At 43.6% G+C, this 144179-nt stretch overlaps 3 protein-coding genes across 11 annotated transcripts; 2 read left to right on the plus strand and 1 right to left on the minus strand.

Annotated features, from left to right (window-relative positions):
- Positions 1–3606: 3606 nt before the first annotated feature.
- On the plus strand, positions 3607–23972 carry LOC112236422 (1-acyl-sn-glycerol-3-phosphate acyltransferase delta). 4 transcript variants are annotated; one of them, XM_024405013.2, is made up of 10 exons: positions 3611–4000; positions 13599–13776; positions 13953–14122; positions 14354–14515; positions 14825–14978; positions 15121–15223; positions 16692–16767; positions 18296–18494; positions 18731–18767; positions 19141–20417. In XM_024405013.2, exons 2-9 carry the CDS (start codon positions 13599–13601, stop codon positions 18736–18738), a joined length of 1050 nt encoding a protein of 349 aa, XP_024260781.1. In that variant the 5' UTR covers positions 3611–4000; the 3' UTR covers positions 18739–18767; positions 19141–20417. The 4 variants fall into 4 exon arrangements, with proteins under 4 accessions (XP_024260779.1, XP_024260777.1, XP_024260781.1 ...); XM_024405011.2 differs by lacking the exon at positions 18731–18767 and having other exon boundaries at positions 3607–4004; XM_024405009.2 differs by lacking the exon at positions 18731–18767 and having other exon boundaries at positions 3608–4000.
- On the minus strand, positions 23652–85991 carry LOC112236421 (mitogen-activated protein kinase kinase kinase 4). Of its 6 annotated transcripts, none has more exons than XM_024405004.2 (28): positions 85740–85991; positions 67742–67941; positions 66849–67435; positions 66115–66759; positions 65561–65848; positions 60928–61191; positions 60555–60707; positions 54154–54311; positions 53888–54004; positions 51068–51167; positions 50738–50821; positions 50243–50527; positions 49724–49873; positions 49198–49359; positions 41066–41278; positions 40880–40958; positions 40537–40630; positions 40075–40212; positions 38727–38827; positions 38435–38518; positions 38005–38226; positions 37681–37751; positions 36348–36464; positions 35936–36095; positions 35544–35663; positions 31079–31185; positions 25570–25749; positions 23652–25423 (listed from the first exon to the last, which is right to left on the minus strand). In XM_024405004.2, exons 1-28 carry the CDS (start codon positions 85769–85771, stop codon positions 25403–25405), a joined length of 4932 nt encoding a protein of 1643 aa, XP_024260772.2. In that variant the 5' UTR covers positions 85772–85991; the 3' UTR covers positions 23652–25402. The 6 variants fall into 6 exon arrangements, with proteins under 6 accessions (XP_024260772.2, XP_042183466.1, XP_024260771.2 ...); XM_042327532.1 differs by having other exon boundaries at positions 38005–38196; positions 66849–67438; XM_024405003.2 differs by having other exon boundaries at positions 66849–67438.
- An 18483-nt stretch (positions 85992–104474) lies between these two features.
- On the plus strand, positions 104475–113809 carry LOC112236424 (potassium channel subfamily K member 1-like). The gene is made up of 3 exons (XM_042327561.1): positions 104475–105262; positions 109582–109977; positions 113160–113809. Exons 1-3 carry the CDS (start codon positions 104908–104910, stop codon positions 113429–113431), a joined length of 1023 nt encoding a protein of 340 aa, XP_042183495.1. The 5' UTR covers positions 104475–104907; the 3' UTR covers positions 113432–113809.
- The last annotated feature ends 30370 nt before the right edge of the window (positions 113810–144179 follow it).

Here is a 144179-nt window from a genome sequence, read left to right on the forward strand (position 1 = left end):
TGGATGACGTCATCCCCACAGTGATCATACGTACATACCCCAACCAGAAGCCATGGATTACAGGCAACATCTGCACTGAGCTAAAGAGTAGAGCTGCCGCTTTCAAGGCGCTGGACTCTAACATTACGCCATCCGACAAACCATCAAACAGGCAAAGCGTCCATACAGGACTAAGATCGAATCGTACTACAATGGCTCTGATGCTCGTTGGATGTGGCAGGGCCTGCAAACCATTACAGAATACAAGGGGAAGCACAGCCGCGAGCTGCCCAGTGATACGAGCCTACCAGATGAGCTAAATTACTTCTATGCTCGCTTTGAGGCAAGTAACACTGAAGCATGCATGAGAGCATCAGCTGTTCCGGACGATTGTGTGATCACGCTCTCCATAGCCAATGTGAGTAAGACCTTTAAATAGGTCAACATTCACAAGGCCGCAGGGCCAGATGGATTACAAGAACCTGTAACCTGTCCCTGACTGACTCTGTAATACCAACATGTTTCAAGCAGACCACCATAGTCCCTGTGCCCAAGAACACTAAGGTAACCTGCCTAAAGTATTACCGACCTGTAGCAATCACGTCTGTAGCCATGAAGTGCTTTGAATCCTCAACACGGGGGCCCCTCAGGGGTGCATGCTCAGTCCCCTCCTGTACCCTCTGTTCACTCTTGACTGCATGGCTCGGCATAACTCCAACACCATCATCAAGTTTGGCGATGACACAACAGTGGTAGGCCTGATCACCAACAACGATGAGAGGAGAAGGGAGGAGACAGAGACCTGGCGTGTGGTGCCAGGACAACAACCACTCCCTCAACGTGCTCAAGACAAAGGAGATAATTGTGGACTACAGGAAAAGGAGGACCGAGCACGCCCCCATTCTCATCGATGGGGCTGTAGTGGAGCAGGTTGAGAGAGGGCACGACAAAGCCTATTCCTCCTCTCTCTCCCTCTCCTTCCTCTCCCTTCCTCTCTCTTCCTCCCTCTTTCTTCCTCTTTCTCCCTCCCTCTACCTCCCTGTCTATCTCTCTCCCTCTCTCTCATTCTATCTATCTATCTATCTATCTAGCTCCCTCTCTCTGTTTCTTTCTCCCTCTCCCTCTCCATCTTCCTTCCTGTATATCTCTCTCTCCCTCTACTCCTCCCCCTCTCTCCCCTCTTTCTCTAGCTCTCTCTCTCTCTCTCTGTCTCTCTCTCCCTCCCCCTCTCTCTTCCCCCTCCACCTTTCTCTCTCTCTTCCTCCCTCCCCCCTCGCCAGCTCTCACTCTTTCTCTCTCTCTCCCTCTCTTTCTCTCTCTCCCCTTCCTCTCTCCCTCTCCCCCTCTTCCCTCCTTCTCTCCTTCTCCCACTCTCTTTCTCTCTCCCTCTCCTTGTATCTCTCTCCTCACACTACCAGAGACACAGACTATCCTGTAATCATTCATCACCACCCACCCAGCGCCAGCCACTCTTAACCCACTCTTGTTTCAGGTGCAGGTTCTGTGCAACATGTGGTGCCTGTCTGGACTGTGTTGAGGGTGATTATGTCAGCCAAAAGCTTCCCTCTCTCCCATATCCTACCTCTCACACACACCTGCTAGGATTATGAGTAAGTTTCCATATTACAGTATCTATTTCTAAATCCCAAATGGCGCCCTATTCCCATCATAGTGTAAGTTCATATACCCCAATAAAGGTATATTATTCTCTATAGAGGTCCATCAGCTTCATTAAGTGTTTAAGGGTTACCTCTATAGAGGTCCATCAGCTTCATTAAGTGTTTAAGGGTTACCTCTATAGAGGTCCATCAGCTTCATTCAGGTATTTAAGGGTTACCTCTATAGAGGTCCATCAGCTTCATTCAGGTATTTAAGGGTTACCTCTATAGAGGTCCATCAGCTTCATTCAGGTATTTAAGGGTTACCTCTATAGAGGTCCATCAGCTTCATTCAGGTATTTAAGGGTTACCTCTATAGATCCATCAGCTTCAATGAGGGCTCGGGGGGCTGCCTTTTAAATTGGCCTGAGCCAAAATAACACACATACACATGCTTACACGCATGCCCAGTCTCACACACACACACGCACACACCTACACACACACACACGCCTGCACCTACACACACGCTCATACCTACACACACGCATGCACCTACACACACACACACACACACACACACACACACACACACACACACACACACACACACACACACACACACACACACACACACACACACACACACACACACACACACACACACACAGGCATCAAGATGAAACAGTCACCAGACTCCTTGACCTATTTCAAGAAGCATATTTTGGTCCACATCCATACAGTGTTTTAGAATAGGAATCTAGAATCAGGTTATTCATTATGATTCAAAAGGCAAAACTGATCCTAGAATACAGGCCTTAGTCTCCTAGGCGACGGTGAAACAAAAACACCCCAATAACTCCTGAAGTTGACAGATTCCTCAGGACATCATGTATTTTCTGGAAAGGGGCCCCGTTCAAATATCATGTGTATCCTTCCTTCCTTCATTGAAGTGATCATGATTGGACAGGTGAAGTAAAGGAAGAAGGAGGGATGCACTTTTAAAGAAATAGAAAGGGGCTGAGGATACCTCTAGGAACCTCTGTGAACTGGGGCTGAGGATACCTCTAGGAACCTCTGTGAACTGGGGCTGAGGATACCTCTAGGAACCTCTGTGAACTGGGGCTGAGGATACCTCTAGGAACCTCTGTGAACTGGGGCTGAGGATACCTCTAGGAACCTCTGTGAACTGGGGCTGAGGATACCTCTAGGAACCTCTGTGAACTGGGGCTGAGGATACCTCTAGGAACCTCTGTGAACTGGGGCTGAGGATACCTCTAGGAACCTCTGTGAACTGGGGCTGAGGATACCTCTAGGAACCTCTGTGAACTGGGGCTGAGGATACCTCTAGGAACCTCTGTGAACTGGGGCTGAGGATACCTCTAGGAACCTCTGTGAACTGGGGCTGAGGATACCTCTAGGAACCTCTGTGAACTGGGGCTGAGGATACCTCTAGGAACCTCTGTGAGCCTTCTCTCTTCACGCTCTCTCTCAGATGCCAGTATTAGATGCCTTGTATGAGACCGTGGCTTCTACTTTTGGAACAATGAGAGAGAAATAACCTAGGTTCACTAAATGTAGATATCTTCATTCAAGGAAATAACTATGGAGGGAGAGGCTGTAGGCATACCATCACTCTGCTGTCAGCCACTGTTCTAGAAGGTTTTCTAAATAAGTCCAACTGTAATATAACATGTGAATGCTACATAGAGAAGCAGTCAACTAACACACTATTACTAAATATCATAGGCTGATCAAATACTGTAGAAGCCTAGCCCTAGTACACACAGCTCTGTAGGAAACGCTTCGTTAGTGCAATACAATTAATCAGCCAGTAGATGGAGCTACAGGCCGAATAATGAAATAGAAAGTTGAGACAGAAAGTTCAGCAGTGGCGCTACATTGTTTGGGTTGTCATTATCTGGGCAAGTGGCAAAGTCATATAAACCCCGCCTATTGTTTCCGCACGAGAAGTTTCTACTTTCTACACTTTTTACACACAGCAGCAGCAGCAGCAGCAGCAGCGAGCACATGCAAGAGGGATTTCCTCACATCAGCTGTAATAAACACGTAGGGTAGGCGAACCCAATGCAACCCCCCCGATGGCGAGAATCATTTTGAATTTTCTCGATTACTCGCGTCCTCTCCTCCGTCCTCTCCTCGCCTCCTTTTGAAACGGGAGAGGGTGAACTTTGACCAATTGAGAAAATGCCAAATAAAAGTGGCGTGTTGTCAGGTGGGTGTTCTGGCGGCGGGTGTTCCTATAATTAGATTGAAGGAGTTAGTTTGGGGACATAAGGACATCTCTCAATGCTCATTCTGATCAAGCCTACAGACAGACAGTTTGGAGACAATATTTCCGTCAGTGTCTGGACAGCTTTATCGCTGACAGAAAGGAACCAAAGCCAGGGACAACGGACAAGGTAGGTACTGTAACAAACTTTTATGGTTCTCAAAATGTGTTTTTTTCCCCCACTCTGTCATATTAGGCTACTCCTGTATTGTTATTATAATTACAACTAGACTACTTGGAAGAGTCCTTGGTAAGATTATTGTTACACCCATAACAATTATTGATTCCAATTACTTCCATAGTCTGGAAGATTTCAATCTTTGAAATATACTTTGTGACTTTGAAGTATATCATTTATGAGATTAATGTTATCACCACCAAAATAATCTGTTGAAATAAATAATTTTGGCTCTAGTTTGAAATCAATGTATTTTATTTTTTAAAGTAATTTTGCTCTAATTAAATGTCATTGCCCTGCAGATACAAACCAATTCAATTTGTCAGGGCATGGGCTCTACAAGGTTTCAAGTGTTCCACAGGGATGCTGGCCCATGTTGACTCCAATGGTGTGTGTGTGTGTGTGTGTGTGTGTGTGTGTGTGTGTGTGTGTGTGTGTGTGTGTGTGTGTGTGTGTGTGTGTGTGTGTGTGTGTGACCAAGCAGTGTTGCAGTTCTTGAAACAGACCAGTGCCCCTGTTACCTACTACCATACCTCGTTTTAAGGCACTTCAATATTTAGCCTTGCACATTCTACTTCAAAATGTCACACATACACAATCCATGTCTCAAGGTTTAAAAATCATTCTTTAACCTGTCTCCTCCCCTTCATCTACACTGATTGAAGTGGATTTAACAAGTGACATCAATAAGGTTCATAGCTTTCACCTGGATTCACCTGGTCAGTCTATGACATGGAAAGAGCAGGTGTTCCTAATGTTTTGTACAGTCGGTGTCTAACTCCAAGAGACTGAATTGTATACATGTATTGCTTATAAACATGCAAAACTATTTCTCTCCCTTCCTGATGCTTCCTAAAAGCATAGGTGAGATTTGCAGTGGTGATTTTAGCATGTAAATCTTGGTGGGCAAAACAAACCATGTGGGATGCATGCCAGCAAAGCCACAATACATTAATTGCACTATAACGGTGACAAACTGTTACCACAAACTGTTAGGGCCTACATAAAGCTGTCCCAACAGCAGTCCCAACACTTTACCACTACTACACCTGGCTATCAGTGGAGCCTTGTCTGACAGCGAAACAGTTCATTCGGCCTCGTTTACTGCCTTTCAAATAACAGCTGACATGGCTGACTTGCTTAAACAAATGTGGTTTCTACTAACAAATGAGATGTACAAACTATGGCATAAGGGGACGACAAGCGGATAAGAGGCAATCCGTAATTTAGATTAAGACATTAATGAGTGAGCTAGGACGGATGTAGTCAATATAATTATTTGTTCAGCACTTTTGAAATTTACAGCGACAGAAATCAGAACATTGGTTGTTCTTACAGTGTTCTCCCTGTACACCAAGTCAGAACCGTAGGAAAATAAAGGGGTATATAAGCAGACAATAAGCTCTTACAATATTTGCTAATTACATTTATCAAAAACCGGTTAAAGGCTACATGTGCACTAGTAAGTCGGAACAGTAGGTGAAATTTAAGAGATGGAAATCTGGGCTCCCAAGTGGCGCAGCGGTCTAAGGCACTGCATCTCCGTGCTAGAGGCATCACTTCACTAGAACTGCCAAAGGGGGTGAAGTTAGAACTCTGCAGGCTGTCTTACTATCCAGGTCTGTGCCCAAACAATTTGAGCTTCTATTTTTAAAAATCCACCTTTCCAGAAACAAGTCTGTTACTTTTGCCGCTTGCTATAGACTACCTTCTGCCCCCAGCTGTGCCCTGGACACCATATGTGAATTGATTGCCCCCCATCTATCTTCAGCGCTCGTGCTGTTTGATGACCTAAACTGGGACATGCTTAACACCCCGGCCATCCTACAATCTAAGCTTGATGCCCTCAATCTCACACAAATTATCAATGAACCTACCAGGTACAACCCCAAATCTGTAAACACGGGCACCCTCATAGATATCATCCTAACCAACCTGCCCTCCAAATACACCTCTGCTGTCTTCAACCAGGATCTTTGCAATTACTGCCTCATTGCCTGCATCGGTAATGGGTCTGCGGTCATAAAACACTTCAGTGAGCAGGCCTTTCTAATCGACCTAATCGATCGGATAATGATCTCATTCCGTCAGTAGAGGATGCCTGGTTATTCTTTAAAAGTGCTTTCCTCACAATCTTCAATAAGCATGCCCCATTCAAAAAATGTAGAACCAGGAACAGATATAGCCCTTGGTTCACTCCAGACCTGACTGCCCTTGACCAGCACAAAAACATCCTGTGGTGTAATGCATTAGCATCGAATAGCCCCCCGCGATGTGCAACTTTTCAGGGAAGTTAGGAACCAATATACACATGCAGTTAGGAAAGCAAAGGCTAGCTTTTTCAAACAGAAAATTGCGTCCTGTAGCACAAACTCCAAGAAATTCTGGGACACTGTAAAGTCCATGGAGAATAAGAGAACCTCCTCCCAGCTGCCCACTGCACTGAGGCTAGGAAACACTCTCACCACCGATAAATCCGTGATAAATAAGCATTTTTCTACGGCTGGCCATGCTTTCCACCTGGCTACCCCTACCCCGGTCAACTGCCCTGCACCCCCCCACAGCAGCTTGCTCAAGCGTCCCCCATTTCTCCTTCACCCAAATCCAGATAGCTGATGTTCTGAAAGCGCTGCAAAATCAGCTTTGCTAGACAATCTAGACCATATCTTTCTAAAATTGTTGCAACCCCTATTACCAGCCTGTTCAACCTTTCTTTCGTAACGTCTGAGATCCCCAAAGATTGGAAAGCTGCGGTCATCCCCCTCTTCAAAGGGGGAGACACTCTAGACCCCAAACTGCTACAGACCTATATCTATCCTACCCTGCCTTTCCAAGGTCTTTGATAGCCAAGTTAACAAACGGATCACCAACCATTTTGAATCCCACCGTACCTTCTCTGATATGCAATCTGGTTTCTGAGCTAGTCATGGGTGCACTTCAGCCACGCTCAAGGTCCTAAACTATATCATAACCACCATCGATAAGAGACAATACGGAGGGCCTATTGTCTGGACCTCTGGCAGTCTCTATGGGGATGCTACAGGGCTCAATTCTCTGGCCGACTCTTTTCTCTGTAGACCTCAATGATGTCGCTCTTGCTGCTGGTGATTCTCTGATCCACCTCTACGCAGGCGACAACATTCGGTATACTTCTGGCCCTTTAGACACTGTGTTAACTAACCTCCAGATGAACTTCAATGCCATACAACTCTCCTTTAGTGGCCTCCTTCCGTGGCCTCCAACTGCTCTTAAATACAAGTAAAACTAAATGCATGCTCTTCAATCGATCGCTGCCCGCACATGCCCACCCGTCCTGCATCACTACTTTGGACGGTTCTAACTTAGAATATGTGGACAACTACAAAAACCTAGGTGTCTGGTTAGACTGTAAACTCTCCTTCCAGACTCGCATTAAGCATCTCCAATCCAAAATTAAATCTAGAATCGGCTTCCTATTTCGCAACAAAGCATCCTTCACTCATGCTGGCAATAATACCCTCGTAAAAGGGACTATCCTACCGATCCTTGACTTCGGCGACGTCATTTACAAAATCGCCTCCAACGCTCTACTCAGACTGCGTCCAATTTGCTATCACAGTATCATCCATTTTGTCACCAAAGCCCCATATACTACCCACCACTGTGACCTGAATGCTTTCGTTGGCTGGCCCTCGCTTCATATTCGTTGCCAAACCCACTGGCTCCAAGTCATCTACAAGTCTTTGCTAGGTAAAGCCCCGGCTTATCTCAGCTCACTGGTCACCATAGCAGCACCCACCCATAGCACACGCTCCAGCAGGTATATTTCACTGGTCACCCCCAAAGCCAATTCCTCATTCGGCCTCCTTTCCTTCCAGTTCTCTGCTGCCAATGACTGGAACAAACTGCAAAAATCAATGAAGCTGGAGACTCATATCTACCGCACTAGCTTTAAGCATCTGCTGTCAGAGCAACTCACAGATCACTGCACCTGTACATAGTGTTAGAGTTGTGTACATTCGAATCTGGTATCAGGATAAATATAACAATGAGTCACCGATTGTATACTATGTATTTTTTATTAGCTAAGTAATAAATGGCAAATGCAACTTTCGTATATACGGGCTCACTAATACCACGCAGGGCAGAACAGGGAACTGACAGGATGTATGTAAACAGTTGTTCTTATACTGTGATGGACATAAGGCCAACAGACTGGTTGGAACATCACAGTAGAGGCTGGGCGTGGTTTAAACTTGCTCAGCCTATCGCAGGCGTTCAGGCGGGTCCCCGCCTCTTGGCGCTTCTTCCGTCGATGTATAGATTCTTACTGTTCTGGTATCGCAGCCTAGTTAGAACAGTTGCTCAGTTCCTGCTATTGTGTTCAGTATTTTTCCATCTCAGTTAAACCTCGTGATGACCACCCCTCCCTATCACAACTTTTGTAAGATACAGCAAGTCACACCATGTGCTCAATATTGTTACATACAAGGACAAAGCATCTGCTGGGCTGTTATCTACAGTTTTGCAACATGCAGGTCACACCATGTTACTCAGTTCTTGTCACACACACAAACAGACAAGTAGATGTAGCAAGCAGTTGTTTAATCTCATGATGATGCTCAAGTGCACAAATGCAGATACTTCACACAGCCAACATCAGATAATATTTCATCATATATACAGTGCCTTGCGAAAGTATTCGCCCCCCTTGAACTTTGCGACCTTTTGCCACATTTCAGGCTTCAAACATAAAGATATAAAACTGTATTTTTTTGTGAAGAATCAACAACAAGTGGGACACAATCATGAAGTGGAATGACGTTTATTGGATATTTCAAACTTTTTTAACAAATCAAAAACTGAAAAATTGGGCGTGCAAAATTATTCAGCCCCCTTAAGTTAATACTTTGTAGCGCCACCTTTTGCTGCGATTACAGCTGTAAGTCGCTTGGGGTATGTCTCTATCAGTTTTGCACATCGAGAGACTGAAATTTTTTCCCATTCCTCCTTGCAAAACAGCTCGAGCTCAGTGAGGTTGGATGGAGAGCATTTGTGAACAGCAGTTTTCAGTTCTTTCCACAGATTCTCGATTGGATTCAGGTCTGGACTTTGATGTTTATTTTTGAACCATTCCATTGTAGATTTTGCTTTATGTTTTGGATCATTGTCTTGTTGGAAGACAAATCTCCGTCCCAGTCTCAGGTCTTTTGCAGACTCCATCAGGTTTTCTTCCAGAATGGTCCTGTATTTGGCTCCATCCATCTTCCCATCAATTTTAACCATCTTCCCTGTCCCTGCTGAAGAAAAGCAGGCCCAAACCATGATGCTGCCACCACCATGTTTGACAGTGGGGATGGTGTGTTCAGGGTGATGAGCTGCGTTGCTTTTACGCCAAACATAACGTTTTGCATTGTTGCCAAAAAGTTCAATTTTGGTTTCATCTGACCAGGGCACCTTCTTCCACATGTTTGGTGTGTCTCCCAGGTGGCTTGTGGCAAACTTTAAAAAACACTTTTTATGGATATCTTTAAGAAATGGCTTTCTTCTTGCCACTCTTCCATAAAGGTCAGATTTGTGCAATATACGACTGATTGTTGTCCTATGGACAGAGTCTCCCACCTCAGCTGTAGATCTCTGCAGTTCATCCAGGGTGATCATGGGTGCATCTCCTCTTGGCTGCATCTCTGATCAGTCTTCTCCTTGTATGAGCTGAAAGTTTAGAGGGACGGCCAGGTCTTGGTAGATTTGCAGTGGTCTGATACTCCTTCCATTTCAATATTATCGCTTGCACAGTGCTCCTTGGGATGTTTAAAGCTTGGGAAATCTTTTTGTATCCAAATCCGGCTTTAAACTTCTTCACAACAGTATCTCGGACCTGCCTGGTGTGTTCCTTGTTCTTCATGATGCTCTCTGCGCTTTTAATGGACCTCTGAGACTTATCACAGTGCAGGTGCATTTATACGGAGACTTGATTACACACAGGTGGATTGTATTTATCATCATTAGTCATTTAGGTCAACATTGGATCATTCAGAGATCCTCACTGAACTTCTGGAGAGAGTTTGCTGCACTGAAAGTAAAGGGGCTGAATAATTTTGCACGCCCAATTTTTCAGTTTTTGATTTGTTAAAAAAGTTTGAAATATCCAATAAATGTCGTTCCACTTCATGATTGTGTCCCACTTGTTGTTGATTCTTCACAAAAAAATAAAGTTTTATATCTTTGTTTGAAGCCTGAAATGTGGCAAAAGGTCGCAAAGTTCAAGGGGGCTGAATACTTTCGCAAGGCACTGTATATATGGTAATGGCTATATTGTAAAATACAGAATCCCACAATACCCATTTGTAAATAGCACATCCAACTACCTCATCCCCATACTGTTATTTATTTAGCTCCTTTAGCTCCTATTTAGCTCTTCTGCACATCGATCACTCCAGTGTTTAATTGCTATATTGTAACTATTTCGCCACTATGGCCTATTTATTGCCTTGCCTCCCTTATCCTACCTCATTTGCACTCACTGTATATAGACTTTTTGTATTGTATGTTTGTTTATTCCATGTGTAACTCTGTTTGTCGCTTTGCTTTATTTTGGCCAGGTCGCAGTTGTAAATTAGAACTTGGTCTCAAATAGCTTACCTGGTTAAATAAATAAAAGAGAGACTTGCTTCATGATGACTGCTAGCGAAGATTTTGAAAGTATGATATTGACATCAGTCCAATCAAAGCTACTGTTGACCTAGTGGTTAGTATTGGACTAGTAACCAAAAGGGTGCAAGATCAAATCCCCGAGCTGACAAGGTAAAAATCTGCCGTTCTGCCCCTGAACAAGGCAGTTAACCCACTGTTCCTAGGCCGTCATTGAAAATAAGAATTTGTTCTTAACTGACTTGCCTTGTTAAATAAAGGTCAAAAATATATATTTCTAATTACCTTGAACGTTCTTGGATAGGGACTTCTAATGTAACTCTATGGCAGCACCCAAGGGGCTTGACTTTTCTAGCTCTACCCTTCGACTTGGTGGTGACAGTGTCCCCATGAGTGACAGAACACTGAGCCAAACACGGCGCAACGCTCTGTATTTTCTGCTGGCTTGCCCTACCATCACTGAAAGCACTGAGCTAGGCTGAAACGCCTGCATTTTGAAGCTGCCTTACAAACATTGTCCCTTTTGTTTTCTTGAGTATGTGGCTTTATTAACTCAATATATTTTTTACATTATTTGCAAACTGATGTGACACGTATTAATGCCAAAATAACATGCACAACAGGCAAGCCCCCACCAAAAAACAACATTTTATATGCATGTGAATGCTAAAAATGTGGGGCTCTGCCCTGAATGACAGGTCGCCACTGGAGGTTTGATATGCTACTGTACACAACCACTCCCCTGAGGTAAATTCCTCCATAGTAGATTGTATTGTAGTGCCAGTCTGCTATTGGTATATACTGTAGTAGTTCCCAGAGTGAGGTGTGTCATCAGGGTGTGGGTGTGTCATCAAATAAAATGTTATTTTTCACATGCGGAGTACTACTTTACAGTGAAATGCTGACTTACAAGCCCTTAACCAACAATGCAGTTTTAAGAAAAAATACGTGTTAAGTAATAAAAACAGTAACAAAGTTAGAGCAGCATAACATTAGTGAGGCTAAAGACGGGGGGGTACAGAGTCAATGTGGGGGCACCAGTTGAGGTAATATGTACACAACTCTGTATAGTCAGACTGCTATCTCATGACCATGTGTACGTGCAAAAACAGTCTGCCTAGACGTGCCTTGTTGAGCAGCTAGGAGGTGAAACCGAGTGAGTTCTGCGGACTATTAACTATTTCCAATGCTACCACATATTATACAGGGAATTGTTACCTTTTCTATAGGAAGATTCCTATTCACAGTTCTTATGCAGTGAACAAGTTTGACACAGTGAGTGCTTGTGATCATTCTACATGAACAAGAAGTTCCTATCAAACAAGACTTTTGGAACCAAGACTGTTTCTGTCCTGATTCTAGTATGAGTATGTTGTCAACTGTTATGGGTCGTAGTGGGAGGCCTACACGATCCTTTTAGTCTTTACTTAGTTAACCTCAATGACTTCTATACAGCCGGGACGGCAGGAGCGCGAGAGAAGAAAAAGTGTAATTGAAGAGTGGCTGAATTTCTTCTTGAACAGCCAGCTCTTTGGAGTGCAGAGAGCGCTTCACTTTGTCAGCCTCGGTCAGGAGAGCGAGAGATGAGTCATAAGGGTAGTTCCCACTGTTCTGGAGCAAGGGTGGGGTGAACTTTGCCCGATTGTGTTTTTTTTAAAATTCGCTTTCGCAATTCACGTCTAATATATATTGCAGTTCAACTATTTGGAAATGTCCATTTCAGAACTTCTCCAAGACAGAATGTTGAATAAAATAATATTTGAACTTACTCCACCACAGGGATCATCAACTAGATTCAGCCGTGGGTTGATTTATATATTGTTGAGCGGATGGTTGTGGGGCCGGAACATAATTACAAATCATTTGTAGACTGCATATTGACTGCGAGAAACCCCAACGGATGTGTTTGGCTAAAATATCATTTCAAAGCCTGCTTACATTTGCATATGATCACGTTAAATCTCTCTATGCGTGGGAATACTTGAACAGATTTCTTAACTAAAATGACTTAGAGCTGATTTTCTGGTGGGGGGTTTTTGTCTTAGGTCCAACAATGAAAATCCCACACACAAAATTACGTTTATTTTATTTTTTTCTCTCAAAAAACTTGCCGGCCAAATAAAACCACCCACAGGCCAAATCTGGTCAGCCAGTTGGGGAACCTGCTCAACTGGTTTTCTGGGTGGTTGGTCCTCATACCCTTTGGGAATTGGAGACAAAATATCCACAGGAAAGTATTACTAATCAGACTTAAAACACTGGTAGTGTGTTCATATTTCTGTTTCCAGAAGCATGCGCACACTATGTAAATGCATGCAGGCAGAGCATAGTAGACCAGCTCCTGCATGTTTACATTGTTCTGTGCAGGTTTACATTGTTCGGCGCATGCTTCAGGTGATCCTGGCTGTTTGAGTAAGACCTGTACTGATAACTAAAAGTTCTCTCATTGTTGCATATCTGTCTTTCAGACTTGTCTATTGTATGTTGTTCAGGATATTGGATGTTTGTATGAGATTGGATCGGTCTGTGGCGGCGGTTAAGAGTGTTGGGCCAATAACCAAAAGGTCACTGGTTTAAATCCCAGAGCCAACTAGGTGAAATATCAGTCTGTGCTTAATCCTAATTGGTCCTGTAAATCGCTCTGGATAAGAGCATCTGCTAAATGACTAAAATGTCTGGCGCTGTCTCAAAGATCTGTCCTCTGATCTGAAAGAACTGGCCAGCTGAATGATGAGCTGATTTTCACCAAGTCATTTTCCAATCAGCGCAGAAGAAGGTGTGGTCAGATTTCTGTTTTCATACCAACGGGGTCTAGCTTCCAATGGAAAGATGGGGCTGGTGCAGTGGTTCCTATGTCACCTGCTGTGCATCAACTATATCTTTATTATGCCTAATAAACTCCTAATTTCCTCCCCTGTAGATGGGTCTGGTACAGTGGTTGAAGGGACAGTTTTTGTGTCACCTGATCATCTGCTATGGGTTCTTGGTCAGCGGTCTCCTGGTCAACCTATTACAGATCTGCACTCTGCCCCTCTGGCCAATCAACAAGCAGCTGGCCCGGCGGATCAACTGTAAACTGGGATATTCCCTCACCAGCCGTGAGTAGGATATCGCTCTCTTAACTGATGCTGCAGGGGCTATACTCTCTCTAACTTTTGTGCCATAACTGAAATATAAAGTTACTGTAGCTGCTGACACAGTGGTCTATTATTTACACTCTGCGAGGCTAGGTTGTGCTGTGTTATGTTAATGTCATGTTGTGTGTGTTCCCCAGAGTCTGTGGCTCTCCTAGAGTGGTGGTCTGGCACTGAAGTAACTTTCTACACAGACCCAGCGGACTACCAATTCTACGGCAAAGAGAACGCCATCATTGTCCTTAACCACAACTTTGAAATAGACTTTCTGTGTGGCTGGACCTTCTGTGACAGATTCGGGGTCCTTGGGGTAAGAGAACAGGGATTTTTCTCAACTCATCGGTCTTAGATTCCTCGTATCCTCTCTCGTTATCTCCTTCTCAAAACGCATTGGAGAAGAACGTCCAATGGGAGGGACCTTGGAAATGGTCCTCCAATACCGTCGAAGGTGGCAAGCAAGGAATTGTATAAAGACTGAGATTTTCAGACGTTGTTTGATGCCCTCTGTGTTAATGTGTTTGAATAATCTTTCCCTTTCCAGGCCTCCAAATGTTTAGCCAAGAAAGAGTTGTCGTACCTGCCTGTGATTGGCTGGATGTGGTACTTCCTGGAAATGGTATTTATTAAGAGGAAGTGGGAGGAGGATAAGAGGAGCTTTGTCCAGAGTCTTCAGAACCTACGAGATTACCCCGAGAACTTCTGGGTGAGCCTTGAACACAATCAATAATGACACTTAATAGTCAAAAGTTGACTGGGCGTTTTATAGTTCGAGAGGCTATAACAGGTCTTATCAAACTCCTTATTCCAAACTTTCTTTGCAACTATGTAAACATGCATATGCAGTATGGTTGTTCATTTATAGGATTGTATTGATCGACACAATCAATATTGTCACAAGTCTAGGAAGGATAACGTGAGAATATAATGATACTCACCTTGTAAACCTGAGTATGCAGGTTGGTTGGTCAGTCAAAACACAGCAGTGACACTACAGTGACTCTCTGTGTGCCAGTTCCTGCTTCACTGTGAGGGAACACGCTTCACAGAGGAGAAGCATCAGATCAGTATGGAGGTGGCAGAGAAGAAAGGCCTGCCTAAACTCAAACACCACCTCCTGCCCAGGACCAAGGGCTTCTGGGTAGCCGTCCAGAACCTCCGAGGGACAGGTACGGAACCCCTGGGAGCCCCAGAATGACCAAATGCTACACATGTCATGACTCATGATTGTATATCCCCATTATTTTGGATAAAGACTGATGCCAATGATCTTTTGACAACTTAATGTTTTTGTGTCTGTTACCCCTTCAGTTGCTGCGGTCTACTGTTGTACACTAAATTTCAGAAACAACGAAACACCAACCTTGCTGGGAGTTATCAACGGGAAAAAATATCATCCAGATTTATACATAAGGTATATAATAATTCATTTCAGCCTGCATTTTATATTGCAAGCTTGGCTGTGAGTGGAACCTGGGATGGCCATTAGTTAGAGGCTAAACTCACTGATCTCACGGCCCTTATATTGGTTTATTGGACTAATACTGAACAAAAATATAAATGTAACACAACAATTTCAAAGATTTTGCTGACTTACAGTTTATATGAGGAAATCAGTCAATTGAAATAAATTCATTAGGCCCTAATCTGGATTTCACGACTGGGAACATGAAGCTGTTGGTCACAGATATCTTAAAGGTGGGGGCATGGTTCAGAAACCCAGTCAATATCTGGTGTGGCCACCATTTGCCTCATGCAGCCAGACACATCTCCTTCGCATAGAGTTGATCTGGCTGTTGATTGTGGAATGTTGTTCCATTCTTGTTCAAGTTGCTGCATATTGGCGGGAACTGGAATATGATGTCATACATGTAGATCCAGAGCATCCCAAACATGCTCAATATGTGACATGTTTGGTGAGTATGCAGGCCATGGAAGAATTGGGACATTTTCAGTTTCCAGGAATTGTGTACAGATACTTGCGACATGAACCCGTGCTTTGGGGCGGCAGGTAGCCTAGTTGCTAGATCGAATCTCCGAGCTGACAAGGTAAAAAATCTGACGTTCTACCTCTGAACAAGGCATTTAACCCACTGTTTCTAGGCTGTCATTATAAATAAGAATGTGGTCTTAACTGATTGCCTAGTTAAATAAAGGTAATTTAAAAAAAATTAAGTATCCTGCTGAAACATGAGGGGATGGCGGCAGAGGAATGGCACGACAATGGGCCTCAGGATCTCATCACGGTAGCTTATGCCTGCCCATGCCATAACCCCACCGTCACCATGGGGCACTCCGTTCGCAACGTTGACATCAGCAAACCGCTTGCCCACACAACACTATACATGTGGTCTGGGGTTGTGAGGCCGGTTGGACGTACTGCCAAATTCCCTAAAATGACATTGCAGTCGGCTTATGGTAGAGAAATAAACATTACATTCTCTGGCAACAGCTTTGGTGGACATTCCTGCAGTAATCATGCCAATTGCACTCTCCAACTTCAGATCTGTTGAATTGTGTGTGTGAACATTTTAGTGGACTTTTATTGTCCCCAGCACAAGGTGCAACTGTATAACAATGATGCTGTTAATCAGCTTCTTGATATGCAACACCTGTCAAGTGGATGGATTATCTTGGCAAAGGAGAAATGGTCACTAATGGGGATGTAACCAAATGTGTTCAACATTTTAGAGAAATTAGCTTTTTGAGCGTATGGAACATTTCTGGGATCTTTTGTTTCAGCTCATGAAACATGGGAACAACACTTGTTATGCTTATTTTTTTGTGTATTTTAATGGACAATAAAGTTCTATTGAATTGGACAGCTGAAAACATCCCCTGCCTCTTATGCCTCCCATGCCTCTTATGCCTCCCCTCTCTAGGAGAATCCCTCTGGAGTCCGTACCAGAAGATGAGGCTGAATGTTCTTCCTGGCTTCACAAACTCTACCAGGAGAAGGTAGTGTTATAATTGAGGAGAGAGCTCACACTATGGACCAGATTTACCAACTAAGCATTTGCACAAGGTGCAGAGTTTGCATCTATTTGTTCACTATTAACAGAATAAAAACAAAGCGAAAACTCTCCATTTAAATTAGTTTAATGTCAATATCTACTCTTCACATAACTTTGTTCTGTCCCCAATGTTTAATTCGCAAACATTGCACCAAACTCTTTCTGATAAACTGGCCCCTGTTCGTTTGATTCATTGTATTCTTATAGTGTCATGCATCTGGATTAGATTAGATAGAGCTTTATTTTTTTTGAACAGCCAGCTCTTTGGAGCGCAGTAAGCACCAAGGACTAAGCTCAAACTCGCTTAATTTACACGTTTTTATATTATGTAAATTGCCAGGTCATTCTACAAGTACCTCTTGCGTCCCTTTGATATTTTAAGTGGAAATTGTGCACGAGTATTGGATTTTAAAAGCATGTTTTATTAAATTAAGTGCCCTTTTAATATAGACCACATGGCGAATTCAGTAAATATGAATCAAGTCTTGCTAAAGTGCCGAAGTTCAGCATTTATGTCTGTCCTTCATTTTCTGGTCAACCCTGTTAAGTGACCTGAACTCTCGCTTTAATATGGTGAAACTATTCCTTAAATGTTTTCCATTGAACATCGAATAGTGAGATCATAGTGTAAAAGCTGATTCTACACTTTTTGGCCATTTTTCTGGTGGGAAACTGAGCCAGTTGAGCATAACACGTTAACCCTGTTACCCATAAATAGACAGGCTAGAAATGTTTTAACAATTAAAACCATTTTGTGAAGCTTGCATTCAATTGCCACTCCGTTGCACAAAAGTTTCCCGTCCCAGGGGGATTTATGGCTGATTTTAAGAAGAAATCGTCAACCCTGTTACTTCATTTGGCACTTTGGCACACCATATAAAACATTTTATTTAACCTCCTGAGATGGGAACTTGTTTTTTTAATAAATTTGAACATGTGCTCTTGGAGACAATGTTAAAATGGTCAATTAAAAAAATAAATAACTATTTAACAACGTTACGACCCAAACACTTTCATCAATGTATTATTATTCTATTTAACTAGGCAAGTCCGTTAAGAACACATTCTTATTTACAATGACGGCCTGGCAAAAGGCCTCCTACGGGGGCCTGGGATTAAAAAAATAAATAAATAGAATATAAATGTAGGACAAAACACTCATCACAACAACAGTACATAAAGAGACCTAAAACCACAACATAGCAAGGCAGCAACACAACATGGGAGCAGCACATGCACAATCTGGACCATGTACCTCTGGCCCATTTAGATTAGTACTAAATTGCACTGCATTAAAGAGAGTCACAAAAAAGACATGATATTGACATACTATATCAGACATACAAAAAGACAGCTTTAAGGACTTTGAACCCCTCCCTTCCCACTTCCTTGTGGTTATGGCAGTGAAGCCAATGGACTATGCTCCTGTTTGTTAGGTTAGGTTATGATGTGCTCATGTATTGTGCTTCTAGGACCAGTTCCAGGAGGACTACAGCCACACCGGATGTTTCCCTGGCCCTGTAGTCACCCCTCTGCGTGGACCCTGGGCCCTGATCAACTGGATAGGCTGGACCTGCCTTCTTCTATACCCCCTCTACCTCCTCCTGGTCCAGCTGGTCCTCTCTGGGTCTATTCTCACCATACTGGCCACTGTGGCCTTCTGCTCTGCAGGTTGGTCTTATGGGTATATATTTCAGAGGTCATCAACTAGTGGCCCCCGAGCCAAATCTGTCCCTTGAGACCAAAATTATTCAAGTTCACTATAGAGGGCTTGCAGTTGCGTCACAAATCACCTAGCAACCACACCAAGCGCCATGTTGGAATTCCTTCAGTCGTCCACACGGCTAGCTGCGTTTTGCTACCACCAAAAACTTCGGGAAGATTGCCCATTATTTCGTTTTTCTAAGGACCCTGAAAATGGAGGCAGTGGGAGAACTTATTCAAGTAAGTAAATATATTTTGAAAATGATCAAACTGTGTTATTAGCTAGCTAGTTTGCTACAGAAACTTAGTGTGCAGGCTAACATAATGTTAGCTACTATTACATACTGTGTAGCTAGCTACGTGAATTAAATATCACCAGTTTGCTAGCTAACAGCCATAGAGGGTGAAAGGATTAGCTAGCTGTTCCAGCTGTCAGAGAAGGGAGAGTAGGCTACTCTGGATAGGGCAAGGACCTTTGGGAAGACCTCATGAAACTATTCTCCAGTTCGCGTCCCTAGCAAGAAACTGAGGACAGAGATATTTCAACATAATATTCAGTGCTGTCTAATTAGAGTACAATGAAGCCTGTTTCTTTGATGTTTTCTGTCCTCAGCTAGAGCGCTATGGATCCGTCTGCAGATGAATGTCCCAAGAGAGTACCGGTACAGCCTTGTATGCCATGGATTATGTATACCTACAGTATGTTAGCAAAAATAGTTTAAAAGTGACACATGTATAAACATTTTACAACTGGAGCAGGCTTCTGTTCCAGTACTAACACACCTGCTTCAATGTGTCAAACCTAAGTAGTTAATAATCAAGTGTGCTCCCCACTGTAGATCAGGGAGCAGTGGAGGGGAGAACCGCTCATAATAATGCCTGGAACTGAGTGAATGGAATGGCATCAAACGCATGGAAACCATGTACTTGATACCATTCCACTCCAGCTGTTACCATGAGCCTGTTCTCCCCATTTTAAAGTGCCTCCAGATTTATTTTTCTTCACCTGGCATTGTTTTAGTAACAACCTTTAACTTACATGTAAAGGTTAGACATTTTAATCTTCAAAGTATCAACACTTTCATATCATTTCAAACTGTGCAAGTAAGCTGTGTTTAAACTTGTTTTAATTGAACTATTTTTCAAGATGAACTAGTGTTGATTAATCACAGATCACAATTCTGTTGTATTCTCAAATGAACATGACCTTTTTGTTCAGTCATAAATTCTACAATGAGTTGTATTTAACTATCACTATTTCTCAGGATATCAGCCATGTGAACCCATTTTGTAGCTTATGGCATGCAGTAGTGGTTCCCAACTCCCGTCCTCCAGTTCCCCCAACAGCACACATTGTTGTAGCCCCAGACAAACATACCTGATTCAACTCAGAGGGCCTGACGATTTAGTTGACAAGTTGAATCCAGTGTTTGTCTGGGGCTACAATAAAACTGTACTGTTGGGGTACTCAAGGACTGGAGTTTGGAACCACTGGCCTACAGTATGATGACATTATCCTTATGGGCATTTGCTATGCACCCCTTGACATTGCATCTGAAGCAAAGAATAGCTTAACTCCCACACTGTTTACATATTGTTCAGCTATGTTATCAATTTAAAAACCATACCATTAGAAAATGTATATGAGGCTAATCATTATACTGGATTTTGTACATGCTTTGGTTCAAATCCATCCCTTGTAATCTAGGTGGTGAGATGCGATCATTAGCTTAAAACACACAACTACCAAGTCCAATGCCAGATACTTTTCTCAGAACAGCTGAGTGGCACTGTGATAATGAAGATGGTTAGCCTAAGACTACCACAATTACATTGTCTATGTGAAATGTGTTTAAATTGTAAAGAAATAAAATAGTTGACTATAAGAAATACTTTTATTCAATGGTGCTCGTCTCCGCAGAGATGAGACGATTCATTTCACCCAGACAACAATATCAACAAGTCTTTTACATGTTGCACATTACATTTGATAAATTCATATGGTTTAAGGGGGCACTTTTGTCATGACGAGGTGAAGGTGCTCTACTCAAATGGCACAGAATCATTCAGGTTAACCACAGCATATGACAACCATCTCGTATAATTGAGGGTTGTCTCCTTTTCATATCTGGAAAGTGACCAAGTAGTAAACTGATGCTGCAGCATTTCATCTTCAGTGGGAATCCCATCCACATGGGTGTCTTGAGGTCAGCTGGTGAACCTACAGTACATAAACAAATGAAAAGCACACCTGATGTTAAGACTAATTCATTCAGGTGTTTGTCATAAAGATTCAATCTATTGTTGGACTGGAACAAATAGTCAGTCACACAGCAGGTTGTCTTGGCACATTGAGGTCTTTGCCCTGTAATGTCTATACATTTTCCCTCTTATGAATAATCATATGATCATCACTGGAGGATTTTTATTTTGTTTTTGACAACAATGATCTCCATATGTAGGTCATTTTGTACAATTTGCGTCTACCCTTTTCATGGTCATGGCTAGAAGGAATCCAGCTATTGTCACATTAACATCATGACATTTCGTAGCAGATTAGAATTTAGGCAGAATGTTATCTATAAATGCAAAAAAAAATACTTTTGACAAGCTGGTTGCATTCAAGACGAGGTCGTTTTTATTCATCTGTTGTCAGTGTTTAGAGTAGGCCCAGGCTACCATCGTATTAAACACAATTCTGCTCATTTATCCACCCTTACAAAAAAAAAGAGAGCAGTTTTGAAACTGGTATTTTGGACGCATTATTTACATTATTTACATACTGCACGTTTCTCCTCGTATGGGTAATCATGTGTAGTCGAATTGTTTATCAAAGGCCACTTTACCTCCTTACTCCATTTGCACACACTATACAGATTTTTCTATTGTATTATTGACTGTACGTTTGTTTATTCCATGTTTTAACTCGGTTTTCGTCGCACTGCTTTATCTTGACCAGGTCGCAGTTGTAAACGAGAACTTGTTCTCAACTGGCCTACCTGGTGAAATAAAATCCCGTACAAAGGAAACGTCTCTGATATGGCCTATAAACCTATGCGTTTTATTAGCCTAAATTCTCTGTCCAATCTACATCAGGAATAGTAGGCTTACATTATTAGTCTGCAAATGCGATGGAGGCATGCAATCCTTTGTTATAAAGGTGCCTTTATGGTGATAAATGGCTTCTCCAAAACCTTCAACTCACGTGACACTTGCTAAACGCTAGCTTGCAGTCTAATTGTTTAATTTAGTGTTAGCATAACAAAACTCGAAAATCTGACTTGATTTACCAGTGATGAATTGATCGTACAGTAGCAGGCCTGTTACTACTGACAGCTGTCTGGATTGAGGGCTTGACGGTCAGATGGTTTCTTAACTTTTCTGACAGTTCTTGAGACTTCTCACCAACGGTGTTTCATGATTGCGGCGAATCTGTAAACATTTCCCCCCGTTGTCTTTGCTGCCTTGTTACTCTACAGAAATGACTGTGGTGATGAATCAACTAATTTTAGGCAGTCACTCGGCTGTAGTCAGAATAATTCATGCGGTGGTCTTCCAACATGGCCGCCAGGAGGCGTCGTACATCAACTGCAAGCCCTGTTTCCTTTTTCGTGACAACTCACCTTCAACCAGGGCCGCTTTGTGACAGGTGTGACTAACTCTTGCTAAAAGGTATTTTTGTTAGTACATTCTCCTCAATCTTATCCATTGTTTACCAAATATTTTGAAACTGATCAACAGCGAGAACCGATTGTTCCTTCCTCTTGGAAAGTACTGAATAATATCGCATGAGCATGCCTGTAATGCCATTGGTTGGTATCGCTTACACGATAGTGTTGGCACATCATACCGTTGAAAAAGTTGGTCAAACATTTCCACTGGATACTGTAACCACATACTTCATAATATTCGCCTCAGCATACAGTATGTTCATCACATTCCTCTATTCCATTCTCAGTGTCGGTTGGTGTGCGCTGGATGATTGGACAGACTGAGATTAAGAGAAGCTCCAGCTATGGGGTCCCACTTAACTGAGATGGCCTTGCAAGATCCTTCCCAGGGACCACGCACATTACCAATCTCATCCCTACAGCACAGTTCACCTCCAGCAGATTCATTTATTCCAAAGAAAGAATGTTGGTCAGAGATGGCATTGCATTCAACTCAAGTACGACAAGAAGGGTGGAAGGTGCTTCAGCAGTCTTCCTCTTGCCAGTACATGAATATACTGCACCTAAACACATACCGTGCATTCAAAGTATTTAGACCCCATGACCTTTTCAAGATTACTTTACAGCCTTATTCTAAAATGGATTAAATAGTCATCGGGTTCTTGGTCACCTCCCTGACCAATGCCCTTCTCCCCCGATTGGTCAGTTTGGCTGGGCGGCCAGCTCTAGAAAGAGTCTTGGTGGTTCCCAACTTCCAATTTAAGAATGGAGGCCAATGTGTTCTTGGGGATCTTCAATGCTGCAGAAATGTTTTGGTACCCTTTCCCAGATTTGTGCCTCAACACAATCCTGTCTCGGAGCTCCACGGACAATTTCTTCAACCTCATGACTTGGTTTTTGCACTGTCAACTGTGGGACTTTATATAGATGGGTGTGCCTTTCCAAATCCTGTCCAACCAATTTACCACAGGTGAACTCAATCAAGTTGTAGAAATAGCTCAAGGATGATCAATGGAAACAGGATGCACCCGAGCTCAATTGAGTCTCTCATGGCAAAAGTTCTGAATCCTTATGTGAATACGGTATGTTTTCACTAATTATGGGCAATTGAGTTTTTATTTTATTTCATCCAGTTTAGAATAAGGTAACAATGTGGAAAAAGTCAAGGGGTGTGACTGCACTGTAGGTTCAGGGCATGCATCCATGTCTTTGTCCTTGCCATACATCAACATGTATGTTGTGATGTGTTAAATGCACTCGATTCAAAATGTATAACTTTTTTGCACATATGAGATTCTGAAGTACCAGATAAGCCCACTTCAGTTTGATGCTGGCTTTAGTTTCAGCAGTGTGTATGTACAAACGCAGGCAGTCCCTTCTATTAAGCTCCTGTGTAAACATTACCATGTTATGTTTGATGAATCTAGGACATGACAAACTAATCTCACACAGCATTTCTTAATGATTTAATAGTTTGTACATAGCAAACACTAGGAGCAGCAGAGGACCAGAAAGTGTGTGTGCATTCAGCAGCAGGGAGTGAGATCGGACCTTTGTCTCGCTCCTCGGTTGGATATGCTTCAGTTCCGTGGCTCTCCAATCGGAACACACCTGTCTGACTGTCAACCAATCAGTGCTGCCCATATCCTCTACATCTCAAATGGCACCCTCTTCCATATAGTGCACTATATTAGGGTGCCAGTTGGGACATAAGCTTAATCTCCAACTGTAAAAATGGGATCCTCAAAGGTGAAATAAACAATTTTAAAACAAATCCACCAAAAATATAAAAACTCTTTCCTTCCTAGACTCTTCCCCACAGCCTTTGATTGTTAATTTAATGTATGTGTGGAAATAGTTTCTTATACCGTGTCCTCCGTAATTAGTGAATCATTGTTTCTTATGGACTCAAAATCAAACAATGACTGAGGTTAAAGTGCAGACGGTCAGCTTTAATTTCAAGGTATTTTCATCCATATCGGGTGAACCATTTTAGAAATACAGCCCATTTTGGGGAACCAAAAGTATTGGGACAAATTCACTTGTTTATTAAAGTAGTCAGTATTTGGTCCAATATTTATAGCACACAAGGACTATAACAAGCTGGTGTCATTTTATAATGTAGTGTCATTGGAGTCACTTATTGTAAAAAATGTTTCTACACACTTTCGGATAATGATGAGCTTGTGCGGTGACCTCACTAACGTCTCACCATTACAATAATGAGAGGTTAGCATGTCTTGGGGGTATGAGATGTGTGGTGAACTTTCACTCATTATCCAATAAGTTTGGTCACAAGCTTGATGTAGTGCTATGAATATGGGACCAAAAACATTTTCTTTACTATACATAAGTGAATTTGTCCCAATACTTTGGCCCTCTAATGTCAAAGTGCTGTAATTTGTAAACCGTTCACCTGATATGGATGATAACACCCTCAGTCATTGTTGGATTTAAAATGTTTAAAAAATGTTTTGGCACTAAGTACAGCATCCCCTGCTTCTGTGCAATGACACTCGCCTCATCAAACGACTGAAGGCAAGACTTCAGACTGCCTCGACCAAACCTGGGGCACAACATTGTGTAACATTCAGATGTTATGTAAAACAAACATTTCTAGCTGCAATGTTCCACAACGTTTGCCTACTGAACGAGGCCCAAATGTCTGCAGTGAACTTAGATCTCCCCTGCGCTCAACTGTCCCTAATACTCACTGAAAGGAGGAAAAAAAACGTATTTAAAGTGCCATAGCTTTTGTTTATCAAGATCTTCATTTGCCTTGTTCCATCTCATCTTCACCAGTGAGAGAACAACAAGATGTGGCTATACTTATTACCTAAGCTTTACAATATTGTTTATACAAGGAAGGATCCAATCCTATTATTACAGTATGTACAATACATTGCCCTCCCCAGGACATAAGTCGACTACTACAGGGTCATGTTCATTAGGGCACACTGTAGCAAAACGTTTTAACAGATACAGGTAGTGTCTCTCCCTGTTGCAGTCAGTTTTCTTCCGCTTGGTTTATAAGGAACACGATCCAGTTTAGTCGTCCATCGGAAATGATGTCTTAAAGTTCCTCAGTTTAGCTCCATATGCCTGCAGTCATTTCCTGTGTTCACAAGACCCTCGTCTTTCGGTCTCTGGCCAACATGAACAGTAGTGCTATAGTTTAAACGGAGCAGCTGTGTCAGTTCCCCCTCACTCTTCATCCGTGCAAACCTGGGATTGAAAGACAGGAGAGAGGAGCTCTCGATTAGACTTCTGATCTTCACATTGAATCTAGTTAGACCACAATGTGACTGCCAGCATAAAGTCTACCCTTGCAGTGAACTGTATGCGTTTTTCAAAGTAGAAAAGTGTTTGACCTTGACGAAGGGGTGGTCTAGCAGGGTACTGGCGGTCCAGCGTCGTTTGGGCTCGCTCTCTAGACAGTGACCCAGGAAATCCTTCCCCTCAGTGGACAGCTTGTCTGGGATGGGGGGCTTGTGGCCCATACCCACCTTGTACATGATCTGGAAGTTGTGCTCATACTCGTGCCATGGCCTCTGCGTGGTGGGAGAGGGGAGAAGGACAACAAGACCTTTCTAAACACTAACTTCAGACGTGAACAGGGTTTAGATTACATTTGATTACAACACTTCCTCAATCAGCCTACAAACAAAACAGACATTGAGGGTTGGAGAGGGAGTAGACTCAAATCAGGCTAAAATTTTAAACCTAGAATACATAGTACAAACGAATTCTACTACTCTGAAGCATTCACAGTAGTGAATAGTAGTAATAGCTAGTGTTAGGTGGTAGATGTGAATAATAATAAATAATAGTAGTCGTCGTAGGTGGTGAAAGTAGTGAATAATACTAGTGAAGAGGTTGACCGATTATGATTTTAACGCCGATACCGATTAATCTGACTTTAAAAAAAATATTTGTAATAATGACAATTACAACAATACTGAATGAACACTTATTTTAACTTAATATAATACATAAATAATGAAACGTGTTCAATTGTTTAAATAATGCAAAAACAAAGTGTTGGAGAAGTAAAAGTGCAATTGTGCTATTTAAGAAAGCTAACATTTAAAGTTCCTTGCTCAGAACATGAAAGCTGGTGGTTCCTGTTAACATGAGTCTTCAATATTCCCAGGTAAGAAGTTTTAGGTTGTAGAAATTATAGGACTATTTCCCTCCTATACCATTTGTATTTCATTAACCTTTGGATGTTCTCATAGGCACTTTAGTATTGCCAGTATAGCTTCCGTCCCACTCCTCCCTGAGCTCGAACCAGGAACACAACGACAACAGCCACCCTTCGAAGCAGCGTTACCCATGCAGAGCAAGGGGAACAACCACTCCAAGGCTCATATCGAGTGACGTTTGAAACGCTTTTAGCGTGCGCTAACTAGCTAGCCATTTCACATCGGTTACACCAGCCTCATCTCGGGAGTTGATAGGCTTGAAGTCATAAACGGCGCAATGCTTGATACACAACGAAGAGCTGCTGGCAAAACGCCCCGAAAGTGCTGTTTGAATGAATGTTTACGAGCCTGCTTCTGCCTACCACCGCTCAGTCAGATACTTGTATGCTTAGTCAGATTATATGCAACGCAGGACACGCTAGATAATATCTAGTAATATCATCAACCATGTGTAGTTAACTAGTGATTATGATTGATTTTTTTTATAAGATATGTTTAATGCTAGCTAGCAACTTACCTTGGCTTACTGCATTCGCGTAACGGGCACTCTCCTTGTGGAGTGCAACGAGAGAGAGGCAGGTCGTTATTGCGTTAGTTAACTAAGGTTGCAAAATTATATCCCCCGAGCTGACAAGGTGAAAATCTGTCTTTCTGCCCCTGAACGAGGCAGTTAACCCACCGTTCCTAGGCAGTCATTGAAAATAAGAATGTTCTTAACTGACTGGTAAAAAAAATATTTTTTTTAAAGGCAAAATCTGTGCCCAAAAATACCGATTTCCGATTGTTATGAAAACTTGAAATCGGTCAACCTCTACTAGTGAATAGGTGGGTGGTGAATAATAGTAATCGTAGTGAATAGGTGGGTGGTGAATAATAGTAATCGTAGTGAATAGGTGGGTGGTGAATAATAGTAATCGTAGTGAATAGGTGGGTGGTGAATAATAGTAATCGTAGTGAATAGGTGGGTGGTGAATAGTAATCGTAGTGAATAGGTGGGTGGTGAATAATGGCAATCCTAGTGAATAGGTGGGTGGTGAATAATGGCAATCCTAGTGAATAGGTGGGTGGTGAATAATGGCAATCCTAGTGAATAGGTGGGTGGTGAATAATGGCAATCCTAGTGAATAGGTGGGTGGTGAATAATGGCAATCCTAGTGAATAGGTGGGTGGTGAATAATAGTAATCAATCCTAGTGAATAGGTGGGTGGTGAATAATGGCAATCCTAGTGAATAGGTGGGTGGTGAATAATGGCAAAGTGAATAGGTGGGTGGTGAATAATGGCAATCCTAGTGAATAGGTGGGTGGTGAATAATGGCAACTAGTGAATAGGTGGTGGTGAATAATGGCAATCCTAGTGAATAGGTGGGTGGTGAATAATGGCAATCCTAGTGAATAGGTGGGTGGTGAATAATGGCAATCCTAGTGAATAGGTGGGTGGTTATGGCAATCCTAGTGAATAGGTGGGTGGTGAATAATGGCAATCCTAGTGAATAGGTGGGTGGTGAATAATGGCAATCCTAGTGAATAGGTGGGTGGTGAATAATGGCAATCCTAGTGAATAGGTGGGTGGTGAATAATGGCAATCCTAGTGAATAGGTGGGTGGTGAATAATGGCAATCCTAGTGAATAGGTGGGTGGTGAATAATGGCAATCCTAGTGAATAGGTGGGTGGTGAATAATGGCAATCCTAGTGAATAGGTGGGTGGTGAATAATGGCAATCCTAGTGAATAGGTGGGTGGTGAATAATGGCAATCCTAGTGAATAGGTGGGTGGTGAATAATGGCAATCCTAGTGAATAGGTGGGTGGTGAATAATGGCAATGCCTAGTGAATAGGTGGGTGGTGAATAATGGCAATCCTAGTGAATAGGTGGGTGGTGAATAATGGCAATCCTAGTGAATAGGTAGTGAATAGGTGGGTGGTGAATAATGGCAATCCTAGTGAATAGGTGGGTGGTGAATAATGGCAATCTAGTGAATAGGTTGGTGAATAATGGCAATCCTAGTGAATAGGTGGGTGGTGAATAATGGCAATCCTAGTGAATAGGTGGGTGGTGAATAATGGCAATCCTAGTGAATAGGTGGGTGGTGAATAATGGCAACCTAGTGAATAGGTGGGTGGTGAATAATGGCAATCCTAGTGAATAGGTGGGTGGTGAATAATGGCAATCCTAGTGAATAGGTGGGTGGTGAATAATAATGGCAATCCTAGTGAATAGGTGGGTGGTGAATAATGGCAATCCTAGTGAATAGGTGGGTGGTGAATAATGGCAATCGCCTAGTGAATAGGTGGGTGGTGAATAATGGCAACCTAGTGAATAGGTGGGTGGTGAATAATGGCAATCCTAGTGAATAGGTGGGTGGTGAATAATGGCAATCCTAGTGAATAGGTTGGTGAATAATGGCAATTTTAGTGAATAGGTGGGTGGTGAATAATGGCAATCCTAGTGAATAGGTGGGTGGTGAATAATGGCAATCCTAGTGAATAGGTGGGTGGTGAATAATGGCCTAGTGAATAGGTGGGTGGTGAATAATCAATCCTAGTGAATAGGTGGGTGGTGAATAATGGTAATCCTAGTGAATAGGTGGGTGGTGAATAATGGTAATCCTAGTGAATAGGTGGGTGGTGAATAATGGTAATCCTAGTGAATAGGTGGGTGGTGAATAATGGTAATCTAGTGAATAGGTGGGTGGTGAATAATGGTAAAGTGAAATGGTGTGGTAATCCTAGTGAATAGGTGGGTGGTGAATAATGGTAATCCTAGTGAATAGGTGGGTGGTGAATAATGGTAATCCTAGTGAATCCCAAAATAATGGTAATCCTAGTGAATAGGTGGGTGGTGAATAATGGTAATCCTAGTGAATAGGTGGGTGGTGAATAATGGTAATCCTAGTGAATAGGTGGGTGGTGAATAATGGTAATCCTAGTGAATAGGTGGGTGGTGAATAATGGTAATCCTAGTGAATAGGTGGGTGGTGAATAATGGTAATCCTAGTGAATAGGTGGGTGGTGAATAATGGTAATCCTAGTGAATAGGTGGGTGGTGAATAATGGTAATCCTAGTGAATAGGTGGGTGGTGAATAATGGTAATCCTAGTGAATAGGTGGGTGGTGAATAATGGTAATCCTAGTGAATAGGTGGGTGGTGAATAATGGTAATCCTAGTGAATAGGTGGGTGGTGAATAATGGTAATCCTAGTGAATAGGTGGGTGGTGAATAATGGTAATCCTAGTGAATAGGTGGGTGGTGAATAATGGTAATCCTAGTGAATAGGTGGGTGGTGAATAATGGTAATCCTAGTGAATAGGTGGGTGGTGAATAATGGTAATCCTAGTGAATAGGTGGGTGGTGAATAATGGTAATCCTAGTGAATAGGTGGGTGGTGAATAATGGTAATCCTAGTGAATAGAAGTAGTGAATAGGTGGGTGGTGAATAATGGTAATCCTAGTGAATAGGTGGGTTGAATAATGGTAATCCTAGTGAATAGGTGGGTGGTGAATAATGGTAATCCTAGTGAATATAATGGTAGTGGTGGTGAATAATGGTAATCCTAGTGAATAGGTGGGTGGTGAATAATGGTAATCCTAGTGAATAGGTGGGTGGTGAATAATGGTAATCCTAGTGAATAGGTGGGTGGTGAATAATGGTAATCCTAGTGAATAGGTGGGTGGTGAATAATGGTAATCCTAGTGAATAGGTGGGTGGTGAATAATGGTAATCCTAGTGAATAGGTGGGTGGTGAATAATGGTAATCCTAGTGAATAGGTGGGTGGTGAATAATGTAATCCTAGTGAATAGGTGGGTGGTGAATAATGGAATAATCCTAGTGAATAGGTGGGTGGTGAATAATGGTAATCCTAGTGAATAGGTGGGTGGTGAATAATGGTAATCCTAGTGAATAGGTGGGTGGTGAATAATGGTAATCCTAGTGAATAGGTGGGTGGTGAATAATGGTAATCCTAGTGAATAGGTGGGTGGTGAATAATGGTAATCTAGTGAATAGGTGGGTGGTGAATAATGGTAATCCTAGTGAATAGGTGGGTGGTGAATAATGGTAATCCTAGTGAATAGGTGGGTGGTGAATAATGGTAATCCTAGTGAATAGGTGGGTGGTGAATAATAGGTGGGTGGTGAATAATGGTAATCCTAGTGAATAGGTGGGTGGTGAATAATGGTAATCCTAGTGAATAGGTGGGTGGTGAATAATGGTAATCCTAGTGAATAGGTGGGTGGTGAATAATGGTAATCCTAGTGAATATGGGTGGTGAATAATGGTAATCCTAGTGAATAGGTGGGTGGTGAATAATAGTAATCGTAGTGAATAGGTGGGTGGTGAATAATAGTAATCGTAGTGAATAGGTGGGTGGTGAATAATAGTAATCGTAGTGAATAGGTGGGTGGTGAATAATAGTAATCGTAGTGAATAATAGTAATGAATAATAGTAGTAGCGAATAATAAGTAGCTAGTGTTAGGTGGTGGTAGTACTAGTGAATAGGTGGTGAAAGTAGTGAATAATAATACTAGTAGAAAAGTCGTAGGTGGTGAATAATAAGTACGTAGGTTGTTAGGTGGTGGTGGTAGCAGCAGCAGTAGAAATGCTAGAAAGATTAATTGTTTGAGGACCTTTTTGGTTAAATGTCTGCTCAATCCTCCCCTTGAGCAAATTCTTACCTTCCCAGTCACCATCTCAATGAGGACACATCCCAAACTCCAGATGTCAGCTGCTCGCCCGTGACCTTCGCCCTTTGCCCTCGTAATGACCTCAGGTGCCATATATGCTGATGAATAGAGTAGGGAAAGAACAGGTTAACAACTGAACAAGCAATAATCTGAAACATGAAATATCTCTATTCTTAGATCTTGATAAGTTTATGAATTGTGACAGCAGGGAGATTGATTAAATTTGTTTTATTCATTCGGGTCGACAGCTACTCTTACTGGGGTCCGAAACATAACCAAAAAGACATTACAGATAACAATGCCAATGAAAGTTTCACTATGATAATGAATTACCCAGGCTTTTGTAAACTCTCATATCGCCTCGTGAGTCCTTTTACCAAAAGAGAAGGGGTGACGACATTAATAACTAAAGTCCTATTAGATTAGAATATAATTTTTTGGAATTGTTCAAAAATAAACCTACGTAGTTGTACACAGCAGACATACAGGTTCTATACTAGGCCTTAAGTATTCACACCCCTTGACTTTGTCCACATTGTTGTTACAACCATAATTTAAAACTGATTGTGTCACTGGCCTACACACAATACCCGATAATGTCTAAAAGTTTAATGCTGAAATGTCTTGAGTCAAGCCTAAATAAGTTCAGGAGTAAAAATGTGCTTTACAAGTCCCAAAATAAAATGCACGGACTCACTGTGAGCAATAGTTTAACCTCGAAGCTAGGGGGCACTATTTTTATGTTTGGAAAAATAACGTTCCCAAAGTAAACGGCCTATTTCTCAGGACCAGATGCTAGAATATGCATATAATTGACAGATTAGGATAGAAAACACTCAAGTTTCCAAAACAGTCAAAATATTGTCTGTGTATAACATAACTGATATTGTAGGTGAAACCCTGAGGAAAATCCAATCAGGAAGTGCCTCTTATTTTGAAACCCTTCTGTTCCTATGCATGCCTATCCTCCATTTAAAGGGATATCAACCAGAGTCCTTTTTCTATGGCTTCCCTAAGGTGTCAAGTCTTTAGACAGTTTCAGGCTTTTATTTTGAAAAATGGGCGTGAAAGATCACATTGCGTAAGTGGATAGTTGGGGGCTCTCAGAGTGAGTTTTTGCGCTACAGAGTAAAGCGGCCATTGTTCCTCCTGCTGTTATTGAAAAACCTACACACTCGGTTGATTATAAACTACCTGAGGAATTATTATAAAAAAACGTTTGACATGTTTCTGTGGACATTATGGAGACTATTTGGAATTTCCGTCTGCGTTGTCGAAACCGCTCTTTCCTGTGGATTTCTGAACATAACGTGACAAACAAACGGAGGTATTTTGGGTATAAAAATAATCTTTATGGAATAAAAGGAACATTTGTTGTGTAACTGGGAGTCTCGTGAGTGAAAACATCAAAGGTAAACGGTTAATTTGATTGATTTTCGTGACCAAGCTTCCTGATGCTAAGTGTACATAATGCTATGCTAGGCTATCGATAAACTTACATAAACGCTTGGATTGCTTTCACTGTAAAGCATCATTTCTAAATCTGAGACAACAGATGGATTAACAAAAGGCTGAGCTGTGTTTTGCAATATTGCACTTGTGATTTCATGAATATTTTTTTGTAATATTATTTGACTGTGCTATGCTATTCAGCGGTTGCTGACAAATGATCCCGCGATAGGGATGGGTAGCGTCAAGAAGTTGACACGAGTTTTGACTACCTCATCTCTGTACCCCACACATACAATTTATCTGTAAGATCCCTCAGTCCAGCAGTGAATTTCAAACACAGATTCAACCACAAAGACCAGGGAGGTTTTCCAATGCCTTGCAAAGAAGGGCACCCATTGGTAGATGGGTACAAATAAAAAAAGAGCAGACATCAAATATCCTTTTGATCATGGTGAAGTTATTAATTACACTTTGGATGGTGTATCAATACACCCAGTCACTACAAAGATACAGGTGTCCTTTCTAACTCAGTTTCATCATGATAAATAATTACCCAGCCTTTTGTAAACTCACAATTTTTCCCTAGAGGAAAACTTGGTTCAGTCTGCTTTCCACCTGACACTGAAATGATTTCACCTTTCAGCAGGACAATAACCTAAAACACAATGCCAAATCTACACTGGACAGTGAGTGGCTGAGTTAAAGTTTTGACTTAAATTGGCTTTAAAATCTATGGCAAGACCTGGAAATGGTTGTCTAGAAATTAACAATCAACAATGCTTGAAACATTTAAAATAATAATTGGGCAAATGTTGCACTATCCAACTGTGGAAAGCTCTTAGAAACTTACAGCTGTAATCATTGCCAAATGTGCTTCTATAAAGTATTGACTCAGGGGTGTGAATACTTATGTAAATTAGATATTTATTTAATTATCAAGACATTTGCAAAAATGTCTAAACATGCGTTCACTTGGTCATTATGGGGTAGTGTGTGTAGATGGGTGAGACATTTCACTGTTATTATGGGCTAGTGTGTGTAGATGGGTGAGAGACATTTCACTGTTATTATGGGCTAGTGTGTGTAGATGGGGAGAAACATTTCACTGTCATTATGGGCTAGTGTGTGTAGATGGGCGAGAGACATTTCACTGTCATTATGGGCTAGTGTGTGTAGATGGGCGAGAGACATTTCACTGTCATTATGGGCTAGTGTGTGTAGATGGGCGAGAGACATTTTACTGTCATTATGGGCTAGTGTGTGTAGATGGGCGAGAGACATTTCACTTGGTCATTAGTGGGCTAGTGTGTAGATGGGCGAGAAACATTTCACTGTCATTATGGGCTAGTGTGTGTAGATGGGCGAGAAACATTTCACTGTCATTATGGGCTAGTGTGTGTAGATGGGTGAGAGACATTTCACTTGGTCATTATGGGCTAGTGTGTGTAGATGGGTGAGAGACATTTCACTGTCATTATGGGCTAGTGTGTGTAGATGGGCGAGAAGACATTTCACTGTCATTATGGGCTAGTGTGTGTAGATGGGCGAGAGACATTTCACTGTCATTATGGGGGCTACTGTGTGTGTAGATGGGCGAGAGACATTTCACTGTCATTATGGGCTAGTGTGTGTAGATGGGCGAGAGACATTTCACTGTCATTATGGGCTAGTGTGTGTAGATGGGCGAGAAGACATTTCACTGTCATTATGGGCTAGTGTGTGTAGATGGGCTGTCATTAGAGACATTTTGAGAGACACTGTCATTATGGGCTAGTGTGTGTAGATGGGGAGAGACATTTCACTTGGTCATTATGGGCTAGTGTGTGTAGAGAAACATTTCACTGTCATTATGGGCTAGTGTGTGTAGATGGGTGAGAAACATTTCACTGTCATTATGGGCTAGTGTGTGTAGATGGGCGAGAAACATTTCACTGTCATTATGGGCTAGTGTGTAGATGGGCGAGAAACATTTCACTGTCATTATGGGCTAGTGTGTGTAGATGGGCGAGAAACATTTCACTCATTATGGGCTAGTGTGTGTAGATGGGGAGAAACATTTCACTGTCATTATGGGCTAGTGTGTGTAGATGGGGAGAAACATTTCACTGTCATTATGGGCTAGTGTGTGTAGATGGGGAGAAACATTTCACTGTCATTATGGGCTAGTGTGTGTAGATGGGGAGAAACATTTCACTGTCATTATGGGGTAAACATTTCACTGTGTGTGTGTAGATGGGGAGAAACATTTCACTGTCATTATGGGGCTAGTGTGTGTAGATGGGGAGAAACATTTCACTGTCATTATGGGCTAGTGTGTGTAGATGGGGAGAAACATTTCACTGTCATTATGGGCTAGTGTGTGTAGATGGGGAGAAACATTTCACTGTCATTATGGGCTAGTGTGTGTAGATGGGGAGAAACATTTCACTGTCATTATGGGCTAGTGTGTGTAGATGGGGGAGAAACATTTCACTCATTATGGGCTAGTGTGTGTAGATGGGGAGAAACATTTCACTGTCATTATGGGGTAGTGTGTGTAGATGGGAGAAACATTTCACTGTCATTATGGGTAGTGTGTGTAGATGGGGAGAAACATTTCACTGTCATTATGGGCTAGTGTGTGTAGATGGGGAGAAACATTTCACTGTCATTATGGGGTAGTGTGTGTAGATGGGAGAAACATTTCACTGTCATTATGGGCTAGTGTGTGTAGATGGGGAGAAACATTTCACTGTCATTATGGGCTAGTGTGTGTAGATGGGTGAGAAACATTTCACTGTCATTATGGGCTAGTGTGTGTAGATGGGTGAGAAACATTTCACTGTCATTATGGGCTAGTGTGTGTAGATGGGTGAGAGACATTTCACTGTCATTATGGGGTAGTGTGTGTAGATGGGGAGAAACATTTCACTGTCATTATGGGCTAGTGTGTGTAGATGGGTGAGGGGGAATGAATCCTTTCTGAAGGGAGTGTATAACACAAGGCTTAATGCGTCTCATTCACCTGCCGTTCCCATGGTGCTGTTGACCTCTCCAGGCATGGTCTGGGCATTGTTCAGCTTCACAGAACAGCCAAAGTCCCCCAGCTTGATCAAGCCTGACGACGTCAGGAAGATGTTGGCTCCTATGGTAAGAGAGAGAGAGAGGAGGAACAGTGAGGGAGACACTGGGCTCAGAGACATCCATACAGTAAGAACAACTCCTGCTGGGTCAATGACACTGGAGCCACAGGAAGGGTTGATGGCATAAACCCCCAGCCAATGTCACATTAGCTAAAATGCATTAACTGATTCAGAACACTGCTACAAGGTGCCTGCATAACCCTGACATTGAATTAAGAGACCAACAGTAGGCCAGAGAGAAAGACATCTCCCCCAGCGAGAGGTATTAACTGACCCTTGATGTCTCGGTGCACGATGCCATGTTCGTGGAGCACGTTGATGGCTGTGGTGGTCTGTTTGCTGTACAGCCTGATGACGTGTTCCTGTAGGCCAAGCCTGGACACCTCCTCCAGGGTCCCCTCATCACAGTACTCCATGAAGATGTACATCTCCTCCTGGTGGGGAGAGGGAGGGACACAGACAGTTAATGCATACATCCAATCTGATGTTATAGCCCGTTCATACAGTGTCATCTCATTCACATAGACTGAGTTTGACCTGACCTTTCAAACTTTCCCAAAGTTCCCTGGCTTTTCAGAGATTCCAATTGGAGGATTCCCTCTTGATTAAGGGAACCTCCAACTAGAATATCTGAAAAGCCAGGGAAAGTTTCTAGAACTTTGGAACCCATGCATGCATGCTCTTACCCGATGTAGCTCAACACCAAAGTAGCGGACCAGGTTGGGGTGTTTGATTCCCTCAAAGATCTTCAGCTCATCTGCTGTCTCCTTTATCGTCTTATGGTCGTTCGGCTGGAACCGGATCTGAGTTGGAAAGTAAACTTTAATTGGACAAACATATATATTTTTTTAAACGCATGGGAAAAATAGTACTGTTGATAGGAATGGATGTTAACTTCGTCGAGATAGGGGGCGCTCTTTTAATTTTTGGATAAAAAACGTTCCCGTTTTAAACAAGATATTTTGTCACAAAGATGCTCGACTATGCATGTAATTGACAGCTTTGGAAAGAAAAAACTGACGTTTCCAAAACTGCAAAGATATTATCTGTGAGTGCCCCAGAACTAATGCTACAGGCGAAACCAAGATGAAATTTCATACAGGAAATGGTCCAGATTTTGAATGCCCTGTGTTCCAATGTCTCCTTATATGGCTGTGAATGAGCCTGCATTTTCTGTCGTTTCCCCAAGGTGTCTGCAGCATTGTGACGTATTTGTAGGCATATCATTGGAAGATTGACCATAAGAGACTACATTTACCAGGTGTCCGCCCGGTGTCCTCCGTCAAAATTATTGCGTAATCTCCAGCTCCACGCGCGTTCCATTTTCTTCAGAGGAGAAAGTCAACTGCCACGAATGATTTATCATCGATAGATGTGAAAAACACGAGGATTGATTCTAAACAACGTTTGCCATGTTTCTGTCTATTATGGAGTTAATTTGGAAAAAAGTTTGTTGTAATGACTTAATTTTCGGGTTTTTTCTTACCCAAACGTGATGAACAAAACGGAGCGATTTGTGCTACACAAATAATCTTTTTGGAAAAACTGAACATTTGCTATCTAACTGAGAGTCTCCTCATTGAAAACATCTGAAGTTCTTCAAAAAGGTAAATGATTTTATTTGAATGCTTTTCTTGTTTTTGTGAAAATGTTGCCTGCTGAATGCTAGGCTTAATGCTATGCTAGCTATCAATACTCTTACACAAATGCTTGTTTAGCTATGGTTCAAAAGCATATTTTGAAAATCTGAGATGAGTGTTAACAAAAGGCTAAGCTTGAGAGCAAATTTATTTAATTTGATTTGCGATTTTCATGAATAGTTAACATTGCATTATGGTAATGAGCTTGAGGCTATAAATAGGCTCCCGGATACGGGATTGCTCGTCGCAACAGGTTAACTGGCAGTGAATTAAAATGACCATAAACATATTTTTCAATTCAGGGCAACATTCTGCTCCCGTGCTACATTGTTGTAGCAACACGTTGGCTACAAAATCCTATCAGGCCATGGCTACCTACCTCCTTCATAGCCATGAGTTCTCCAGTGTCCACGTTGATGCAGGTGTACACCTTGCCATACTGTCCCTCACCTGGAGCGGGAGACAGATGAAACACCATAGGCATGATAAATGAGACAACAATCCTAAAGGACAAACTCCAGGGAAAATCTAAAATGGCAACCTATTCCCTTTACTGTGTACAACTGTTGGCCATGGTCTCGTGGGCTCTGGAGGAAAGCCCTGTATATGGAGGATAGGGTATCATTTAGGGGGGACACAAGTTCAGTCGAGGCTCTGACCAAAAGTAGTGCACTATAAAGGGAATAGGGTGTACAGTACATACCTATCTTGTTGCCCCTCTGCCACTTGAAGGTGACCTTGCGGAGGCCAACGTGCATGACGTTGTCGTAGGATTTGGGGGTGTCGCACACCTGGCCAATGATGTTCCTTTGCTTCATGACCGCGTAGCGTTTGTCCTCGAAGGAGCGTATGGAGCGACGTACAGCTTCCATGGGGCTCTGTCTGGCTGCAGTGTCTGAGGAGAAAGAGGTGTAGAGGACAGACTCTGGAATGAAGAGGAATAGAAAACAGACCCGGGTACTTTCTCAGTTGTGTAAAGGTGAGAAATGGAAAGGCATAGAACAGACGGACTCTACACACTACTCTGGAGCAGTTTAGAGATTAAGTGCCTTGCACCAGGGCACAACAGCCAGAGATGGCACCTAAGGACTTGGACATGCAACCCCTTCCCAACTACCCCGCGTTATTCTCACCTTTTGATTGGCTGATGAAGGTGCGGAGCTCCCAGCTTCTCCTAGCTGTGCTGCTGGGTTCTCCTCCCTTAGGATAGGAGGGTTCTGATGAGAGAGAGAGAACACAGACAGGCAGTAAGATGGGAGCTAGGTTAAGGTAGAAAAACACACAGGTCAAGTGACTACTCCTACTTTGTATTTGATTTCATTCTTGTTCAAAGTCAAAAAGACATTGTCTTAATTATGCAGAATGCATAGTTCCATTATCGAACATCTCAACAGGACAATGCAAACAATTAAAAGTGTCTAATACCTTCCCTGTTCTCAGTGGGACTGGAGTGTCGGCTCAGAGACCTGAAATGCATCTCAGCCGCTACAGACCACAGCCTGTCATTCTCCTGGAGATTGGTCCCTCTGCACAGGGAGAGGCAGGTATCATACAATCAACCCAAGTAGTCAGCCATCAGAGTAGTATACTACAAAGCAGGATCAATGAGTTAGCCAGACAACTTTGATAAGCAACCAGAAATAACTCGATTTTCTGGTTCACTAAAAAAAAAGCAAAACTTTGTACAAACAAACACATTGTCTTTTAAAAAATAAGAATATTTTGCCAAGTCAGCTGGCCAACTCATTGATCCTGCATTGTACTGTACAGCTCAGGTCCCAGACTAGCCCGGGTCCAGATCTGTTGCCAACTCCTATGGCTATTGTGATGCCATAACAATGACTGTAGAAGACAGCACAAACATCTGGGACCTATAGTCAACCAATATCAGTCAAGAGGCTTGAGATTGTCGAGATGGCGGAACATAACAAATACGTGATACTATCAACCCTACCCCACACCCATAGAATGATTCTATGCCCATCCCACCAAAGTTCAAAGGTCAAACAGACAGCTCAGCACATGCTTTCAAGGACAGAAACCAAACAAGCCAAAGATTAAGAAGAGCTCCCCATAAGATGCTTAGAATAAAATCAAGGCCACACTAATATGGATTAATAGCAGAGTAACACCGGAATTGTGTATTCCCGCAGTATGATGAGGTAACATGTTGTGTTTACATTTCACGCCATGCACAACCACGTGTTGGAGAATGTGTGTTGTGGACAAAACAAAAGCATGGATTAAAGTCTCCCCATATTCAGTGTAAGGTAACACATTTGAGTGAACTCCTCCTTTAAAAAGACGGTCCTTATAAAACTGTAGTTTTGATAGTGCTATAAAGTGGTCTTTTTAAATGCACATTTCTGTTAGCGGCAACGCATACAAAACGATTAGAGCTCTGGGCCAGTAACCGAAAGATCTTTGGTTCGAATACCCGAGCTGACAAGCTGAAAAATATGTCTGTGCCCTTGAGCAAGGCACTTAACCCTAATATGCACCGTACTGCATGTGACAAGACATATGTTTTACATCTGGATCAGCATGCAGAACATGCTTCTCTCTGGGTCCACTCCAAACTGAGATAGTATAGCAGGGACAACCACCGCAAGTCAACTCACCTGGTCAAATAAGGGGAAATAAATATAGAAATTAAACCTGAACCACTAGTTGACGAGTTCAGATGGAAGGGGTGGGATATCAGCCTGTGGCTGGGGTGCTCTGGGTTGACAGTACAACCCTGGTAGGTACTGGAACTTGGGGGGGGGGCTACCTGACGTCATTTGGGGTGGATCCAGGTGCTTTGATTGGACCGTGTTCCCCGGGTGCGGGGCTCTGGGGGGCAGGGACTGTGCGGGGGCCTGTAGGTAGACACAGCTGAGTCCGTAGGTCGCAAGGGAGACTCCTAGAGCTGGTGACAAAAACACACTGAGGAACTCTGGAGAGTGCCTTGGAGATGAGGTGTGTGTATGTGTCCCAAGCACCCAAACAGTAACATCCTCTCAAAGGTGCCACCAGTTATACATGAGAGCGTACACCCACACTCCATGTTAACTCATACAGAGTCACAAAAGCATTAATACAAGTTCAACCACCCAATTTAAAACCCATCAATTACTGCACAAGACCAGAGAACATGAGGAATATGAGAACATGCAGGAAAACACACATTATAAAAACACAGTATTCTAACAGGCCGCAAATGGTTCTTAGTGGCTCATGACTTTTGACCTACCTGAAGCCCTCTGCATTGGGGATGAACAGCTGGGGGTTGGGGGGGTCACTATGGCAACGAGGGACCTTGACCGGTCGAGGACTGTTCCTTGAGGCTGAGTGGAGAAGAGAGGAAGGGCCATCCTCAACAAGACCAAGATATAGGACTCCAGCCCTCCTATTTCTACACACTAGTTTCCTTAGGGCTAACAAGACAGTGTTTTTATCCAATGAGTGCATACATGTTCATCATGCGCATGTGATCCCTGAGGGACTTGAACCCATGACCTTGGCATTGCTGCTAGTACCACTGTCTTGCCAACTGAGCCACAGAGGCCCACATTTGTGCAGATGAGGGGTCTTACCTATGTACAGGCCACTGACTGGGCTGTGAGGCTTCCCGATCACATGACCAATGCACTCGTTCATCAGAGCTTGCAAATTCTGCAAAGGGAAGGGTTTATGTAATCACAATACCATCCTGCAAAATACCCAATTAATCAATAACGTAGTCATTTAATAAATCAGTCAATGAAGTAGTATGTTTTTACTAGGAAGTCGTCCTCTGGTAAAGCAGAGATGAAGGCAGGTTCGATGGCTTGGAGGAAATCAAAGCCTTGAGTGGCCCAGCGGGGTCTGGTACCCCGGCCACTTTCACACTTAGTGAGGACATAGTTCATCCACTTCCTGGCGAAAGAGATGTAGCGCTCCCCGATCCGCTGACGGAACTCCCCCGACATCAGACGCACCACCTCCTTGTGGTACTACGGAGAACAAAAAGGTACATTTTGAAGGTGCTCTTCACTGGAACAGTATAACCCCTACATCACAAGCAGAACCACAGCACTCTTCCTTGTGCTGCTACTGTGAGGAACTTAACGCTGCCTCCACACAGGCAGCCTCAGATCAGCTCATGTCTGTGTAAACGCAGCCAATAGGAGGGTCAGTTGTACTCGTGTTTCTGTCTAACCAGTCTGACCCCTAAACCAAAGGAGGACCAAGCCAATCTTGCTATTATTGAAATGTCTTTATTTCTGTGGCATGTTCAATAGAACCTATTGTTAAAAACAATGCCGTGTTTCCGTGTCAGCCTTCCTCAGAAAGAGAACAATTGTCCAACCAGACCCAAATAGATGTTGACAATTACCTTCCGCTAACAGCTCATCACTGTACTAACACAACCCTCCAATTACCTCCAGCTTACATCTCTACAGTTCATCACTGTACTAACACAACCCTCCAAGGCAATGAGCAGAACATTTTACGGTCCACACTAGGGGTACTGAGGAAATACTCAGGAAGTTTCTAAAGACTCTGACCTAAAGTAACCCACCCTCATGTTGCCGCTAGCAGCCCCTGGCTGCATCATAACTCAAATCGGCAGTTAGCCCACTGCTACCCTCCACCACCCGAAGCCAAAGTTGTATCCCTGGCTTCTCTGTAGTACTGAGGCAGTGTTCCAACTATAACACTGATCATTGACCCTGCCCTGAGTACTGGGGTAGTGTTCCAACTATAACACTGATCATTGACCCTGCCCTGAGTACTGGGGTAGTGTTCCAACTATAACACTGATCATTAGGGTAGTATTTCAACTATAACACTGACCATTAGTCCACCCTGCCCCCCATACCATGCAGCCAAATGACCCCTGACTCCAGCAGTGACCCTTGGTCTCTAACCTCAAAAGCAAAGTTGAGCCAGAGCACCCTGTGTACTAGTTAGCATCATTATCATCAGTGTTGTGTTCGAGATCACCTGTAGCGAGCGATTCGAGACCAAGACCGGAATGTGGAGGGGGGTGATGATACAGAGTCAAGACCGGGAGGGGGACAAGGGGTCCGAGACCAGAAAAATGATGTAATTTTGCCAAATCACCACCATGAGAGATCAAAATGTTCAGTATATCTGTGTTAATATTTCAGACTCTTTACACATTCAAAATAGTGAACAAATGCATGCTGAGGTAAAATAGAGCCACTCTACACACTATTACTAACCCAAACACAGTGAGGATCAATGGGCCTTTGACACAATCAGAGAAGGGCTAAGGATTTATAAAATAATGATTATAATATCCTAATAATGATTTATTATTTTCAATGACGTTCTGATTTAATCTCTTCAGTTTTTGTTGGAAAGAAAAGGTCAACACTGAAGACAAAAAAATATCCAATCAGCTGGTATCTGGGGAGATAAATATATCTAGCTAAGTCAGCCATTGGCTAAGCCATCATAAGCTAGATAAAGGCACCAGCCATTCAGCTGTATTAGGGCAAATGTTTGGAGTGACAGCGGAATCAACCAATCACATTTTGACGTAATGGGTGGGACAATTTTTCTAAAAAAAACTTATGGAAACGTCTGCCTTCTTGAAGGCCAACAGGTCACTGCGCAATAGCGAGCAGTAGTTTTTGCATGGTCTAGCTAGCTAGCTTTTTTTGTTGGGTAGTTTGCAGCTGCTGCAGCAGTGCTATCAAAGAGGACGTTGTTGCTAATTTGTTAGCTTCTACCTTTTCAAGAATAACTTTCAACAAGAAGTTAAGTTTCAAATGATCATAATCAGGTGAGTGGAACAATGTTTTTTAATTGCAGCGCACTTGCTGTTGTCAGCAATGCCTTCAGAAAGTATTCATACCCCTCAACTTATTCCACTTTGTTGTGTTACTGCCCAAATTTAGTTTTTTTCTCAACCATCTTACACACAATACCCTGTAATGAGAAAGTGAAAGCATGTTTTTAGAATTTTTCCAAATGTATTGAAAATGAAATACAGAAATATCTAATTTACATAAAGCATTCACAGCCCTAAGTCAATACTTTGTAGATGCATCTATTGCAGTGATTACAGCTGTGAGTCTTTCTGGGTAATTTTCTAAGAGCTTTCTACACCTGAATTGTGCAACATTTGCCATTATTCTTTGAAAATATTCTTCAAATCGCTGTCAAATTGGTTGTTGATCATTTTCAGGTCTTGCCATACATTTCAAGCCAATTTAACTCAAAACTAACTCAGCCACTCAGGAACATTCACTGATCTCTTGGTAAGCTACTCCAGTGTAGATTTAGCCTTGCGTTTCAGGTTATTGTCCTGCTGAAAGGTGAATTCATCTCCCAGTGTCTAGTGGAAAGCAGACAACCAGGTTTCCTCTAGGATTTTGCCAGTGCTTAGCTCCATTCTGTTTCTTTTTTTATCCTGAAAAACTCACCAGTCCTTAAAGATTACAAGCATACTCATAACATGAAGCAGCCACCACTATAGAATGGTGCCAGAGGAGATAGCTGCCGTTTTACAGGCTCCTAACCAATTGTGCTATTGTGTGTGTTTTTTCTCATTGTTTAACTTATTTTGTACATGTGGAAGAGAGCTTCTGGATATCAGAACAGCGATTACTGACCTCGAACTGGATGAAGATTTGATTATGCTTGAAATTATGGAGAGTTGTACTCAGTGATGTGGCGGATTTGCCCCAAAGATAACACTTTGTATTCAAGACAAATTTGAATTTCTTTGCCACATTTTTTGTCAAATTACTTAGGTGCCTTGTTGCAAACAGGATGCATGTTTTGGAATATTTTTATTCTGTACAGGCTTCCTTTTCACTCTGTCATTTAAGTTGGTATTGTGGATTAACTACAATGTTGTTGATCCATCCTCAGTTCTCCTATCACAACCATTAAACTGTAACGGTTTTACCTTCTTGGTGACTGGGGGGAAGTATTGAGTAGCTTGGATGAATAAGGTGCCCAGAGTAAACTGCCTGCTACTCTGTCCCAGATGCTAATATATGCATATTATTAGTAGTATTGGATAGAAAACACTGACGTTTCTAAAACTGTTTGAATGATGTCTGAGTATAACAGAACTCGTATGGCAGGCAAAAACCTGAGAAAAAACCCAACCAGAAAGTGGGAAATCTGAGGCTTGTAATGAGGCATGACTGCTCGTGACGCGCAGTCATGAGAGTTAGCTCACGTTCCATTATATTTCTACAGAAAGGAATTCTCCGGTTGGAATATTATTGAAGATTTATGTTAAAAACATCCTAATGATGGATTATATACATAGTTTGACATGTTTCTACGGACTGTAACAGAACCTTTTGACATTGTCTGCTCCTAGTGAACGGACTTCGTGACTTTGGATTTGTTTACAAAACGCGCCAACAAAAGTAGCTATTTGGACATAAATGGACATTATCGAACAAATCATTTATTGTGGAACTGGGATTCCTGGGAGTGCATGATGAAGATCAAAGGTAAGTGAATATTTAATGCTATTTCTGACTAATGTTGACTACACAACATGGCGGATATTTCTTTGGGCTCTGAGCGCCATACTGAGATTATTGCATGGTGTGCTTTTTCCGTAAAGTTTTTTTGAAATCTGACACAGCGGTTGCATAAAGGAGAAGTTTAACTAAAGTTCCATGTATAATAGTTGTATCTATTAATGTTTATTATGAGTATTTCTGTGAATTGATGTGGCTCTCTGCAAAATCACCACATGTTTTAGAACTACTGAACATAACACGCCAATGTAACATGAGATTTTTGGATTTAAATATGCACTTTATCGAACAAAACAGTGTAACATGAAGTCCTATGAGTGTCATCTGATGAAGATCAAAGGTTAGTGATTAATTGTATCTATATTTCTGCTTTTTGTGACTCCACTCTTTGGCTGGAAAAATGACTGTTTTTCTGTGACTTGGTAGTGACCTAACAATCGTTTGTGGTGCTTTCGCTGTAAAGCCTTTTTGAAATCAGACACTGTGGCTGGATTAACGAGAATTTTAATTTTAAAATTGTGTAAAATACTTGTATGCTTGAGGAATTTTAATTATGAGATTGTTGTCGTTTTGAATTTGGCGCCCTGCACTTTCACTGGCTGTTGGCGGGGTGGGACACTACCGTCCCCGACTATCCCAGAGAGGTTAAAGTCACCATTGAAATAGCGGAGTAGTTTCGTTCCTCTCCGGCAACTGAGTTAGAAAGGACGCCTGTATCTTTGTAGTAATTGGGTGTATTGATACACCATCCAAAGTGTAATTAATAACTTCCCCATGTTCAAAGGGATATTCAATGTCAGCTCTTTTTTTCCGTTCTACCAATCCGTGCCCTTCTTTGCAAGGCATTGAAAAACCTCCCTGATCTTTGTTGTTGAATCAGTGTTTGAAATTCCATGCTCGACGGAGGTACCTTACAACTATCTGTATGTGCTATGGTACAGAGATGAGGTAGTCATTAAAATATAATGTTAAATATTATTGCACACAGTGAGTACGTGCAACTTCTTATGGGACTTGTAAAGCAAATATTTACTCCTGAACTTATTTAGGCTTGACATAAAGGGGGTTGAATACTATTTGACAAGACATTTCAGCTTTTCATAAATGTGTATACATTTCTAAAAACATAATTCCACTTTGACATTATGGGGTATTGGGGCTATGGTGTGTAGGCCAGTGACAACAAAAAAAATCTAAATTTAATCCATTTTAAATTCAGGCTGTAACACAAAATGTGGAAAAAGTGTAGGGGTGTGAATACTTTCTGAAGGCACTGCATGTGGGTGGCGCAATTGTCCCAGCGTCGTCCGGGTTGGGTTTGGCCGGGGGGCTTTACAAGTTGGTCGTCATTGAAAATAAGAATTGGTTTTCAACTGACTTGCCAAGTTAAATAAAGGTTAAATCAAATAAATGCATTTAAAGTGGAAAAAACTGCATTTTAGTAACATGAAATATTATTAAATCGGTTCATATACAGCTAGCTAGCTAACGTTAGGCTCCATCTTTTCAGGTTGCTATGTAAATAGATACGCTAGCCTATAAGCCACGTTATGACTGACTTGTGATCATTGCCCTTCCTAGTTTGATTGTATTGACATTCCCAGCCTTAGTTACATTCGTCCGTTTTTGTCCAGAACATTGAGTCATTGAAACTGAAACAGTGCATCCCGAATGGAGGAAGAAAACAATGTACCAGGCCAGCTGTGATTTACAACCTGATACATTTATTGGTAGTCCACAAAATATTGGTATCGGTGAATTATATTAATCATGCATTGAACTGCATCCATCTATTCTACCAACAATGCCTTCGTGTACGTCATGTAACGCAGAGTCAAATATAAACTATTTTAAAGTTGGTTTTGTAGCATAAACTGGGAATTTGATATTTTTGACTGATATGATGATTGCAGATATGAAACTTACAGCCAAAGTAGTTAAATGCTATCAGTTGCACTTTTAACTTTAGGTCACTGGTTACTTTGTGTGCTAAACATGAAATATGTTTTGCAATGGGAAGTAGTTGTACATTTAGATTGGGAAATGCTTAATGGTTGTGTTTTTGTATTCTTATGATTGGGACCTACTGGCTCATTATGTCTGAGTTTATGGACTACTTATCCTTTAACATCATGCTGTGTGTGACTGCTGTCTTTCCATCGGCCCTATGCAGTGGTGTAGGGGTGCTGGAGAAGTGGGTATACTTTAATTTTGCCAAAAGGTTCTCAAATGGCCCGTCCAGCGAAGGAAAGGCACCCTGTGTGAAAAATCATACGGTTTCCTATTTATTCTCTTCTGAGTTCTCCTATACATTTTTCTGATTTCACAAAAAAAATGTGATAGTATAAGACCACAACAATGCTTAAACCACATCAATCTGATTGGGTGGGCCTGACAGGGCCTGGCTCCCCAGTGGGTGGGCCTTAGTCCACCCATGTCTACGCCCCTAATGCAAATAGTGCATGATGACAATTGCGCACCACAAATTTTTTATTTTACTAACCAACACTTCAGACTAAACTTTTTCAATACCTGGTTTGCAGACCCATTGTTGCATTTACTGTTCCATATCATACATTTAAATGCCTACCGGCTACCGATGCCAATATTCTGTGAGCTGCTCCATGCCAAAACCAGTGGACAGCTGCATACTCTTGCTGTCTGCAGATGATTTTCCGCTGAAACTAGGCTGTGTGCATATTAATATATTTCACATGCTTTGCAATTGTGTAGGCTACTTTGTGCATAATTTCTCTATTGTACTATATCATTAATAAGTCATACCTCCGCTACACTACTTTGATACACATCAGTAGGGATTAAGAAGTGGGTATAGGCAATGCCCACTGAAATAAGGTATACCCTCCACTACACCACTGGCCCGCGTATACCCTCCACTACACCACACCACACCACTGGCCCGCGTATACCCTCCACTACACCACACCACACCACTGGCCCGCGTATACCCTCCACTACACCACACCACTGGCCCGCGTATACCCTCCACTACACCACTGGCCCCGTATACCCTCCACTACACCACACCACTGGCCAGCGTATACCCTCCACTACACCACTGGCCCGCGTATACCTCCACTACACCACACCACTGGCCCGCGTATACCCTCCACTACACCACACCACTGGCCCGCGTATACCCTCCACTACACCACTGGCCCACGTATACCCTCCACTACACCACACTACACCACTGGCCCGCGTATACCCTCCACTACACCACACCACACCACTGGCCAGCGTATACCCTCCACTACACCACACCACTGGCCCGCGTATACCCTCCACTACACCACTGGCCCGCGTATACCCTCCACTACACCACACACACCACACCACTACACCACACCACACCACTGGCCAGCGTATACCCTCCACTACACCACACCACTGGCCCGCGTATACCCTCCACTACACCACTGGCCCGCGTATACCCTCCACTACACCACACTACACCACTGGCCCGCGTATACCCTCCACTACACCACACTACACCACTGGCCCGCGTATACCCTCCACTACACTACTGGCCCCACCCTCCACTACACCACTACACCACTGGCTCACGTATACCCTCCACCACTACACCACTGGCCCGCGTATACCCTCCACTACACTACACTACAGGCCCGCGTATACCCTCCACTACACTACTACACGTATACCCTCCACTACACTACACACTGGCCCACGTATACCCTCCACTACACTACATCACTGGCCCGCGTATACCCTCCACTACACTACACCACTGGCCCGCGTATACCCTCCACTACACTACACTGGCCCACGTATACCCTCCACTACACTACACTGGCCCACGTATACCCTCCACTACACATCACTGGCCCACGTATACCCTCCACTACACTACACCACTGGCCCGCGTATACCCTCCACTACACTACATCACTGGCCCCGTATACCCTCCACTACACCACTGGCCCGCGTATACCCTACACTACACCACTGGCCCGCGTATACACTACACTACACCACTGGCCCGCGTATAGCCGCACTAGTATTACTGTTGCTGTTCCTTTCAGAATCACCAACATGTTACACACTATAGGTCTGCTACTGCACAAACATGGTCTATAATAGTTATAAAGGCTGTTAACATACTGTATTCATGTTTTACGAATATGTGGCCTGGCGAAGCGGTTATGTGCTGACTGAATGGAAGCTGATAATTATGAGTTTTTTTACTACGCTGGTCTCCGGAAAAGTCCTCACTGTCCTGAGACAGAGTACAAATGTATCTGACACCGAGACACTATGTGTCTGGAGACTGGACTGCTACAACACTGCTTATCATAAACCCACCCTCATCAACCCAACCGTTATAATATTCTGTATTATTATCTAACCTCGAAGGCAAAGTTGTATCCCTGTATCATGGCTTCTCTGTAGTACTGCTGTAGTGTGGCCGACTCCGACTCCTCCACCTCCACCTCAAACTCCGACGTGAACATGTACTCCACCCGGTCGATGGCTGTGTTGATCTTTATACACAGCTGTAAGGCTTCGTTCTGTGGGAGAGATGGAAAGAAAAAGCGAAATAATGAGTTAGAGGGAGTCAAACACTAACTAAAAGGAAAAATACATAATTTTATGAGGGCTGCTTCAACCAGACACACCACACAAGAAAAGTCTAATCGAGGAGAGAGAAGGCTAACAGATTTTGAAAACAATGATGTAGAATAAGACAACAGTTATGTGCATGACTGTTTTTCATAGCTCTCACTGCAGTATAAACATGACATTTGTGCAAAGTAATTTGTGAACTTACCCAATAGCAGCTCAATAAACTTGGGCTTAATAGTGAATATTTATTTACAACAGGGAAATGAAAAGCAGTACATGATCAAGGTAAATAAATACAGTGGATGGTACCTTGAGTTGCTCCAGGGAGCGGGCGATGAGGGGCTGGCTGGAAGTTTGTTCCCTGTGGAGGGTGAGCAGATCATCCATGCTCTGCTGGAAGGCCTTACGCTGGGCCACCAGGTGGGCTGACTGCATCACTATCAGGAGCAGGTTCTCCACCTGATCAATATATTAAGAAAACAATCAATCCCTTTGGGCCACCAGGTGGGCCGGCTGCATCACTTTAGGCAAGTCAGTGTCAATCTCAAGTCTTTAAGGATGAGTGTGTAGTCTCAAGTCTAACAGAGTCAGAGTCAAGTCTCAATTCCTTGAGGACGAGTCATAGTACAGCCAAGTCTAACAGCTGAGTTTGAGTCAAGTCATCTGTCAGTACAATGTTAGTGCAAAGCAGCTATGTTATACATAGGTTCCCATTGCAATCAGGCGTAATAATCTACTTCAGAATGGGAGATGGGATCACACACACCTTGTCATGGCACACTGCAAATTGGTTAATAAACCATGTTCCCAGAATTCCCACCAACCGACCTTCATGGCCCGTAGCGTGTCCACAGTCTCCATCTGAGGCACCAGTTTGACCAGCTCCCCGTCCCACTGCCACTGCACCGCAGCCTGGCCTGCCTCGCCAGGCGAGTCCCCTGCTCCGTGCTTGCTCATCAGCAGGTAGGCCTCGTCCTCTGACATCATCTCATCAGGCTCTTTACTGCAGTCCTTACCAGCTGCAGCGTTAAGAAGTTGCAGGATGAGGGCCCGCTGGTTCATCAGGGAACAGGGGACAAACACTTCCAGCTCCTCCAGCCCTGGGATCTGGACCTGCAGACAATCAGGCAGACAAGTTAGCATTTTCATCCTTCAGAAAGGGAAGGGACATTCAGGAAGTACATCGAAATGCCATTTTCATTGAAAAAGCAATGATGAATATTGGAATTTCAGTTTAGTTCTGGAATGGAAACTTCATGAAATGGATTGACCCAGGCGCGCTGTAGAACAGAGTGAATAGCACGGAGGGTGAAAAGGAGGCACCTTGACATAGTTTCTCTCCATGAGGGCCTCCAGGAGGCATGGTACCCCGCTGGTAATGCTGAAGTCTGCAGCAATCTCCAGGTCCTGTAGTGGAGAGAGGGAGTCAGAGCACTCAAAATACACAATTATTTTATGTTCATACTTCCTAGATTTAACCTGGGAAGTCACATTGAGATAGCTATCCTTTTTTTCCCCTTCTCTTTTTTACAAGTGAGCCATAACCAAAAACACAGCATACATTTACTTACATACACAATACATCTGTGCATTTGCCAAGTAAAAATAAGCAGGAAGAAAATGGGGTGAAACAAAAACTGCTGTGTCTCTCACCTTACGGAGCATTTTGGCAAAGCCCAGAGCTTTGGACGCCCTCTCTCTAGCCTCATGGAACAGTTCCTTGAGTGACCGGCTCGTCTCAATTACCGACCGCCTAGTAGGACAACAAACCAGCTCAACATTAGCCTCTTAGGATAATAAAGTGAACTTGACTTTCTAACAGTGAGGAATTCACTTGGTCATATCTAATAGTGACGGGGGGTAATTCATTGTTACATATCGCAATATTATAGCGATGCTTGGACTCCAAGTATCAATTTGTAAAAATAAAAAAAATTACAAAAATGTACAATATATTCACACACATTCTTATTGGCTGGGCCTGGTTGCAAAGTGGGTGGGCCTATGCCCACCAAGGCCCACCCATGGATGCACCCCTGCCCAGTCACGTGAAATCCATAGAGTAGGGCCCGATTCAATTAATTTAAACTGACTAATTTCCTCATATGAACTATAACCCAGTTAAATCTTTGAAATTGTTGCATTTATATTTTTGTTCAGTACATATTTAAGTGATAATGCCCGAGAAGCCGGTGTTTGAAGGATTTAATAGCACAGGTGCTAGGCTCGAGACAAAGTCAAGGAAAACCGTGCCAATATATCCTCCAAACACACTGGCTTCCAGGGCATTATCACTTTTATACAACGGGTTACCAACATATTGAAATAATGATTGACATATTTTCATTAAAAACTTTATTTTGTTGACTTTATTCATACTATTTCATCCTTCCACAAGATATAGCCCTGACACAAATCTAGGGTTGCTACCCAAGCCGGCTGGTCGTTTGTACTATAGTCGGTCGTTCAGACTTTTTGTTCTGTATCCATGGACGCAAGCGACCCAGTTGTTCATTCTAAATGTTCCATTGCCATACTGGCTGGCAACGTTCTTCTCCTTTGCTTGCCAACTATGGCTAACTTACAGTTAGGTCAAACAGTGCAGCCAGAATAACAAATGTACAGTGCCTTGCGAAAGTATTCGGCCCCCTTGAACTTTGCGACCTTTTGCCACATTTCAGGCTTCAAACATAAAGATATAAAACTGTATTTTTTTGTGAAGAATCAACAACAAGTGGGACACAATCATGAAGTGGAACGACATTTATTGGATATTTCAAACTTTAACAAATCAATTACAGCAAGGCACTGTAATGGCATTTGCATAAGCTGTTTTCTAGTGACATTTATTTGGATACATCCTTAACAATGAGCTAATGAGGCACGATTTCACCTGACATAGAAAATGTGCTCTCTTGTCAGGACACTGTTGTTCAGAGGAGCTAACCAACAACACAGCTAACACAATCACTTCAAGCTGGAGCTGGAAATATTGCAAACTTGCTGCACTTAGTTTAGTTTGATCTGCTTTCTATTGATAGTTCTTTGTATATATATCCATAAAAACTATCCTGATAAGTGATTTTGAATGTGAGAAAAGCTGCCTGCCTGTCTGTAGAGAGCAAAGTTTATAGAAATCTTTGTTGTTGAAAACTAAATGTTAGTCAAAAAGAAATGTGAGAATGTCTGGATGCTTTTTATTGTGGAGATCAAGTTCATAAATTACCTGGGTGGGCTTATGAGAAAGTGGATTGTGCAGTCAGATGGAACAGAGTAAATAGGCATTTTAAAATCATAGATTTAGCCGGTGGTAACTTGTGGAATAGACACCGGCTGGAATGCGAATTTAGCATTAATTTAGCATTCAGGATTAGACCCACCTGTTGTATAAATCTATATATACACTGATATATACACTGAGTATACCAAACATTAGGAACACCTTCCTAATGGGGCTCCTGAGTGGTGCAGCGGTCTAGGGAACTGCATCTCAGTGCTAGAGGCGTCACTACAGACCCTGGTTCGATTCCAGGCTGTATCACAACCGGCCCATGATTGAGAGTCCCATAAGGCGGTGCACAATTGGCCCAGCACCGTCCAGGTTTGGCCGGGGTAGGCCATCATTGTAAATAAGAATTTGTTCTTATTAACAGACTTGTTTAATAAAAATAGATTTTTTTTAAATTAAATTTGCACCCTAACCCTTTTTCCCTCAGAACAGCCTCAATTCGTTGGGGCATGGACTCTACAAGGTGTCGAAAGGTTTCCACAGGAATGCTGGCCCATATTGACGCCAATGCTTCCCACAGTTGTGTCAAGTTGGCTGAATTTCCTTTGGGTGGTGACCATTCTTAATGCACACAGGAAACTGTTGAGCGAGAAAAACCCAGCAGCGTTGCAGTTCAAACCGGCGCGCCTGGCACCTACTACAATGCCCTGTTCAAAGGCACTTCAATCTTTTGTCTTTCCCATTCACCCTCTGAATGGCACACGTACACAATCCATGTCTCAGTTGTCTCAAGACTTAAAAATCCTTCTTTAACCTGTCTCTACCCTTCATCTACACTGATTGAAGTGGATTTAACAAGTGACATCAATAAGGGATCATAGCTTTCACCTGGATTGACCTGGTCATGGAAAGGGCAGATGTTAACGTTTTGTATACTCTGTTTATACTTTTTGCAAAGTTGTGTTAGCTGGCGCTAGTCGGCTGTACCACAAATGCAGGTATTTTTCATCATATAGCTTGTTCTTCATCTTCTTTTGAAATAGTGAGCCAACAAGGTTTTTCATCACTTTTTTTTCCATTTTCTCATTCACTCTCATCTCTCTTTAGCAGACCTATACAATGAGCAATACGTTTGGAACATAAAATGTAATTATTGCAATACATACTGTTTTGGCACCTAAGTATGGTGATAATATCATATCATGAGGTCCCTGGCAGTTCCTACCATCTAAAACAAGACATACCTGATCTCGTCTGAGACTGTACTGTCATCGGCACTTTCCCAGAATTCATCACCACTCCTCTGCAGGCCCGCGTCCAGGAAGTCCCCAGTGGACTTGAGCAGCATCCCAGCAATATCACTGCGAGCGAGAAGGGACAGGGGATCTTTGCCAAGCGGAGCTAACTAAACACAATGTTAAAGAGGGAGCAAGTTGGATGCTTCCAAGGAGTATAGACACTCAACATGAGATACAATTGAACAAAGAAACAAAATCAGTCAAACACTAACCAGAAGAGTTTCCCAGACTGAGCCTCCCCACCTCTGATGTAAGGGGTGATGACCTTGGTAAAGTCCCACTCCTCCTCTAGAAGGTTCTTCAGGCTGTGGGAGGCCTGGGGAAGCTGCTGCAGCATCTGGATCCAGCTGTGCATGTAGTCAAAGTACACCTACAGACAGAGGGATGAATGTGTGGTGATTATCAGGTAAGTGGATATTTTTGCCTACCTGCAGGAAGATGTATTTCCAATGTTATTCATTTAAATAAAAAGGTGTATGCATCAGTTAGTTTCATCTCAAGTTTGAGACATTTGATAATCAAATCTAGTTCCTAAATGTATGTTTTAACAACATGGTTTCTCCACCATATGATTGTCCACTGTTTATGCCGGTCAAGTCATGCTGTATAAAAAAAAAGAATCACGACAGCTCTGATGGAAAGAGGAAGTATCGTTACAATTTAATAAATGTCAACAGACAATTTCTTCGTTTGACATGGTGGGATCTTTTTGTGTTGGTAAAATTGTATTATGCAACAAATCACAGTGGAAACAATTTATTGTGCAATTGTTGATAGAATAACCATGTTGAGGTACATTTGTAGTCCTGCGATGCTATGTTGTGTGGTCCTCCCATTGCTACTTGGAAAAGCATGCAGTTTAGGCTACAGGATGGTGAAAGTGCACAGTGATGAGACTGATGCTCCTTTCCAATAAAATGAAGGGTCTTCATTTGTATGCTAGTGACATGAAGATTGATGCTTAGCTGCCAAGTAACAACTATTTTGTTTTTATCAATCTCATCATATACCCTAATCTGTCCAGTGTCCACTTTATCAGCCAACTGCCTAGAGATCACGCATGTGAGAAAACCAGAATGGGCAAGTTTGCAATCTATCGCAACAGTTTGTAACAAAACAAAAATTGCTAGAGTGGGCCTCCCGGGTGGCACAGTGGTCTCTGTGCCACCAGAGACTCTGGGTTCGAGCCCAGGCTCTGTCGCAACCGGCCGCGACCGGGAGGTCCATGGGGCGATGCACAATTGGCCTTACGTCATCCCATAGCAACGATTAAAACATTCCCTAACCAGAAACCGTGGATTGATGGCAGCATTCGTGTGAAACTGAAGGCACGAACCACTGCTTTTAATCAGGGCAAGGTGTCTGGTAACATGGCTGAATACAAACAGTGCAGCTATTCCCTCCGCAAGGCTATCAAACAAGCTAAGCGCCAGTACAGAGACAAAGTAGAATCTCAATTCAACGGCTCAGACACGAGGTATGTGGCAGGGTCTACAGTCAATCACGGACTACAGGAAGAAACCCAGCCCAGTCACGGACCAGGATGTCTTGCTCCCAGGCAGACTAAATAACTTTTTGCCCGCTTTGAGGACAATACAGTGCCACTGACACGGCCTGCAACGGAAACATGCGGTCTCTCCTTCACTGCAGCCGAAGTGAGTAAGACATTTAAACGTGTTAACCCTCGCAAGGCTGCAGGCCCAGACGGCATCCCCAGCCGCGCCCTCAGAGCATGCGCAGACCAGCTGGCCGGTGTGTTTACGGACATATTCAATCAATCCCTATACCAGTCTGCTGTTCCCACATGCTTCAAGAGGGCCACCATTGTTCCTGTTCCCAAGAAAGCTAAGGTAACTGAGCTAAACGACTACCGCCCGTAGCACTCACATCCGTCATCATGAAGTGCTTTGAGAGACTAGTCAAGGACCATATCACCTCCACCCTACCTGACACCCTTGACCCACTCCAATTTGCTTACCGCCCAAATAGGTCCACAGACGATGCAATCTCAACCACACTGCACACTGCCCTAACCCATCTGGACAAGAGGAATACCTATGTGAGAATGCTGTTCATCGACTACAGCTCGGCATTCAACACCATAGTACCCTCCAAGCTCGTTATCAAGCTCGAGACCCTGGGTCTCGACCCCGCCCTGTGCAACTGGGTACTGGACTTCCTGACGGGCCGCCCCCAGGTGGTGAGGGTAGGCAACAACATCTCCTCCCCGCTGATCCTCAACACTGGGGCCCCACAAGGGTGCGTTCTGAGCCCTCTCCTGTACTCCCTGTTCACCCACGACTGCGTGGCCATGCACGCCTCCAACTCAATCATCAAGTTTGCGGACGACACAACAGTGGTAGGCTTGATTACCAACAACGACGAGACGGCCTACAGGGAGGAGGTGAGGGCCCTCGGAGTGTGGTGTCAGGAAAATAACCTCACACTCAACGTCAACAAAACTAAGGAGATGATTGTGGACTTCAGGAAACAGCATAGGGAACACCCCCCCCATCCACATCGATGGAACAGTAGTGGAGAGGGTAGCAAGTTTTAAGTTCCTCGGCATACACATCACAGACAAACTGAATTGGTCCACTCACACAGACAGCATCGTGAGGAAGGCGCAGCAGCGCCTCTTCAACCTCAGGAGGCTGAAGAAATTCGGCTTGTCACCAAAAGCACTCACAAACTTCTACAGATGCACAATCGAGAGCATCCTGGCGGGCTGTATCACCGCCTGGTATGGCAACTGCACCGCCCTCAACCGTAAGGCTCTCCAGAGGGTAGTGAGGTCTGCACAACGCATCACCGGGGGCAAACTACCTGCCCTCCAGGACACCTACACCACCCGATGCTACAGGAAGGCCACAAAGATCATCAAGGACATCAACCACCCGAGCCACTGCCTGTTCACCCCGCTGCCATCCAGAAGGCGAGGTCAGTACAGGTGCATCAAAGCTGGGACCGAGAGACTGAAAAACAGCTTCTATCTCAAGGCCATCAGACTGTTAAACAGCCACCACTAACATTGAGTGGCTACTGCCAACACACTGTCAATGACACTGACTCTACTCCAGCCACTTTAATCATGGGAATCGATGGGAAATGATGTAAATATATCACTAGCCACTTTAAACAATGCTACCTTATATAATGTTACTTACCCTACATTGTTCATCTCATATGCATACGTTGATACTGTACTCTATATCATCGACTGCATCCTTATGTAATACATGTATCACTAGCCACTTTAACTATGCCACTTGGTTTACATACTTATCTCATATGTATATACTGTACTCGATATCATCTACTGTATCTTGCCTATGCTGCTCTGTACCATCACTCATTCATATATCCTTATGTACATATTCTTTATCCCCTTACACTGTGTATGACAGTAGTCTTTTTTGGAATTGTTAGTTAGATTACTTGCTCGTTATTACTGCATTGTCGGAACTAGAAGCACAAGCATTTCGCTACACTCGCATTAACATCTGCTAACCATGTGTATGTGACAAATAAAATGTGATTTGATTTGATTATCACGTACAGCCTTTTATCCGCAACATTCTATAATATTCTCATGAAAATCTGTCACAAATTGGGACATAAACTTACCTTGTGATATCGCCACCATTATACTAACTCAAATTCTCCCTATAACCATCCTCCCTCAGGCATCTGGTGGTGTTGCGCTGTTTTCATCAGCAGATGGCAGAGATACATTCATTCTTACTGTATTGGCCCCACTCCATGCATGCTCTGCAGGCCCCACTCCATGCATGCTCTGCAGGCCCCACTCCATGCATGCTCTGCAGGCCCCACTCCATGCATGCGCTGCAGGCCCCACTCCATGCATGCGCTGCAGGCCCCACCCCATGCATGCGCTGCAGGCCCCATGCGCTGCAGGCCCCATGCATGCGCTGCAGGCCCCACTCCATGCATGCGCTGCAGGCCCCACTCCATGCATGCGCTGCAGGCCCCACTCCATGCATGCGCTGCAGGCCCCACTCCATGCATGCGCTGCAGGCCCCACTCCATGCATGCGCTGCAGGCCCCACTCCATGCTCTGCAGGCCCCACTCCATGCTCTGCTCCTCAGGGCAGGGTTGTGATATTCCTAAAGGAAAGCGTTGAGTGCTGGCAGCAGGCAGTAGACTAGACTAAACTTTTTCCCTAAGAGTTCTGTTGTTCTGAGCCTTCTTGGAATTCAGGAACATAGTGTTTTATCAGGCTTTTATCAGACTACCGGCCGGCCGTCTGTTCAGAGAAAAAGACCGACAGCGAGGAAAGAAAACTCTGCCGCCTAAATTCCTGAGAAGTAATCAGTGATGGACTAAAACCAATTCCTGCCACACCCTACCTACCATGTGCGGTTTCAGCTTTGCAGTGGTTGGTTAAAACACTCACACCAGAAATCAGCACACAGTGTTCTCAAGCAGATTTACCAGGAGATACCTTTGAGCCTCAGTCCTGGGTGCTGGCCAGCTATCCAGAAACAGCCTCTCATACAGTACACCTCTAATCTGAATGAGTCCCAAATGGCACCCTATTCCCTAGGGGCGATAAAGTCCTAGACCACTGTTATTCTACCAACAAGCAAGCATTTAAGGCCCTCCCTCATCCGCCAAATCAGATCATGTACTCCTACTACTTCCTGTTTACAACCAAACTCAAAAACAGGAAGTACCTGTGACTCGCTTCGTTGAAAAATTGTCACCAGAATCAGAGATTATGCTACAGGTCTGCCTTGCTAGCGCTGATTGGAATATGTTTTGAGACTCTGCCGACGAGCTATCCACCGGAGTCACCGGTTGCATTAGAAAATGCATCGGCAACATTGTCCCCCAATCAAAAGCCCAAGATTAACACAGGTTGGCGCTAAACTAAAGAGCAGGGCTACCGCGCACAGAGCTATCGTAGACAACCCTGATGCTACGGCTGAGGACAGGAACAAGTACAAGAAGTCCCACTATGACCTCCGTAGCGTCATCAAATTAGCAAAATGACATTATAGGAGTAAAGTGGAATCATTCCACACAGGCTCTGACGACCACCACATGTGGAGGGGCTACAGTCCATTACGCATTACAAAGGAAGACCCAACCGTGATCTGCACAATGATGTTGCTCTACCAGACCTGGGACAACCTCTCCTTGTCACAGGCTGCTATCCACACGTTTTAAGACGACCATCATTCCTGTCCTCAAGAACTCTTAAGGCTTCATGCCAATGACTACCACCCCGTAGAGCTCACTCCTGTAATCAGGAAGCGCTTTGAAAGGCTGGTTATAGCACAGATTAACTCCACCATCCCAGACACACTCAATTTGCATACCACCCCAACAGATCACGCAATCTCAACTGCTCTCCACACTGCCCTCACCCACCTAGATAAGAGGAATACCTATGTGAGAACGCTGTTAATTGACTACAGCTCAATACTATTGTCCCCTCCAAGCTCTACACCAAGATTAAGACTCTGGGTCTGAAAACCGCCTTTGAACTTCCTGACAGGCCGACCCAAGGTATTGAGGGTAGGCAACGTCACCTCCGCCACGCTGAATCCTCAAAACGTTCTACAGCTGTACCATTGAGAGCAACACACACGTTAGTGGTTTAGGGCCCTATTTTCCCAGACGCAGATTTAACTTAATCCAGGACTAAAAAGCACTTTCAGTGGAGATTCAATGCATCTTCTACAGTTTAGTACTCAGTTTAGGACTCAGTAGATGAGGCTTATGAGCGAAAACATCTGCGCTATGCTGATCTAGCTGCCGAAGCACGGCATCATGGCTGGAACACAGAAGTCCGACCAGTGGAGGTGGGCTGCAGAGGTTTTGTGGCAACATCTACAACCAGACTGCTTAGAGACCTGGGAATTAAGGGCCAGAGCCAGTGTTCGGCAATCAAAGCTGTATCGGAGGCGGCAGAAGGCAGCAGTCAGTGGCTCTGGATGAAGAGGATAGACCCCAGCTGGGCCCCGAAGTGAGAGGGCCAGGAGGTATGCGGTCAACGATGCTTGACTCAGGGAGGAGGACGCCCCTGCCATGCATAGTCCCATGGGATGTTGGCTATCAACAACAAGGCAACTCCTACGACTAATTGGGACTGGGACGCAAGCGTAGGATTGATCACCCTGTCGCTGGCCGCCTTTGGGGAGGGTGTATAGTGTGAAAGGCCAAAACACCCTAGGAACCAAAGGTACACTACTGACGATGCGCTCCCCAAATTTCACCACACTCACTGTTCATTAACTCTTGGAAGTGCTTGCACAAAGGATAGTAACATCTCATCCTGTGTTCTTGGAATTTCAGTAAGACGTCTGCGTTATCACCAGCATCTTGTGGAGGTCGTTCTTGATCTTGTCGATGTTATGGTGCAGTTATAATGCATTATAAAACTTGACATAAGCATGCATGACCCCCTCATAATGCCTCATTATAATTTCATGACGACCCTAACTAGGTTGCAAAAAATCTACAATTCTCTGGTTTCCCAGAAATCCTGGTTGGAGGATTCCCGGATATACTGCTTATTCCCTCAGAACTCTTCCATCGAGGATTTCTGGAAACCCTAATCCTGACTCAGTAGGTCTGTTTTACCACTAGCATCTTGTGGAGGTCGTCCTCAAACTCGTCTATGTTGGCGTTGGTCTGGAGTCCCTGGGGGTCTGTGACCACCCGCCTCAGCATGTACTGGTAATACTGCTTCATCAGGAGACCACCTTTCAACACCTCCTTACATTCACGCACCAACTACAGGACAGATGAAGACACCAGTTAGCATGGGCATCAACATATAGCCTAACCATTTCATCTTACTGAGCCAAACAGAGCAGGCCAAGCTGTACTAGGCTGGCCTGGTTACACATCCACCATAGATAATATAACTGTGCTTTAAAAATGACAACATCTGAGGTTCTGGTCAGCCCAATAGCGTTAATCAGTCAATAAAGAAAACAGTGTGCCTGCTGACCTGTTTGATGCTGAGCAGTGAAGGCTCCCCTGCAGGTCTCTGTTCCAGTCTCAGTTTAAGGCACTCATGTATCACGTTCAGCAGGACCCGGCACAGGACCAAGAAGGCAGGTCGGAACGAGGGGAGGTCCATGTCCAACAGCTCCTCCCAAGAGACCTGGTCTGCCCCCAGCTCCGGGCCACAGGGGGCGCTACAGGAGGACAGGTGGCGGGACAGTTCTGGTAGGTAGTCACTGTACAGCATGGGGTCTGGGAAGTCTGTGAACTAGGGGTAGACACACACATAGAAAAATGCACAATACAGACAGGTTAGCATATTGACAAACTACAGAGAAGGAGAGGATGAGGTAAGGACAGTGGAATGCAGTTTCCAAACCTCTTAAGTATTCAACTTGTCAACTCAACTGGACAACTGAGAATATTTTTTATTTTAAATAGCCCTAACAAGAGCAGTGTACATTCCTAGCTAAATCTCTTGCTGTTTACAAGTTGAGTATGTGGTGAACTTTTTTTTCAACCAGCACACTGTTGTTGCTTTCACAGATAATTTACCACCTCGTAGAGAGAAGAAGAGACCACCAAGCCTTCCCTTGTAGGGCCCCAGGGAAGGTGACTTAGTCATCCTGAATAGATGTCGACCGATTATGATTTTTCAACACCGATGCCGATTATTGGAGGTCCAAAAGCCGATACCGATTACATTGGAAGATTTTTTTAATTTTTTAAATTTGTAATAATGACAATTACAACAATACTGAATTAACACTTATTTTAACTTAATATAAAACATCAATACAATCAATTTAGCGTCAAATAAATAATGAAACATGTTCAATTTGGTTTAAATAATGCAAAAACAAAGTGTTGGAGAAGAAAGTAAAAGTGCAATATGTGCCATGTAAAAAAGCTAATGTTTAAGTTCCTTGCTCAGAACATATGAAAGTTGGTGGTTCCTTTTAACATGAGACTTCAATATTCCAAGGTAAGAGGTTTTAGGTTGTAGTTAATAGTTAGTATTTTCAGTTAATATAGTATTTATAGGACTATTTCTCTCTACACCATTTGACTATTGGATGTTCTTATAGGCACTATAGTATTGCCAGTGTAACAGTATAGCTTCCGTCCCCCTCCTCACCCCTACCTGGGTTCGAACCAGGAACACATCGACAACAGCCACACTCGAAGCATCGTTACCCATCGCTCCACAAAAGCCATGGCCCTTGCAGCGCAAGGGGAATAACTACTCCAAATCTAAACGCGAGTGACGTTTGAAACAGTATTAGCGCACACCCAGCTAACTAGCTAGCCATTTCACATTGGTTACACCAGCCATTAGGCTGATAGGCTTGAAGTCATAAACAGCACTGTGCTTGCGAAGAGCTGCTGGCAAAACGCATGAAAGTGCTGTTTGAATGGATGATTATGGGCCTGCTGCTGCTGCTCAGTCAGACTGCTCTATCAAATCATAGACTTAATTATAACATAATAACACACAGAAATACGAGCCTTTGGTCATTAATATGATCGAATCCGGAAACTATAATAGTTTATTATTTCAGTGAAATACGGAACCGTTCGGTATTTTATCTAACGGGTGGCTTCCCTAAGTCTAAATATTCTTGTTACATTGCACAACCTACAATGTATGTCATAATTACGTAAAATTGTGGCAAATTAGTTCGCAATGAGCCAGGCATGCCAAACTGTTGCATATACCCTGACTCTGCGTGCAATGAACACAAGAGAAATGACACAATTGCCTGCTATAAACTGGATTAGTAGTTATAACTAGTGATTATGATTGATTGTTTTTTATAAGATAAGTTTAATGCTAGCTAGCAATTTACCTTGGCTTCTACTGCATTCGTGTGACAGGCAGGCTACTCGTGGAGTGCAATGGTTAGAGCGTTGGACTAGTTAACTGTGCGGTTACATATTTCCGATTGTTATGAAAACTTTAAATCGGCTCTAATTAAAAATCGGCCATTCCGATTAATCGGTCGACCTCTAATCCTGAATGTTTATGGATAGCTTTTTGTGCACACTGTTTCTGCACATGGACCAGTCACAGCTGAGAGAGCACTTTGCTAGGATAACACATGGACCAGTCACAGTTGAGAGAGTGCAGTGACAGCTTTGTTGGAAATCAATTTAACTGTAATTATGTATAAATGAGGGTAATTTGTGATTGTGCAAAAAAATATTGCATGATTGGCATTCATATTTGCTTTCCAAATTCTGACTAGCTTCAAGATTTCCCTTCACTGGAACTAAGGGGCCTAATTCGAACCATGAAAAACAGCCCCAAAACATTATTTCTCAGTTGGCACCCTGCATTTGGGCAGGATGTGTTTTCCTAGCATCCGCCAAACCCAGATTTGTCCGTCGGACTGCCAGACAGTGCAGAGTGATTCATCACTCCAGAGAACGCGTTTCCACTGCTCCAGAGTCCAATGGCGGCGAGCTGCTTCCAGAGGCAGTTTGGAACTCAGCAGTGAGCATTGCAACCGAGGACAGACGATTTGTACGGCCTACCTATTTCAGCACTTGGCGGTCCCGTTCTGTGAGCTTGTGTAGCGATGTCCCCAAGATCCTTGGGACATCGCTACCCTAAACCCTAACGCCTTGATCACACCGACAGGATCATAGCACCAGAAGTACATTCATTTCCAATGGAACGCTGCATTTTTCTTGCAGCATTGCGTTGCAGAGGCAGTTGCAGTGCTTTCTGTGCAGTGTCAAATGTTGGATTTATCGAATGCATGTGTCAAACTGTATGCGTAGACGGCTTGACAAATGGTAGCAGGAGGTGAATGTTGGACTTTTGTTGCACACATATCCAGATGATGCTGCGTACCATCTTGCTCAATGACGCTATCGGTGTGATCAAGGCGTAACCTAACCTTAACCATTTTAAATGTCAACTTCAAATGGGGGGGTCGTCCCAAGGTTCCCGGATAGCAAGGACCATCCACTACAGTTTTTTTTCAATACATTTCAATATGTCTATTTACTTTCTAATAAATACCTGAAGTCAACTTGTTCAACATGTTAGGAGATAAAAGACGATTGCATTCCACATTTCACCGGTCACAATGTTTAATTAAGGAACATTCCGGGTAGTCCCCAGTCACGTGGTGTTTGTTCACAAGCACACAATGACAAGAGACCGGAGCCTTGTGAGTCACTTACTGTTGTTCAGCACGCGTCAGGTGCTGTTCAAGTATGGAACTCACAACTATACTGAATAAAAATAAATGCAACATGTAAAGTATTGGTCCCACGTTTCATGAGCTGAAATGAAAGATCCTGGACATTTTCCATATGCACAAAAAGCTAATTTCTCTCAAATTATGTGCACAAATTTGTTTATTTCCCTGTTGTTGAACATTCCTCCTAAGCCAAGATATTCCATCCACCTCACAGGTGCGGCATATCAAGAAGGTGCACCTTGTGCTGGGGACAACAAAAGGCCACTCTAAAATGTGCAGTTGTGTCACACAACACAATGCCACAGATGTCTCAAGTTGAGGGAGCATGCAATTGCCATGCTGACTGCAAGAATGTCCACCAGAGCTGCTGCCAGAGGATTGAATGTTCACCCGGCCTCACAACCACAAACCACGTGTAAACACGCCAGCCCAGGATCTCCACATCCGGCTTCTTCACCTGCGGGATTGTCTGAGACCAGCCACCCGGACAGCTGATGAAACTGAGGAGTATCTGTCTGTAATGAAGCCCTTTTGTAGGGAAAAACTCATTCTGATTGGCTGGGCCTGGCTCCCCAGTGGGTGGGCCTGGCTCCCCACCCATGCCTGCGCCCCTTCCCAGTCATATGAAATCCACAGATTATGGCCTAATGAATTTATTTCAATTGGCTGATTTCCTCATGTGAACTGTAAATCAGTAAAATCTTTGAAATTGTTGCATGTTGCGTTTATATTTTTGTTCAGTATAAATGTTTGCCAGATATCTTACTTATTAAGTTAACTATCTGTCTAAAATGTACTGTGTGTAATATGTATATGGGTTCAGAACTTTTGTGAAATAGCACAGTTAAAAAATATATGGCAAATAGAAATCAAACTGGATGGACATCAGAAATATATGGGAGAGGTGAAGGTTAGCAGAAGGCCAGGACTAACACCAAACAAAATAAATATATTGTAAAATGTATATAGTGTGTATAAGCTGGAAGTAGAAGCCTAAGCGTTGTCTTCCAAAATCAAGCTTCGCTTAGTAAGAGCAGAGAATCCCCTCCCGAATCAAGAGCTTAGCTGTGTAATATTTGTTTTGTGTGCGTAGCAAACTGACTAGCATTTTTGACTTACTTGTATGAGCTGAGATTTCTGTCCTGCAAATACTTTAGAAAATGTCCGCAATGGGCTTGTTAGCATTCTCTATGTGATTTTACATGTACTTGTTAGCATTGCGAACCTTCGAATAACAGAAGATCAGTTAGGTTTGAAAAAAGCGCCTCGTGTTCAGTGCCAGCCAGTATTACCAAATATCCCGGTTTGGCACAAGGTCAGTATGAAGGTATGACAATCTGGATCCCATCAAAGCCTACTCGTATGTAACCTTTTCTTGTATAAAACCACATTAAAACAATATGGCAGCTCTCGCTCTCTTACCTCCTGTGCAGGCATGTGGCTGAGCAGGGCTGCCCGGGACCTCTGGAGGGAGGGGTCCATCAGCTTGTGTAGCCTCAGGATCAGTTTCCTCAGACCCATCTGTTTCAAGGCCTTATCTACAAAGGGTCTGTAGATGGCTGTGGGACAGTATATCCCCCCATCCTCGTCTTCGTCGTCATTGCCGCGGGAACAGCGTGGCGAGGGGATCTCGAAGACAGGCCAGCCGATACGGGAGAGGTCCCGGAGGCCGAGGACTGTGGCCATGACACGCAGCTTCTGGTTGAGATCCTAATATAATAACAGATATATGCCACTTACCAGACGCTTTTATACAAACATTTTTCACACCTATTGGTTACATTTTGAAGTAATGGTCAAACCCATGATCCTGGTATTGCAAGCACCCTGCTTTATCAACTGAGCCACCTAGGACCACAGAAGAGAGAAAAAAGGGATTGCTTTGCCATTAAGAGGACAATCCCATTCCCATTTTCCAGCTCTGGTATTACTTTGAATGTGCATATAGTAAAACCCTCCTCCATCCCCCACCGTACCTGTGTGATGTTGAGCCAGAGACAGAGTGCCTGCACCCTGCCCTGGAAGTCCCTGGCCGCATACTTCTCATAGTCCTTCTGGAGAGTCTGCAGGGACGGGTACAAAGCCTCTACTGACTCCAGCAGCTCCATCACCCGTTTGACCTGCTCGAAGGCCAGCCGCAGGCGCTGGAGGTGCTCCCTGTACCCCGCCCCGGAACCCAGGGGGGCCGCTGCATCTACCGCCGAGGAGGGGTTGGCGCTGAAGCCCCATGGGTCAACTGAAACAGCGTGGTTAGTCTCTGGAGCTCCACCAGCAGTAGGCTGGTTAGAGTCCCTTTCCTCCCCAGAAACCGTCTCTGAGCCCTGGGTTGGAGACCTCTGCTTGGGCACCTGGCCTGGACCTCCACAGCCTGACTCTGTGAACACTAGAGTCCTCTGGGCCCCCTGGTCTGGAGATGCCCCTGGTACTCCCACTCCTACCCCCGTCCGCAGGCCAGGTTGCCCAAGGCCTACGGTGCTGGGGCTTAGGCTGTGGTAGTTAACCTTGAAGTGGAGGACCTCGTGGATGATGTCTGGGATGGCCTGACGAGCTGTGAACAGGAACAGGTCCTGGTCGTTGACGGAGCGTCTCGCGTGCCACGCCTGGAGCTCCAGCCACACCACCTGGGTGTTGGAGAGGGAGCAAAATAAAAATACACTAGTATGCATAAATAAGTGAATAAACATATGTAAATAAGTCAGTGAATAAATACGTCATTGTTCTGGGCCAGGAAGGCGGTGTTCTCCAGGCCGCGCTGCTCCTTCTCCTTCTTCTTGGATGACATGGATGTCAGCTTCAATAACAACCTCAGCGTCTCAAAGAACTTGAGTCTATCAGCGGGGCAGTCTGTACGGGAAGTCTGGCGGTGGGTGCGGTGGGCCATGGGGTGGGGGATAGTGACAGGGAGCTTGCCGCTGCCACAGCCCAGTGACAGGTAGGGTTTCCTGGGGTCCATGTTGAGGGCTGAGCCTCCACTGAAAGGGCTGGAGGTCTTGGAGAGCGGGTCCAGCATGAAGGAACCGTGGAAGGTCTTCTTGTGGTCTCTCTCACTGGAGCGCAGGGTGGCACGTTGTTTTTGACCCTGTTTGTAGCTGTGTTGTTGATCCTCGCTTTGTTTCTTTTCTTGTTTGTTTATTTGGATAACCTCAGAAGGGTCGGTCTGTTTCTTGCCCAACTTGTAGTTATGTTGCTCGGCCTCCGGGGGCTGGAGGTGGGGGCCTTTTTCTTGGTCTCGCTCGGCCCCTTCTCTTAGCCTGTTGGGGTTGGGCTGGGGCAGGCTGGAGGGGGACGTCTGCTTGTCTGCTGAGATCCAGAGAGTGGAAAATCAATACTAATTATAGAACCTTTACCCGTCAAGAAAATCCACATGTTATGGTTCCTTTATTCACTGCTACTAGCTCATTCCAAATGCGGGCCACTATGTTTGTTGCAGTTACCCTAACAGGTAGAGTGGGTTTATCTAATGTTCATTTCTCTCTTACCCTTTGTTAGGAGAGCGTCTAGATGACTTGCCCTGGCTGTTCCTCTGGCGTTTGCCTGATGTGTTTACCACACTACTCCCCTGTCCTCTCTACGTCTGACTACATCTTACCCCCCCTAACTTACCCTTGTTAGGAGAGCGTCTAGCCGACCTTCCCTGACCTTGGCGGTTCTTCTGGTGTTTCCCCGACATGCGTTTCATCTGCCGGGGGGTGCAGGGGGGAGACGTGCTGTGCAGAGCTTCCTCTTCCTTGCTGCGCTTGTCCCACAACTCTTCCACCTCACAGTTCTGATGCACCAAACCATATTTTGAGGGATTGGCCTGCCTGTGGGACAAGAGTAGTTGTTTGGTAGGGATTCTATGGAAACAAATCTAGTGTCTTCAACAGAAAACATCCTATGGAGGAGATGAGGGGTCTGGTCAGAGAGAAAAAAATCTGAAAGTTGATGATTTCCTATTTATCCAATCCAGGTGTAGGCCTATCCATGGCAGGCAGCCAGCCAATCTATTCTCATGTAGTGGGTTTGCTCACCACTTAAAGGGATAGTGCAAAATATTGGCAATTAGTATCATGCTAGCTGCTCCCATAGACTTCCAGTCATTGTGCTAATGCTAGCTAGCAATGGCTCACGAAACTACCTTAAAACTGCACACAGAGACATACAAATGGTATCCATGAGATCATCTGACTCTGCGTAGTAGACAAATGGCAAACTATGGCCACCCGGGTGGCGCAGTAGTCTAGGGCACTGCATCGCAGTGAGTTGTAGCGATGAGACAAGGTAGTAACTACTAACAATTGGATACCACGAAATTGGGGAGAAAAAGGGGGTAAAAAGTCAAACTATTAGTTGCAAATTGGGATGCAACTAATCATCCACATTAAGAGGGTATCAGCTTTCTGTAGGTATAATGTTTATTTCTTAACGATCATTACTGTGCTCAAAGCATACTTTTTTACAATCAAGATAGGCCTAATTCAAATTGGTGCTAATTCACCACCTGAGGAAGTGGAAACTCAAAACACATTAGCTAGATCGCTAACTCTAATTATAAACCAGGTGTTTCAAGCCCGGAATGCTGAAAGACGTGGTATATAAATACAATATGGGTATGATGCAAAACTAATAGTTTGCTGTTCTAATTACTTTGGTAACCAATTTATAATAGCAATAAGGCACCTCAGGGTTTATGGAATATGTCCCAGGCATTCCACGTTTCACCTTAGAACAACTCTTAGCCATAGTATATTGGTCATATACCCCTCTGGGCCTTGATTAAATGTAATGTCCTAAAAAAAAAATATGTAAATGATGTACAATGGAGACCAAGTACACTTGCAATGGCCGATGCACAATTTCACTCGCTCAGTATTTAAAAGCCTTATTAGTGCACATAAAGAAAAATGTATCTACATTGAACAGAAAAAGCCCTATTTTGACAGTAAAATAACAAAAGAAAAATGCCTATTTGTCCAAAATTCATGACAATCACTGGATTAGGATGCATATCAAAATAATTTGAATAATGCATTCCTGCTTGGACATGTTAGATGGTATTCAATAAATGTGTTACATCCTAGTAATCTATTACACCTTTTAATAAAGCATAGTGAATTACATTAGAAGATACCTCAAATGTATTAGAATTGTCTGACCCTGAGCAAATGTTAGTCTGGAGCCCTGAATAAGTTATGGGGATTCCCATTCCACTACTAGGTAAACCTCATGCTGGTTCTCAGCCTGAAGAGAGCAAATAGTACCCCTCTGTAGGGTTGTCTCCCGACCCTTCTGCTTCCACACTTTCTTGAATGGATTTAACAATTGGGAAATATAACAATCATTGACAAAATTAACTCCCTCCAGCCAATTCTTAGAATCCTATGCCGTTAAATCCGTGAAGGAGAGTGAAGTGAACAAGTGCACATTTCAGAAGAATGGACTTAAAACCACTTAGGCCTTTCACTAGTTACCACAGCCAAAAGTTACATTTAGCTATATCATAAAAATGTGCTTTTTGGTCTTATTTTATTTAAGGTTTATTTGGTTAAGGTTAGGTTTACAACCAGATTTTAAGAATATAAATTGTAGAAATAGGCGGTGTTTATGGCTGTTCTAACTCGTGAAGTATATCTGCTTGGTGGTGGGCAGCCATACGGCACTAAGTCATAGTTCAAAAGGTTAACCTAAAGGTCACAAAGCCACCCCAGCTCACTTGCCCTCTGGTGTGTTAAAAAAAAAAACAAGAAGAGCAGTGACCTGAAAATGTTAAGAATACAAAGAACTAAAACACTAGGCCTATAAACTGTGTTGTATGCCTGGAGTAAATCAGAGCTGAAAAAATAACATTTCAGGCTATTCTTTTAAAAACAACTAGAGCCAATGCACAGTCATTTTGTAAGGCACAGCCAGGAACTAAACTCAGCAAAAAAAGAAACGTCCCTTTTCAGGACCCTGTCTTTCAAAAAAAACAACAAAAAAACTTCATAGATCTTCATTGTAAAGGGTTTAAACACCATTTCCCATGCTTGTTCAATGAACCATAAACAATTAATGAACATGCACCTGTGGAACGGCAAGTAAGTCACAGTTATGAAAACTTAGGACACTAAAGAGGCCTTTCTACGGACTCTGAAAAACACCAAAAGAAAGATGCCCAGGATCCGCGCTCATCTGCGTGAACATGCCTTAGGACTGCAGATGTGGCCAGCGCAATAAATTGCAATGTCTGTACTGTGAGATGCCTAAGACAGCGCTACAGGGAGACAGGATGGACCACTGATCGTCCTCGCAGTGGTAGATCACGTGTAACAACACCTGCACAGGATCGGTACATCCGATCATCACACCTGCGGGACAGGTACAGGATGGCAACAACGACTGCCCGAATTACACCAGAAACGCACAATCCCTCCATCAGTGCTCAGACTGTCCGCAATAGGCTGAGAGAGGCTGGACTGAGGGCTTGTAGGCCTGTTGTCCTGTGAGGACCTGCCTTACATCACCAGCAACAATGTCGCCTATGGGCACAAACTAGAAGAAGTCGACCGATTATGATTTATCAACGGCAATAGCGATTATTGGAGGAACAAAAAAAAAAAGCCGATACCGATTAAAATATATATGAACTGAATGACAATTACAACAATACAGAATGAACACTTATTTTAACTTAATAGAACACACAAATAAAATCAATTTAGTCTCAAATAATGAAACATCTTGGTTTAAATTATTCAAAAAGTGTTAGAGAAGAAAGTAAAAGTGCAATATGTGCCATGTAAAAAAGCTAACGTTTAAGTTCCTTCCTCAGAACATGAGAACATATGAAAGCTGGTGGTTCCTTTTAACATGAGTCTTCAATATCCCCAGTTAAGAGGTTTTAGGTTGTAGTTATTATAGTCCTATTTCTCTCTATACCATTTGTATTTCATAGACATCTGACTATTGGATGTTCATATAGGCACTTTATATTGCCAGCCTAATCTCGGGAGTTGATAGGCTTGAAGTCAAACAGCGCTGTACTTCAAGCATTGCGAAGAGCTGCCGGCAAACGCTGTATAGTGCTGTTTGAATGAATGCTTAGGAGCCTGCTGCTGCCTACAACCGCTCAGTCAGACTGCTCTATCAAATCATAGACTTAATTATAATAAACACAGAAATACAAGCCTCAGGTCATTAAAATGGTCAAATCTGGAAACAATCATTTCGAAAACAAAACGTTTATTCTTTCAGTGAAATACGGAACCATTTATAAAATAATTCACTCAACATTTATTTCTATGGTCGTATTTTGGCGAGGCTACTTTGAAACAAGGTATGCTTCATAAAATTACATACAAAATGTCCTGATTTTAAACAAATACAGATGCATTATGCAGAAATTTCTCCGCCACTTCCTGTTTGCTAAAATTAGAATAGTTCACCTAATTTCAGTTTGTGACAAAACGGCTATGAAATCTCTTTTCAATAACCAAAAATATTGCAGTTTCAGATGGTGTACAAAACCGAAAGTAAAACTAAAAACTTAAGCACGGGAAGCATAGAAATAGCACACATAGAACAGATCTACCACTTCTTAGATTTGCTTTCACCAAGAATGACATATTTATAAATCACATTTCTATGTGAATTTGGTCAGTTCGCCCAAAATAAGTTAAATATCGCAGCTTTAAGTTGATGTTTTAAAATGCTGACCACCTCCAGCTCAGATTCAAGGTGGGTGATGTGCGGTTAGCAACAGGCACTGTCCCTCACTCTCAGGTCTTGTGACCATTTGATCTAAACAAACCATACGTTATGGTTAATGTTCGTTATACGTTAATGTTCATTGTATTTGTCAAACATGACTGGCCTTTAGCCTCCATTTACAGTTTGCCTCCATTTTCTGGCACCTCCATGTCAGCATGGGTTTGGACATGCATATTACCCACACTTTGACCTGTAGGCTTTTTAATTTATGTAGGCCTACATGAAAACTAGATTTGAATATTATTCCATTGTTGGCCTCTTATCAAGAGTACTTGTTGGATATTGTGATTTGTGTGTGAATTATTTTGTCCATTTGGACAAGAGGAATATAGATTTAAATTGTCCACCTATTTGTTATACTTTTCCCAGACAAAAGGACAAGCATTAATGTCGAGCCCGGTAGAGTAAGAGTAATATTACTGAATCCATTAGCACAGAGAATAAACACTAACCAAGCTCTCAAAGCACTTCCACACTTCCTTTTAAGTGGAAGAAACAAAGACAAACAATTAAAACACGCCGTCCCAGATCACCCTGGCTGGATGCGGGGACGGGGCACGCCGTCCCAGATCACCCTGGCTGGATGCGGGGACTGGGCACGCCGTCCCAGATCACCCTGGCTGGATGCGGGGACGGGGCACGCCGTCCCAGATCACCCTGGCTGGATGCGGGGACGGGGCACGCCGTCCCAGATCACCCTGGCTGGATGCGGGGACGGGGCACGCCGTCCCAGATCACCCTGGCTGGATGCGGGGACGGGGCACGCCGTCCCAGATTACCCTGGCTGGCGCAGTTTTGTCCCTCTAAAGCTTTTCAGAGGGGATTTTAATAGGATTAGGGGGGTTGACCCCGAGAACTAAAGCCAATAGAGTATGGGGAGAAATGGGTCCCCTAAACATCAGCAGTCTCTCCATCCATCAACTGATTCAAAGACATTCCCCCACACGTGTGTGTATGTGTGTGTGTGTTGATTGGGTGGAGGGGCATTGGTGGATCGCTTTCACTAATAGGAGAAATACTGGCCGAAGCCTTTCAGTGACAGAGAAAGAGACACATGGAGAGGGAAGCACACACAAAGAGCCACATGGAGAGCACAGGCCCCTTACTGCCCATCTGGCTCAATGCAGAGACCATAGAAAGTGGCCACCCCTGTATACACCCCCCACTCTTCCGTACCCACTGACTCCTCTATACACACACTTAACTCTGTCCCCAGGGAGCAACCAAGGACTTCCAGACAAGACACCTGCTGCAAGACGTTGGGCTTCCAACAATCCAGAGCAGTGTGTGTGTACGCGGCTGTGCCAAACAGGAGTCCAGATGCACCCAGTGTTTGCATATGGGTTAAATAATAGGAGGGCTGGGAGAGTAGATTCATCTGGGCTTACCATCGATGCACATTCCTGGAATTAGAGTCATTTAAAACTTTAACAGAACAAGGACAGTCATAGGATTCCATATCAGATCTTAGTAATCGGACCTCTGTGGCCATAGTGTTATTTTCCTTAGTCCTACTCCAGTCTCCTTTCCACCTCATTTAACACAAATTTACTTAACAAAAGGCACATCTCAGGGGGGTGAAAATCAAAAGTAAGGGTCAGTATCTGGTGGACTGCACCAGATTTGCCAGTTCTTGCTGTGAGATGTTACCCCACTCTTCCACCAAGGCACCTGCAAGTTCCCAGACATTTCTGGGGGGGGAATGGCCCTAGTCCTCACCCTCCGATCCAACAGGTCCCATGGGATTGAGATCCGGGCTCTTCGCTGGCCATGTCAGAACACTGACATTCCTGTCTTGCAGGAAGACACACACAGAATGAGCAGTATGGCTGGTGGCATTGTCACGCTGGAGGGTCATGTCAGGATGAGCCTGCAGGAAGGGTACCACATGAGGGAGCAGGATGTCATCCCTGAAACGCACAGCGTTGAGATTGCCTGCAATGACAATAAGCTCAGTCCGATGATGCTGTGACACACCACCCCAGACCATGACGGACCCTCCACCTCCAAATCGATCCCGCTCCAGAGTATAGGCCTCAGTGTATCGCTCATTCCTTCGACTATAAACGCAAATCCGACCATCACCCCTGGTGAGACAAAACCGCGACTCGTCAGTAAAGAGCACTTTTTTCCAGTCCTGTCTGGTCCAGCGACGGTGGGTTTGTGCCCATAGGCGACATTGTTGCCGGTGATGTCTTGTGAGGACCTGCCTTACAACAGGCCTACAAGTCCTCAGTCCAGCCTCTCTCAGCCTATTGCGGAAAGTCTGAGCACTGATGGAGGGATTGTGCGTTTCTGGTGTAATTCGGGCAGTCGTTGTTGCCATCCTGTACCTGTCCCGCAGGTGTGATGTTCGGATGTACCGATCCTGTGCAGGTGTTGTTACACGTGATCTACCACTGCAAGGACGATCAGCGGTCCATCCTTCTCACTGTAGCGCTGTCTTAGGCATCTCACAGTACGGACATTGCAATTTATTGCCCTGGCCAAAATCGGCAGTCCTCACATCTGCAGTCCTAAGGCACGTTCACGCAGATGAGCAGGGACCCTGGGCATCTTTTTTTTTGTGTTTTTCCAGAGTCAGTAAAGGCCTCTTAGGTGTCCTAAGTTTTCATAACTGTGACCTTAATTACCTATCATCTGTAAGCTGTTAGTGTCCTAATGACCGTTCCACAGGTGGATGTTCATTAATAATTAAAAAATGATCTTTGAAAGACAGGGTCCTGAAAAAGGGGCCTTTTTTTGCTGAGTTTATGTATATACTATATAAATCACTTCACTACCACTGCTCATCCATATAATTTTATATTCTCATCCCATTCCTTTTGTGGGGTGGAATGTAGCCTAGTGGTTAGAGCATTGTGCCAGTAACCAAAAGGTTGCATGATCGAATCCCTGTGCCGACAAGGTAAAAATCTGTCATTCTGTCCCTGAACAAGGCAGTTAAACCAACCCACTGGTAGACTGTCATTGTAAATAAGAATTTGTTCTTAAGGAGAGGTATATCTCTAATTCCATGTATAACAGTTGTATTTTCATCAACATTTATAATGAGTATTTCTGTAAATAGATGTGGCTCTCTGCACAATCACCGTATCTTTTAGAACTACTGAACGTAACGCACCAATGTAAAATTAGATTTTTTGATATAAATATGCACTTTTAGTGAACAAAACATACATGTATTGTGTAACATGAAGTCCTATGAGTGTCATCTGATGAAGATCAAAGCAGCTAACCGATCGCTGCAGCTGTACATAGTCCATCGGTAAATAGCCCACCCAATTTACCTACCTCATCCCCATACTGTTTATATTTATTTACTTTTCTGCTCTTTTGCACACCAGTATCTCTACCTGTACATGACCATCTGATCATTTATCACTCCAGTGTTAATCTGCAAAATTGTAATTATTCGCCTACCTCCTCATGCCTTTTGCACACAATGTATATAGACTTTTTTTTTCTCTACTGTGTTATTGACTTGTTAATTGTTTACTCCATGTGTAACTCTGTTGTCTGTTCACACTGCTATGCTTTATCTTGGCCAGGTCGCAGTTGTAAATGAGAACTTGTTCTCAACTAGCCTACCTGGTTAAATAAAGGTGAAATCAAATTTAAAAAATAAAAAAGTTAGAGATTAATTTTACCTCTATTTGTGCTTTTTGTGACTCCTCTCTTTGGCTGGAAAAATGGCTGTGTTCTTCTGTGAGTTGGTGGTGACCTAACAATTGTTTGTGGTGCTTTCGCTGTAAAGCATTTTTGAAATTAGACACTGTGGATGGATTAACGAGAATTGTATCTTTAAAATGGTGTCAAATACTTGTATGCTTGAGGAATTTTAATTATGAGATTTTTGTTGTTTTTAAATTTGGCGCCCTGCACTTTCACTGGCTGTTGGCGGGGTGGGACGCTACCGTCCCACATGTCCCAGAGAGGTTAAGCCTGCACGAAACACAGACCTTATTTGAAGTAGATCAAGACATTCTCTATGGAAGACAAACGGTAAAATAAAGGAACCCCTTTCAAGTTCAGCCGCAAGTTATTATAGGAATTATGACACGTCGACTATTTCTCTCTATACCATTTCTATTTCACATACCTTTGACTATTGGATGTTCATATAGGCACTTTAGTATTGCCAGCCTAATCTGTGAGGACTAATCTGTAATCTCGGGAGTTGATAGGCTTGAAGTCATAAACAGCGCTGTGCCTTAAACATTGCGAAGAGCTGCTGGCAAACTCAGTAAAGTGCTGTTTGAATGAATGCTTACGAGCCTGCTGCTGCCTACAACCGCTCAGTCAGACTGCTCTATCAAATATCAAATCAGACTTAATTATAATAAACACAGAAATACGAGCCTTAGGTCATTAATATGGTCAAATGCGGAAACTAATTTCGAAAACAAAACGTCTATTCTTTCAGAGAAATACAAAACCATTCCGTACTTTAATCTAACGGATGGCAACCCTAAGTCTAAATATTGTTGTTACATTGCACAACCTTCAATGTTACGTCATAATTATGTAAAATTCTAGCAAATTAATTACGGTCTATGCTGACTCTGCTTGCACATGCCCTGACTCTGCTTGCACATGCCCTGACTCTGCTTGCACATGCCCTGACTCTGCTTGCACATGCCCTGACTCTGCTTGCACATGCCCTGACTCTGCTTGCACATGCCCTGACTCTGCTTGCACATGCCCTGACTCTGCTTGCACATGCCCTGACTCTGCTTGCACATGCCCTGACTCTGCTTGCACATGCCCTGACTCTGCTTGCTAAACATGCCCTGACTCTGCTTGCACATGCCCTGACTCTGCTTGCACATGCCCTGACTCTGCTTGCACATGCCCTGACTCTGCTTGCACTGAACACAAGAGAAGTCACACAATTTCCCTAGTTAATATTGCCTGCTAACATGAATTTCATTTAACTAAATATGCAGGTTTAAAAATATATATACTTGTGTATTGATTTTAAGAAAGTTATTGATGTTTATGGTTAGGTACATTGGTGCAACAATTGTGCTTTATTCACGAATGTGCATTTGGTTAAATCACCACCCGTTTGGCAAAGTTGAAGTAGGCTGTGATTCGATGATAAATTAACAGGCACCGCCTTGATTATATGCAACACAGGACAAGCTAGTTAACTAGTAATATCAACCATATCAACTAGTGATTACGTTAAGATTCGTTGTTTTTTATAAGATAAGTTTAATGCTAGCTAGCAACTTACCTTGGCTCCTTGCAGCCACAAGGTCCTTTTGATGCTGCACTCGCGTAACATGTAACAGCCTGTCTCCTCGTGGATTGCAATGTAAACGGCCATAATCGGCATCCAAAAATGCAGACCGTTATGAAAACTTAAAATCGGTCAACCTCTAGTAGGCATGTTGTGTAAATCAAAAGATACAAACCCCCCAAAAATCTATTTTAATTCCAGGTTGTTTGGCAACAAAATCGGAAAAATGCCAAGGGAGGTGAATACTTTTGCAAGACACTGTAGGCCCATTTAAATTTTGTCTGGCCTGCCGTTCCAAATAAAATAGAATATTTTTTGCTCGTGTAATTTTTTAAAAGTTGCAAGGTGTAGGCAAGGTCATTAGCAAATATGTATAAAGTTGATTTGAGTAAAACACATAGGGTGTGTCTATATGTTTTTTAAAAAAAATTGCTATTGGTCAAAATAACATCTTGGTCGACCAAGATTTTATTTAGTTGGGGACAGCCCTACACTCGTGTCCCTGTCACATGCTCTTTTTGCTCCAAGCTACTTCTAGAAGAAAAATCCACTGTGCCCTTTTGTTGCCTAATGGCCTCAGAGTAGCACCCATCTGACACCAGTGAATTACTGCTGCACTGTTTGTGTGTACGTGCGTGTGCGAGTATGCACGTGCTTGCATTCCGTATGCGTGCCCTCAGAAGTGCACATCTGACAGCAGTTGCGTTACTGCTACAGTGCAGATGGTGTCAAGTGTCTGAATGGCTCATCTGATAGCCTTTTGGTACTGTCGGGATGTAATAAAGGCTGGTGGAATGTTACAGCCTCTGGGCAGGGACACAGTGTGCATGACAAACTGTTAGGAGGAGCCAAAGTGTCTGTGGTGGGGGGTGTCTTGACTCTAAGCATAAAGGCACTGCAGCAGGAGCCAGATTGCAAGAGGTGATTTAGTGACCTTTGACCCCCCCATCCCATAGCACCAGGACTATTGTAACAGGCAGGAGGACTCCATTGTGTGGGGTGACACGTGGCCTGGAAGGCCCATACAGCTAAATAGCCTGGACACAGCTGGCTGGGGAGGCAGAGCAGCACACTTGGGACACGTCCCAAATGGCACACTATTCCCTTAATAGTGCGTAACTTATGGGCCCTGGTCAAAAGTAGTGCCTTACATAGGGAATGGGGTGCCATTTGGAACGCTCCCTTGCTCACAATGCCTATTGCCCTCAACAACCAAATAGGATTGAATGATTGTTCAGCTAGGAGGGGGCCGGGAGGGATTGGCTGGATTTTTTTTGCAGGAGCAGCATCAAGCTCTCAGCAAAAATGTGTCATTCTTGTACAATTGACAAGGAGGATTTTTTTATTTTTAGTGAGGACAACATGAGTCACTTTTACAAGAAAGCATGTGCCTGTTGCCCACTTTTCACTGTAGTGAGGAATAATGACAGAATAGCTCCATCAGATGCATTGGCCCACTATGGTTCACACAACCACACCTGAAAGTGATAATGCCACACTCCACTCTGGAAAGATTTTAGGCTCAGTGGTTTCAGATAAGATCCATTACCATGTCAGAACATAGGCTACAGCTTTGGAAAGACTGAAAGGTGCAACTGAGTTCCTTTTTTAATTCTATAAGTGTTACGCAATTACCATTCTTGTGTTGAATGCATCAGTGTCTCTAGCTCCTCAACAACATTCACTGTAACACCAGTAGGATGACAGCAGAATATCTGCCACTAAACCAGAAGAAAAATAGAACAAAACAGGCCAAACCGGACCCCACCCTGCTCAGAAAACAGTGTGAATGTGTGACTGCCGCCACCCAGATAGCAACACTGGACTAGGGCTGAGCGGTATACCGTGTTTTACTATATACACCAGTATTGATGCAGGGAGAAGTTTGGGTTTTTACGTTACCTTCTATAACTTTATTTGAATGTTTGGTTTGTTAAATGTGATACACTGTGTGTAACGCCCATTTGTATAGTTGACTCCGCTACTTGAGTCATCACTCCCTCCCACCCTCTCCCCCACTCAAGGATCACCACTCAAGGATCGCATTTGTTGTTGCTTGACCACGAGACGCTTGCGTTCAGTCTGCTTGGTCAATGCAGCACATGCAACAATGTTGATGACAACGATGTTGTTTCCACTTTGATCTTAATATAAGCGTTCTATAATTACAATATCAGTTTGGGTTTCTTACATCTGCAAACCGCTAGTTTGTATTTTCTTAGCAAGTTAAGCTAAATTGTGTTAGCCACTAATGCTAATGCCTAGTTAGCTGGCTAGCTAATAAAAAGTACTGAGTCAGAGCAAACGTTGCTAGCTAATACTGCCTGATACCAGTACTGATGGAGGCCTAAATCAGCATGTCGTTTGTGCAACAGTATCTTCTAAATCAAAGAGGAATAGGCGAAGCATGAATATGTTGGCTACATGAATAAAGATTTAATGTAGCCAAAGATTATAGGGTTCCCTAGGAAACACTGAACATCACTTTGGTTCCTACCCTGTCACAATAACTCTTCCATGGCATTTTCATTTGTTGTCATGTCCAACACTGTATTCAAAGAGCCCACTGTTATTTATATTCTAACTATATATTTATAATAAACATTCTATTTACATGATTCCAAAAGTTCACCCGTGTTTTGATCTAAATCGCAACATTTGGTTAAAAATAAGGCCTAGTAGTGGGGAAATGATATCAAATGAGTGCAGGAAATGCAGAAATTGAGTTGAATTGAACAGTATAAACCAATCAGAATGGAGAAAGACCCATTGAAATAATTTAGAATATACGTGTTGCCACCCTATGGTCACGCACTAGTAATAAAGCAAATGTAGAACTTTTATTAATCAAAAACATAAAATACTGTCAAATAAGGTATTTTTCAAATGTATTATATTTTGTCCATATCGCCCAGCCCTACATCGGACAGCACCACACACGTGCACAGCCATGCCCACACAGCCATGCCCACACAGCCATGCCCACACGAAGAATGCGCTTGAACCCTGATCAAAATAATTTAGCAAAAAAGGGAAAGTCATCATTTTTGTGCTGCTTGCGGCACAGTACTTACAACAACAAAACATGACATTGCATCCCAAGAGACCAGCTGGTGGCATTTAAAACTGAAATCTAGAACTGTAATGCCTGGATTGGAATGCCCTGCCAATGTTTCAGATCCATGGGAGTACAGAGGGTCTAACCCCGAGAATCATGTCTAACCCCGAGAATCATGTCTAACCCCGAGAATCATGTGATAGAAAAGGCACATAGAACACAGAAAAGGCAGTCAAACTTACAGCTATCAAGATCCTGCAACCACAGCCTTGGCTGACGATATGATTTAAGATTTTATTAGGATCCCCATTAGCTGTTGCAAAAGCAGCAGCTACTCTTCCTGGGGTCCACACAACACATGGCATAATACAGAACAGTGAAAGACAACAAGGACAGGAAAAAAAGTGGTGAGAAGCTTGCCCTCCCTGCTAAAGCCAGCCAGTACTAGCTAGGGTGCAGTGTTTCCACTGCAGTCATTTAGATTTGGCACTGTGCCATGACAAAAGTCATTGCAACAACACCAATTTGGAGATGCTAGAAGAGTCCACATTTACTTTCTCTGCAAACGAAACGAGTAATGACTAGAACAACCAGACAATCCCACAGTAGAATAGTTTATCTAGTCGGCGTGTTGTTGTGTGTTCTGTGAGAGAAATATTCCTCTCAAGGCACATTCCAGGTACGTGTGCCATAGGAGTGCCATAGAGAAGGGAACATGCATTCAATGCACAACAATTCTTGCAATCATAATTTTCCTAGTGCATAGGGGAGAGTGGGGCTAAATGTAACACAATTCTAGGGTTACTTGGAGTAAAACGCCACCCTACCTCAACATCTTTTGGGAGGAAGTAACTTAAGTTGTGATGAGACAGATTATTATTTATTTTTTTAGCAATAGTGGCAAACAGGAAAAGTTTTGGGAGGAAAATTGTGACATGAAGTTGCTTCAGTAAGAACTACAGGCAGGGAATGTGTTACTCAAAGTTACTATAACTGTGTTTATGCACATTTTTTGGGACATCAAATTCATTAATAGGATGGTAACTAGTTAAAGGATCACATTTGAGATATTGCTATAGGGTAATTGCAGGGTAGGGTAAATGCAGATAGGCTGAAGCATGGGGTTGCCTACTTTTTTTTTTATAGCCACTATACTGTATCAGTTGGGCTACAGGTGATAATGCTTAAATGCTAATAGCATACCTGATAATATGGACCATATATAGGATATATGCATGGTCTAATATGTTGAAATAATTTGACCAATATGTTATTGGGCTCATTTATGGAGGTGGAAATAATATTTTAAATGGCGCCAGCATAAATCTATTTTCAGTCATTTTGGAGTAGAATGTCCTTTTAAAAAGACACCAGAACTGAGCTTCTCAGTCCTTCAACAAAAATTCTACAACCTTTCCAGAGGAAACACTGCTAAGGCGTAATGTAAACAGACAATCATGTAATGATTATGGCCTGAATAACCTTAGGACACTTCCTTCCTGAATCACATGGTGTGGCATGATGCGCACCAGTCTTTTCCAAGCGTGCAAAGGCAAGTGCAGCAGCTGTTTATTAGAGACAGAGAGAGAGAAAAACAAAAACACTAAGTGTCAGATGTCTTTAAGAGTGCTATGATGAGAGCTTTGTAGCCTTGTATCCCTGAAGCAGTGATGGAGCATGAAGGGCAGTGATGGTCTGTAGGCTGGGAATGCTTGGGGGGAGGGGTGGGGGGGCTGAGTGTTCCATCCACAGTGTTGCATTAACGAGTTCCAGCCAAGGGCTCCTCCTGCTCTGGGCCATGAGATGATTATCATCTTCTCTACACAGCACTATCCTGAAATCCATGGAATGCTTGTGGGAGAATGCCTGAATGCTACTGGGCCAGCCAGAATCCCAAACAGCATTGACAAAAGATTTCCATCCTGTCCTTCCCTGCAATGGTTGGCAGCAGCAATGAATAGTTAGTGAGTGAATTGTGTATGCATTTTTAACCAGGCTTGCAAATGATGTGGTCTTGCACAGTCTGGGACAGGGATGTTCCATTAGCCGTTACAGGTAAGGTAATGTTTGGCATAGCACAGAGAATTTGACATACCTTAACTTGGTGATACTTCCTCAATTCCTGACTTGGAAGACAAACAATTTTTTCAAAAATGTTTACTTAAAAAAAAAATGCAACCTTTATTTATTTAACTAGGCAAGTCAGTTAAGAACAAATTATTATTTACAATGACAGCCTACCGGGGCAGTGGGTTAACTGCCTTGTTAAGGGGCAGAACAGAATTTTATCTTGTCAGCTCGGGGATTTGATACCGCAACCTTTCGGTTACTGGCCCCAACGCTCTAACCACTAGGCTACCTGCCGACCCAAATGTCAAAGTCTAGCTGCAGGAAGTTCGTTTGAATTCTGAAAAATGCTCTGTTAATAAATTAAACCAATTTTATGCTCATGAAATAATCCAGCAATGTGTTCGCCGCCATCTTCTCTCATTGAGACATGTGGGTGTCCAGTCCACCCCAATGTGCTGCATGTCATGATGACACTCAGCTGTCTCAATCAATGAGAAAATACTTTCAAAATGGACGGTGATGGCGGTGTACACATTGTTGGGGAAGTATGAACAGGGTTGGTCTAAAATTCTCTGATACGCCAAACAGTAGCCATCTAATACCATCCATCAGCCAGCTGGAACAGAATAATGGTCTGACCAGGCAATATTTTTAATAGCTAGGGACAGGGGTGACCTTAACTCCAGCTGACAGACAGTGGCCCAACCATGTGCCTTGTGTCTCTGTTCAGCATAGGGGCTTGTATCCAACATGGCATCCTATAAGGTGCACTACTTTTGGCCAGGGCCCATAGGAAATAGGGTGCCATTTCCTCATTAGGGACACAGATTTGTTGGAACATGTAACTAAGATTGACAGCATGACATCATCGCTCAAATCACAAGCCTACTGCAATCCCAGTTCCATCCCTATGGGTTCTGGTCAGAGGTAGTGTACTAAGGGGGAAAAGGATGCTGTGTAGGACACAGCCTACGAGTTAGGACACAAATAAAATGAGCAGTGCACAAACTGATTCCTGGGAGAGAGGAACTTCAAGCTCCCCAGTCCCCACTCATATGCTGCATAACTATGGTTAAGTCCCAAATAACACCCTAACCCCCTATTTTTTTTACTTCACCAGGTCAAAAGTATTGCACTACATAAAGAGCCATTTGGGACGCACTCTATGTGCAATGATTTCAGTCTGTGCCATCCCGCCAGCTACTTAAACTAATGGTCATGCCATTTTCAGCTTGACAACGAGATAAATGGAGTTGGAAAGAGTGCAAACAAATGTGGAACGAGGCTAGTCTGACACAGCAGCAATACAGTGACTCGACATCAAGACAAGTCTGTGTGCTTGCAAAGAAGACTTGGATTGAAAACACAGCCACCCGGAATGAGCAAAGTGATGACACCATAATCAAGAACCACAATTGAAAGCATTGAACACGATTCAATTCAGTACGCCATGCAGTGTAGGCCAGGCACTGTTGCATGCTTGTAGGCCGCCATTGTCGATAATTATTTGTTCTTATTAACTGACTTGTCTAGTTAAATAAAGGTTCAATAAAAATGACATTTAAAATGCTTCGAGGGAGGGAGGAAGGGAGAGAGACATAACATTGGATTCCATAGAATCTGTCACCGGGAGCAAACAAGCGCTATGATGTCGTGTGGGGTCAGAAAGGACGTACATAGAAGGAAAAACATTAAACAGCATGCATTCCACTGGCATGAAAAACAGCTAGAAACAATCTGCAGTGAATGACATATCACTAGTAGTGTGATGCTGCCGCAATCTAAACTAATACACAATCATTGACAATAAAATCAAATTTAAAAAACTGTTCCGTGAGCCTTCATTATAAAGTTGCTTTATATAATCTAGAAATATATGATTTAGCAGATTCTAGAACCATTATAATTTAACTCAGAGGGCATTTCCCAATGGATTCCAGAGCATACACAGAGTGCACATATAGTCCCTGACAAATAACAAATGGCATGTGAAAAGCTTCAAAGATGCTCTAGTAGAAAACACGTGAACATTCTCTACCCGAACAAAGAGCAGGCATCATTGGATATACTGCAATACTAGTCCCATTCGCTCAAGCTGGGAACCAATATTTTCCCCTGATGCTTGCACTGTGTACATGATGAATGATCATAGACAACAGCCTGCACGAAATTCCTGGCTGTGTAAACAAATAATAAGGGGGGAGAATATGGCCAATGTAGCACTGCTAAGGACTGTTCCCTAGCACGACACAACGCAGAGTGCCTGGACATAGCTGTTAGTCGTGGTATTATTGGCCAAATATCACAAGCCCCCCGTGCCTTATTGCTATTATAAAAACAGGTTACCAACATAATTACAGCAGTAAAAATAAATGTTTTGTCATACCCGTGGAATATGGTCTGATATACCACGGCTGTCAGCCAATCAGCATCCAGGGCTCAAACCGCCCAGGTATATAATTTTGCATATAATACACATTTGCAATCAATCTAAGCAATGAGTGGGCTATTTTAGCTAGTAATCTGTTTCACAAAAAGGTGTTGTAACTTGCAAACATTTGCACTTTTGTAATTTAACAGAAGCCATTAGCCGTACTTCTTCGTACTGGTCCCCGGTGGGAATCGAACCCACAACCCTGGCGTTGCAAGCCCCATGCTCTACCAACTGAGCCACACCGCACAGCTACGTGCTTTTCTTTATGAGAACAGTTTCCATCTCTAGGAAAACTAAATCAGACATTTCAAAACATGAGTTTTTTCCCCATCAACTTCCTCTGTCCAAGAAGTCATAGAAACCACATCAGCCCAGCCACTGAATACTTACTTGAACCGGTCCCCAGCAAAGTTAGCTAACTAGTTGTGACGTACAGCCTAGGTAACTGCCTCGCTAACAGGCTAAAGTTAGCTAGCTAACGTTGGTTAACAAATCAAGAAAATTAGTGCAACATTTCAACTCGTGTTTCAAATACAGTTCTATTGAGATGTTGTGCATACATCTAGAAAGTGTTACCACAATCCTGATGAAAACCGATACCAAACTTTGCAAGGATGAAGTCATTTGCCACTTCGACAAAACTGTGAACAATAAACAACGAAGCGCTAAAGCAACGTTAGCCACATAGCTAGTTGACTAGCCTAGCAAACTAGCTAGCTGCCTTTTGATGTTGCAAATCCAATGTGAAGTGAAAATAGTTACCACTTTCAAAAGGCAAGCTTTTCCTCCATCCTCCAGGAATTCCACAACAAATATAAACACTGTGCAAAGTGATACTTCAGAGAATAGATGTATCTCCTAAAAACTTTGCAACTTCAAAGCTGCAAAAATGTTGCAAGTGTACGCGGCTCACTTTGTGACAGTAGGTGGTGTCCTATAGATGCGCAAGCGCGCCAATATACCCGCTTGGGTTGTCAGGTTCAGCTCACAATGTGGCAGCTAGCTAAAACCCCGGCTGTGTAGTTTCTTTATTTTCACGAAATCGCACTGATTATTCGCCTACCTGCTAGGTTCGCTATTATCCGGAGGCTCCATAGTAGGTCGAGAAATCCTCGGTTCTAGTGGTGCATGGGACCATCCATGACAATAACAGTTTAAATGCTGTTTGCACGTTTTCTTTTTGCAAGAGCTGGTCGAAAAGGCGTCTTTCTGCGAAGTTTTTTTTATCCCCCTGCAGAGTTGCAGCTCCCAGGGTTGTGCGTTGTCGCCATCTTTCCAGCCGTCATTGAGGAGAGCTACGGCCAATGACTGTATATATGGCTACGGCAACTCGTACAGTTCATCCGTTCAGCAGCCTAGTAATATAGCCAAATGGTGTGACAAGTATGATGTGGTTATAATGCATTATAAAACTTGCCATAAGCATGTATCGAATTCTGTCCCCTTACAATCTAATTATAAAGGATCATGCATGCTTATAACGAGCATCAACGCATTATTTGTTGGCTTTCTCGACTAAAGTGTTACCAGGGCCAGACTACCTAATTTCTATCTGGTTATAAAGTCAATTTTATATCACACAAAAGACAATCGTTTCAACTGTCAGAATTACATTGTTTAAAATACTTACTTGTCCTAGATACAATTGTAGCTTACAAAAAGTGACTCATAGGAATGTTCCCTGCTCTGTGTTCTCTAAATGCTCATAAGATTTACTCTTTATACGGAATTGTCTTTAATTTATTGCAACTATTTTACATCTATTTCATTGCATTCTAGAGATTGTTGGCCTCTCCATCGCCTAAAGCACTAGAGTAATTATGGTTGTATTTGATCAAATAGAACCATAAGAAGGAACAGTGAAGAAGACAACGTGAAGCGTGGTAAATACTCAATACATTACTGGGAGTTTATATAGGGAGCAACATTTCTTAAACATGTCTTCTTCATACAGTGAACAACCAATGTCCCCTTCAAAAGGATGTGGTCTGTTGGGGGTGGCTAGTCATTTTTGTTGAGCACAGAAAGGACTGTATAGTTTATATATGGAGCTCATTCATGTGGACATTTTGTCTGTTTGACAGAAAATTGCATAGTTACATAGAATAACTAGAGTACCCTTACACGGTGTGCGTGTGTGCGTGCGTGTAAATTTGCTTCAAACCTACCATCTAGTTCAATAACAGGGGTAGGCTACATTTCCTTCAACCACAGGTAAGTGTCTCAATGACAAACACGTTATCATAAACTTAATTTAACATTTATATAAATCAATACACACACACAATAATAAACGTAAGCAAAGTGGACTTCTACAATGAGATCAAATCAATCAATAACAGTGTGCACCTCTGGCCAAGGACACCCTTTGACCAAACGGGGGGAAGCAGCTGATTGAACCAGGAAGTATACTATGAGTCTGAGATATTAGTTTGTCACAGAAACAGATGGGCTAAACCTTAAAGAATCTCTGGTTGAACAATGAAGTACTTTTAATTAACTTACAATCAGTTCCGAATAATTATTTGTATGTAGGCCTCCTTACCAAGATTTAATGGCGTGCCAGATTTATAAAACAACAGGGAAATATGCGTACTGCCTGAACAAACTGTATGTGTGTGTGTCTGCGCACTTGGCTACTGTATGTTTGACTGTGTATATTCTATGGTAATGTCTGTCATCGATACAATGGGCCCATGCATTCAAGCAGATAATCATCATTGGTCACCGCCTTTCAAAGTGTGTTGCATTATGGGAATACAAAATGTCCAACTTGCGCCTACATGTCAACTGCATGAACTTTACAACAACCATGTGATCAAGTTCATGAAGTTTCGACTGTGGTCGACTTATTTTCTGCAGTTGCTCCTCACCGGCAGCCATCGTCTGCATTGTGGGAGGCACTAATTCTACTACAATAGGCTGTATTTAGACAGACAGGCCATTTTTTTAACCCTTATTTCACCAGGTAAATTGACTGAAAACACATTCTCATTTACAGCAACATCCTGGGGAATAGTTACAGGGATGAATGAGCCAATTGTAAACTGGGGATGATTAGGTGGCTATGATGGTATGAATGCCAGATTGGGAATTTAGCCAGGACACCAGGGTTAACACCCCTACTCTTACGATAAGTGCCATGGGATCTTTAGTGACAGAGAGTCAGGACACCCGTTTATGTCCCATCTGAAAGACGGCACCCTACACAGGGAAATGTCCCCAATCACTGCCCTGGGGTATTGAGATATTTTATTATTTTTTTTACCAGAGGAAAGGGTGCCTCCTACTGGCCCTCCAACACCACATCCAGCAGCATCTAGTCTGCAGCATCTGGCCAGCAGCATCTGTTTCAGAGGCAACCAGCAGTGGGATACAGTGTGGAATGCCGCTGGCAATTTTTCCACTAATTGGTCCTGATTGGACCAATCACATTAGATCTTTTCACATCAGATCTTTTTCGGAACTGATCTGATTATTCAAAAATGCAATTAAGTGAAAAAAATATCAGAATTGTTGTGTTGTGGTCTCACGTTAATTTCCTGCAGTTTCCTGACTTGCAGTTCTACTTGCAACCACAAGATGGCAGGACAATATTACTATCCAAAGATAGTTTGCAGTTAGAGAGAGAAATTCAAAAGCAGGTGAATAACACCACAAACTACTGAAAATGTCCATGGGTGCTTCTCAATAATATCTATTTTTTTCTGAAGCATGCCCTTACTTCTCACAAATCTAAAAGCAACTGATTACTGGGGCCATGGGCTAGAGGGAGGTTCCATAATTTCCCTTCAACCAGTGAAGGGAAGTAAAGAAGTCCACACACAGGCAATGAAAAGCTTATTGAAGTTTGCTGGACTGTGAGCAATATAATTGTGTAACCTGCAAAGTAGATGTATCTGGTATAAAGGGTTAATAGAATATGGAGTTAGTAGATTAGCATTTGTTGCTATGACCTTTAAAACCCATGCCACACCTCAGTTCTCTCACACAGTTACAATCTCAGTCAATCTTTCTCACTCACGTCAATCTATCCTCTCTTATTTGAAACTTCATCACTTTCTTTTCCCAATCTCTATGCAGAAATGTTTACGTAAGCACACACACACACACACACACACACACACACACACACACACACACACACACACACACACACACACACACACACACACACAGCCTTCAGAGCTGTAAAACAGGGAAATAAAGTTGATGAAAATACATGGCCTCTCACTTACAGGGTTATCTATGGCCCATGGGCATGAGAGTTCCTGGTGTGCAGTGTCGCTCGTAGTCTAGTTCTGGTCCAGGGATTTAGTTTGTTTCCCGTGATTAACCAGAAAGTCAATCAATGGTTGTACAGTTTATGGAAGGGAAGGCCTATCAGATGAAGCGTGAGGAAGTGAAAATAAGCCATTTACAGTTTCCTTATGGGAACAACACAGGCATTCAACACTCTTGTTCCTTTCATCTTCTTTATCGTTTATTTAACACATGGATTTAGTGTGAATATTACAGTTCTATACCAAGGGCAAGATAAGTCATCCTAAAAGCCTTTCTATCTGAAAACATATTGTGAATATTACAGTTCTATACCAATGGCACAATAAGTCATCCTAAAAGCCTTTCTATCTGAAAACATATTGTGAATATTACAGTTCTATACCAATGGCACAATAAGTCATCCTAAAAGCCTTTCTATCTGAAAACATATTGTGAATATTACAGTTCTATACCAATGGCACAATAAGTCATCCTAAAAGCCTTTCTATCTGAAAACATATTGTGAATATTACAGTTCTATACCAATGGCACAATAAGTCATCCTAAAAGCCTTTCTATCTGAAAACATATTGTGAATATTACAGTTCTATACCAATGGCACGATAAGTCATCCTAAAAGCCTTTCTATCTGAAAACATATTGTGAATATTACAGTTCTATACCAATGGCACGATAAGTCATCCTCTAAACACATATTTCAGCCTTTCAGATGTAGCCTGGTCCCAGATCTGTTTGTGCCGTGACGCTAACTCCTACTGTATGGTCGTTGCCATGCAGGCTCTTTGGGTCAGTGAACATAATGGTGCTCAAGGAATAATGGAATGACCTCATTGTTGTGGAGTGCTATTATCAGTTGAATAGAACCCTGTAACAATAGATGTAATGCTTTGCATGATGCTAGAGGCATGAATACTGTACACACTTAGGGCCCCAGCACAAGTGTCATCAAACAGTCCAACCAGGGACGGACTGGGTCCTGGACCAGAAATCAATCCTGTCATTTCCAACACACTGGCCCATTTCCAACCGGTGGTTAGTACTCTGGCGACATCGTATGCCGGAGGGGTAGCAGGAGCAGACGTGACATTTGAGGCCCTCACACTGGTCCATTAATTTCCTTGAGGCCCCCACAACGGCTGGCCATGCCTTCCTCCTGGCTACTCCAACCTCGGCCAACAGCCCCCCGCAGCTACTCGTCCAAGCCTCCCCAGCTTCTCCTTTACCCAAATCCAGATGGCAGATGTTCTGAAAGAGCTGCAAAACCTGGACCCGTACAAATCAGCTGGGCTTGACAATCTGGACCCTCTATTTCTGAAACTATCCGCCACCATTGTCGCAACCCCTATTACCAGCCTGTTCAACCTCTCTTTCATATCGTCTGAGACCCTCTTCAAAGGGGGAGACACCCTGGACCCAAACTGTTACAGACCTATATCCATCCTGCCCTGCCTATCTAAGGTCTTCGAAATCCAAGTCAACAAACAGATCACTGACCATCTCGAATCCCACCATATCTTCTCCGCTGTGCAATCTGGTTTCCGAGCCGGTCAAGGGTGCACCTCAGCCATGCTCAAGGTACTAAACGATATCATAACCGCCATCGATAAAAGACAGTACTGTGCAGCCGTCTTCATCGACCTGGCCAAGGCTTTCGACTCTTGTCAATCACCATATTCTTATCGGCAGACTCAGTAGCCTCGGTTTTTCTAATGACTGCCTTGCCTGGTTCACCAACTACTTTGCAGACAGAGTTCAGTGTGTCAAATCGGAGGGCATGTTGTCCGGTCCTCTGGCAGTCTCTATGGGGGTACCACAGGGTTAAATTCTCGGGCCGACTCTTTTCTCTGTATATATCAATGATGTTGCTCTTGCTGCGGGCGATTCCCTGATCCACCTCTACGCAGACGACACCATTCTGTATACTTCTGGCTCTTCCTTTGACACTGTGCTATCTAAACTCCAAACGAGCTTCAATGCCATACAACACTCCTTCCGTGGCCTCCAACTGCTCTTAAACACATGCTTTTCAACCATTCGCTGCCTGCACCCGCACGCCCGACTAGCATCACCACCCTGGATGGTTCCGACCTAGAATATGTGGACATCTATAAGTACCTAGGTGTCTGGCTAGACTGTAAACTCTCCTTCCAGACTCATATCAAACATCTCCAATCTAAAATCAAATCTAGAGTCAGCTTTCTATTTTGCAACAAAGCCTCCTTCACTCACGCCGCCAAACTTACCCTAGTAAAACTGACTATCCTACCAATCCTCGACTTCGGCGATGTCATCTACAAAATAGCTTCCAATACTCTACTCAGCAAACTGGATGCAGTTTATCACAGTGCCATCCGTTTTGTTACTAAAGCACCTTATACCACCCACCACTGCGACCTGTATGCTCGAGTCGGCTGGCCCTCGCTACATATTCGTCGCCAGACCCACTGGCTCCAGGTCATCTACAAGTCCATGCTAGGTAAAGCTCCGCCTTATCTCAGTTCATTGGTCACGATGGCAACACCCACCCGTAGCACGCGCTCCAGCAGGTGTATCTCACTGATCATCCCTAAAGCCAACACCTCATTTGGCCGCCTTTCCTTCCAGTTCTCTGCTGCCTGTGACTGGAACGAATTGCAAAAATCACTGAAGTTGGAGACTTTTATCTCCCTCACCAACTTTAAACATCTGCTATCTGAGCAGCTAACCGATCGCTGCAGCTGTACATAGTCCATCGGTAAATAGCCCACCCAATTTACCTACCTCAGCCCCATACTGTTTTTATTTATTTACTTTTCTGCTCTTTTGCACACCAGTATCTCTACCTGCACATGGCCATCTGATCATTTATCACTCCAGTGTTAATCTGCTAAATTTTAATTATTCGCCTACCTCCTCATGCCTTTTGCACACAATGTATATAGACTCTTTTTTTCCTACTGTGTTATTGACTTGTTTATTGTTTACTCCATGTGTAACTCTGTTGTTGTCTGTTCACACTGCTATGCTTTATCTTGGCCAGGTCGCAGTTGTAAATGAGAACTTGTTCTCAACTAGCCTACCTGGTTAAATAAAGGTAAAATAAAAATAAATAAATAAAAACACTGGTCCATTTATTTCCATGAGGTCCCCACACGGGTCCACGTATTTCCATGAGGCCCCCACACTAGTCCACTTATTTCCATGAGGCCCCCACACGGGTCCATTTATTTCCATGAGGCTCCCACACTAGTCCACTTATTTCCATGAGGCCCCCACACTGATCCACTTATTTCCATGAGGCCCCCACACTAGTCCATTTATTTCCATGAGGCCCCCACACTAGTCCACTTATTTCCATGAGGCCCCCACACTAGTCCACTTATTTCCATGAGGCCCCCACACTAGTCCACTTATTTCCATGAGGCCCCCACACTGGTCCACTTATTTCCATGAGGCCCCCACACTAGTCCACTTATTTCCATGAGGCCCCCACACTGGTCCACTTATTTCCATGAGGACCCCACACTAGTCCACTTATTTCCATGAGGCCCCCATTATTAGCCAAATAATGATTATTCTGCGCAAAAAAACTCAAATAAGCCATGCCCACTGGGTTAAAAATTGACCAGCCATTCTAGCATCTGATTGAACTGCCCTATAGCCAGTCTGTCCCTGAGTACAACACAGGGGATGGTACCAACATTGCAGTATATAACTGATTATTCAAATTTTAGCTTCCAGGTTCTTTGTCAGTTTGTCCCACCAACGTCTTTCACATAAAAGGTAATTCCATTAGTTTCCATTTGAAAGATGGTTAGTCCAGGGTTTATGAGATCTTAGTGTCTGTTGGCTTTTTAAATTGGATCAAAACTGCACAACCCCAGTGTGTTGTAATGCAGTTATGTCTGATGAAAAATACAATTTGTGGCCCAGTAACAACATTTACCTCATAATTACCACACAATTCAACTTGAATGGGCTTGAAGGGATCTGGGCTAATTATGAACAGGAAACGTGTATGTTATGAAGAAGACAGTCAGCACTCGCAATTCAACTTTCACTTTGATTTGTTTTCAATCAGCAGTCACATTGACACGGTTCAGCCAATAAGTCTTCATCAGCCATACACAGCATGGTTCTTTTGTTTTCTGTGGATTTAACCGTTTACAATCTATATGGGTCATAGTCATGGCTGCTTTTCGGCACGCATTCTGTTCTACAGTGTTGTTCTTTTAGAACCCTGTTCTAGTTTTATAGAATTTGTGGTTCTGTTGTAATCATGCAATGTGGATTCTTCTTCTCTAAACAATAAGGCATCAGTGGGTCTAGTCACTATGACAACAGAGATATCCTTTGACCATCTTGCTAAAAAGAAAAAGGACTTTATTTTTCAATGTCCAGAAATGTCCAATGCACATTTCTTTTTCATTTCAACCCCGCCGAAAATATATACACACACAGAGGTTGGAGGTTGAAGCAGAGGGTCAACCATAGAATGATGCCCCTGGATCAGGTTAGTTGTAAAGAGCCTTGCTCAAGGACACAACAGCAGTCCGTAGCACATGATATTCTGATACTAGCCAGCATCAGGGAGTCAAGCTACATGGTCTGTAACCTGACTCATTATGTCTAGGGGTCTTCGGCCCAGCTACATGGTCTATAACCTGACTCATTATGTCTAGGGGTCTTCGGCCCAGCTACATGGTCTGTAACCTGACTCATTATGTCTAGGGGTCTTCGGCCCAGCTACATGGTCTGTAACCTGACTCATTATGTCTAGGGGTCATTATTCTAGGGGGCCCAGCTACATGGTCTGTAACCTGACTCATTATGTCTAGGGGTCTTCGGCCCAGCTACATGGTCTGTAACCTGACTCATTATGTCTAGGGGTCTTAGGCCCAGCTATATGGTCTGTAACCTGACTCATTATGTCTAGGGGTCTTCGGCCCAGCTACATGGAACCTGACCAGTCTAGGGGTCTCTAGGGGCCCAGCTATATGGTCTGTAACCTGACTCATTATGTCTAGGGGTCTTCGGCCCAGCTACATGGTCTGTAACCTGACTCATTATGTCTAGGGGTCTTCGGCCCAGCTACATGGTCTGTAACCTGACTCATTATGTCTAGGGGTCTTCGGCCCAGCTACATGGTCTGTAACCTGACTCATTATGTCTAGGGGTCTTCGGCCCAGCTACATGGTCTGTAACCTGACTCATTATGTCTAGGGGTCTTCGGCCCAGCTACATGGTCTTTAACCTGACTCATTGTGTCTAGGGGTCTTCGGCCCAGCTACATGGTCTGTAACCTGACTCATTATGTCTAGGGGTCTTCGGCCCAGCTACATGGTCTGTAACCTGACTCATTATGTCTAGAGGTCTTCGGCCCAGCTACATGGAACCTGACTCATTATGTCTAGAGGTCTTCGGCCCAGCTACATGGAACCTGACTCATTATGTCTAGAGGTCTTCGGCCCAGCTACATGGAACCTGACTCATTATGTCTAGGGGTCTTCAGCCCAGCTATATGGTCTGTAACCTGACTCATTATGTCTAGAGGTCTTCGGCCCAGCTACATGGTCTGTAACCTGACTCATTATGTCTAGGGGTCTTAGGCCCAGCTATATGGTCTGTAACCTGACTCATTATGTCTAGAGGTCTTCGGCCCAGCTACATGGAACCTGACTCATTATGTCTAGGGGTCTTCGGCCCAGCTATATGGTCTGTAACCTGACTCATTATGTCTAGAGGTCTTCGGCCCAGCTACATGGAACCTGACTCATTATGTCTAGGGGTCTTCGGTCCAGCTACATGGTCTGCAACCTGATTTGATGTGTGCATAAATGTAAGAAATCAGCGTATGTTGTATTTACATGTGTGCCCAGGAGACAGCGAACTTACCGAGTTCAGGGCCAGCTCCATCTTGACCTCTTGGTTGGCCCGGGCAAGCAAATTATTCATATGTTCATGGGAACAAAATAAATATGCACAAAAAAACTAACTACAAAATGGCATGCCCAACTAAAGAGGTTAACTAACTAACAGAAACAAACAAATGCCGGCTGAGAGGCTTCTGGCCTCCTCTCTCTTTCCCGGACTGGCTTCTGAACTCTCTCTTTCCCAGACTGGCTTCTGAACTCTCTCTTTCCCAGACTGGCTTCTGAACTCTCTCTTTCCCAGACTGGCTTCTGGCCTCCTCTCTCTTTCCCGGACTGGCTTCTGAACTCTCTCTTTCCCAGACTGACAATCATCTAAGGAATTACCAAGGCTTTCTGTCAGAACACAGCCATGACCCGGTTCGTGTTGCCACCTGGGGATGGAGTGTGAAAGTGTATCATGGTAGTGTGTAGCCTAACTGTGTACAAACACTACACTACCCCCCATATCATACTACTTAGTATACAACCTTGGATTGACTTCTGATTACTTCATGCTCTGCTAGGAATCTCAAATTCCCAATACTGGGGCCTTGAAATAACAGCACACCGCAGAACACAGTCTATTTTGGACCACTGCTCTAACTGGCACAGAACCAACACACAGAGATCGGAAAAAGTTCTGTTAATTCAAGGACTAGCCTGTCGAAATTGTAGCTTGCCTAAGCACAACACAACACGTTATTTTTTTAAAGAGCACTCAATGGTCAGTAGTGGATTCAAAACATACTTGTAATTGCTATAGCCGGAATAAATATGATAACATATTTTCAAGCGCTGTAGCCTATAGAAATATTATAATTCCACAGTCATACTATTTTAGCATTATGAAAATCTTGCCTCAATATTAAAATTATGCATGGAAATGAGAAGTGCCAGTGATTTTCTTTCTACAAAACTAGGGAAGACTTGATGTGGCTTAGTGTGACCATCCACCACCACTCAACTAGGACTGACGTCCTTGTAGCTAAAGTCATAGTCCAAAGGTGAAACGATTTGATTTTAGACATCGATGATCTTTTACTCACAAAGACCTTTTTCTTTTTAGGTTATACTTCATGTCTGTATAGGTTGTACTTCATGTCTGTATAGGTTGTACTTCATGTCTGTATAGGTTGTACTTCATGTCTGTATAGGTTGTACTTCATGTCTGTATAGGTTGTACTTCATGTCTGTATAGGTTGTACTTCATGTCTGTATAGGTTGTACTTCATGTCTGTATAGGTTGTACTTCATGTCTGTATAGGTTGTACTTCATGTCTGTATAGGTTGTACTTCATGTCTGTATAGGTTGTACTTCATGTCTGTATAGGTTGTACTTCATGTCTATATAGGTTGTACTTCATGTCTGTATAGGTTGTACTTCATGTCTGTATAGGTTGTACTTCATGTCTGTATGTCTAGGTTGTACTTCATGTCTGTATAGGTTGTACTTCATGTCTGTATAGGTTGTACTTCATGTCTGTATAGGTTGTACTTCATGTCTGTATAGGTTATACTTCATGTCTGTATAGGTTGTACTTCATGTCTATATAGGTTATACTTCATGTCTGTATAGGTTGTACTTCATGTCTGTATAGGTTGTACTTCATGTCTGTATAGGTTGTACTTCATGTCTGTATAGGTTATACTTCATGTCTGTATAGGTTATACTTCATGTCTACCTTGTATCCAGCGCAGAAAAAAGTGCTGAAACAAGGAATTAGGTAATTATACCGATGCAGGAGAACTTTGCTCCTCCCCTTCAACTCACCATTATTTTGGAAAATTATCTTGGTCATACATCATATAGTTACAGGAAGTAATTCACTCTAGTCAACTCTTTGTTTCTAGTTACTTCCTCAAACAACAGCCCAACATAAACTACTGTATCTTGGTCATACTAGACAACCATTTACAGAAAATGGTTGACTCTTTGTTTTCAAGTACTTCCTCATAATGAAACTTTTTCATAACCTGCAACGGTTGAGTAAATGTTACATAGCTGACAAAAATATCCAACCACTCTCTGCCTCCCAAATGGCACCTTGATCTCTATATACATTTCTATGGGCCCTGGTCAAAAGTAGTGTACTAGTGAATAGGATTCCATTTTAGACTTAGAGACCGTCTCATCAGGGTTTTCTTGTCGCTGTGAGAAAACCCTGATGATGACTTATAGGCGTGTATTGATTAAACTGTGACGGATAAGAATGTGCAAGATATAGCCTGAAGAAAAGCAGTTCAGGTTTATCTACATTGTTAGAATAAATGGTGCTATAGAGAACCAGGAAATGGAAAAACACTCACTGAAACAATTTTCCACAATAAAAAAAGACTTTTCATTGTGAAGTATTGAGTCTTGCAAGCCAATTATTTGTGCTTTACAGAACCGAAAAAGGGTTTAATGGCTTGCATTTTATGTGATCCTAAAAAGCAGAGGCGTCATTTTTAAATTTAACCAGGCAGGTCAGTTAAGAACAAATTCTAATTTACAATGACAGCCTACCAGGGAACAGTGAGTTAACTGTTAACTGAGTTAATTGTTCAGGAGCAGAACGACAGATTTTTCCCTTGTCAGCTCAGGGATTCAGATCCAGCAACCTTTTGGTTATTTGTCCAACACTCTAACCACTAGGCGACCTGCCACCCCTCATGCCAAGGGGGCACAAAAGACACGTGACACCTCAGATAAAATAAATACAAATAATTCAGACGTTAAATGAATTACTAAACTTAATTTTTAAGCCTAGCGGTATTTTGCGGAGGGGGCACACTGACTGGACCAGGGAAAGAGAGTACCCCCTCCTCCCTATTCTCCCTGGTAAGTGGTTCCATCAAAGGTGCACCACAGATCAAATATATGCTAGGCAGGACACTAGATACTCTAGTGCATGCACAGTATTGTGTCACGCCCTGACCTTAGATATCTCTGTTTTTCTATATATTTTGGTTAGGTCAGGGTGTGACTAGGGTGGGTACTCTAGTTTTTGTATGTCTAGAGGTTTTTGTATGTCTATGTTGGCCTGATATGGTTCCCAATCAGAGACAGCTGTTTATAGTTGTCTCTGATTGGGGATCATATTTAGGAAGCTATTTTCCTCATTTGTGTTGTGGGTCCTTGTCTATGTATAGTTGCCTTAGTGCACATCAGTATCGGCACGGTTAGTTTAGTTTAGTTTGGTTGTTTGGGTCAGTGAGTTTCGATTTATTAAAATTATGTGTAACTCTACTCACGCTACGCCTTGGTCCGATCCTTACAACGAACGTGACATATTGTTAGTGGAGGAGGAGAGTGTTGACAGACACACACATTGTTTGATTTGATTTCAGCTGCCAGTGATGGGCAGGACTTACAGGAGATATGTTGATAAATCTTGTTAAGATGGGGCTGGAAAAGAAGGCTGACATTTTACGTGTTCCTATCCAATTGTGTTTTTTGTTTGTTTCCTTGCATTGTTTGTAACTTATTTTTGAACTCATTTTGTATATAATGTTGCTGCTACCATCTCTTATGACCGAAAATAACTTATGGATATCAGAACTGCGATTACTCACCACGAACTGGCAGAATCCTTTTTTTCTTTTAACAAGTCCGATGAGCCCGACGTGAATGACATACTGCTTTCTCTGGAACAGGCCCAGATCCCCATCATTTGCATGTAGTGAAGGTGGAGAAAAAGGGGCCGGAGGGCAGACTGCCTTCTGAGAATTTGTAGACGATTGAATAAACCTCCACTGCCTTCCATTCTGCTAGCAAACGTACAGTCTTTGGAAAATAAAATTGTTGAATTTAGTGGAAGATCAAACTGCCATCGGGACATTCAAAACTGTCTATCTTATGCTTCAAGGAGTCGTGGCTGAACGACGACATTATCAACATACAGCTGGCTGGTTATACGCTGTACCGGCAGGATAGAACAGAGGTGTCTGGTAAGACAAGGGGTGGCGGACTATGTAGTTTTGTAAATAACAGCTGGGGCACGATATCTCAGGAAGTCTTGAGGTTTTGCTCGCCTGAGGTAGAGTATCTCATAATAAGCTGTAGACCACACTATTTACCTAGAAGGTTTTCATATGTATTTTTCGTAGCTGTCTACATACCACCACAGACTGATGATGGCACTAAGACAGGCAAAGCGTCAATACAGACTACAAAGGGAAGCACAGCCGAGAGCTGCCCAGTGACACAAGCTTACCAGATGAGCTAAACTACTTTTATGCTCACCTCGAGGCAAATAATACTGAAACATGCATGAGAGCACCAGCTGTTCCGGAAGACTATGTGATCACACTCTCTGCAGCCGATGCGAGTAAGACCTTTGAACATTCACAAGGCCGCAGGGCCAGACGGATTACCAGGATGTGTACTGCAGACATGCGCTGACCGACTTGCAAATGTCTTCCCTGACATTTTCAACCTCTCTCTGTCCGAGTCTGTAATACCAACATGTTTTAAGCAGACCACAATAGTCATTATGCCCAAGAACACTAAGGTAACCTGCCTAAATTACTACTGACCTGTAGCACTCACGTCTGTAGCCATGAAATGATTTGAAAGGCTGGTCATGGCTCACATCAACACCATTATCCCACTCCAATTTGCATACCGCCTCAACAGATGATGCAATCTCTATTGCACGCCACACTGCCCTTTCCCACCTGGACAAAAGGAACACCTATGTGAGAATGATATTCTTTGACTACAGCTCAGAGTTCAACACCATAGTACCCTCAAAGCTCATCAGTAAGTTAAGGACCCTGGGACTAAACACTTCCCTCTGCAACTGGATCCTGGACTTCTTGACGGGCCGCCCCAGGTGGTAACGGTAGGTACCAACACTTCCGCCACGCTGATCCTCAACACAGGGCCCTTCAGGGCTGTGTGCTCAGTCCCCTCCTGTACTCCCTGATCACTCATGACTGCACGGCCAGGCATGACTCCAACACCATCATTAAGTTTGCCGATGACACAACAGTGGTAGGCCTGATCACTGACAACGAGAAGAACATATCAAGACTGTTTCAAGGACAGCTTTTTTCCATCTACGTAACATTGCAAAAATCTGAAACTTTTTGTCCAAAAATGATGCAGAAAAATTCATCTTTTTGTTGTTACTTCTAGGTTAATGCTCTGCTTTCCGGCTACCTGGATAAAGCACTAAATAAACTTCAGTTAGTGCTAAATACGGCTGCTAGAATCCTGACTAGAACCAAAAAAATTGATCATATTACTCCAGTGCTAGCCTCAATACACTGGCTTCCTGTCAAGGCAAGGGCTGTTTTTCATGTTTTACTGCTAACCTACAAAGCATTACATGGCCTTGCTCCTACCTATCTCTCTGATTTGGTCCTACACATACGCTACAGTCACAAGACCTCCTAATTGTCCCTAGAATGTCTTCTTTTTTTACCCCTTTTTCTCCCCAATTTCATGGTATCCAATTGTTTTAGTAGCTACTATCTTGTCTCATCGCTACAACTCCCGTATGGGCTCGGGAGAGACGAAGGTTGAAAGTCATGCGTCCTCCGATACACAACCCAACCAAGCCGCACTGCTTCTTAACACAGCGCGCATCCAACCCGGAAGCCAGCCGCACCAATGTGTCAGAGTAAACACCACGCACCTGGCAACCTTGGTTAGCACGCACTGCACCCGGCCCGCCACAGGAGTCGCTGGTGCGCGATGAGACAAGGACAGCCCTACCGGTCAAGCCCTCCCTAACCCGGACGACGCTAGACCAATTGTGCGTCGCCCCACGGACCTACCAGTCGCGGCCACTTACGACAGAGCGAACCCAGAGTCTCTGATGGCAAGGCTGGCGCTGCAGTAGAGCACCCTTAACCACTGTGCCACCAGGGAGGCCCCAGTCCCTAGAATTTCTAAGCAAACAGCTGGAGGCATGGCATTCTCCTATAGAGCTCAATTTTTATGGAATGGTCTGCCTACCCATGTGAGAAACGCAAACTCGGTCTCAACCTTTAAGTCTTTACTGAAGACTCATCTCTTCAGTGGGTCATATGATTGAGTGTAGCCTGGCCCAGGAGTGTGAAGGTGAACGGAAAGGCTCTGGAGCAACGAACCGCCCTTGCTGTCTCTGCCTGGCTGGTTCCCCTCTTTCCACTGGGATTCTCTGCCTCTAACCCTATTACAGGGGCTGAGTCACTGGCTTACTAGGGCTCTTTCATACTGTCCCTAGGAGGGGTGCGTCCCTTGAGTGGGTTGAGTCACTGATGTGATCTTCCTGTCTGGGTTGGCACCCCCCCCTTGGGTTGTGCCGTGGCGGAGATCTTTGTGGGCTATACTCGGCCTTGTCTCAGGATGGTAAGTTGGTGGTTGAAGATATCCCTCTAGTGGTGTGGGGGCTGTGCTTTGGCAAAGTGGGTGGGGCTATATCCTTCCGGTTTGGCCCTGTCCGGGGGTATCATCGGATGGGGCCACAGTGTCTCCTGACCCCTCCTGTCTCAGCCGCCAGTATTTATGCTGCATTAGTTTATGTGTCGGGGGGCTAGGGTCAGTTTGTTATATCTTGAGTACTTCTCCTGTCCTATCTGGTGTCCTGTGTGAATTTTAGTATGCTCTCTCTAATTCTCTCTTTCTTTCTCTCTCTCGGAGGACCTGAGCCCTAGGACCATGCCTCAGGACTACCTGGCATGATGACTCCTTGCTGTCCCCAGTCATCCTGGCCGTGCTGCTGCTCCAGTTTCAACTGTTCTGCCTGTGAATATTATTATTTGACCATGCTGGTCATTTATGAACATTTGAACATCTTGGCCATGTTCTGTTATAATCTCCACCCGGCACAGCCAGAAGAGGACTGGCCACCTCACATAGCCTGGTTCCTCTCTAGGTTTCTTCCTAGGTTTTGGCCTTTCTAGCGGGGTTTTCCGAGCCACCGTGCTTCTACACCTGCAAAAAGTGTGAAAGTTCTCTGAACTTTAAACTCTAAGCCACCTAATACAGGGATGGGTAACTGGTGGCACCCTCTTTGAAGGCCCTCTGAACTTGAATTTTTATATAACTTTTTTGGGGGGGGTTAGGCTGGGTTTCTGTACAGCACTTTGAGATATCAGCTGATGTACGAAGGGCTATATAAATAAATTTGATTTGAAAGCCTATAGGGAGGAGGTCAGAGACATCGCCGTGTGGTGCCAGGACAAGAACCTCGCCCTCAATGTGATCAATGCAAAGGAGATGATTGTGGACAACAGGAAAAGGAGGACAGAGCATGCCCCCATTCTCATCGACGGGGCTGTAGTGGAGCAGGTTGAGAGCTTCAAGTTATTTGGTGTCCACTTCACCAACAAACTAACATGGTCCAAGCACACCAAGACAGTCGTGAAGAGGGCACAACAAAACCTATTCCCCCTCAGGATGACTGAAAAGATTTGACACGGGTCCTCAGATCCTCAAAAGGTTCTACAGCTGCACCATCGAGACTGGTTGCATCACTGCTTGGTATTGCAACTGCTCGGCCTCCGACCGCAAGGCACTACAGAGGGTAGTGCGTACGGCCCAGTACATCACTGGGGCAAAGCTTCCTGCCATCCAGGACCTCTATACCAGGCGGTAACAGAGGAAGACCCTAATAATTGTCAAAGACTCCAGCCACCCCAGTCATAGACTGTTCTCTCTGCTACTGCACGGCAAGCGGGACCAGAGCGCCAAGTCTAGATCCAAGAGGTTTCTAAAACAGCTTCTACCCCCAAGCCAATAGACTCCTGAACACCTAATAAAATGTCTACCCAGACTATTTACATTGGCCCCCCCATCTTTTACACCACTGCTACTCTCTGTTATCATCTATACATAGTCACTTTAATAACTCTACCTTCATGTACATATTACCTTAACTAACCGGTGTCCCTGCACATTGACTCTGTACCGGTACCCCCCTGCATATAGTCTCGCTATTGTTATTTTACTGCTGCTCTTTAATTACTTGTTACTTTTATTTGTTATTATCTTTTGTATTTCTTATTTTTTCTTTAAACTGCATTGTTGGTATCTGTTGTATTCGGCGCATGTGACTAATAAACTGTGATTTGATCTTAAATGAATGTGGTCAAGCAATTATAACCGATTGATTCCTTCTTGATGAATAAATAAAACAAAAATGTTTCTCTGTAATACTAGCCACCTAGCAATTGTATAAAGTTGTCTTTAGCTAGCCAGCTAGATAGGTCCCCAATCTCTCAACCTCCTAACTAGTTGTTCATGTCCCTGCCTCTACATACTGTAGCTAAACTACACTGTTGATGAGACGTTTCTCATGAGAAGCTGTTAACATAAATCTAATCACACACACACATGTACACACACACACACTTACACACAAACATACACACACAGCAGAGTGGAGTGCTGCAGTCAGGGAGATGTGGTCAGTCAGTACACAACATCTGGTGCCAGTCTAGGAACTCTGTAAAGGTTGTTTCCATAGAGACACTTTGCCAGCTTGCGTTGAAATGAGAAAGGTGTTGAGGGGATAGTGGAAGAAAAGAGAAGTAGTGGAGGAAAGGCAGATGAGAGAAAGAGAAGTGCTGGTGGATTTGAGCTTATCATAAGAAAGTAACAATGTTAGTAGGGTAGTGTACATAGCCTACAGATAGATCATTAGATTGTGAGCCTGGTCAAATAGATTCCATATGAAGGCCTATCCATTTATCTTAAAAGAGTAAAAGACTATTAAGTCTCATAGGCTGTGTTTACACAGGCAGCCCAATTCTGATATTTTTCACTAATTGGTCTTTTTGACCAATCAGATCAGCTCTGAAAAAGAAATAATCTGATGTGATTTGTCAAAATACCAATTGGAGGAAAAAAGTATCAGAATTGGGCTGCCTGTGTAAACACAGCCTTAGATTGTTAAGTTACACTGCAGGTCAAAGTGCATAAAACATTACGCAATACAGAATCTGGAAAGAAGCCAATTTGACAACTGGCCTCTTATTCATATTCAAATGCTGTCGATGGGGACGGGGTCTGGGACAGTGACGGGGATAGATGGTGCTGAAGATCATTTTTGTCGATTTAAAAAAATATATATATATATATACACACATTTGTATTACTATTTATCAGGGGTAGCAGCAGCACCCTCAGCACCTCTACATCCTGCAGCTATTCCACCCCTTTACTTAGATTTGTGTGTATTAGGTTGTTGTTAGATATTACTGCACTGTTGGAACTAGAAGTACAAGCATTTCGCCACACTCGCAATAACATCTGCAAACCATGTTTATGTGACCAATAAAATGTTGTTTGATTTATGGGTGAACCTGCAATAAAGCATTTCATTGCACCTTGTACTCCATGTACAGTATAGTATATACTGTCTACAGTATATACAGTGTATATGACAAATAAACAAACTTGTCTGGACATACATACACACACACACATACACACTGGTAGTCTATTGGAAGAGGGGTGAGACAGGCCACAGCACAGCCTACTAAAATAGTAAAGTTGTCCCTCTAATGCATTGCTCTCATGTCTGTCTGTCTCTTTGGTAAGAGTTAACTCACAGTCAACAGTCAACCCCCCAATGTCACTTTCAGCAATAGGATGTAATCTTAGGAAACGGTGTGGTTTCACTACACCCTTGGCTTTCTTACTGATCGTATGTTACCTTCGTGAACAATGACTACAGACAAAGAGGTGCTATATACGAGCTCTCTACGCCCACGTGTCTGTTTCGATGTGTTTCACCTAGGAGCAGAGAAGAGGGGAACAGACTGACGTAACATAGTCCCGGCATCCTCCGCCGCCACATCATCCTCTTCTCAGCAGCAGAACGACCCTTCTCGGTGAAAGTGAACAGAATATACAGAGGACAGGCAGAGAGGAAACGGAAAAGAAACCAAAACGTATAGAGTAACGATTCTCACATGCTTGCTTTTGGTCGTAGTTGATAAGGACCGCGCGCTTGAACTAGAAATAAGCTACATTATATTTTAGCCGATGTTGTTACTATTTTAGCGTCTATAAACTATTCATTGTTTATGTCAAGAGTATAAACTGTAACACATTGAGGTTTCAACAACTCTTGGAAAATGCTACAATCTCTAACTAGCAATTCGTGTGTGCGGTTGATACAAAGTCACAAATCAACATGGTATTTTTTGCTTCTAGTCTTGGGATATATTCTTTATCTTATATTCGGAGCTGTTGTCTTTTCATCGGTGGAACTGCCTTATGAAGACCGGCTAAGACAGGAGTTACGAACCATCAAAAAACTGTTCCTCCAGGACCACGAATGTCTGTCGGAAGAACGCCTTGAGGAGTTTTTGGAGAAGGCGCTCGAGGCCAGTAACTATGGAGTGTCCATTCTCAATAACGCATCGGCAAATTGGAACTGGGACTTCACCTCCTCGCTCTTTTTCGCCAGTACTGTATTGTCTACCACAGGTGAGTCCGTCATTGGCCTATTAAAGTGTACTGCATTTCAGCCATCTAAGGGGTGGGCTGGCTGGAGGTGATGCAGGCTGCGCGTCATAGCTCGTTCTACGTTGGCGCAATGACATCGCTCCCAGAAATGAATAGGTGACGTTCAGAAATGTGTTGCTCTTAATATATCTATTTTCGGAAAAATAAGGGAGTTGCTTGCTTATGTAGTTATGGATGATGGTTATACAGTTCATTATTGTCATAACCTTCTTGTAACTAGGCACACGACCTGAAAGCAGTTTGCGTTTTGTTGCCTGTGACACTGAAATGTACACTTTCGAGACACTGTACACCCAAGTAACACCTGGCTATGTTACCTGAACTCAGCTCAGTGATGACAATACATATATGCCCCCAATGCAGCCATTGCACACAACAAAGGCCTACTATATAGGCCTACCCCCCAAAATAGATGTCTGCATAGCTGTGCTGCAGCACCCCCTGACACATCAGAATAATAAAGAACAAATTAATTTTAAAAAGTACGATTTAAAAAAAATCAAAAGTCCTGTATTAGCGGACCAATATAGGCGCTTGTAGCGCAGGCCAAAAACAATTCTGCTCCGCCACACCCTCCCCCCTGATCTCATGACCAGGTCAGGTAAAACTCTGGGTCCTATTTGTAGGCCATGACAGAACATGATTATTATTTCCTTTTCATCTGTGTTATGACTATAGGGCTGGGGGTTTCTTGCCGGGTCATGTGAATTGGAAACCCTTTCAAACTACCACAAACCTTGTTATTATTCATTCTGAATCTGATATCATAAGAGCCAGAGACAACAACTTAAATGGACAACATACTCTGTAGTATAGTTCAGCTGCAGCTGGCCCATAACAGAGCAGCTCGTCTTGCTCTTCATTGTAATCAGATGGCTAATATTAATCTAATGCATGCCAGTCTCTCTTGGCTAAGAGTTGAGGAGAGACGGGCTGCATCACTTCTTATTTTTTACAAGAAACATTAATGTGTTGAAAAATCCTAATTGTTTGCATAGTCAACTTATGCACAGCTCTGATGCACACACGTACCCCACCAGACATGCCACCAGGGGTCTTTTCATAGTCCCAAATCCAGAACAAATGCAAGAAGGCATACATTATTATATAGAGCCATTATTGCATGGAACACAGAACTGATCAAAATAGAACCCCAGAATTGGTCGTCTTAAACAGACCACAGAACTGGTCGTCTTAAACAGAACACAGAACTGGTCGTCTTAAACAGACCACAGAACTGGTCGTCTTAAACAGACCACAGAACTGGTCGTCTTAAACAGACCACAGAACTGGTCGTCTTAAACAGACCACAGAACTGGTTGTCTTAAACAGACCACAGAACTGGTCGTCTTAAACAGACCACAGAACTGGTCATCTTAAACAGACCACAGAACTGGTCATCTTAAACAGACCACAGAACTGGTCTCTTAAACAAACAGACCACAGAACTGGTCGTCTTAAACAGACCACAGAACTGGTCATCTTAAACAGACCACAGAACTGGTCATCTTAAACAGACCACAGAACTGGTCGTCTTAAACAGACCACAGAACTGGTCATCTTAAACAGACCACAGAACTGGTCATCTTAAACAGACAACACGTAAGTAGACTGTGAATCCAGTTGGTGTAATATCTGCTGATGTCACCACACTGGGGCTCCCCTTCTAAACAGGCATTGCTTCATTTTACTGCAGGGTTTGATTCCTAACATAACTCTCTATCCATTTTGACTTAATGAAGATATTGAAAATCATGGTAGCCCTACTCTGACATGAACTAGCCTAGATTTCCATGATTGTATTGGAGGGCCATGGCATTTTGAACACTCATGATAGGAACACTTCAACCAAAACATGCTACATGCTCTTTTCTTTAAAGGGGCAATCTAGAGGTAGAACAATACCAAAACGGGCACCACACTACTGTTTTGGTAAAAAGCTAAGAGATGTGGCTGGAGAAATGTAACCACTCTCAACTTCATAGACAAGCTATGGATAGAAGGACTGGTCATCCATCAAATCAAATGTAAAGTTTAACCATGTTTTGAGGCTATATAGTGTTTGTTTACCTTTACATTGTTACAAATAATTGGATTAAAACACGTTTCTATTTGGGGTTCTGAAGAATCAATGGGTAGATATAGGTAACACTTGAGTAAATGAGGGATACTAATTATAGTGAAAGCAGGTGCTTCCACGCAGGTGTGATTCTTGAGTTAATTAAGCAATTAACATTCCATCATGCTTAGGGTCATGTATAAAAATGACTGGTTGCCCATTATTTAGACTACAATGGCTAGAAGAAGAGATTCAGTGACTTTGAAAAAGGGGTCTCAAAGGAGCATAGAGGGTTTAAAGGGTGTGTTTATGTGTGTGTGTGTGTATGTCTCAGCCGCCAGATTGAACACAAATGATGGAATTTCTTGTGGACAATGGTGTCACATCCCTCCCATTGAGTTCCAGACACTTGTAGAATCTATGCCAAGGCACATTGAAGCTGTTCTGGCTCATTTTTACCCAACGCCCTATTAAGACTCTTTATGTTGGTGTTTCCTTTATTTTGGCAGTTACCTGTATCATTCATTTAGGTCCAAAAATGGATGTAGCAACTACAGATTTCCCCTTTAATGTCATCTTCTGGTGTGAGTGCCATGAGCTACAGAACAGAGTTCCCAACCCTCTAGATCGTCTTGTTTTGTCTAAATCACATATGATGGTTTGCTGTTGCTACCTGCTATTAATGTGTTCAGCTGGGCAATAGACTACTGTCATCACTACTACTGCCATGTAATGTGGTTCAGCTGTGCAGTAGACTACTGTCATCACTACTACTGCCTTGTAATGTGGTTCAGCTGTGCAGTAGACTACTGTCATCACTACTACTGCCTTGTAATGTGGTTCAGCTGTGCAGTAGACTACTGTCATCACTACTACTGCCTTGTAATGTGGTTCAGCTGTGCAGTAGACTACTGTCATCACTACTACTGCCTTGTAATGTGGTTCAGCTGGGCAGTAGACTACTGTCATCACTACTACTGCCTTGTAATATGGTTCAGCTGGGCAGTAGACTACTGTCATCACTACTACTGCCTTGTAATGTGGTTCAGCTGGGCAGTAGACTACTGTCATCACTACTACTGCCTTGTAATGTGGTTCAGCTGGGCAGTAGACTACTGTCATCACTACTACTGCCTTGTAATGTGGTTCAGCTGGGCAGTAGACTACTGTCATCACTACTACTGCCTTGTAATGTGGTTCAGCTGGGCAGTAGACTACTGTCATCACTACTACTGCCTTGTAATGTGGTTCAGCTGGGCAGTAGACTACTGTCATCACTACTACTGCATTGTAATGTGGTTCAGCTGTGCAGTAGACTACTGTCATCACTACTACTGCCTTGTAATGTGTTTCAGCTGGGCAGTAGACTACTGTCATCACTACTACTGCCTTGTAATGTGGTTCAGCTGTGCAGTAGACTACTGTCATCACTACTACTGCCTTGTAATGTGGTTCAGCTGGGCAGTAGACTACTGTCATCACTACTACTGCCTTGTAATGTGGTTCAGCTGGGCAGTAGACTACTGTCATCACTACTACTGCCATGTAATGTGGTTCAGCTGGGCAGTAGACTACTGTCATCACTACTACTGCCTTGTAATGTGGTTCAGCTGGGCAGTAGACTACTGTCATCACTACTACTGCCTTGTAATGTGGTTCAGCTGGGCAGTAGACTACTGTCATCACTACTACTGCCTTGTAATGTGGTTCAGCTGGGCAGTAGACTACTGTCATCACTACTACTGCCTTGTAATGTGGTTCAGCTGGGCAGTAGACTACTGTCATCACTACTACTGCCTTGTAATGTGGTTCAGCTGGGCAGTAGACTACTGTCATCACTACTACTGCCTTGTAATGTGGTTCAGCTGGGCAGTAGACTACTGTCATCACTACTACTGCCTTGTAATGTGGTTCAGCTGTGCAGTAGACTACTGTCATCACTACTACTGCCTTGTAATGTGGTTCAGCTGGGCAGTAGACTACTGTCATCACTACTACTGCCTTGTAATGTGGTTCAGCTGGGCAGTAGACTACTGTCATCACTACTACTGCCTTGAACGTGTAGATGAAAAAAGTGATGCAAATATTTGGGAAGTAGGTACCACTTTGTATTAAGGTTGGTCTTAACTAATACCAATATTGTATTAACATGTCGTTAGATAATGCTGTACTTTAACATGGATCATAATATGAATGAAACACTGCTTTGTGTTTCCTCCAGGATATGGTCACACCGCTCCGCTCTCCGACGGGGGAAAAGCTTTTTGTATCGTCTACTCTGTGCTCGGCATCCCCTTCACCCTCCTCTTCCTCACCGCCGTGGTCCAACGCATCATGATCTTCAGCACACGCCGGCCCGTCATGTATGTGTCCACCCGCTGGGGCCTGTCCAAACCTTTGGTAGCCATGGTCCACGCCACTCTCCTCGCCATCCTGGCTGCTTCCTGTTTCTTCCTCATCCCGGCGGCCATCTTCTCCTCCCTAGAGGAGAACTGGAACTTCCTGGAGAGTTTCTACTTCTGTTTTATATCTCTCAGTACCATCGGACTGGGAGATTACGTACCAGGAGAGTCCTTCAACCAGAGGTTCAGACAGATCTATAAAGTGGGCATCACTGGTAAGTGTTCACATTTGTTTGCTTGAATTTCTTTTAGCCCACAATAGGTGCTGGTCTTCCAAGAGTCCATGAGAGATTGATAAATGATCCAGAACTGGGGTGATGAATAATCCAGAACTGGGGTGATGAATAATCCAGAACTGGGGTGATAAATGATCCAGAACTGGGGAGATGAATGATCCAGAACTGGGGAGATGAATGATCCAGAACTGGGGAGATGAATGATCCAGAACTGGGGAGATGAATGATCCAGAACTGGGGAGATGAATGATCCAGAACTGGGGAGATGAATGATCCAGAACTGGGGAGATGAATGATCCAGAACTGGGGAGATGAATGATTCAGAACTGGGGAGATGAATGATCCAGAACTGGGGAGATGAATGATCCAGAACTGGGGAGATGAATGATCCAGAACTGGGGAGATGAATGATTCAGAACTGGGGTGATGAATGATTCTGGGGTGATGAATGATTCAGAACTGGGGTGATGAATGGAACTGGGGAGATGAATGATCTAGAACTGGGAGATGAATGATCTAGAACTGGGGTGATGAATGATCTAGAACTGGGGTGATGAATGAACTAGAACTGGGGTGATGAATGATCTAGAACTGGGGTGATGAATGATCTAGAACTGGGGTGATGAATGATCTAGAACTGGGGTGATGAATGACCCAGAACTGGGTTGTCCAAATTTAAAGTGAACTTAAATAACCATATAAATAGAGATACAGCATCATCCAACACCTTGAGGCTCAGCATTGGACAGGTTCGTCTTGAGGCTCTAGATGCTATTGGACAGGTTTGTCGTGAGGCTCTAGATGCTATTGGACAGGTTCGTCTTGAGGCTCTGGATGCTATTGGACAGGTTCGTTGTGAGGCTCTGGATGCTATTGGACAGGTTCGTTGTGAGACTCTGGATGCTATTGGACAGGTTCGTCTTGAGGCTCTAGATGTTATTGGACAGGTTCGTTGTGAGGCTCTGGATGCTATTGGACAGGTTCGTTGTGAGACTCTGGATGCTATTGGACAGGTTCGTCTTGAGGCTCTGGATGCTATTGGACATGCTTGTCGTGAGACTCTGGATGCTATTGGACAGGTTTGTCGTGAGACTCTGGATGCTATTGGACAGGTTTGTCTTGAGGCTCTGGATGCTATTGGACAGGTTTGTCTTGAGGCTCTGGATGCTATTGGACAAGTTTGTCTTGAGGCTCTGGATGCTATTGGACAGGTTTGTCTTGAGGCTCTGGATGCTATTGGACAGGTTTGTCTTGAGGCTCAGGATGCTATTGGACAGGTTTGTCTTGAGGCTCTGGATGCTATTGGACAGGTTTGTCTTGAGGCTCTGGATGCTATTGGACAGGTTTGTCTTGAGGCTCTGGATGCTATTGGACAGGTTTCAAATCAAATCAAATGTATGTATATAGCCCTTCTTACATCAGCTGATATCTCAAAGTGCTGTACAGAAACCCAGCCTAAAACCCCAAACAGCAAGCAATGCAGGTGTAAAAGCATGGTGGCTAGGAAAAACTCCCTAGAAACCTAGGAAGAAACGTAGAGAGGAACCAGTCTATGAGGGGTGGCCAGTCCTCTTCTGGCTGTGCTGGGTGGAGATTATAACAGAACATGGCCAATATGTTCAAATGTTCATAAATGACCAGCAGGGTCAAATAATAATAATCACAGTGGTTGTAGAGGGTGCAACAGGTCAGCACATCAGGAGTAAATGTCAGTTGGCTTTTCATAGCCGATCATTGAGAGTATATCTACTGCTCCTGCTGTCTCTAGAGAGTTGAAAACAGCAGGTCTGGGAGAGGTAGCACGTCTGGTGAACAGGTCAGGGTTCCATAGCCGCAGGCAGAACAGTTTAACCTGGAGCAGCCGCATGGCCAGGTGGACTGGAGACAGCAAGGAGTCATCATGCCAGGTGGTCCTGAGGCATGGTCCTAGGGCTCAGGTCCTCCGAGAAAGAGAGAATTAGAGAGAGCATACTTAAATTCACACAGGACACCGGATAAGACGAGAAATACTCCAGATATAACAGACTGATAATAGCCCCCGACACATAAACTACTTCAGCATAAATACTGGAGGCTGAGACAGGAGGGGTCAGGAGACACTGTGGCCACATCCGATGATACCCCCGGACAGGGCGAAACAGGCAGGATATAACCCCACCCACTTTGCCAAAGCACAGCTCCCACACCACTAGAGGGATATCTTCAACCACCAATTTACCATCCTTAGACAAGGCCAAGTATAGCCCACAAAGATCTCCGACACGGCACAACCCAAGGGGGGGCGCCAACCCAGACAGGACGACCACGTCAGTGACTCAACCCACTCAAGTGACGCACCCCTGCTAGGGACGGCATGGAAGCGCACCAGTAAGCCAGTGATTAGGCCCCTGTAATAGGGTAAGAGACAGAGAATCCCAATGGAGAGGTTTGTCTTGAGGCTCTAGATGCTATTGGACAAGTTTGTCTTGAGGCTCTAGATGCTATTGGACAGACTCATCTTGCTCTTTAGAAGCCAAAAACCATAAGCCTTTTGCTGTGAAAGAGAAGACAGCTACTGGCTAAGAAGAGAGAAAAAGGCTGATTTTGAACTTAGTAGGGGTCCTGTATATTTGATTTGGATTGCCCTCAGCACTTCTGGCATGTTTGTGATGTTTGGCTGACTCTGAGACAGGAGAATCTTCCCATATCTTTCCTGAACATCCCCTCTTCCTTCATCAATACACAGAAAGGCTTGGCATCATTGTAGACTAAATTAATGTAGACTGCTACTGCTATTCAGAGACTTTAGTTGATCTAAATTCTAGTTCAAAAATGATTATGACCATAGTAATGATCATGATAATAATGAGGTCATCTATTATTGGGAAAACCAACACCAAAACCTTTTACTGATTACACACTGCTTGCTGGGCTCATCAGTGCCCTTTCCCTCCCCCTAGTGGTTAGATAGAAAAACAAACAATGTTGTGAGGTTGTGATTGCCATGCTATGAACTGAGTCAGCTGAGGGTTTCAATGAGCCAGTGATGAGTTGGAGAAGAGGAGCGCTGCAGATAGCCTATTCACTATTTATATCACACTATGCATGTGAGGATATGAACCATGGAGGGAGAGTGATCAAATGACAATATTAATGGATTCTCTCTTTCTCTCTCTCTCCAGTCTACCTCCTCCTGGGCTTGGTCGTGATGCTGGTGGTCCTGGAGACGTTCTGTGAGCTGCAGCAGCTGAAGACCCTGAGGAAGATGTTCTATCTGAAGAAGGAGAAACCACAGGACCGCCTGGCTATACTGGAGCATGACCATCTGGCCTTCACCGCCGTGTCCCACCGGAACAACTCCACCTCGCTCAGGGAGGACAACACCAAGAACCTGCCCTTCGTTACTGTCCCCGAGCTGGCCTCGCCCGGTGGGGACGATCCCATGATCGGCTAGAAAGGGGGTGGGGATAGTTAAAATGTTGGGGTGAAACTAGGGAAGGCCAAGGAGAGTAGAAGTGTAGTGAGGGGGGAGGGATGGTGAAACTAAGGTTGCAATCCAATTCTCTATCCTTCTTCTGAAGTGTGCACTTGATCACTGCATTTGTCACTATACCCTGATGAAGACAGCTTGTCTGTCGAAACGTTGGTTATTAGGATATTAAATTATTGCATCTGAGCCCCTGGGTGTGCAGCTTTCCTTTTCTTCTTCAAGTGTTCTACTCCGCTAGCCAGCACCTCTCCTAAACAGGTGTTCTACTCCGCTAGCCAGCACCTCTCCTAAACAGGTGTTCTACTCCGCTAGCCAGCACCTCTCCTAAACAGGTGTTCTACTCCGCTAGCCAGCACCTCTCCTAAACAGGTGTTCTACTCCGCTAGCCAGCACCTCTCCTAAACATGTGTTCTACTCCGCTAGCCAGCACCTCGTCTAAACATGTGTTCTACTCCGCTAGCCAGCACCTCGCCTAAACATGTGTTCTACTCCGCTAGCCAGCACCTCTCCTAAACAGGTGTTCTAAACATGTGTTCTACTCCGCTAGCCAGCAGCTAAACACGTGTTCTACTCCGCTAGCCAGCACCTCTCCTAAACAGGTGTTCTACTCCGTAGCCAGCACCTCTCCTAAACATGTGTTCTACTCCGCTAGCCAGCACCTCTCTAAACATGTGTGTTCTAAACATGTGTTCTACTCCGCTAGCCAGCTAAACACGTGTTCACTCCCTAGCCAGCACCTCGCCTAAACATGTGTTCTACTCCGTAGCCAGCACCTTCTAAACATGTGTTCTACTCCGCTAGCCAGCACCTCGCCTAAACATGTGTTCTACTCCGCTAGCCAGCACCTCGTCTAAACAGGTGTTCTACTCCGCTAGCCAGCACCTCGTCTAAACACGTGTTCTACTCCGCTAGCCAGCACCTCGCCTAAACATGTGTTCTACTCCGCTAGCCAGCACCTCGCCTAAACATGTGTTCTACTCCGCTAGCCAGCACCTCGCCTAAACATGTGTTCTCTAGCCAGCACCTCGCCTAAACATGTGTTCTACTCCGCTAGCCAGCACCTCGCCTAAACATGTGTTCTACTCCGCTAGCCAGCACCTCGCCTAAACATGTGTTCTACTCCGCTAGCCAGCACCTCGCCTAAACACGTGTGCGTTTCTTTCTCCTCTTGATCACTGCCTACCATCAATTCTCTCCAAGTGAAACTCTCTGTAACATTAGCTGAAAATCTCTCGGCCAAACTCTCCCCAATCGATGCTTACACCAATTCAATGCTTTTCAATAAGAAGGGTAGAGAATCGGGATGCAGCCTATGAAGGAAGGGAATGGTGATACCGGGGTCTCATAGGAGAGTAGAAGGGTAGAGAATCGGGATGCAGCCTATGAAGGAACGGTGATACCGGGGTCTCATAGGAGAGTAGAAGGGTAGAGAATCGGGATGCAGCCTATGAAGGAACGGTGATACCGGGGTCTCATAGGAGAGTAGAAGGGTAGAGAATCGGGATGCAGCCTATGAAGGAACGGTGATACCGGGGTCTCATAGGAGAGTAGAAGGGTATTTCAGAGATCTTCAGAACTTAAGCTTCAGCAAAAGGATACATTTTAAAAACAAAAGCTTGACTTCAAACCACTGTTAGTAATATTGAATACGATAGTATTTTAGCCCTTTATCGTCCACGGGAACTTAACTATCCCTCTTAATGACACACAACATGTAGCCTTCATATGTCTAGTTGATGTGTACACTGGTTAACTTAACGATAAGGGAAATGTCTGCCTTACTATTGGAGCTCCGTTCATTGTCAGGATCCTTGTTCAGAACAGCCTTGCTATCTATCTACTGTTCTTATATAGACTATATCCATATCTATCATGTTTTTATGAACACGCTTATAGTGAGTTATGATGCAGTCATAATGCATTATGAGCACAGTTATAAACACATAGATATGGGCTTCGTAGAAAGTTGATAGAAAGTCCTACTAACTTGACAATAGCACAGTTGGGAACATTTAACAGGACATCCACCTGGGAAAATGGAAGCTAATATCACGTTATACTGTTAGAGTCTGTACACATAGTACTGGATGTAGTTCTAAGGTATATTTTACAGGAGTGAACTGAAACGCATGTATTCAGGTTAACTGGATCAGGTATACAACCGTAGCACATTTCATCATTGTGAAATGCCCTGAATATGAATTACAGTAAGATGTTTATTTGATGCTAGTTTAAAGTACCAGTTGTGATGTTATGTTGAGGTAGTTAAATGTTTCTTGACTAGTGCTGTACTGTCTGTATTTCTCACGTTATTTAGTCTGAAAGAAATGGACTTACTGTGTCTAATGTGTGGCTTATTGTATGTTAAAGGGACGGTTAAGAAGGGAACACGAACAAAGCAGGTCTGAATCATGGTTCACTGCCAGAAGAAATGATGCTGTATAGAACCATGAAAGGTTCAGTGACTCATCTCATAAAGCACCTTATTTTTAGCAGTGTATTATCATCAATCATATGACCACAGCAGGTTTCTGAACACCTTATGTGAACCACTCAGAAATGGGAAATGACCGGGTTGAACATTTTGGACCAAAAATGATTGGTTCTGGAAAGTACAAAAGTTATGTCCTGAACTTCAGATTTAAGTGAGAGGACAAAGAAGATCTGAATTTAGAAGAAGTGATGTTGTTGTTAGAAGACTTGCAGTGTGTGTACAGATATAGGATCTTAATTTGACCAGTATTGTCACAGCAAAATAATCCTGCAGGAACAGGATTTGAACATTTAGTCCATAATGTTGCTTGATTAGTGGTTAGGCTATTAGCTGGCCAAAAGTAGGCTACATGAAAAGTGCAATACTGTTAATATAACTGTGTTAGTGCGGGTTTTCAGTGAATGTATGTAAATCACAAAGCTCATCTGCAACAAAGAGTGATCAAATTAAGAGCCTACATCTGTAAAGCTTCAGGACTGCTCTGTGACAGACAAGAAAAGTCAGATTATTTGATACTGCAAATCACTATTTAAAAACATGATTATAAACTAGCTTTGAATTATTTTAGAAAGAGCTTAGTATTTCTGGGGGATGTTAAGAGGAGTGTTTACAAATGTGTGTTTGTAATTGATGCAGATGATGATTCTAATAAAGGTACTCCGTGAGAGACCCAGAGGAACTTGACTATAGAAAACACTGATTGACAGCAGGCAGACAGGACTGCTTTACAGTACAATGATAGAATGAACATCACACAATGATAGAATGAGAATCACACAATGATAGAATGAGTATCGCACAATGATAGAATGAGTATCACACAATGATAGAATGAGTATCACACAATGATAGAATGAGAATCACACAATGATAGAATGAGTATCGCACAATGATAGAATGAGTATCACACAATGATAGAATGAACATCGCACAATGATAGAATGAGTATCACACAATGATAGAATGAGTATCACACAATGATAGAATGAGTATCACACAATGATAGAATGAGTATCACACAATGATAGAATGAGTATCACACAATGATAGAATGAGTATCACACAATGATAGAATGAGTATCGCACAATGATAGAATGAGTATCGCACAATGATAGAATGAGTATCACACAATGATAGAATGAACATCACACAATGATAGAATGAGTATCGCACAATGATAGAATGAGTATCACACAATGATAGAATGAGTATCACACAATGATAGAATGAGTATCACACAATGATAGAATGAGTATCACACAATGATAGAATGAGTATCACACAATGATAGAATGAGTATCACACAATGATAGAATGAGTATCACACAATGATAGAATGAGTATCGCACAATGATAGAATGAATACAAACAAGAATGTATTGTTTTGAATACCGGTTGCGAAAACAGAGGAATTGTATGGAATCGCATTGGAGAGGTTTGTCTTGAGGCTCTGGTTGCTTAGTAACTGTAACAGTCCTGGTGTTACTGTAGGGTGTTGGTCTTATAGTAACTGATTAACAGTCCTGGTGTTACTGTAGGGTGTTGGTCTTATAGTAACTGTAACAGTCCTGGTGTTACTGTAGGGTGTTGGTCTTATAGTAACTGTAACAGTCCTGGTGTTACTGTAGGGTGATGGTCTTATAGTAACTGTAACAGTCCTGGTGTTACTGTAGGGTGATGGTCTTATAGTAACTGTAACAGTCCTGGTGTTACTGTAGGGTGATGGTCTTATAGTAACTGTAACAGTCCTGGTGTTACTGTAGGGTGTTGGTCTTATAGTAACTGTAACAGTCCTGGTGTTACTGTAGGGTGTTGGTCTTATAGTAACTGTAACAGTCCTGGTGTTACTGTAGGGTGATGGTCTTATAGTAACTGTAACAGTCCTGGTGTTACTGTAGGGTGATGGTCTTATAGTAACTGTAACAGTCCTGGTGTTACTGTAGGGTGATGGTCTTATAGTAACTGTAACAGTCCTGGTGTTACTGTAGGGTGATGGTCTTATAGTAACTGTAACAGTCCTGGTCAGTGTTACTGTAGGGTGTTGGTCTTATAGTAACTGTAACAGTCCTGGTGTTACTGTAGGGTGATGGTCTTATAGTAACTGTAACAGTCCTGGTGTTACTGTAGGGTGTTGGTCTTATAGTAACTGTAACAGTCCTGGTGTTACTGTAGGGTGATGGTCTTATAGTAACTGTAACAGTCCTGGTGTTACTGTAGGGTGATGGTCTTATAGTAACTGTAACAGTCCTGGTGTTACTGTAGGGTGATGGTCTTATAGTAACTGTAACAGTCCTGGTGTTACTGTAGGGTGATGGTCTTATAGTAACTGTAACAGTCCTGGTCAGTGTTACTGTAGGGTGTTGGTCTTATAGTAACTGTAACAGTCCTGGTGTTACTGTAGGGTGATGGTCTTATAGTAACTGTAACAGTCCTGGTCAGTGTTACTGTAGGGTGTTGGTCTTATAGTAACTGTAACAGTCCTGGTGTTACTGTAGGGTGTTGGTCTTATAGAAACTGTAACAGTCCTGGTGTTACTGTAGGGTGATGGTCTTATAGTAACTGTAACAGTCCTGGTCAGTGTTACTGTAGGGTGATGGTCTTATAGTAACTGTAACAGTCCTGGTCAGTGTTACTGTAGGGTGATGGTCTTATAGTAACTGTAACAGTCCTGGTGTTACTGTAGGGTGATGGTCTTATAGTAACTGTAACAGTCCTGGTGTTACTGTAGGGTGATGGTCTTATAGTAACTGTAACAGTCCTGGTGTTACTGTAGGGTGATGGTCTTAGAGTAACTGTAACAGTCCTGGTGTTACTGTAGGGTGATGGTCTTATAGTAACTGTAACAGTCCTGGTGTTACTGTAGGGTGTTGGTCTTATAGTAACTGTAACAGTCCTGGTGTTACTGTAGGGTGATGGTCTTATAGTAACTGTAACAGTCCTGGTGTTACTGTAGGGTGTTGGTCTTATAGTAACTGTAACAGTCCTGGTCAGTGTTACTGTAGGGTGTTGGTCTTATAGTAACTGTAACAGTCCTGGTGTTACTGTAGGGTGTTGGTCTTATAGTAACTGTAACAGTCCTGGTCAGTGTTACTGTAGGGTGATGGTCTTATAGTAACTGTAACAGTACTGGTGTTACTGTAGGGTGATGGTCTTATAGTAACAGTCCTGGTGTTACTGTAGGGTGTTGGTCTTATAGTAACTGTAACAGTCCTGGTCAGTGTTACTGTAGGGTGATGGTCTTATTGTAACTGTAACAGTCCTGGTGTTACTGTAGGGTGTTGGTCTTATAGTAACTGTAACAGTCCTGGTCAGTGTTACTGTAGGGTGATGGTCTTATTGTAACTGTAACAGTCCTGGTGTTACTGTAGGGTGTTGGTCTTATGTAACAGTCCTGGTGTTACTGTAGGGTGTTGGTCTTATAGTAACTGTAACAGTCCTGGTGTTACTGTAGGGTGTTGGTCTTATAGTAACTGTAACAGTCCTGGTGTTACTGTAGGGTGATGGTCTTATAGTAACTGTAACAGTCCTGGTGTTACTGTAGGGTGATGGTCTTATAGTAACTGTAACAGTCCTGGTGTTACTGTAGGGTGATGGTCTTATAGTAACTGTAACAGTCCTGGTGTTACTGTAGGGTGTTGGTCTTATAGTAACTGTAACAGTCCTGGTGTTACTGTAGGGTGTTGGTCTTATAGTAACTGTAACAGTCCTGGTGTTACTGTAGGGTGTTGGTCTTATAGTAACTGTAACAGTCCTGGTGTTACTGTAGGGTGTTGGTCTTATAGTAACTGTAACAGTCCTGGTGTTACTGTAGGGTGATGGTCTTATAGTAACTGTAACAGTCCTGGTGTTACTGTAGGGTGATGGTCTTATAGTAACTGTAACAGTCCTGGTGTTACTGTAGGGTGATGGTCTTATAGTAACTGTAACAGTCCTGGTGTTACTGTAGGGTGATGGTCTTATAGTAACTGTAACAGTCCTGGTGTTACTGTAGGGTGATGGTCTTATAGTAACTGTAACAGTCCTGGTCAGTGTTACTGTAGGGTGTTGGTCTTATAGTAACTGTAACAGTCCTGGTGTTACTGTAGGGTGATGGTCTTATAGTAACTGTAACAGTCCTGGTGTTACTGTAGGGTGTTGGTCTTATAGTAACTGTAACAGTCCTGGTGTTACTGTAGGGTGATGGTCTTATAGTAACTGTAACAGTCCTGGTGTTACTGTAGGGTGATGGTCTTATAGTAACTGTAACAGTCCTGGTGTTACTGTAGGGTGATGGTCTTATAGTAACTGTAACAGTCCTGGTGTTACTGTAGGGTGATGGTCTTATAGTAACTGTAACAGTCCTGGTCAGTGTTACTGTAGGGTGTTGGTCTTATAGTAACTGTAACAGTCCTGGTGTTACTGTAGGGTGATGGTCTTATAGTAACTGTAACAGTCCTGGTCAGTGTTACTGTAGGGTGTTGGTCTTATAGTAACTGTAACAGTCCTGGTGTTACTGTAGGGTGTTGGTCTTATAGTAACTGTAACAGTCCTGGTGTTACTGTAGGGTGATGGTCTTATAGTAACTGTAACAGTCCTGGTGTTACTGTAGGGTGATGGTCTTATAGTAACTGTAACAGTCCTGGTCAGTGTTACTGTAGGGTGATGGTCTTATAGTAACTGTAACAGTCCTGGTCAGTGTTACTGTAGGGTGATGGTCTTATAGTAACTGTAACAGTCCTGGTGTTACTGTAGGGTGATGGTCTTATAGTAACTGTAACAGTCCTGGTGTTACTGTAGGGTGATGGTCTTATAGTAACTGTAACAGTCCTGGTGTTACTGTAGGGTGATGGTCTTATAGTAACTGTAACAGTCCTGGTGTTACTGTAGGGTGATGGTCTTATAGTAACTGTAACAGTCCTGGTGTTACTGTAGGGTGTTGGTCTTATAGTAACTGTAACAGTCCTGGTGTTACTGTAGGGTGATGGTCTTATAGTAACTGTAACAGTCCTGGTGTTACTGTAGGGTGTTGGTCTTATAGTAACTGTAACAGTCCTGGTCAGTTACTGTAGGGTGTTGGTCTTATAGTAACTGTAACAGTCCTGGTGTTACTGTAGGGTGTTGGTCTTATAGTAACTGTAACAGTCCTGGTCAGTGTTACTGTAGGGTGATGGTCTTATAGTAACTGTAACAGTCCTGGTGTTACTGTAGGGTGTTGGTCTTATAGTAACTGTAACAGTCCTGGTGTTACTGTAGGGTGTTGGTCTTATAGTAACTGTAACAGTCCTGGTCAGTGTTACTGTAGGGTGATGGTCTTATTGTAACTGTAACAGTCCTGGTGTTACTGTAGGGTGTTGGTCTTATAGTAACTGTAACAGTCCTGGTCAGTGTTACTGTAGGGTGATGGTCTTATTGTAACTGTAACAGTCCTGGTGTTACTGTAGGGTGTTGGTCTTATAGTAACTGTAACAGTCCTGGTGTTACTGTAGGGTGTTGGTCTTATAGTAACTGTAACAGTCCTGGTGTTACTGTAGGGTGATGGTCTTATAGTAACTGTAACAGTCCTGGTGTTACTGTAGGGTGATGGTCTTATAGTAACTGTAACAGTCCTGGTGTTACTGTAGGGTGTTGGTCTTATAGTAACTGTAACAGTCCTGGTGTTACTGTAGGGTGTTGGTCTTATAGTAACTGTAACAGTCCTGGTGTTACTGTAGGGTGTTGGTCTTATAGTAACTGTAACAGTCCTGGTGTTACTGTAGGGTGTTGGTCTTATAGTAACTGTAACAGTCCTGGTGTTACTGTAGGGTGTTGGTCTTATAGTAACTGTAACAGTCCTGGTGTTACTGTAGGGTGTTGGTCTTATAGTAACTGTAACAGTCCTGGTGTTACTGTAGGGTGATGGTCTTAGTAACAGTCCTGGTGTTACTGTAGGGTGATGGTCTTATAGTAACTGTAACAGTCCTGGTGTTACTGTAGGGTGATGGTCTTATAGTAACTGTAACAGTCCTGGTGTTACTGTAGGGTGATGGTCTTATAGTAACTGTAACAGTCCTGGTCAGTGTTACTGTAGGGTGTTGGTCTTATAGTAACTGTAACAGTCCTGGTGTTACTGTAGGGTGATGGTCTTATAGTAACTGTAACAGTCCTGGTGTTACTGTAGGGTGATGGTCTTATAGTAACTGTAACAGTCCTGGTGTTACTGTAGGGTGTTGGTCTTATAGTAACTGTAACAGTCCTGGTGTTACTGTAGGGTGATGGTCTTATAGAAACTGTAACAGTCCTGGTGTTACTGTAGGGTGATGGTCTTATAGTAACTGTAACAGTCCTGGTGTTACTGTAGGGTGATGGTCTTATAGTAACTGTAACAGTCCTGGTGTTACTGTAGGGTGTTGGTCTTATAGTAACTGTAACAGTCCTGGTGTTACTGTAGGGTGATGGTCTTATAGTAACTGTAACAGTCCTGGTGTTACTGTAGGGTGTTGGTCTTACTGTAGGGTGTTGGTCTTATAGTAACTGTAACAGTCCTGGTGTTACTGTAGGGTGATGGTCTTATAGTAACTGTAACAGTCCTGGTGTTACTGTAGGGTGTTGGTCTTATAGTAACTGTAACAGTCCTGGTCAGTTACTGTAGGGTGATGGTCTTATAGTAACTGTAACAGTCCTGGTGTTACTGTAGGGTGATGGTCTTATAGTAACAGTCCTGGTGTTACTGTAGGGTGTTGGTCTTATAGTAACAGTCTTATAGTAACTGTAACAGTCCTGGTCAGTGTTACTGTAGGGTGATGGTCTTATTGTAACTGTAACAGTCCTGGTGTTACTGTAGGGTGTTGGTCTTATAGTAACTGTAACAGTCCTGGTCAGTGTTACTGTAGGGTGATGGTCTTATTGTAACTGTAACAGTCCTGGTGTTACTGTAGGGTGTTGGTCTTATAGTAACTGTAACAGTCCTGGTGTTACTGTAGGGTGTTGGTCTTATAGTAACTGTAACAGTCCTGGTGTTACTGTAGGGTGATGGTCTTATAGTAACTGTAACAGTCCTGGTGTTACTGTAGGGTGTTGGTCTTATAGTAACTGTAACAGTCCTGGTGTTACTGTAGGGTGTTGGTCTTATAGTAACTGTAACAGTCCTGGTGTTACTGTAGGGTGTTGGTCTTATAGTAACTGTAACAGTCCTGGTGTTACTGTAGGGTGTTGGTCTTATAGTAACTGTAACAGTCCTGGTGTTACTGTAGGGTGATGGTCTTATAGTAACTGTAACAGTCCTGGTGTTACTGTAGGGTGATGGTCTTATAGTAACTGTAACAGTCCTGGTGTTACTGTAGGGTGTTGGTCTTATAGTAACTGTAACAGTCCTGGTGTTACTGTAGGGTGTTGGTCTTATAGTAACTGTAATAGTCCTGGTGTTACTGTAGGGTGATGGTCTTATAGTAACTGTAACAGTCCTGGTGTTACTGTAGGGTGATGGTCTTATAGTAACTGTAACAGTACTGGTCAGTGTTACTGTTGGGTGTTGGTCTTGGTCAGTGTTACTGTTGGGTGTTGGTCTTATAGTAACTGTAACAGTCCTGGTGTTACTGTAGGGTGATGGTCTTATAGTAACTGTAACAGTACTGGTCAGTGTTACTGTAGGGTGTTGGTCTTATAGTAACTGTAACAGTCCTGGTGTTACTGTAGGGTGATGGTCTTATAGTAACTGTAACAGTCCTGGTGTTACTGTAGGGTGATGGTCTTATAGTAACTGTAACAGTACTGGTCAGTGTTACTGTTGGGTGTATGTTCTATTTCAGTGGCCTGTGTATCTGTACAACAACACAATACCTAGTTATTAGTGTGCTCTGTTTGGTTTGTCTTAGAACTAAATACACATTCAGACTCTTAATGCAGGATGGGTAAAATAATGTTGTGGAACTGTTTGTACGGCTGTGTTTTCCAAACCATTACATATGCCGCATTGGTCTTATTGCACACAAAAACTGTAAATGTGGGAATATAATGTAGAGGAGAACCAGCATGATGTAGAGGAAAACCATTATAATGTAGAGGAAAACCATTATAATGTAGAGGATAACCAGCATGCTCTTGTCCTGACTTCTTTATCACCAGGCTACGATGATTCATGTGACATAAGAACTACATAATTGAAGAAAACCGTTACGTCACTGAGCTCCACTCTCTGACGTCTACTTTTTAAGTAAGATATGTTAGTCAGACAAGACCATTCTATTAAAGAACTTCCCTCTGTTAGTCAGGTCTGTTTCTGCATCTTACAAGACAATTCCATGAGGAGATGGCACGAGAGCAGAAACTCTCTCTCACTCTCTGTGCTTTTTATAGTCAAACTGTCCTCACGAGGGTGTGAGAGAGAGGAGGGGAGAGAGAGATGGGGAGGGGGGTTGCTGATGATCTGGTGCTTCTGTCCCCAACCAAGGACCTACAGCAGTACCTAGAGCTTCTGAACAGATTCTGTCAGACCTGGGCCCTGACAGTGAATCTCAGTAAAAATAATACAAATTCCATCTAGACAATGTTGCCCTAGAGCACACAAAAAAGATTCATACCTCTGCCTAAACATCAGCGCCACAGGTAACTTTCACATAGCTCTGAACAAACTGAGAGACAAGGCAAGAAGGGCATTCTATGCCATCAAATGGAACATAAAATTCAACATACCAATTAGGATCTGGATAAAAATACTTGAATCAGTTATAGAACCCATTGTCCTTTATACCTACCAATAATTCACAAAATGGGACAAACACCTAACTCTGCATGAAGAATTCTGTCAAAATATAATCGGTGTACAACGTAAAACACCAAATAGTGCATGCAGAGCAGAATTCGGCTGATACTCGCTAACTTTCTAAATCCAGAAATTAGACGTTAAATTCTACAACCACCTAAAAGTTAGCTATTCCCAAACCTTTCATAACAAAGCCATCACCTACAGAGAAAGAGTCCCTCAAGCAAGCTGGTCCTGGAGCTCGGTTCACGAACACAGACAGACCCAACAGACCCCCAGGACAGCAACACAATTAGACCCAATCAAATCAAGAGAAAACAATAAGATAATTACTTAACACATTGGAAAGAATTTACCAAAAAACTGATCAAACTAGAATGCTATTTGGCCCTAAACAGAGAGTACACAGTGGCAGAATACCTGACCACTGTGACTGACCCAAAAATAAGGAAATCTTTGACTATTTACAGACTCAGTGAGCATAGCCTTGCTATTGAGAAATGCCGTCAAATTCAGACCTGTCTCTCAAGAGAAGACAGGCTATGTGCACACTGCCCACAAAATGAGGTGGAAACTGAGCTGCACTTCCTAACCTCCTGCCAAATGTATGACCATATAAGAGAGGGAGAGAGAGAGAGACGGGGGAGAGAGAGCGAGTGAGAGAGAGAGATTGGGAGAGAGGGGGGGGGTAAGAACCGCAGGGGGAGGGTAGATTAGAGGAGGGAAAGGACCATTACAATTGTTGAGTTGAGGCATGCAATGCAGTTATGAGAAGTTCAAACCTGGTCAAGAACAGAAATACTTAGAGCCAGTAAAGCTATAGAAATGGGTATGTTCCTACATGAATCAGAGAGACTAACATTGAGAGAGACATGCAGAAGAGGAAAGAGAGAAGAAGAAAAATCAGATGGGCAGATGGTAACGAAGGTGCTTTGATCTTCCAGAGCCTTGAAGTAATGGTGATGGGTCTCTTTTATCAAGGAGGAAATAAAATGGCTAGGACACTTTGAATGGTCTCTATTTGATGTCATTCTTCTCATGCTTCTCATCAGGGTGGGAGACATGAAGATGGGCTGCTACAGATATCTTAGACAGCCTTTGTCTCAGTCTGTGTGAAGAGCACTAATCAAAGACTTGGGATGAACGGGAGAGAATGAAAGAGTCTTTGATTAAGACAATCCTGACCCCTGACCCCTGAATCATGATGAAGAGACATACTGACGAAAACATGAGAGGTGGTGATTTACACATCAGACTGAAGGGTAGACTGTCTGTGTGTGTATGTGTGTCTGTGTGTGTGTTTCTGTGTGTGTGTATGTGTGTCATAGCCGTGAGTGAGGCCATTGAACGAGACGTTGTCCACAGTTTAAGAGAAACTGGAAGAAGGGAGTTTTAACACCTGTTTATATTACTGTTCTTCTCTCACTGTCACTTCCTTTCTCCTCACCGTATCTCTCCAGTTCATCCTTCCTTCAATCGCTGTATCAGGTTACTTTTCATTTGTAAGCCTATAACAGCAACAAGCACAACACTGTGATTACTCTGTCACAACGCTAAGCTACAGGATATACAGTGACTCATTGGTCTGTCACAGCGCTGGGCTACAGGATATACAGTGACTGATTGGTCTGTCACAGCGCTAGGCTACAGGATATACAGTGACTGATTGGTCTGTCACAACGCTAAGCTACAGGATATACAGTGACTGATTGGTCTGTCACAGCGCTAGGCTACAGGATATACAGTGACTGATTGGTCTGTCACAGTGACTGATTGGTCTAAGCTACAGGATATACAGTGACTGATTGGTCTGTCACAACGCTAAGCTACAGGATATACAGTGACTCATTGGTCTGTCACAGCGCTGGGCTACAGGATATACAGTGACTGATTGGTCTGTCACAACGCTAAGCTACAGGATATACAGTGACTCATTGGTCTGTCACAGCGCTGGGCTACAGGATATACAGTGACTGATTGGTCTGTCACAGCGCTGGGCTACAGGATATACAGTGACTGATTGGTCTGTCACAACGCTAAGCTACAGGATATACAGTGACTCATTGGTCTGTCACAGCGCTGGGCTACAGGATATACAGTGACTGATTGGTCTGTCACAACGCTAAGCTACAGGATATACAGTGACTGATTGGTCTGTCACAGCGCTGGGCTACAGGATATACAGTGACTGATTGGTCTGTCACAGCGCTAAGCTACAGGATATACAGTGACTGATTGGTCTGTCACAACGCTAAGCTACAGGATATACAGTGACTGATTGGTCTGTCACAACGCTAAGCTACAGGATATACAGTGACTCATTGGTCTGTCACAGCGCTGGGCTACAGGATATACAGTGACTGATTGGTCTGTCACAGCGCTGGGCTACAGGATATACAGTGACTGATTGGTCTGTCACAACGCTAAGCTACAGGATATACAGTGACTGATTGGTCTGTCACAACGCTAAGCTACAGGATATACAGTGACTGATTGGTCTGTCACAGCGCTGGGCTACAGGATATACAGTGACTGATTGGTCTGTCACAACGCTAAGCTACAGGACATACAGTGACTGATTGGCCTATCACAACGCTAAGCTACAGGATACACAGTGACTGATTGGTCTGTCACAGCGCTGGGCTACAGGATACACAGTGACTGATTGGTCTGTCACAACGCTAAGCTACAGGATATACAGTGACTGATTGGTCTGTCACAGCGCTAAGCTACAGGATATACAGTGACTGATTGGTCTGTCACAGCGCTGGGCTACAGGATATACAGTGACTGATTGGTCTGTCACAGCGCTGGGCTACAGGATATACAGTGACTGATTGGTCTGTCACAATGCTAAGCTACAGGATATACAGTGACTGATTGGTCTGTCACAACGCTAAGCTACAGGATATACAGTGACTGATTGGTCTGTCACAGCGCTGGGCTACAGGATATACAGTGACTGATTGGTCTGTCACAACGCTAAGCTACAGGATATACAGTGACTGATTGGTCTGTCACAACGCTAAGCTACAGGATATACAGTGACTGATTGGTCTGTCACAGCGCTGGGCTACAGGATATACAGTGACTGATTGGTCTGTCACAATGCTAAGCTACAGGATATACAGTGACTGATTGGTCTGTCACAACGCTAAGCTACAGGACATACAGTGACTGATTGGCCTATCACAACGCTAAGCTACAGGATACACAGTGACTGATTGGTCTGTCACAGCGCTGGGCTACAGGATACACAGTGACTGATTGGTCTGTCACAACGCTAAGCTACAGGATATACAGTGACTGATTGGTCTGTCACAACGCTAAGCTACAGGATATACAGTGACTGATTGGTCTGTCACAACGCTAAGCTACAGGATATAAAATGACTGATTGGTCTGTCACAACGCTAAGCTACAGGATATACAGTGACTGATTGGTCTGTCACAGCGCTGGGCTACAGGATATACAGTGACTGATTGGTCTGTCACAACGCTAAGCTACAGGATATACAGTGACTGATTGGTCTGTCACAGCGCTGGGCTACAGGATATACAGTGACTGATTGGTCTGTCACAACGCTAAGCTACAGGATATACAGTGACTGATTGGTCTGTCACAGCGCTGGGCTACAGGATATACAGTGACTGATTGGTCTGTCACAACGCTAAGCTACAGGATATACAGTGACTGATTGGTCTGTCACAACGCTAAGCTACAGGATATACAGTGACTGATTGGTCTGTCACAACGCTGGGCTACAGGATATACAGTGACTGATTGGTCTGTCACAACGCTAAGCTACAGGATATACAGTGACTGATTGGTCTGTCACAACGCTAAGCTACAGGATATACAGTGACTGATTGGTCTGTCACAACGCTAAGCTACAGGATATACAGTGACTGATTGGTCTGTCACAGACTGATTGGCTGGGCTACAGGATATACAGTGACTGATTGGTCTGTCACAACGCTAAGCTACAGGATATACAGTGACTGATTGGTCTGTCACAATGCTAAGCTACAGGATATACAGTGACTGATTGGTCTGTCACAGCGCTGGGCTACAGGATATACAGTGACTGATTGGTCTGTCACAACGCTAAGCTACAGGATATACAGTGACTGATTGGCCTATCACAACGCTGGGCTACAGGATATACAGTGACTGATTGGTCTGTCACAACGCTAAGCTACAGGATATACAGTGACTGATTGGTCTGTCACAGCGCTGGGCTACAGGATATACAGTGACTGATTGGTCTGTCACAACGCTAAGCTACAGGATATACAGTGACTGATTGGTCTGTCACAATGCTAAGCTACAGGATATACAGTGACTGATTGGTCTGTCACAGCGCTGGGCTACAGGATATACAGTGACTGATTGGTCTGTCACAACGCTAAGCTACAGGATATACAGTGACTGATTGGTCTGTCACAGCGCTGGGCTACAGGATATACAGTGACTGATTGGTCTGTCACAACGCTAAGCTACAGGATATACAGTGACTGATTGGTCTGTCAGGATATACAGTGACTGATTGGTCTGTCGCAACGCTAAGCTACAGGATATACAGTGACTGATTGGTCTGTCACAACGCTAAGCTACAGGATATACAGTGACTGATTGGTCTGTCACAGTGACTGATTGGCTGGGCTACAGGATATACAGTGACTGATTGGTCTGTCACAACGCTAAGCTACAGGATATACAGTGACTGATTGGTCTGTCACAATGCTAAGCTACAGGATATACAGTGACTGATTGGTCTGTCACAGCGCTGGGCTACAGGATATACAGTGACTGATTGGTCTGTCACAACGCTAAGCTACAGGATATACAGTGACTGATTGGTCTGTCACAACGCTAAGCTACAGGATATACAGTGCATTCGGAAAAGTATTCAGACTCCTTTCCCTTTTTCCATATTTTGTTACACTTCAGCCGTATTATAAAATTAATTAAATGGTTTTTTTCCCCCTCATCAATCTACATACAATACATTACTTACATAAGTATTCAGACCCTTTGCTATGAGACCCTTTGTTATTAGCTCAGGTCCATCCTGTTTCCATTGAACATCCTTGAGATGTTTCTACAACTTGATTGAAGTCCACCTGTGGTAAATTAAATTGATTGGGCACACACCTGTCTATATAAGGTCCCACAGTTGACAGTGCACGTCAGAGCAAAAACCAAGCCATGAGGTCGAAGGAACTGTCCGTAGAGCTACGAGTCAGGATTGTGTCTAGGCACAGATCTGGGGAAGGGTACCAAAAATTGAAGGTCCTCAAGAACACAGTGGCCTGCATCATTCTTAAATGGATGAAGTTTGGAACCACCAAGACTCTTCCAAGAGCTGACCTCCCGGCCAAACTGAGCAATCGGAGGAGAAGGGCCTTGGTCAGGGTGGTGACCAAGAACCCGATGGTCACTTTGACAGAGCTACAGAGTTCCTCTGTGGAGATGGAAGAACCTTCCAGAAAGACAACCATCTCTGCAGCACTCCACCAAACAGGCCTTTATGATAGAGTGGCCACATGGAAGCCACTCCTCAGTAAAAGGCACATGACATCCCGCTTGAAGTTTGCCAAAAGGCACCTAAAGACTCTCAGACCATGAGAAACAAGATTCTCAGGTCTGATGAAACCAAGATTGAAGTTTTTGGCCTGAATGCCAAGTGTCACATCTGGAGGAAACCTGGTACCACCCCTACGGTGAAGAATGGTGGTGGCAGCATCATGCTGTGGGGATGGTTTTCAGCGGCAGGGACTAGGAGACTATTCAGGATCGGGGGAAAGATGAACGGAGCAAAGTACAGAGATCCTTGATGAAACCCTGCTCCAGAGCGCTCAGAACTTCAGACTGGAGTGAAGGTTCAGCTTTCAGCAGGAAAACAACCCTAAGCACACAGCCAAGACAATGCAGGAGTGGCTTCGGGTCTCTGAATGTTCTGAGTGGCCCAGCCAGAGCCTGGATTTGAACCCGATCTAACATCTCTAGAGAGACCTGAAAATAGCTGTGCAGCAATGCTCCCCATCCATCCTGACAGAGCTTGAGAGGATCTGCAGATAAGAATGGGAGAAACTCCCCAAATATAGGTGTGCCAAGCTTGTGGCATCATACCCAAGAAGACTCAAGACTGTAATCACTGCCAAAGGTGCTTCAACAAAGTACTGAGTAAAGGGTCTGAATACTTGTAAATATGATAATTTTGTTTTTTTATAAATTTAAAAGAATTTGTAAAAACTTGTTTTTGCTTCATCATTATGGGGTATCGTGTGTAGATTGATGATATACATATGTTTAATACATTTTAGAATAAGGCTGTAATGTAACAAAATGTGGGAAAAGTCATGGGGTCAAGGGGTCTGAATACATTAAATGCACTGTAATTGTCTTTAATGTGCCAGTGCCTCTCATTTAAAATCTTCTCATCCGACCAACACCATGAACACTATCAAGCATAAATAGCTTCAGAAATACAGGGGATGAGGGAATGGAGTTTCCGTGTTCGTTTTCTCTGTGGGTTGTGAAGAGAGGGAGCATGCCACATCTTTACTCCAACAACAACACAGCTACTGTCAAGACTCCTCTAAGTCCTATGGGAAAAGTTAGTTTATTCATAAAATAGCTTCACCCTGCCAACCCTCCTAAAAGAGACACTGTCCTGTTGGTCAACACATAATCATGAGAATAAAAAAGAAAGCCCTTCATCCTGTTCAGAATCAGAATAGAAAATATACATGTTTTGTTATAATTTAGGTTATAAAATGTAAAAGTACCTAAGTGCAGTAACCATGTCCCATTTACCTCAACCATCACATCACAGTGGTACAGTAGCCTACAGGTGAGTGCAGTAACCATGTCCCATTTACCTCAACCATCACATCACAGTGGTACAGTAGCCTACAGGTGAGTGCAGTAACCATGTCCCATTTACCTCAACCATCACATCACAGTGGTACAGTAGCCTACAGGTGAGTGCAGTAAGTGTCCCATTTGTCAACCATCACATCACCATTTACCTCAACCATCACATCACAGTGGTACAGTAGCCTACAGGTGAGTGCAGTAACCATGTCCCATTTACCTCAACCATCACATCACAGTGGTACAGTAGCCTACAGGTGAGTGCAGTAACCATGTCCCATTTACCTCAACCATCACATCACAGTGGTACAGTAGCCTACAGGTGAGTGCAGTAACCATGTCCCATTTACCTCAGCCATCACATCACAGTGGTACAGTAGCCTACAGATGAGTGCAGTACATCATGTTTAACTGAGAAGATCCTCTCCCTCAAGATCCACCGGTTACATAAACTCAGTAACAAAAAGAAACGTCCCTTGTTCAGGACCCTGTCCTTCAAAGATCATTCGTAAAAATCCAAATAACACAGATCTTCATTGTAAAGGTTTGAAACACTGTTTCCCATGCTTGTTCAATGACCCATAAACAATTAATGAACACGCACCTGTAGAACGGTTGTTAAGACACTAACTGGTGGGCAGATAAGGTCACAGTTATGAAAACGTAGGACACTAAAGAAGCCTTTCTACTGACTCTGAAAAACACCAAAAGAAAGATGCCCAGGGTCCCTGCTCATCTGAGTGAATGTGCCTTAAGCATGCTGCAAGGAGGCATGAGGACTGCAGATGTGGCCAGGGCAATAAATTGCAATAAATGTCCGTACCGGGAGACAGGATGGACAGCTGATTGTCCTCACAGTGTAACAACACCTGCACAGGATCGGAATGTTGGGTTCACCTTGTGGTCATGATAGGGGCTGTACCAAATGTTTGATGTATTATAATTATTTATTAAGCTTATGTTGTATTAATAGAAGGGTACGGGTTATAAGACCCCTCCCCCTTACATGTATAAGGTCCTAGACTACAGATGAACAATGCATTATAAGGTTTAATATTGTTCCACAGAACCTTTCTAGTCTCTGCTTCTTATAACAAACGGTCTGAGAGATGTCTGAGTTATGCCAGTCAAAACAGGGTGTGTGTGAGAAAGCGCCTCAAAGATATAAGAGTTCCATAGACACAGAACCCTGCAGGGTGAAAGAGATAAGAGACTTTTTAGACATACCACTATAAATCAAGATGGACATTTACTGCTGAGCATTTAGATAACACTGAAACTCTTGTTTGTATAGCTGTGTAGGCATGAGCTTGGTCTCATGTGTAGAAGGTAATGACATAGGCAGTGACATCACTAGGGGTTGACTGCAAGCATAATAAAACAACTTGGACCCTTTTCTATTTTGCAGAACTTACTTGGAAACATGCGTGCTATGTTCCCGTTGTCAACTTCAGTCTGCAACTGCATTAATAAATTAATGTTTGATTTACTTAAAGATATTGTCTGAATGCTAATTTCACCAATAAGCAAATGATTGACAAGGAACAAGGAACGAACCCCAATAGGTACATCCGAACAACACACCTGCGGGACAGGTACAGGATGGTAACAACAACTGCCCGAGTTACACCAAGAACGCACAATCCATCCATCAGTGCTCAGACTGTCTGCAATAGGCTGAGAGAGGCTGGACTGAGGGCTTGTAGGCCTGTTGTAAGGCAGGTCCTCACCAGAGATCACCTGCAACAACATTGCCTATGGGCACAAATCCACCGTCGCTGGACCAGACAGGACTGGCAAAAAGTGCTCTTCACTGACGAGTCGCGGTTTTGTCTCACCAGTAGTGATGGTCGGATTCGCGTTTATTGGTGACGGAATGAGCGTTACACCGAGGCCTGTACTCTGGAGCGGGATCGATTTGGATGTGGAGGGTCCGTCATGGTCTGGGACGGTGTGTCACAGCATCATCGGACTGAGCTTGTTTTCAATGCAGGCAATCTAAACACTGTGCGTTACAGGGAAGACATCCTCCTCCCTCATCTGGTACCCTTCCTTCAGGCTCATCCTGACATGACCCTCCAGCATGACAATACCACCAGCCATACTGCTCGTTCTGTGCATGATTTCCTGCAAGACAGGAATGTCAGTGTTCTGCTATGGCCAGCGAAGAGCCCAGATCTCAATCCCATTGAGCACTTCTGGGACCTGTTGGATCGGAGGGTGAGGGCTAGGGCCATTCCCCCACAGAAATGTCTGGGATCTTGCAGGTGCATTGGTGGAAGAGCGGGGTAACATCTCACAGCAAGAACTGGCAAATCTGGTGCAGTCCATGAGGAGGAAATGCACTGCAGTACATGTCTGTATCCATCCATCCACATACATATAGACATGCCTGTATCATCCATCCACATATAGCAACGAGATCCTTTCAAATACCTACATTAGCATGCAACATAGAACTAAGCCATTTGTATGGTATTTATATACTGTAACTGGTATGCTGTTGGGGATATTGGACTGTAGCCTGTGTCTCTGACATCATCAAGCCATTAGCTACACACTCTGTGTCATAACAGCTGTAGCAGTGGAGACGTGGGACTATTAGGATATGAATGAATAAAGCCTGTGGGAATACCACTAGAAAAACACAGCGTATCATCATCTGGGTCTCTCTGTGACCACCGGCTGCTGGTCCCACACCCCACACCGCCTGGCTGGCCACTGCAGCGGGGTCGGAAGCCAGTTGGAGAGGGGGCTTGTATGTGCCTGAGGCCCCTCTGGAAGATACACACGCGAGCGCACGTGCACACACACAAACAGTCACATACCCCATAATTGGGTTTTCTGGTGGCAGTGCAGAGCGATGCGGATCCTGAGTTCTGCCTTACAACCAGTGTAACCGAGTGGATCACATGCAGCGACCAAAAAAAAAACGACTCAGAAAAAGAGGGAAACGAAGCGGTCTTCTGGTCAGACTCCGGAGACGGGCACATCGTGCACCACTCCCCAGCATTCTTCTTGCCAATGTCCAGTCTCTTGACAACAAGGTTGATGAAATCCGAGCAAGGGTAGCATTCCAGAGGGACATCAGAGACTGTAACGTTCTCTGCTTCACGGAAACATGGCTCACTGGAGAGACGCAATCCAGCGGTGCAGCCAGCGGGTTTCTCCACGCATCGCGCCGACAGAAACAAACATCTCTCTGGTAAGAAGACGGGCGGGGGCGTATGCCTTATGGCCAACGTGACATGGTGTGATGAAGGAAACATACAGGAACTCAAATCCTTCTGTTCACCTGATTTAGAATTCCTCACAATCAAATGTAGACCGCATTATCTACCAAGAGAATTCTCTTCGATTATAATCACAGCCGTATATATCCCCCCCCAAGCAGACACATCGATGGCTCTGAACGAACTTTATTTAACTCTCTGCAAACTGGAAACGATTTATCCGGAGGCTGCATTCATTGTAGCTGGGGATTTTAACAAGGCTAATCTGAAAACAAGACTCCCTAAATTTTATCAGCATATTGATTGCGCAACCAGGGGTGGAAAGACCCTGGATCATTGTTATTCTAACTTCCGCGACGCATATAAGGCCCTGCCCCGCCCCCCTTTCGGAAAAGCTGACCACGACTCCATTTTGTTGATCCCTGCCTACAGACAGAAACTAAAACAAGAAGCTCCCACGCTGAGGTCTGTCCAACGCTGGTCCGACCAAGCTGACTCCACACTCCAAGACTGCTTCCATCACGTGGACTGGGAGATGTTTCGTATTGCGTCAGACAACAACATTGACGAATACGCTGATACGGTGTGCGAGTTCATTAGAACGTGCGTTGAAGATGTCGTTCCCATAGCAACGATTAAAACATTCCCTAACCAGAAACCGTGGATTGATGGCAGCATTCGTGTGAAACTGAAGGCACGAACCACTGCTTTTAATCAGGGCAAGGTGTCTGGTGACATGACTGAATACAAACAGTGCAGCTATTCCCTCCGCAAGGCTATCAAACAAGCTAAGCGCCAGTACAGAGACAAAGTAGAATCTCAATTCAACGGCTCAGACACAAGAGGTATGTGGCAGGGTCTACAGTCAATCACGGACTACAGGAAGAAACCCAGCCCAGTCTCAGACCAGGATGTCTTGCTCCCAGGCAGACTAAATAACTTTTTGCCCGCTTTGAGGACAATACAGTGCCACTGACACGGCCTGCAACGGAATCATGCGGTCTCTCCTTCACTGCAGCCGAAGTGAGTAAGACATTTAAACGTGTTAACCCTCGCAAGGCTGCAGGCCCAGACGGCATCCCCAGCCGCGCCCTCAGAGCATGCGCAGACCAGCTGGCCGGTGTGTTTACGGACATATTCAACCAATCCCTATACCAGTCTGCTGTTCCCACATGCTTCAAGAGGGCCACCATTGTTCCTGTTCCCAAGAAAGCTAAGGTAACTGAGCTAAACGACTACCGCCCGTAGCACTCACATCCGTCATCATGAAGTGCTTTGAGAGACTAGTCAAGGACCATATCACCTCCACCCTACCTGACACCCTTGACCCACTCCAATTTGCTTACCGCCCAAATAGGTCCACAGACGATGCAATCTCAACCACACTGCACACTGCCCTAACCCATCTGGACAAGAGGAATACCTATGTGAGAATGCTGTTCATCGACTACAGCTCGGCATTCAACACCATAGTACCCTCAAGCTCGTCATCAAGCTCGAGACCCTGGGTCTCGACCCCGCCCTGTGCAACTGGGTACTGGACTTCCTGACGGGCCGCCCCCAGGTGGTGAGGGTAGGCAACAACATCTCCTCCCCGCTGATCCTCAACACTGGGGCCCCACAAGGGTGCGTTCTGAGCCCCCTCCTGTACTCCCTGTTCACCCACGACTGCGTGGCCATGCACGCCTCCAACTCAATCATCAAGTTTGCGGACGACACAACAGTGGTAGGCTTGATTACCAACAACGACGAGACGGCCTACAGGGAGGAGGTGAGGGCCCTCGGAGTGTGGTGTCAGGAAAATAACCTCACACTCAACGTCAACAAAACTAAGGAGATGATTGTGGACTTCAGGAAACAGCAGAGGGAACACCCCCATCCACATCGATGGAACAGTAGTGGAGAGGGTAGCAAGTTTTAAGTTCCTCGGCATACACATCACAGACAAACTGAATTGGTCCACTCACACAGACAGCATCGTGAGGAAGGCGCAGCAGCGCCTCTTCAACCTCAGGAGGCTGAAGAAATTCGGCTTGTCACCAAAAGCACTCACAAACTTCTACAGATGCACAATCGAGAGCATCCTGGCGGGCTGTATCACCGCCTGGTATGGCAACTGCACCGCCCTCAACCGTAAGGCTCTCCAGAGGGTAGTGAGGTCTGCACAACGCATCACCGGGGGCAAACTACCTGCCCTCCAGGACACCTACACCACCCGATGCTACAGGAAGGCCATAAAGATCATCAAGGACATCAACCACCCGAGCCACTGCCTGTTCACCCCGCTGTCATCCAGAAGGCGAGGTCAGTACAGGTGCATCAAAGCTGGGACCGAGAGACTGAAAAACAGCTTCTATCTCAAGGCCATCAGACTGTTAAACAGCCACCACTAACATTGAGTGGCTACTGCCAACACACTGTCAATGACACTGACTCTACTCCAGCCACTTTAATCATGGGAATTGATGGGAAATTATGTAAATATATCACTAGCCACTTTAAACAATGCTACCTTATATAATGTTACTTACCCTACATTGTTCATCTCATATGCATACGTTGATACTGTACTCTATATCATCGACTGCATCCTTATGTAATACATGTATCACTAGCCACTTTAACTATGCCACTTGGTTTACATACTTATCTCATATGTATATACTGTACTCGATATCATCTACTGTATCTTGCCTATGCTGCTCTGTACCATCACTCATTCATATATCCTTATGTACATATTCTTTATCCCCTTACACTGTGTATAAGACAGTAGTTTTTTTTTGGAATTGTTAGTTAGATTACTTGCTCGTTATTACTGCATTGTCGGAACTAGAAGCACAAGCATTTCGCTACACTCGCATTAACATCTGCTAACCATGTGTATGTGACAAATAAAATTTGATTTGATTTGATTTGAGCTATTTTCATCCTGACAGAGACATGGGGTACTGTGGGACTTTCACTGGAGGATGACATTTTAGCAGGCCTCAAGCACAATCATCATCACCTATTAACCATTAACTGTTAAGGGACTGGAAACTTTTAAGAGACTGTTCGCATTTACAGTTTCATAGGGATAGTTGTATTTATAGAATCCGGAATGAATGCATGAGGTGGTTTTGCCCTTTTCTTGGGCACGTTACCCTGTACTGTAACTTATAGCCTAATGTGTTGAGATCATTTGGTAGTTTAAATGTTACAGTATGCCTCTGAGGTTTGAAAAGAGCTTATGCAGAAGTACATTGTCTGTTGTGATGACTTGGGCAGTTTAAACACACACATACAGTAACCTAAACAAACTGAACCTACAGTCTCTCCAAAAGAATGTGGTGATCGATGGTATCAAAAGCAGCACTAAGGTCTAGGAGCACGAGGACAGATGCAGAGCCTCGGTCTGATGCCATTAAAAGGTCATTTACCACCTTCACAATTGCAGTCTCAGTGCTATATATACTGAATATGCATACATACTGAATATATTTGTGCACATGTCCGTGTGAGTGCTATGACAATCTGCCCTGGACTCTACTGCACACTGAACATGCAACAGACACAAGATAGTTGTGTTTTTTACATTTGTCACGTCCGTGTGTAGTTGGCATGTATAAGAGCTAAACATTTGATGGTTTGTGTGTAGAGTTTTGATGCAAAAACACAATTTTAAATGAAGTCTGGTTTTGCGAGAGATGTGTGATGTTTTGTATGTTGTGTGTGTGTTTTGGGGTTTAGTCCGTCCGTCCGTCCGTCCTGTCCGTCCGGTCTGTCTGTCTGTCTGTCTGTCTGTCTGTCTGTCTGTCTGTCTGTCTGTCTGTCTGTCTGTCTGTCTGTCTGTCTGTCTGTCTCTCTCTCTCTGTCTCTCTCTGTCTCTCTCTGTCTCTCTCTCTCTCTCTCTCTCTCTCTCTCTCTCTCTCTCTCTCTCTCTCTCTCTCTCTCTCTCTCTCTCTCTCTCTTCCATGTCTCTCTTTCTCTACCTTTCTGTAAATGAATTGAGTTGAGCCTCCATGGTGACGGACCAATTACCTCCCCTCTTTCCTCCGGCACACAGGGAAGCAAATATGCAAAACAGACCTTTGTGAGATTTTTAGATTCAGAATGATTTCCCCAACCAGCCGTGTGGGAGCTATGGAATATGGAGGCTTAGACAGTCTTTAACAGAGAGATCACTAGGGGAGTTATTGGAGGCCAAAACAGTAGCAAACATCTGCTAGGGAGGCCAAAACAGAGAGACTACAACATGGCCCCTCTGGTAGAGAGGCCAAAACAGTGAGACTACAACATGGCCCCTCTGGTAGAGAGGCCAAAACAGTGGGACTACAATGTGATCCCTCTGTTAGAGAGGCCAAAACAGTGAGACTACAACATGGCCCCTCTGGTAGAGAGGCCAAAACAGTGAGGCTACAACATGGCCCCTCTGGTAGAGAGGCCAAAACAGAGAGACTACAATGTGATCCCTCTGTTAGAGAGGCCAAAACAGAGAGACTACAACGTGATCCCTCTGTTAGAGAGGCCAAAACAGTGTGACTACAATGTGATCCCTCTGTTAGAGAGGCCAAACAGAGAGACTACAACGTGATCCCTCTGGTAGAGAGGCCAAAACAGAGAGACTACAATGTGATCCCTCTGTTAGAGAGGCCAAAACAGAGAGAATACAACGTGGCCCCTCTGTTAGAGAGGCCAAAAGAGAGAGACTACAATGTGGCCCCTCTGGTAGAGAGGCCAAAACAGTGGGACTACAACGTGATCCCTCTGGTAGAGAGGCCAAAACAGAGAGACTACAACGTGATCCCTCTGTTAGAGAGGCCAAAACAGAGAGACTACAACGTGATCCCTCTGTTAGAGAGGCCAAAACAGTGAGACTACAACGTGATCCCTCTGTTAGAGAGGCCAAAACAGAGAGACTACAATGTGATCCCACTGGTAGAGAGGCCAAAACAGAGAGACTACAACGTGATCCCTCTGTTAGAGAGGCCAAAACAGAGAGACTACAACATGGCCCCTCTGGTAGAGAGGCCAAAACATAGACAACAATGTGACCTCTCTGTTAGAGAGGCCAAAACTGAGAGACAACAATGTCATCCCTCTGGTAGAAAGGCCAAAACAGAGAGACTACAATGTGGCCTCTCTGGTAGTGAGGCCAAAACAGAGAGACTACAATGTGATCCCTCTGGTAGAGAGGTCAAAACAGAGAGACTACAATGTGATCCCTCTGGTAGAGAGGCCAAAACAGAGAGACTACAATGTGGCCACTCTGTTAGAGAGGCCAAAACAGTGAGACTACAACATGGCCCCTCTGGTAGAGAGGCCAAAACAGAGAGACTACAACATGGCCCCTCTGTTAGAGAGGCCAAAACAGTGAGCATACAATGTGATCGCTCTGGTAGAGAGGCCAAAACAGTGAGACAACAATGTGATCCCTCTGGTAGAGAGGCCAAAACAGAGAGACTACAATGTGATCCCTCTGTTAGAGAGGCCAAAACAGAGAGACTACAACGTGATCCCTCTGTTAGAGAGGCCAAAACAGTGTGACTACAATGTGATCCCTCTGTTAGAGAGGCCAAAACAGTGAGACAACAATGTGATCCCTCTGGTAGAGAGGCCAAAACAGAGAGACTACAATGTGATCCCTCTGTTAGAGAGGCCAAAACAGAGAGACTACAACGTGATCCCTCTGTTAGAGAGGCCAAAACAGTGTGACTACAATGTGATCCCTCTGTTAGAGAGGCCAAAACAGTGAGCATACAATGTGATCGCTCTGGTAGAGAGGCCAAAACAGTGAGACAACAATGTGATCCCTCTGGTAGAGAGGCCAAAACAGAGAGACTACAATGTGGCCCCTCTGGTAGAGAGGCCAAAACAGAGAGACTACAACGTGATCCCTCTGGTAGAGGCCAAAACAGAGAGACTACAATGTGATCGCTCTAGAGAGGCCAAAACAGAGACAACAATGTGATCCCTCTGGTAGAGAGGCCAAAACAGAGAGACTACAATGTGATCCCTCTGGTAGAGAGGCCAAAACAGAGAGACTACAATGTGATCCCTCTGGTAGAGAGGTCAAAACAGAGAGACTACAATGTGATCCCTCTGGTAGAGAGGCCAAAACAGAGAGACTACAATGTGGCCACTCTGTTAGAGAGGCCAAAACAGTGAGACTACAACATGGCCCCTCTGGTAGAGAGGCCAAAACAGAGAGACTACAACGTGGCCCCTCTGTTAGAGAGGCCAAAACAGTGAGACTACAACGTGGCCCCTCTGGTAGAGAGGCCAAAACAGTGAGACAACAATGTGATCCCTCTGGTAGAGAGGCCAAAACAGAGAGACTACAATGTGATCCCTCTGTTAGAGAGGCCAAAACAGAGAGACTACAACGTGATCCCTCTGTTAGAGAGGCCAAAACAGTGTGACTACAATGTGATCCCTCTGTTAGAGAGGCCAAACAGAGAGACTACAACGTGATCCCTCTGGTAGAGAGGCCAAAACAGAGAGACTACAATGTGATCCCTCTGTTAGAGAGGCCAAAACAGAGAGACTACAACGTGGCCCCTCTGTTAGAGAGGCCAAAACAGTGAGCATACAATGTGATCGCTCTGGTAGAGAGGCCAAAACAGTGAGACAACAATGTGATCCCTCTGGTAGAGAGGCCAAAACAGAGAGACTACAATGTGGCCCCTCTGGTAGAAAGGCCAAAACAGAGAGACTACAACGTGATCCCTCTGGTAGAGGCCAAAACAGAGAGACTACAACGTGATCCCTCTGGTAGAGAGGCCAAAACAGAGAGACTACAACATAGCCCCTCTGGTAGAGAGGCCAAAACAGAGAGACTACAATGTGATCCCTCTGGTAGAGAGGCCAAAACAGAGAGACTACAATGTGATCCCTCTGGTAGAGAGGCCAAAACAGAGAGACTACAATGTGATCCCTCTGGTAGAGAGGCCAAAACAGAGAGACTACAACATGGCCCCTCTGGTAGAGAGGCCAAAACAGAGAGACTACATCATGGCCCCTCTGGTAGTGAGGCCAAAACAGAGAGACTACAACGTGGCCCCTCTGTTAGAGAGGCCAAAACAGAGAGACTACAATGTGATCCCTCTGGTAGAGAGGCCAAAACAGAGAGACTACAATGTGATCCCTCTGGTAGAGAGGCCAAAACAGAGAGACTACAATGTGATCCCTCTGGTAGAGAGGCCAAAACAGAGAGACTACAACATGGCCCCTCTGGTAGAGAGGCCAAAACAGAGAGACTACATCATGGCCCCTCTGGTAGTGAGGCCAAAACAGAGAGACTACAACATGGCCCCTCTGGTAGAGAGGCCAAAACAGAGAGAATACAACGTGGCCCCTCTGTTAGAGAGGCCAAAAGAGAGAGACTACAATGTGGCCCCTCTGGTAGAGAGGCCAAAACAGAGAGACTACAATGTGATCCCTCTGGTAGAGAGGCCAAAACAGAGAGACTACAACGTGATCCCTCTGTTAGAGAGGCCAAAACAGAGAGACTACAACATGGCCCCTCTGGTAGAGAGGCCAAAACATAGACAACAATGTGACCTCTCTGTTAGAGAGGCCAAAACTGAGAGACAACAATGTGATCCCTCTGGTAGAGAGGCCAAAACAGTGAGACTACATCATGGCCTCTCTGTTAAACAGCATAATAAGACAGATGGAAACAATATAATTTATGCACATAGATGACATCAACAGCAGGGTTGCGGACAATTCCATTTCAGTCCAGTCAATTCAGCTAACTTAACTGAAATGCCATTGCCATCAGATAGGAACATTTTAATGAGTGACTTGAGTGTGAATTCGCTCCAACCCTGATTAACAGTAGAGTTGTGTGGCAGCCTGTCAGGTCTAAGACGAAGAGTCTTTTCCTGTTGTTTTGGTCATACATAACACATTAACCCCCCCCAGTGATATAGTGTATTAGAGAGAGAGAGAGTGAGATAGGGTGAGGGAGCGAGAGGCAAGGAGAGAGAGTGTGTGAAAAGCATTGTGAAAGGTTGGCTGCAGAGTGAACTGTTGGGAAGATTTTCTAGAGAGGCCCACTGAAGCACCACTGGGAAACTGGTATTATTCATATCTAAGTGTGTGTGTGTGTGTGTGTGTGTGTGTGTGTGTGTGTGTGTGTGTGTGTGTGTGTGTGTGTGTGTGTGTGTGTGTGTGTGTGTGTGTGTGTGTGTGTGTGTGTGTGTGTGTGTGTGTGTATCCAAGGGCTGAACGAAGACCTAAACACAACTATATTGGGGCCAATCTCATGCAAAGCTCACATAGGAGCTTAACAATAACCCAAAGGAGCTTTACAATAACCCAGAGGAGCTTTACAATAACTCAAAGGAGCTTTACAATAACCCAAAGGAGCTTTACAATAACCCAAAGGAGCTTTAGAATAACACAAAGGAGCTTTACAATAACCCAAAGGAGCTTTACAATAACCCAAAGGAGCTTTACAATAACCCAAAGGGGCTTTACAATAACCCAAAGGAGCTTTACAATAAACCAAAGGAGCTTTACAATAACCCAAAGGAGCTTTACAATAACCCAAAGGAGCTTTACAATAACCCAAAGGAGCTTTACAATACACCAAAGGAGCTTTACAATAACCCAAAGGAGCTTTACAATAACCCAAAGGAGCTTTACAATAACCCAAAGGAGCTTTACAATAAACCAAATGAGCTTTACAATAAGTAATATGTCAATCACTTAATTCCAGGCTCATTAACAACCTTTTCCTTAGGACAGATAATACTTTAGCCACATAAATACAATCACTAGAACAGAAATAGCCCTCCTTCCATTCTAGTGATTCTATTTCTATGACTATAGCATTCACAAGGTCTTTCTGTGAGAAATCCCGCTAGGTGTTTTCCAGCTGTGTGTCAAACTGTAATATTAATAGCACCAGAATATCAAACAGGCCCCTAAGACGTCTAACTGCTGTCTTCATGGGGAGTGGCGCTTTCATAAAGATCGTGGGTAACTCTTACTGGAGTCAAAACCCAGTGGGCAACACTGGATTATAATGACTTAATTTCAACCAAACTTACAACTGCTTGTGAACTGGTTGGAATGACGACTGTATTCTTGGTTGTAAACAGGTGATAGCCACATCCTACACGTTTCCATCAGAGCTGGGCCAAATAATACCAAGTATTTCACTGCCCTGCTGGAGCTGGTAACATAAGACATTCTACTGCCCTGTTGGAGCTGGTAACATAAGACATTCTACTGCCCTGTTGGAGCTGGTAACATAAGACATTCTACTGTCCTGTTGGAGCTGATAACATAAGACATTCTACTGCCCTGTTGGAGCTGGTAACATAAGACATTCTACTGCCCTGTTGGAGCTGGTAACATAAGACATTCTACTGCCCTGTTGGAGCTGATAA

The sequence above is a fragment of the Oncorhynchus tshawytscha genome, linkage group LG01, assembly GCF_018296145.1.
Source record: "Oncorhynchus tshawytscha isolate Ot180627B linkage group LG01, Otsh_v2.0, whole genome shotgun sequence".
In the NCBI taxonomy this organism is placed as follows: Eukaryota; Metazoa; Chordata; class Actinopteri; order Salmoniformes; family Salmonidae; genus Oncorhynchus; species Oncorhynchus tshawytscha.

Excerpts from the sequence above, each read along its gene's own strand:
- LOC112236421 (XM_024405003.2), bottom strand. The coding sequence starts at position 85,771 with ATGGAGCCTCCGGATAATAGCGAACCTAGCAG. Across the intron at positions 61,192-65,560 it reads GCCACATGCCTGCACAGGAG|TTCACAGACTTCCCAGACCC; the intron begins GTAAGAGAGCGA and ends GTCTACCCCTAG. Across the intron at positions 36,096-36,347 it reads TTGGTGTTGAGCTACATCGG|GAGGAGATGTACATCTTCAT; the intron begins GTAAGAGCATGC and ends TCTCCCCACCAG.
- LOC112236422 (XM_024405011.2), top strand. The coding sequence starts at position 13,599 with ATGGGTCTGGTACAGTGGTTGAAGGGACAGTTTTTGTGTCACCTGATC. Across the intron at positions 14,123-14,353 it reads ACAGATTCGGGGTCCTTGGG|GCCTCCAAATGTTTAGCCAA; the intron begins GTAAGAGAACAG and ends TTCCCTTTCCAG. Across the intron at positions 16,768-18,295 it reads ACAAACTCTACCAGGAGAAG|GACCAGTTCCAGGAGGACTA; the intron begins GTAGTGTTATAA and ends TTGTGCTTCTAG.
- LOC112236424 (XM_042327561.1), top strand. The coding sequence starts at position 104,908 with ATGCTACAATCTCTAACTAGCAATTCGTGTGTGCGGTTGATACAAAGT. Across the intron at positions 105,263-109,581 it reads TACTGTATTGTCTACCACAG|GATATGGTCACACCGCTCCG; the intron begins GTGAGTCCGTCA and ends TGTTTCCTCCAG. Across the intron at positions 109,978-113,159 it reads CTATAAAGTGGGCATCACTG|TCTACCTCCTCCTGGGCTTG; the intron begins GTAAGTGTTCAC and ends CTCTCTCTCCAG.